Here is a 144,179-nt window from a genome sequence, read left to right on the forward strand (position 1 = left end):
AATATAGCCCACATTTGTTGTTCTCTCAGACTTCTTCTTGAGACCTTCCAAGAAGGCTTTGATTCTATCTTGAAGCAGACCCAGTGTATATTTCTGTGAGATTTCTGCACTTATGACAATGGTTTTGTCATGAGATCCTAAACCTTCCCCATTCTACCTTGCAAGAATATCAAGACCTGAGCAGGTTTACGAACACATCCTTGAGCTGTGACTGGCATGTAGTTTCCCGCTCTGCCTTCAGTCTAATGGCTGGGATTAGTGGTTCAAGGATGGGACTGATGCTGAGTTACACCATTTGTTCAGTGTCACAGACATGGGGGTTTCCACGGAGTATATTGAGGGATCATTGGAAGAGGTGGAGTTTATATTTCAGTTGTTAATGGTGCTTCTCTACTAAGCCAATGTGGTACTCACAAAGGTCTTCTGAGACAAAAGTTGCTGAAATTATATCATCACCTTCAGAAAACTGTTTAAAGTGCTTCTTTAATATTACTGCAGTGTGCGATTACTGTTGTGTTCTTGCTAAGAGTGTGCTTGAGAAGTATTTTAATTTACAAAACGTATGTTTGTAGATTTAAATTCGAGGGCAGATTCTGCACACACACACACACACACACACACACACACACACACACACACACACACATTGCAAAAGTCCACAAATGTACATTAGAATGAAGCCCTAGGCTTACAGCACATTAAAGCACCCAAGATCACAGCAAACAAAGGGAGGCATTACACAGTATCCCGCAGGATCAGATGCAAAGTGGCTGCAAGCTAGGAGGAGGCTGGTGGCCCAGAGTGCCTTCTGGGGAAGTCCTCACATCTCTCTTGGAGCCTGAGCCTCCTAGTTTTCTCTCCTAATCTTTATCATTCTATTAAGCCACAAATCAGCTCTGTTTTTCCGTCTTTTCTAGATCACACCCAGGGGATCTTATCTATTTCCTAAAACCCTTGTTTTTCTATGCTCTGAGCCACCAATTATAAAATAAATTGCACATCTTTCTTAATGTTTTGAATAGCATGTTTTCCTTAACACCATTATTCTATTTCATGTTTAATGGGATGGCTTTTTTTGGGTTTTAAAATTATTAAAAATGAAAATTACTCTTAGAACAAAAGAAGTCAGCATAACATTGAAATTGTAAACATGGAAAGCTTGAATTGAGAGCTCCTAATGAATGCTTTTGAGTCTTTGTTAATTATCTTTTGATTTGTGCAGATAGAATTCTGCAGTGGGCAGAACAATGTCTGCTTTCTCTGAAGTCCTGCCATCTCTTGGTAAAGTCATACCAGAATTTATTGTAACAGCAATTTAAAAACAAATATGACAAGAAAAGCTTTCTATTGTTGAAATGGAAAATGGACACATTCTTGGCAAATTATGTAAAAAATTTTAAAAGCACAGGCTTTGTGATAAAGCTTTAAACATACTTTTAGTGCTAATAAGGAAACATGGTTACTTTTTTTTAGATTTGCTGTGGCTGAGATGAGTCTGACCTCAGCATTCTTAGGCTGGTGGTGGTACACTGTGTGATATTGAAAGGTGAGTCTGTTTCCCTACCCTTTCCTGTGGAGAGGACCAATGCCCGGCACCCCCTCTCCCCCCATCCCACTTTGCCAGGCTAAACCTCTGCCACCCCTCCAACCTCACCCGTTATGTGTGGTGATACCCACTGAATGGCTTGGTCCTCCCTGAGTCCTGGAAATGTCCATAACGACAGGATGCAAAGACTTTTTCCTTCCTCATGAGAATGGTGTCTTCCAAACCCTCTCATTTCCCACTGGCATGCCTCTTAGCAAACTTCCAGCCACTACATCTAGTCCCTGACCTGAACAGGCCATAAATTTATTCACTTTTGTATTTGAATTTGGCCTTAACATCCCTCAGATAATCAATCTAAGGGGCTGCCTAATGGCACCCTAGATCCTAATATTATCTAGGACCTTTGCAAATACTTGAAGTGATCGGGAAATGGAAATAGATGCCCCATTTCTTCTTTCTCTGCTCCAAGCCCTGCTTATTTTTGTCTGGTCTCCCCTCCCCTCTCCCACTATGTAAGTGTCCTGTTCGTTAAATTATGGGTGATGGATCTGTAAGTTTATTGGAAAGTGGGCAGGATGGGGGAGAAAGCAAAGGAGTAGGCCAGCTACAGAGTGCACACATCCTGTATATGTTCTTCATTGGTTGGTGAAGGTCTCGGCCCCTCCTGCGGGCTCAAATATTTCTTGTCTCTAAGCCTTCTTTGTTCTCAGATTACTAGACTCAGTTTTATAGGGATTTGGGTGTCTGAATATGTCTTTTAGGTATGTTTGTTGTTTTATCTCTTATGGTGTTTTTGCTTCAAGTAAAGGCTGGCTCTGAGTTGGGTTATGGCTTCCACTCCTCTAAATCCCAAGTATGCTTACTGAAAGCTTTCCTCCAAAATCTTTGTCCCATATCAGGAGAGCCACCTGATTATGTGACGGAGAAAAGAGAACAAAATACAATAAAGAGACAGACTGTTCCCAATAGGTACTATTGCTACTCATCTTGTGCTTTTTCCATTTTGGCTTAACTCTCTAAAGCTTTTGCTAGCTAAGGTGTAAATCTTACCTCAAGACTTGTAAGTATACTGGATATGATTTACAAACCTGTAAACTCTGTAACAAAAGGGTTAACTTAAAACTCGTGACACCAAGGTCGATAGTTAAAAATCTATATATAGGTAATCTTAAAAGATACACATGGCTTGCTGCCATCTTAGCTGCTGTTACCCCATCACAATGGAGGCAGCCTTGTGGCTGACAGCTGTCTTTGCTAGAGTTGGAAAAGATGGATTTTACCATGTGACTTCACTTCTGTCTTGATTAAAAGTGACCACATAACATAAGCCAATGAAGGAAAAACTTCTTCTAACTAGGAAGCCCAAACCACTTTTCCTTCTCATTCCTCTATTGTCAAAGTAAGGGGACATCCTTACTAGCTTCCCCAAACCCCACCACTTAGCTGCACTTTTAGGGTATTCTCCTTACCCACTCTTTCCTAGTGGTACCAACAAGTCTTGTCCCTTTGCTGGGAAGGAACCTTCTAACTAAAGCAGGAACCTCTGTTTCTTTTGCTACCCCTGATCTCCTTTACCCCAGCCTCAGCAGCTATCCTTCTCCTTCTCTTCTTAACCACACAATCTGACACACCTTTTCATTTATTGGCTTCCCAAGTGTATCCTCTAGTAAGGGACACCCAAAACCCCTCTATAGTCAAACATCATTCTCCCCTCATACAATTCCAAGCTCCTTTCTCTCCCATTCAGGGAAAAAGTCAAGACGTAACCCACCCACCTGATTCTAGTTCTTTAGAACGTTTTGTCTGTTTCTGTGTGTATACGGGTTTATGTTTTCTGGTGAATTCATAAGTTTTGTTGTAACCATGGGAGCCAAGATAGAAATTGGTCAGGCTCAGATCAATGAGTGAGCTTTCTTAGTTGTTGTTTTTGTTTTGCTTTTTAGTGTGTGTGTGTAGGCCACACGATGAGATCCTAAGTATCTCCTTGGAGACAGTGTCTCTCATTGGCCTGGAGCTCACTAATTCAGCTAGGCTGGCTAGCCAGAGAGCCCCAGAAATCTACCTGTCTATACCCCCCATGTATTTGAAACATGTTGATTACACCCAGCTTTTTTCATGGGTACTTAGGATTTGAACTCAGGTACTTGTGCTCGTAAGACCAGTTCTTTACCAACTGAGCCATCTCTCCAAGGCCAAGTGTGTGACCTTTCTGTGTTTACTGGTTTTGTTTTTTGCCTTCTCTGCTGCTGTTTGCCACAAGCCACCACTGCTAATGTTGCATGCTAAGGCTGCTTTTGATGGACAGAGGTCAGAAATTATCTTTGGCTTTCTGGTCACTAGAGTCAGTTTACAAAAGATAGGATTTAAAACAATGCTTGTTTCATAAGATATTAAAGCTTCACCTCCGTGCATTCATCTATAAGAATGTACCTCTGGCCATAGCCTACCTTCTTATACATGAATCAAAGAAGTGAACCTTCATGTCACCTGATACTGGCTTCTCTCCTCACTACCTGTCCTACCTTCTAACATACAAGGCCCTCCAAACATTACTCCCTTTCCAAGTTCCCTGTCTTCAGGTAGCACTGGTAGAGGATGCTATACTTACTTTACAGCCATTCCCAAGTCTCAACATTTCAAACTGACTCAAGTTGCTGATTTGGTGTCTAAACTTGCTCTCTCCTCCTCTATTTCTTTCTATGTACACTTGTCCAGCATAGCTCTTAAATATATAAGTTTATCGTCCAAGAGACTTCTATCTCTAACCAACAGCCCATCCTAATAATGTCAGAAAATTCCCCTATATTAGGATGTCAAAGGCCAATTCAGTTCCTTATAACTTCCTTATCCATCTCTCTTTCACCAAGCTTACCCCATGTCTGTTTTCTCTATGGCTAAAAGAAATATTACTGTAAACATGGCCAGAAGCTTAAAGAGGTTATCCATATTGGTTCTACAAATACCATGAAAGAAATCTGAGCTATCCTAATTGCATATCAGTTACTAAATAACAGTTTGCCTGGCCACTTTGGAGAATGATGGTTAAGTGTCCCTCACAGCTCAACCTCAGACCACCATTTACATTCTTATCCACTGGACTACTAAACTCTCACTTCTCTCATTTACTGCTCTGAGACAAATACCACTATCATCCCTTATCTTGACCATACCTCTCTTTCTTCAGCATCACAGACTGTTTTAACTACTCAGGGACAAACTTTATTAGCACACTGGGTCGTCAGATTATAATACTTTTAATACTTTGACTCTGAGCAATGCCACTCAGCCCTTATATCTGAATATTTGCAACACCTTGATCCTCTGTGGCATTCAGGTTTACTGCTGCCTACCCATTGGTAGTCTGGAACTTGTGCTCTGATGTTCCTTTTTCCAAAATTAACAGTGGTACCTGGTACCCTTGCCTATTCCCATCATGGAGTTTATAACAACGTGCCATGACAAAGGAACTGCTCAGATCCTACCCTTATGTGTTGCCCTGGGTATAACTGCTGGTATCACCAATGGAGCAATGAGACTGACTGCTTCCCTACGTGTTTACCATCCATTATCATCTAAGTTCATCTGGAATTTCCAATGGGCAGCTCATACAATACTTCCTCTCTAGAGTCAAATAGACTCCCTGGCCACCACAGTCCTATAGAATCAGCAAAGGTTACATTTACTAACAGCAGAGAATGGTAGTCTTTGTCTCTTACTCCGGGAGGAATGTTGATTCTATGTCAACCAGTGAGGAACAGTAAAAGACAAGATCCAACAACTTCAGACAGATGTCCAGAAACATAACAAACAACTTGATGCCTCTGGCCAGTGGCTCACTGAAAGTCTAATACGGAACTGGATTGTACCCTTCTTCATCCCCCTACTCCTCCTTTCCTTAATCCTATGAGTTGCACGCTGCCTCATAAACTTCTGCTCCAGATTTCGTGAACAACAGATTTAAAAGACGGCTAACCAAGCTTAATTAGTTGTTATTATAGGATTATCAGCCCCTAGCTAGAAGACCAGAGCCCTGGAACTTTCAATAATACCTTGAGAATGGAAGACAAATTTGCTCCTGTGACATTGATACTCTTATTCAGCAGAACTTTGTTTAATGATAAATATCACCTTATTTCTGGACCTCTGATTGTTTATGAATAATAAACATGAAAGGAGTGAAATATAAGTCCCTTGAGTCAGGTGACTGGTCAGGCCTCTGCCAGGTTCTACCCACAGAACACTCCAGCTGCCCTAACAGCTGGACCCAGACCCTGCTCTACAGAGTAAAAAGTCCAAGCTTTGAACTTGAAGACTCACCAATGCTCATTTTGAAAATCTTCACCCTGAAAAGCTCTATCCCCGAGAAGCACTATATAATCCCCGTCTTCTGTTCAGTTCTCTGTTTCTTCTTGCTTGAGTGGAGGCAGCCATTTTTCTGACTTTTTCCCTCCAAATAAATCTCTTGTGTGAGGTTTGTTGTATGGTGTGACTTTGTGATATTTCTTGGCTCTCAACTGCAAGGATACTTTTCCATCTGAGTAAATAATACTTACAAGCAGACATGGGAGTTTGAATGGGGTAATGGTCACAGCTGAACAGGAACTGAGTAAGAGAAGGTGCTTGATAAATATCATGATACTACATCTTCCAAGCAAAAATGAAATTTCAATAATGACATGAATGTTATTATTTCCATTTCACAGAAGAAGGGAATTGGTTATAGAAAAATAAAGAGTAGCTAACAAAGCGAGGATGTCAATCTAGTTTGTGTAATTACAAAGCTAATTCTTTTTTAATTTAATAAACTTTATTATAAAAATGTGCAAATAAAACACACCAGCTGCACAGGCCAGGGAGAGAGGTAAGCTAACTGAAGTTCTTCACTGCTCTGTCCTTCAAACACTATCCTTCAGTCTCACCACTAGCTTTGTAACAAAACAGCTGCTGCAACCCCTACCCCACATCTCCAGTGGATGCCACATCCCTTTTCCCTGATAACCCTAAGACTCCTCTTGCCAGGGAACCAGGCAGGCTGACTACACATCTTTACCTCTTCCTCTGATCCTCCAGATCCAGTCTCTCCCATCTCATCTTCAGGTCAGACACAGAACACTTACACTGATCGCCCTTTCCTCTGTGACTCAATCTCCAATGGATCACAAAGAACTTCTCTTTCCAACCTTCCTTCCCCTAATTCATCGCATTATCCCAGCCTCTAACACCAGCAGGCATTCACAGAGAAAACACTAACTAGCTCAGAAAGCCATGAAAAAAGTCTACAGAAAAGTTCCTACCAGACGTCACAAAGCCATTTCACTCTACTAAAATGCAGAAGAGAAACAGAAACCATGGAACAAAATACTCACCCAAAAAATACAAAACCGGATATCATTACCTAGATTTATATTATCCAAATCCCAGATGCCTAGACACCAAGTGAAACACAATGAACAACAAGGACCATTGTCTCCACTAGAGCCCAGAAACCCTATCACAGCAGGTCAAAAATATGACAACATAGCTAAAGCCAAAGAAAAGTCCCTAAAATATTCTGCATGAAAACGATAGAGATCCTAAAAGAGGATTGAATAAATCCCTTAAAGAAACTCAGAAAAACACAAACAGTGGGAGAAAAAGTAATAAACCCCCTAAGGAAATCAAGAAAAAACACACACATACAACACACACACACACACACACACACACACACACACACACACACACAAGTACAGGGAAATAAATAAAACTTTTCAAGATCTGAAATGAAAAAATACTCAAAAAAGAAAACCCAAATACGACAGATTGTCAGCTAGAAATGAACCTCCTAGTGAAAAAGAGGGGAACCCTGTGCTGGGAGTCCCCATAAACATGTACTGTAATTCTTTGTATACAGAAAAAATTACTGTAAAGTAAAGTTTAACTTTACTCTTAAAAAAAAAGAAAACCCAAATAGAGAGAAATCTAGAAATTTAAAAAAAAAATAGAAATTCAAACAGAAACTACAGAGACAAGCCTCACCAACAGAACATAAGAGGAAGGTGAGAGAACTCCAGACATTGAAATATGATAGAACAAATAAGTACATAGGTCAACAAAAATGTTAAATCTAAAAATCTCCTGGCATAAAACATTCAGGAAATCCAGGACACTGTGAGACAACCAAATCTAAGAATAATAGTGATTCAGAGGAAGAAGCAGAAATCCAGGTCAAAGGCAGAGAAAATATTTTCCAAATCATAGAGGAAAGTTTTCTAACCCAAATAAGGAGATGCCTATAAAGGCACAAGAAGCTTATAGAACACCAAGTTGATTAACCAAACAAGAAGTTACTCTTGATACATAAAAACCAAACACTAAACATGCAGAAAAAAAGAAAAATGTTAAAATCTACAAGTGAAAAAGACCAAGTAACATATGAATTATAGAATTATTAGAATTATATTTGACTTTTTTATGAAGACTCTAAAAAATCTAGAAGGACTTGGTCAGATATGCTATAGATTAGGAGGTCACAAATGCTGGCCCAAACTACAATAGCCAGCAAAACTTTTACTTCTTGTAGGTAGATATTAAGATGTCCCACAAGAAAGCCAAATTTAAGCCACATGTATCTGTAAATTCAGACCTACAGACGCTGATAGAAGGAAAATTCCAACTGAAGGTGGATAACTATATCCATGAAACCACAGGGAATAAATTATTTCAGACCTGCAAAATCAAAAGAAGGGAAGTGCACACACCACCACCATCCCCACCACTACTAACAATAAAATAGTAGGGATTAACAATTATTGGTTATTGATATCACTCAAATCAATGGTCTCAATTCTCCAGTAAAAAGACATAGACTAACAAAGTGGATGTGAAAACAAGATATGCTCTTCTGCTTCATTCAAGAAACACACCTCAGCAACAAGGATAAACATTACCTCAAGGTAAAATATTGAAAAAATACTCCAAGTAAATGGACCTAGGAAGTAAGCTGGTGTAAGTGTTTTAATATATGGTAAAAATGGACAAAACCCCAAAACTAATCAGAAGGTATAGGATGATATTTCAATTCTTAACATCTATGCTGCCAAAACCTGGGTGCCCAAGTTTGTAAAAGAAACACTGCTTTTTAAAAAAATTTTATTTTGTTAATTTATTCATATTACATCTCAATGGCTATTCCTTACCTTGTATCCTCCTATTCCTCCCTCCCTCCCATTTCCCCCCTACTCCCTTCCCCTATGACTGTGACTGAGGGGGACTTCCTCCCCCTATATATGCTCATAGGGTATCAAGTCTCTTCTTGGTAGCCTGAGAGATCTCATACTAGCAGCTTAACAGCATACCTGAAAACTCTAGAACAAAAAGAAAAAAAAAATCACACTGAAAAGGAGTAGATGGCAAATGATAATCAAACTCAGGGCCAATATCAATAAAATAGAAGCAAAGGGAACATTACAAAGAACCAATGAGACAGAGTGGGCTTTAAAAAATCAATAATATTCAAATTACCTAAAAGGCAGAGAAGGAATATCAAAATTAATAAAATCATAAATGAAAAAAAAGACATAACGGATACTTAAGAAATCCAAAGAACAGTAAGAACATACTTTAAAAATCTATAGTCTACCAAATTGGAAAGTCTAAAAGGAACAGATAATTTTGGTACCACTTACCCAAATTAAGTCAAGACCAGATAAGTAAGTTAAACAGACTTATAAACCCTAGAAAAATAGAAGCCGTCATTAAGTCTTCCAACCAAGAAAAGCACATGGCCCCATGAATTCAATGCAGAATTATACCATATTTTCAAAGACAAATTAACACCAATACTCTACAAATTATTCCACAAAACAAAACAGAGGGAACTCTGACCAATTCATTTTAGATGACAGTAGTTACCCTGATATGCAAACCACATAGCCAACACCAACTTAAATGAAGATAAATTCAAAGCAATTCCACTAAAATCAGGAATAAGACAGAATTGACTAGTCTCCCCATACCTATTCAACATAGTACTAAAAGTCTTAGCAGGAGCAATAAGACATAAAGAAGAGCAAAGGGGAACAATTTGGAAAAGAAGAAGTGAGAGCATCTTTATTTGAAGATGGTAGATATTATACATAAATGACCCTAAAAATTCCATCACAGAACTTGTGCAGCTGATAAATACTTTCAGTAAAATACTTGTATACAAAATCATTACCTCAAAGTCAGTAGCCCTCAAATATACAAAGGACTGAGAAAGAAATAAAAACAACACATCATTTCACAATAGCATTAAGAATGTAAAATATCTTGGGATAATTCTAATCAAGTATGTAAAAGACTTGTCTGATAAAATCTACAAGTCTTTGAAGAAAGAAATTGAATAATATATTAGAAGATGAAAAAAATTTCCCATGCTCACGGATCAGTAGGATTAATGTAGTAAAAATAGCCATCCTCCTAAGAGCATTCTACAAGTTCAATAAAATCCCCATCAAAATTCCAACATAATTTCTTATAAACTTTTAAAGAAAAATTCTCAATATAGAAAAAACAAACAAACAAACAAACAGGCAACTAAACCAATCCTAAACAATAAAAGAACTGCTGGGCACATCACTATTCTCTATTTCAAGTTTTACTACAAAGACACAGTAACAAAACCAATATTGTATTGGCAAAAAGCCGACATTCTGATACATAGAATTGAATTAAAGAGCCAGACATAAATCCATACACCTATGGCACCTGATTTTTTATAAAGAGGGCAGACAGACCCAATGGGGGGGTGGCGTGGGGAAGCATCTTCAGCGAATGGAACTACTCAAATGGGATGGCTGCATGTGGAAGAACACAAATAGTTCTGTACTAGTTATCCTGCATAAAATTCAACACCAATAAGTCAAAGATACACTGAACCAGGCACACTGAACCTGATAGGACTCATTGGCACTGGGGAAAACTTTCTGAACAGAACACTGTTAGTGCAGGCTCTAGGATCAACAATTACTAAATTATACCTCATGATATGGAGAAGCTTCTGCATGGAAAAGGACACTGTCATCTGGACAAATCAGCAACCTAGGGAATGGGAAAGGACTTTTTTAAAACCAAGTATATATCCACTATAGGGCTAATATCCAATATATATCCAACTAATTTTTTTGAAAACAACTAATTTTTAAAATGCTGTACATATCTAAAGAAAGAATTTTCAGAACAGGAAATGCAAATGCCTGAGAAACATTTAAAGAACTGTTCAACATCCTCAGCCACCAGAAAAGTACAAATCAAAACTACCTTGAGATTTTATCCTACATGTATCAGAATGGTTAAGCTCAATAAAACAAGTGATAGCTCATGTTGACAAGGATGTGGAGTAAGAGGAACAACCATATATTTCTGATGGAAATGAAAATATCTACAATCACCATGGAAACCAGTGAGGCAGCTCCTCAGGAAGGTGAGAGGTACACTTTAAGATCCAGCTATACCTCTTAGGCATATACCCAAAGGACATTTCATCCTTTCATCAAGACACTTGTGCAACCATGTTCACTGCTGCTCTATTTCTAATGGCCTAACATAAAAAAATAATCTAGATGGCCCTCAACAAAAGAATGGTTAAAGAAAATGTGGTAGATTTACACAATGAAATATTTCTTAGCCATTAAAAAAATGGATCACAGAGGTTAAGTATAGAAAAAAGGATGAGTGACTACAGATCATATTTGTCAGGAAAGGAAAATAGAATAGATAGTTATGGATGTATTGTGGTAGGGGGATGAAAGGAGTGAATCAAACTGGAAGAGAAATGGAAGAGTGGGGCAAGGGATCGAATGAGGGGAGAGACAGCTAAATTAAGGTCTATTTGAGGGTTAGCATAGAACATAATATAGTAGAAGCTTCCAAAAATATATACATCTAATTGCAGGTACAAAATAATGGGGGATGCATAGCCTCAACTAATCAGCCTTGTCACCACATGAATCTTCCAGTTCTGTGATAGATTACATCTAATTGAGGTATTAACCAAAGTCATCCCATGGAAATTCCCAAAAGGGTCAAGTTATTTTTAAGACTATAGGTTGCGCTCCACAAACTGACAGCAAGAGTCCACCACTGAAAACAAAACCCGCACAACTCACTGAATATGGAGAAGTAGAGCTGATGTCTATAGAGAAGGTTTTCTCCTATGTTCTAGTGTCTTTGGAATAGTAATGTACTCTACATGCTATCAAGAGAGTAATGAAAACACCAACCCAGTCACAAAACATTTGATTTAAAATGATATGCTACCTGCAAGGTATGCTAGTGCAATGGTGGCACAACACTCATGAGTAACCAACTAATATTTGATTTGTCTTAAGGTCCACTTCACGAGAGGGAACCTATAACCAATACTGCTTGTGAAACCAAGAACCTGAGCTAAGTAGCCCTCTGTCTTAAGGTAAAACCAAATGCACTATTCTAAAAAAAAAAAAAAAAAAAAAAAAAAAAAAAAAAAAAAAAGCAATAAAGTGCCTCTTAATGACACTCTGACACAGATCAGTGTCTTGCTCAGCAGTCATCAAAGGAGCTTCCTCCTGCAGCAGATAGGAACAAATAGAAACACACAACCAGTCATTATGTATATAATAAGATACTTGGAACACTCAGCACTAAATAAGATATCTGCATCAAATTTCTCCCATAAAGACTCAGGGAATCCTGTGGAAGAGGAGGAGGAGGAAAGAGTGTATGAACCAGAAGAGATGAAGAACTCCACAAAACAAGTAACTCTAAATCAACATGATAAAAGATCACGTGAACCCACAAAGGCTGAGGCAGCGTGCACAGGGCATCCACAGTCTGCAGCATGCACTCTTTTTTTACATTATAGCTTCCTGTTTAATGGTTTTTTTTTTTTTTTTTTTTTTTTTTTTTTGGTTACTGAGTGTGAGAATAATTGGGTCTCTGTTTTCTGTGTCTTCTCTTGGGGCCTTTTCCTTCTGTTTGTCTTGACCATCTCTGATGTGTTAGGTGTTTTTTTTTTTTTTTTGTTTTTTTTTTTTTTTTTTTTTTTACCTTATTATATTTTGTCTTGTTTGTTTTTTAATTAGAGATAGAAAGGACAGGGGACATGAAGTGGCCACCTCAGAGCTAGGCAAGATTTCCAAAGTGGAGGGAAGAGGACACCAACCTACCCACAACACCTTCCACTCCGATTTTACTCTATCTACAAGAAATGCAGAGATAAAGGTGGAACAGAGACCGAGGGAATGGTCAGCCAAATACTGCCCCAACCTGAGATCCACTCCATAAGAAAGGGCCCATAAAAAAGGGCCAACCCCTGACACTAGTAATGATACTCTGCTATGCTTGCAGACAGCAGCCTAGCATAACTGTTCTCAGAATGGCCCCACCTAGCATCAGATATCACAACCAGACATTAGGCAGAACTCAAGAAGTCTTGTGTAAGAGTGGGAGAAGAATAGAAGGACCCAGAGCAGACAAGAACTCTGCAAGAAGACCAACAGCGTCAACTAACCTAGGCCCATGGGAGACATACAAAGCAGGCATGGACTGAGCCTAGGCCCTGGACACAGATGTAACAGATGAGCAGCTTTGTCTTCATTTGGGTCCCCTAGCAAGTAGAGCTGTCTTTGACAAGGATTCAGTTGCCTGCTTTTAGATCATTTGCCCCTAGCCGGGCTGCTTTGTCTGGCTTCAGTGAGACAGAATACGCTTACTTCTGATGCAACTATATGAGCTGGAGTGGGTTGGTAAAGTGGGGGGGGGCTCCCCTTTTCTGAGGAGAAGGGGATGAGGGAAAAGGAGAAGAGGGCAGGAGGGTGGGACCACGAGGGGAGGAGAGAGGGGGCGTAAAGTGAATAAAAACACTTTTTTAAATTTAAATTTTATTTTTAAACTTTTACATATATATTTATATTATTAAACATATATAATACACTACATACAGTAAGAAGGACCACAAAAATTATATAAATGTTACATTCATAGTATTTTGCCTATTTGTATTTGGCAACCTTGGAGAAAATATCTTTCCTATCTTTGTGTACCTACAATTCTGAATGTAAACCAATATCTATTATATCTCATCTCTATCAAAACATCTATCTAGACCTAGAAACATCTGAACTCCTAAACAACTAAGCTTAATTGTAAAATGAAACAATCTGGTTTTCAACCCCATCAGAGACTTGAGAAGGAATAAAATTATCTCAATAAACAGGAAGTGCAAGTTGGCAGCTTCCAAAATGAGAAAATGACAGAGACAGTTCACTGCGTAGACAGTCACCCAAAACTCTCTGTAACGCTGGAGCATCATCTTCAGTCTTCTGGACCATTATATCTGGCAGACATATTTGGGAAGTAGGAACTATTGAGGAATTGCTTACCCTGTCTTGTCAGAGTTTGGACATTGACTCTGCTTGTGTTCAAGGGTTTCCACTTTTAGGCAGAATTCTGTGTGTAGCAGAAACAGGGCATTTTGCCCAGTGGCTTGTTTGCCACATTTGAAGCCATCTCCATAAGGAGGTTCTCTGAGGAAGGCTGAGTGTTGCCAGGAGTTAATTGGTCTTATTCTTAAAAGATCCTTAAAATCATAAAAACCATCTCTAAATGCCATATTCTGTAGGTCTCTGAAGTTTTTGAAGACCTTATGTATTTTACCTTGTCTATCTATAGAATCCTATCTATCTGTTAAACCTAGCTGTATATTCTTGTGATGAAAATAGACTAGTAATTGACATGGCCATGAGTTAATCAACTAACAATTAACATGTGTTAATTACTTAATTATCCTAAACAGCTTGTGAAAGCACCTTTAAAGTATTGGAAGTAAACTTTGTATTATAATTGAGTTGTCTGGGTACACTACTTCCTATTAGAGTAGCAACATATTTAATGTGTGTGAAGAATAATCTTGAATTCAACTTCTATACCAATGTATCAAAATTGAACTTATTTTGCATCAATATTTAAAATTCCATACCAATGAATTAAAAAAAAAACCCCTCATTTCATATTCTCCTTCTTTCTTTTGACCCTATCTCCATACCTAAGAAAGAAAGATAAGGGAAAAGAGAGAAATTCCTGAGTCCAACCTTCTTTTCTCACTAAATAAGCTCAATAATAGTTTATAGCCAACTCCCAATGAAAATAAACATCCACATCCCAAGAAAAGAACCAAAACCCTACCCAACCCCCCTTAAGGGAAATGGGATGCTGTTTTCTTTTTAAGGCATCTTTCAGCTGATTTGGGATGAGAGAGAGAGAGAGAGAGAGAGAGAGAGAGAGAGAGAGAGAGAGAGAGAGAGAGAGAGAGAAGATTTATCTGGATAGAAGGGGAGGTGTGGAGGAACTAGGAGGAATAGAGGGAGGGGAAACTATAATCAGTAACCACAAACATGATATATTATATGAGAAAAAAAAATCTATTTTCAACAAAAATGATAGTAAGATTAAGGAGTTTGCTATGATATTGTGTCTTCTAGCAACTTAGAGATCCATAAAATCTCACCAACATAACTTCCAACAAGGATGACACCATAGATATGCCAAAGTGGGAGGGGAAAAATCCCACAAGGCCTCACTCATACACAAAGAACTACAGGCAGGTAAGGAATGCTGAGAGAGCAAGAAATTGTCTTCTCCAGAGAAGAGCACAGCAATTAGTTATCCAACACCAAAAAGTCAGCCCTGGAAACATACATATAGGTAACATTATTCAGACTGAGAAGCAAGTACTAGGAATATACATATATATATATATATATATATATATATATATATATATATATATATATATATTCATATATATATATAATAACAATTAGTGAAAAAGAGGGCCATTAATTTGGAAGCCAAAAAAAGAGGGTTATTGGGTTTGTTTGGGAGAAATGGAGTGGATAAATGTTATAATTTTATTATAACCTCAAAAATATAAACAATAAAAATTTAAAAAAAGAAGGAAAGTATTGGCATTTTAGTCACTTGGTCTTCAGTCTTGCTAGAGAGTTTATCTACTCCATTGTCACCACTGCTGATGTCTTCACTGACATCAGAATCAGCTCTCAGGCTTCCCATGTGGATTGAAGACCATCACCTCTCCTGGAGTCATCCAGGCCTTTGGTACCCTACTGGTAGTGCTGACTCACCAGCCTGTGGGATGCATAGCCTTTCTACTCTGAGATGGCCACTGTAACTCATCTTTAACAGTGGTGAAAAACAATCTAATACATGTCTTTTAAATACATATTCATCCTATTGGTTTTATCTCTCTAGTAAACCCTGACTAATACAGTGGTTTGAGATAAAAATTACTTGATTTATATATTATCATGATCATTTAGAAAGCAGAACGCAACATAACAGTAAAACCACAGAAGTGTTTAGTAGTTCAGGAAGAAGGGAAATTGGGTTTAGATTGACCTGCACTGGAAATGTTAAATGTGGGGACTCATGGCATCCTTGTTTTGGGGGATTGGGAGTGGCCTAGATGTTACTAGGAAGTTGAGAAGGAAGGCTGGGGTTTACTACACTTAGGAGCTTAGATCTGTTTTAGGTTGGTTGGGCTTAACATGTTTGTTAATTGTCTTTGTCAATCACTGATGGTGACACCCAGCCTCACCTCAGTGCTGGAGGCAAGTGCTGGGTAGTGACTGCCTGAAGAGGATACTCAACGCCTTGGCTTCCCTAGCTAACACAGTGGATGTTTAAAAACTATAACTTGGTCATGGAAAATGACCAAAGGAATGACAAAATGGCAGAATAATTCGAGGCCGGGAATCAGGTAAGTGAGGCTCAGGAACCAGGAGCAATTGCATATGAACTTGCATACTCCTCTCAGAGCTGGGAAAGTTGGCAAGGAACAGAGGCAGCTGGAAGGACAAGGTCTGGAGGTGCTTAAGCAGGAGGATGAAGCACCTTTTGGTGCAACCTCTAGCTGTATTTATTACTGGATGTAATTAAATTTTAAGAAAGGGTCTAATTATGCAGATCTGGCTGATCTGGAACTTGCTGTAATAGCAGAGGTTGACTTAGAACTTGTGGCAACCCTGCTGTCTCTGCCTTCCAAGTGCTGGAATTACAGGCCTGGGCCACATGTTTGGCAAACACTTCTAAATTTATTTTGGGCTGGGGATATAGCTCATTGATAACCCTCTCGCCTAGCACACACATGGTCCTGGGTTTGATCAACCCATACCTCTCCAGACACAAACACATGCCCAAACTATTTTAATTTTCACGCTGCCCAATTTAAAAGACTGATTCAAAATAGAGTGGGGAAAAAACTTTAAAATTTAAAAGGAAAGAAATATGTAAAATCTATTGACATACATAATATTTAAAAAACTTTTTAGTTTTATTTTATTTTGTTTGCGTGAGTATTTTGCCTGAAGACATGTATGTTTACCATGTGCATGTCTGGGGCCTACAGAGGTTAGAAGAGGGAGTCAGATGCCATGGAACTGGAGTTAGGACAACTGTGAGCCACCATGTGGGTGCTGAGGATTGACACTGGGACCTCTACAAGAGGAGCCAGTGCTCTTAATTACCAAGCCATCTCTCCGGAGTCCCAGAATACTAAAGAGAGAGAAAAAAAGATTCTACTTAAGTAAAGATAGTAACAGAGGTCTTTACCTCTGTTAAATTGATATGTTTTCCATCCTTACACTGGCAAGCTAGCATCGTCAACACCAAAAGTTTTTTTTTTTAAATCTAAAAATTAGCAGCTTGATAACATAAGGGAATGGAACTTAAAAAAAAAAAATGATACAGAGTAGACTAAAGCCATCACAGCCACCGCCAGGAAAACAGAATGTCCCTGTTATTAGATTGATGCTAATCATTATCCAGGCACCAAATGGCAGCTTGGAGAGTTACTGAGGGAAGACTTGCAGATTAGTTCTCCCATTTGAGCCACGCTGGGACAAAGCAATGCATGGAATTAAATTAAAACACTGTAAAGTAACTTGCTTTGTCTGCTACAAAGTTTATTCAGCACTGTTTTCAGTTCTTAGAGCTGAAAGGGAGGTGGGATGGCACCTACACAGGCTAGGGGCCCTGGGTACACAGGATTCTGGTCCAGCCAGGACCCTGCTCCTGATGTCCCCCACAATAAGCTAGAAGAGGTCATTGAGGCTGAGCCAGAGCAAGGTCAGAGAAAATTTCCTGAGATCTCCCATAACATGGGGTGCAGAAGAGCCACTCAGACTTACCTGCAGATTCAAGAGATGCTAAGGGTACAGAGCATCAGCAACTGGGTGCTTCTTGTTCACTCATCCCGGCCACTAGTGCTCTGCACTGCCAAGGTGGCCAGACCAGGTAGGCTCTGGGGCATGGGAATACAACAGCCAGAAGCGGACATGCAGCCTTTCTCCTAAGAAAGGAAGATAGTGTAACAAGAGATACTCCAGTATGGGCTCCTTAATCGTTAACTGAGTGCAGTGTAGCCGGAACAGGACCCATCTCAACCAATATTCATATCGATTAAAATCGATATCAGGGGCTTTCCACCAACCTCCCCAAATCAAGTGGTTTGGTTAGCCATTTGAAGTTGGGGAAGATAAAGGATACTGGTTACTTAACTCACCATAGTCTCTCAGTTTTGAATATTTCATATGACCCAAAACCTTTCAAGGAATTACTGAAGCTAAAGTCAGTAACCAGACAAGTCATTTGTTTGATTGGTGTTTTAGTAGCTGCTCTATTGAAGAGACACCAGGACCAAAGCAACTCTTATAAAACCGTGCATTTAATTGGAGTCTTGCTTACAGTATCAGAGGATTTATCCATTGTCATCATTATGAGGAGCATGGAGGCATGTGGGTAGGAACAGTAACTGAGAGCTACATCCTGATCCATAGCCAAAGAGCAAGTGGGAGGAGGGAGGGAGAGAGAGGGAGGGAGGGGGAGAGAGAGAGGGAAGGACAAAAGGAGAGAGAGAATGAGAAAGAGAGAGAGGGAAGGAAGGAGAGAGGGAAGGAGGGCGAGAGAGAGCTAGGGAGGGGGAGAGAGAGAGGGAAGGACAAAAGGAGAGAGAGAAAGAGAGAGAGGGAAGGAGGGAGAGAGGGAAGGAGGGCGAGAGAGAGCTAGGGAGGGGGAGAGAGAGAGAGGAAGGACAAAAGGAGGAGAGATGAGAATGAGAAAGAGAGAGAGGGAAGGAAGGAGAGAGGGAAGGAGGGAGAGAGAGAGCTAGGGAGGGGGAGAGGAAAGGAGGGAGAGAGAGGGAGGGGGAGAGATAGAGGGAGAGAGCAAAAGAGGGACAGAGAGAGAGGGAGAGAAGGGAAAGAGAGAGGGAGGGAGGGAAGGAGGGAGAGAGAGAGGGAGGGGAGAGAGAGAGAGGGAAGGAGGGAGAGAGGGAGGGAGGGGGAGAGATAGAGGGAGAGAACAAAAGAGGGACAGAGAGAAAGGGAGGGAGAGAGATAGGGAGAGAGGGAGGGAGGGAGAGAGAGAGAGAGAGAGAGAGAGGAGAGGAGAGGGAGAGAGAGAGAGAGAGAGAGAGAGAGAGAGAGAGAGAGAGAGAGAGAGAGAGAGAATGGAAAAGAATATGCTTGGGCTTGATATAGGTTTTTGAAATCTCAAAGTCTATTCACAGTGACACACTTCCTCCAACAAGGCCACATTAACTCTAAAATGGCCACGCCTCCAAATCTTTTCCAATAGTTTCACTCCCTGGTGACTAGGCATTTAAACATAGGAGTGTATGGTGCCCATTCTTATTCAAATTACCACACTTGGTTAAAAAGAGAAGACAGAAAAGTGCAATTTACATTAACTAGATTTTGATTATCCATGCTTCTGTTATCTTGCTTCCTTTCCAAAGAGTTTATAAACTATTCCAATATTTGTCCTAGTATTCTTTTTGAATAGAATAGATATATTAAAAATATGGTTATATTATATGTAGAATCAACATAAAAGATGAAAACCTCCATCTTGTGGATGATGATATATCTCAATGGAGGTAGCTTGCTTGGCAAGCACAAGCCCTCTGCACTGGATTTCTAGCATTGCAGGAAAAATAATTTCAAAACACATAATAAACTTATGATAGTAAGATTAAAAAATTCACAAAACTCCATTTGCCGCTGCCTTCCAAGTCCTGGGATTCAAGGTGTGCACCACCATGGCAGCAAAAAAGAAAAATTAAAATATTTAAACTGTAATTTCACTGACTAGACATAGTCACTAGCAATATGTGCTATAATTTCACTTGATTTTATAGCCTATACTTTTCTTGCATATGTAAAGCTATATTATGCTGTATAATATCATACCATATTTTGGTGATTATACTTTATTTCATTGTATTATTGTGTTATGAATGCATAAACTATCCATAAAGACATTTCCATATTTTTCCATAAACAATACTGCAGTGAACAATTAAGTACACATCTTTATTAGGTTTTATTTTTAGAAATAAAGTAGGTGGGTCAAGGTTGTAACATTTTTGAATTTTTTTTATTTGTATCACTAAATACTTCTTAAATGTAGCAACTTACACTTCTGAGAACAATACAAATCTTATTTTTTAAAATCTTTGACAATATTAACTTTTCTTTTTCCCTTGCTTTTACTAATTTTTGGATTAAAGACAATACAGTTTTAATTTTTAAAAGGTAACTTTTAAAAGTTAGAATTCAGATCCACTAACATTTTAAAGTACAATTTATTCATTTATAATTTTTTGATGATCTCAATTTCTTTTTCTGTTTTTATTTAAGTAATTTATTTAGATTACTTCTCAATAGTTATCCCTTCACTTGTATCTTCCCATTTCCCCCTCCCCTAGGCCTGTGATAGAAGGGGACCTCCTCCCTGACCATATGATCACAGCCTATCAGGTCTCCTCCTGGTAGCCTGCTTACTGTTCCTCTGAGTGCCACCAGTTCCTCCCCACCAAGGGGAAGTGGTCAAATAGGGGGCGCCAGTGTTCATGTCAGAGTCAGTCTCCACTCTCCACACAACTGTGGAGAATGAGCTGTCCATGGACTAGATATGAATAGGGTTTCTGCTCAAACTACTGTGTCATTTATAAATTTTTAATCAGATGAACAGAAAATAGAAAGTGCAACGTTCATACTGAGCAAGCTTGGATTAATGACTAAATAGAAAGAAATTCTGTTTCTTTCCTCATTCCCAGCTTCCTCCCTCCTCCCCAGCTTCCTCCCTCTTCCCTCCTCTCCAGCTTTCTCCCTATTCCCCAGTTTCCTCCCTCCTCTGCCCATCTCTCTCTTAATTTTTTCTTTTTCCCTCTTTTCCTTTCTCCTTCTTTGAGATGGGCTGTCACTTGATCCTACTGTCTCAGTTTCCCAAGTGATGGAACTTCAGGTTTTTTTTTTTGTTTTTGTTTTTGTATTTTTAATTTCCCTTCAATATGAAGTGAGAAATACTAAGGACTAATCTCATCAAGGATGAGTGAAGATAAGGGACATTCAGGCATGGTCATCTGACACTGGGCCTGGTAAGATAGACTGCCAAGGGCAGATGACATGTCAATTCTGGCATGGTCAGGAGGCCTGGAAAAGGGTCAGATGAAACTGCACAGATAAACTAACACCAGGACAGAATCTCAATGGGAAGTTATCTTAGATGAAGGTGAAAAGAGGAATGGAAAATGGAGTCTGTACTTTTAGCCCATTCATTGCCCGTGCCACCAACTTCCCGTCTGCTTCGTAGGATTAAACGCTGAACTTCATGAAGGATCACTTGACCATTTGCTACAATTTACTTGTTAGCTATTGTTTAAGCATCTTTACAGTCCTGTTGGGACAGGTCTATATGAAATGTGTATAAAATGAGCATGGCTGTGACTGTCTTTGGGGAGCACAGGTAGGAGGAGAGACTGGGAAAGGAGAGAGTTGCTGCCTCTTCTGGCACAGTGAGGAGCAAGTGTCCTCTTGGGGAGCTCAATGCTCTCTTGCCCCTTTTAGTAGCTGGCAGTGGAGAGAGCATACAGAGACAGGAAATTTAGCCTTGGAGACAGAATAGTGGCTTACACCAGTGTAAAGCCAATTCTTTCAGGAAGGGATCACCACTTCCCTCTGGGGAGACCTCTTACTGCCAATCCAAGTGACAAAGCAACATTAATACAATATTGATTAGAAAAAAAAAAAACAGAACTGCGAACAAGAAACACAAAAGCCCTGGTGAAGAATAAAAATACTCTCTTCTGTTCTAGGGTCCCCTTCATCATGTCTGTCCACCAAAAGCAGGAGGCTGCCATGTGCATTGCCAGGTAGGCACCTGTAATAGGCATTATTGTTTCCATTCTTGTGGGAATGACCCCCACAGCTACCAATCATCCTGCCAGAGAACTGATTGGGATCTGGTAAAACCGTCCTTGAAACATTCACCATGCACATTGTAATGGCTCAAGGTTTCAGTTCTTGGCATCTTTTTAGATCAAAGGAGGGACTAAGCTGTTGAACACTCTTCAAAAGCAGCAAGCCTAACTGTACAGGGACTCATCCTTATCCCCAGTAGAGGTAAGATGGGAATTACCCCCCCCCCCCCTCCATCAAATAGTCATGCATTAAGTATTCCTATCTGCCCTTTGGCATGAGCTCATGACTGGTTTGGACATTGTGAGAACTCTCTAGCAGATGAATAAGCCACTACAGCAGAATGCAGAAAGGAAGGTATGTCTATCTGAATGTGCAGTAGGTGCCCTCTTCCCCCAGCAGAAGATGAGTGAGTAACAGGAAATCATGGATGGCTTTGACCTTTTGTCACTGAAAGTCTATCTACTTGTTTGTTTTCAAAGAATCAAAAGTTAGCTTACCTGAGAATTGATATGTCATTTATTTTTTTTTACAAATACCAAAGACCCATGCCTAACCACAAAAATACTCAATGGTAGTCAAATTCAAATATTGATATTTTTCTTCCCATGAAGAATGTCATAGAACTTAGTTGCTTACTCATGATATAAAAAAATAATTTTCATACCATTCATCAAAAGTTGGAAGGGCTTACTTATAAGAAATTTTAATATATAATATAATATTTTCCCATAGTGAATTTGATATTTTAATATAACCTGCTATTCCAGAATGACTTCCCAAGGGCATCTTAGAAAAGTGGCTGAACAGTCTAGAATGAAGACAGTGATTTGATCTGTTCATTCATAAGCAAGCTTTCATGTGGCCAAGTCCTGAATAAAATCTATATTACTGTGGACTTATTAGATAACTCATGTAATAATTAGATTACATGAGTCATTTCATAGCTTATGAGTTCTAGAATAATTTGCTTAATGGGCATAGAATTTCTCTTGCTTTCCACTATGTTATTTAAACATCTTTCTTCACTTTGATTTGCTCAGACTTCTCTGTCATAAACTGTAGCTTAGCCAGATATGTTCTGTTAAGAACATTAGCTTCTATCATAGGCTGTCATGGAAAAGGAGCTTTCTAGGGAAGCATTCAGGGAGCAGTAGCATGGCTATAAGATGACTTCAGGGGCCAATATGATTTTATTAGAGGGATTTTAATAATATCTCCTTAGAGAAGAAAATACCCAAGAGACCATAAAATCTGAAGTCTGATTTTGTGTTTGTAGAAAATTGACCCAGAAACAATAGCTTAATCAAAATCAGTTGTAGGCCAGATAATAATACATCTTAATAAGCTCAATCAATGGTCTCCATCTATCCATCAATCCATCCATCCATCCATCCTCTATCTCTCTGCCAATCTCTCTCTTTCCCTCCCTCTTGCCCTCTTTCAGTTTAGAGTAGTTTTCTGAACTATTTTGACCTTTGGAAGTATTAGCATATGGAAGGAAGAACCACATAATTTTAGTCAAACTATGTAACTCTGAACTTTGAAATAAACATAGAATTTAAAATAATGTAAACCTAGTTTACTAGAGAATTTGATTTAATTGTTCTGAATTTACTTAAATTATTTACCATTTTAACACATGTCATAATTCACTTACTACTTATTACTATCATTTTCTTGCACTTACCTTATTTCTAAAGAGATGAAATTAATGTGGTTAAACTATCTAATGAACTTCTTGTGGGGAGCCTGTACTGGCAGGAAGACTCATAAAAATCTGTGTATTTCAATAAACTGGTCATACAATAACAAACCTCGACTGGTGCACAATGCTTCTTGTGACCTAAGACAATTTGCTTAGTATATTTTTACTTTAGAAGTTGTTATTTCTCAGCTCAACTTCCTAATGATATAATAGTAATAATAATAAAATATTAACAGCCGTGTTCCAATGTATGATTTTAATTAGATAATCCATTAATTTAGTAATAACACAGTCTGTGTTTCTTCTAAAGTTCTGACTCAAAGCCAAGACATTGACAAAGGTGAAAAGAGACTGATGGAGGAGGCCATGTGGCTGGCAGGGTTCAGATTGCTGATAATGCAGAACATCTGTTTCCACGTGTACAGAGGCAGGAGGGATGAGAGTTTTGATTAATTCAGGACACAGAACATGTCATCACTCCACAATTCCCGTATGCATTATTACAATCAGTCTGACAAAAGCCCATGAGACAAGAGCCACTATTTGCCCAGACATGTGCTCAGTGAAAGTGTTGACACCTGCCTTGTGAGGTCAGTGCTATCTGGTCCTATTTTAAGAACACTACCAACCTTGTGAATGTCTGGGGCGCCTGGCTGCCTCACACCAAGCCACTTTCCAAGTTCATTCTTTGATATCTTTCTATGACCTCATCTCTTGGTACCTGCTTCTCTTTTCATTTGAAAACCCAACCCCCAGTCCTTTAGACCCAACATTCAATCGTCTTTATGTGCAGTGAGTCTTGCTAAGTGCGTTGTTTTGGCTCACAGGATTCCTGTTGTTCCGTAGGACCCTCATGAGCAAGTTAGCTCTGTGAAGCCCTTCAGGTCAAGGTATGAATTTCACTCAGCAAGGACTCAAGGCTTATCGAGTCAGCCAGTAGTGATTGCTTTGATAGGATTCTTTGTGATGATGTGAGAAAATGCCAGCTCAAATGACCTCATGTAGAATCAATTCTTGAGGAATAAGGTTATGAAGCCCAATGACCTAGATATGTACTCTTGCCTCTGTTTACCACTGAACTGAGCATCTTCACAGTCTGTGGCAGGTGTAACATGTGAAGCTCTAGGTGTGGGCGAGACCTTATGAATGTCCCTGATTGACTGACTATATAGTGGCTGGGCAGGTAATCAACTGTTGTGCAGCTTAGTCTTGAAGGCTAGAAGATGCAGGATAAATTACAGAGCTGAGACTCAGGAGAGATCAAAATTGGCTGATGTGATAAGCTCAAACTTGTAGGCTGACTTTTGGGAGCTGTGTTAACACATGGAAACCAAATGTAAAGAATCAGGGCACCAGAAGCATGAGGAAGATCATACAGCCAGCTCTGTAATGGAAGTCCACAGCTAGAAGGGAGGAGAAAGAGAGCATGAGGGTCTCACTGGCCTCTGACTTCCCAGGAAGGATGAGGAAATGACCATAGCTAGTACTCTGCAGAAGCATCCCTTCTGCTAAAGGAGTGGCAAAGGATGAAATGGACCATCTTCATCTTCTAGATAACATTGTCCTGAGGATGATGGTGATATCGAAGAAAGCAGAGCAATAGGAGGAGCCTGGCTCATAAATTAACTCATTAGTCAGGGAGTCAATGGCTAAACTTATCTCTCATTGAGACACCTACTCTATGCAATGACACGTCTTCTTGCTTATTCTAGTTGTAGCCATATATGTTAGGTGCAGCCCAGTGTAACATAACTGAAAATAAAATTGTACTCAAGTTTTACTAAATAAGTAGCAATCCCTTAACTATAAAAGTAAAAAAAATGGGGTGGTGTGAGAAATAAAGAACAGAAAATGACACTGGAAGAAGGAGAACAGAGTTTGAAGACTTGTAAGGGCCCTTGAGGGGAATGTCCCTAGGAGCAGTCACTCAATAGAATAAACTCAGACCACATGATGGGAATTTGAAAACTGAGCACTAGACTAAAGTTACGGGAGATGACACTTCACCAAAGACTCTACAATATAGTTACTGAGTTCCTAGTGACGTCTGGTCATTTTAAAGAATGGTTTTACAGTACTAGGGATGTAGCTCTATTGTAAAATGCTCACCTGGACTGTGGGAAGTCCTGGATTTTAATATCAGTACTCAAAGCCCAAACCAATCCTGTTTATATATGGCATCCCTCAGTAATTTTCCTCATTAAACACTTATTTACTGTAAAGAGTTGCATACTTTAACACAAAAGAAAGGTGGCCTTATCAGCATATTTGTTTTGACTTGCATTTAGATTTATTTAGGTATAATTCCATACCATCATATTAAATACAGTTTTATGATTTAATAAGTTAATCATTTTGCTTCTTTGACTTTTAAATACACATAATAAATTTTAATCCTTTCACCCCTGTCACCAGCTCTCACCCTTCCTCCCAACAAGTGTCCTTTCTATTTTCATGTCTTTTGGACGTGGCCCACTGAGGGGTTGTCTGCATCAGTGTGGCATAACTTGCCAGTGTGATGAAGGCCTAAAGCAGCCCTGATCTGGGTATAGGCATGAGGACTTAGAGGGCAGTTAGGCATCATGTTCATCCAGCAAAAGAACAGTGGTTTACTCGTGGGGTGTGTGACTGCCCCTGCCAGAGCCTCTTGGCTAGGTTTACAGTGCCAGGCAAGAGTTCCCTCTGCAGAGCAGGCCTCAAGTCCCGTCAGACACGAGGTGCTGTGCTCCTTATTCTGTTTTTTGCTCATTTACTTCCAACTTCTGCCATCAGTTTTATCAGCTTATATAATGAGAGAATGATTTTTTTCCCTCTTCTATCTATCAGGCTTCAGGAAAAAAACGAATCTGTAAAGTTATATAATGTCCAAATATCCTGGTTTGCATCCTGGGGCGGTAATAAGCCACTAACTAAAATCAGCTTGGGGGAGGGATGGACACAATTTCTCACCTGAGGGCGGGCCTCTCTTCCCAGGAAAGTGGAGTCTGTGTCAACTAGACAACTAAGCAACCACCCAAAGGGCAGACTCAGCGTTTCTGACATAATTGCTACTATGAATGTTGCCACTTGGAGTTTGCTGGGGGATTTTTTTTGGGGGGAGGGGTTGATTTTTAGTTCTGTTTACCAGACAATGATCTCTGCTGATTGTAGGGATTCCGCTGCTAGAGCGTTGCTACTGGTGGTGGCAAGTTCAAAGGCCACTGCTGCTGTCACCACTGCCCAGACCAGGGCCACCGTGGCCATCACCACCTCCGCCGAGGCTGCTAAAGGTCACACACTCACACCCACACCCATACACACACACTCCTCTCTCTCTCTCTCTCTCTCTCTCTCTCTCTCTCACACACACACACACACACACACACACACACACACACACACACACACACACACCCCACTCATTTAAGAATTTCTCTGTGCCTAACACAGCCACTCCCCACCGCCAATCCTATGACAAAATACCTTCTCCCGGCTTCGGGGAGCCCACTTCCTCCTGCCCTCAGTCATTTGGCCCAGAGTGCTTAAGACTATCATCATTCCTAAGAGCTATGCAACCCACAAGCAGCAGGCCACTAAAATTTAAAGTGGCTAGCTTGAGGCCAGTTGGCCAGTCCTCTTTCCACTCTGGGGCTGTGAAGGCGGCTCAGTGGGAGCTGTCCATGGTGACTATGCCGCCTCAGCTGACTCTTTACTGTTGCCTCCATGGGAGCTGCCTATGGTGACTATTCCTGCTTTAGCTGACTGCTTAATGAAAACCAGACACCTTTCCTGCCTCAGAAACCCTGCTGCCACCACCACTGGAACTGTACAGGATAACAACCTTTCCTGCTTCAGCCTACTGCCTTCACAATGGACTCTCTGACACATTGTAAACTATAGCAGCCTAGCTACCCCCCCGACCCCCACCAGACCTCTGTAACTGCCATCTCCAGCCCCTCAGTAGGACTCATCCCAGATTGTGCTAATTTAGGATAAGAAAGCCTGACAAAACCTCACCAATCCCTGAGTGTCCCTGAGCTCAGGCTTGAAATCCCACCAATCCACACTCTGGAAATCCCTGCCCCAGAAAGCTCTTTCCCCTAAGAAACCCTATATAAAGTCTATGTCTGCCCAGTTCTCTGCTGTCTCCTCCCACGAACAGAGGCAGCCACTCCTGGATTCTACCCTCCTCCCCTGGGTTCATCCCTTTAATAAATCTCTTTTAAGAGGTTTACTGCCTACTGTGACTTTTTCATTGGAAAAAGGAGGAGTTGGAGGAGAAGGAGAGGGAGAAGGAGGAGGAGGGGAGGAAGAGGAGAACTGGGAGGAGGGAGGATCAGGTTCCAAGGTTTCTCAGTTCCTCTGGGCCTAGGGGCAACTCTTTCCTGGGAGCTGCATTGTCTCTGTTGAGGAGGCCTCTCTCCTGGGCTCCCAAGCCTCAGGATACTCTTGGGACACTGGTCCACCTCAGGCCTGGGATACCTTCCGAGCTCTCAGAGTTGTGGAACCCTTCCACCTGAGTACTAGAATGCAGGCCACACAGTGCACACAATGCCTGCAAATAGCAACAACACTGATGTCTACTTATCCTCATACAATAGACCCTGTGCTTTTCCCCCAGATGGTCCACAGACACTACAAGTTCCATCCAAAATTAGAATAATGCTCATAGTGAATAAACTCCCCTTGGACATCTTGACTGTCCTCAGTGTGACAGTCTGGTGACCATTCTAAGAATCCTTTTCACATTCTATCTTAAGACGACACCCAGCTGATATGTATCCTGCGTATTAGCTTTTTTCTCTTCACACTTTCATTATGTGTTAGTTTTGTCTTCACCCACTGCTACTGTAGCAATTTAAAGGCACATCTTTAGCTATTACCTGACACATAAAACAGAAAACATCCCAACAACATGTACCATTTACAAGGGTTCTATATTTCTTCTTTTAAAAATATTTTTGCTTCTTCATTTGTGTGTGTGTGTATGTGTGTGTGCCATGTGTATGCTATGTGTGTGCCATGTGTGTTCAAGTACCCTCAAAGGTCAGAAGAGTGCATTGGAATCTCAGTACCATGAACCTGGAGTGATGGACAATTGTGACCTGCTGGTCCTCTGGAACACCAGCAAGTGTTCTTAATCACTAAGTCATTTCTTTAGTTCCCTCCCTTCTTTTTTGATCCTGAGAAGTAATAACTAACAAAATGCTAGATAATTTTTAAACCCCTTTATAACAAAGTAAATAAAAATAAATGACACATGACTTAACTTTAAATATATTTGGTAAAAACAATACTTAATCATTAAGGTCAAGTACATCTACTGTACTCAGTAGAGCTAAGCAATGCAAAAAGTCAATCTTTCACAATACAACTAGGATCACTAACTTGAGAAAAGAAATGTCAGTCAAGTTACTGAATTTTAAGCATTCATAACAATGGCTGGATTTTATGACATCTAAAATGGTAATTTTTAAAAAGTGTGTGTGTGTGTGTGTGTGTGTGTGTGTGTGTGTGTGTATGTGTACATTCATGCAGATGCTTGTGAAGGCTGAAGAGGGTGTCAGATAGTCAGGAGCTAGAATTGCAGGCTGTTGTGAGATATCCAATGTGGGTTCTGGCAATCAAGCTTAGGTCTTCTGAAAGTACAGTAATAACTCTTGGCTACTGAGCCACTGCTCAAGCCCCATAGAATAATTTTGTCTCTTGAAATCATCCTAAGTTATTTTGTTTCCACGATACAGATTACTGGTCATTATCCCCATTGAGGTCTCTAAAACAGCAAGTTCTTCCATATTCCCTACACTGCTGCACTTGAGGCAGGGTAAAGACACAGGCATACTGTGCTACAGGACATGAAGTCTGTCTTCTCAACCGTAATATGACCTACAAAATGGTTAATGCAATATGCTACTTCCAAAAATTGTGTCCTGAAAGGAAAGATGATGCCACTCAGGCAAATCTTCTGGCATGCCTTTTGTACAATTTGCCCCAGGCATGCTCAGTAAAACAGTAAGTACAAACTAAATATATGACATGTCTAATATGATAATTTTTCACATTCAGGTAATTTATGAGCCCAACACCTCCACCAAGAGAACAAAGTCAATTCAGTGCATTCTGAATTTCCTTGTGTTTCTTGTTGTTGCTCTTTTCTTGTCCCCTAATCTCAGGCAACCTTTCATATTTGCCTGAGCCTCTTGCTTCTGGGAGAAATTCCCTACAAATCTTTTTGCTCTGTAATATCTCCCATGACAAAATGAGTTACCTCTCAAGTGAAAGAAGACCCACCATGTCTCTCTCCCTTCTCCTCCACCTCCCACCTCCCAGGAGGCTGAGGATAAGTGCTCACCTCGCTAGCCTAGCCTATTGCTTTTCTGTGAGTGCTTGTGAGCATTCTCCTATTGCAACAGCCTGAATCAAACTATCTTTTTGCTGCCTTCTGCATTTTGGATTGACAACATGGTCCCGAGACTTCACCTATATCCCTGTGTATTCCACACAAGTAATGATACCTTCAAAGAGACCTGAGGGTGCCTTTCCACCTCTGTGGGCTCGCTCCAGTGCCAGCACCTTAGATTTCACACCTCAGTTATGCTCTCTGTAAATGAACTGATGGTTTCTAGAAATTGCATATCTGTTGAAAGGCAACAGAGAATCAAGTCTGTTAGTCCTTTCTGAATGTCTACACTGGACTAAAATCAATTATAGCTCCTCATCTCTGGGAAGAGAAGGGCTTGCTGATGTGGGCCAGTGGGTTTGTGATCCTGTGTTTATGTCTGACCCACAATGGATATTTTTGCTTGTGTTTACTGTTATACATCCTGCTTTTTAGAATATTTTTTCATACAAATTGCTGAAAGTACATTTGTAAACAGGGGCCCCAGCCTATTTTATGATTGCATTGTATTTCTCTGTACAGTTTTAAATAATTATTTTAACAACACTGCAGCATTAGGCTATTTCTAGTCTTTATACTATTATAAATAATAGAGAGTGATTTTGTATGTGGGCCATTTTCTTCTTTTTTAAATTTTAGGTTAGCAGACAGTGCTATTTTCATGCATATATGTCATTATACCTTATTCTAATTTGTTCCTCTTCTTCTCTGTCCTCCTCCCACCACTGGAATGGTGGCCTGCATTTCTCCAGGTAGTGCTGCTTTCTTGTAATTTGTGTTCTGTTATTCCATTTCCCACCTCAGTTAAGATCTTACCCTACCCTCACAATCCCCCCTTCTAGCTTTTTTTTTTTTTACTTAAGAAACACACATATAAAAGTTGCACACACATACAAGTGAAATTTTATATTTAGTTTCGTGTATGATAGAAAATGTGGTCCTTGCCTTTCACCCAACACAATGAATTCCAATGCCATGCATTTTCTGCAAATGTCAGGATTTCGCTTTTCTATGGTTGTATAAAATTCTGTGTATATATGCATCACAAGTTATTTATTATTTATTGTTTGTCTCTTTACTCAATTATCCTTATTATTATTTTTTATCTAAAGTGGTTCTCTTTCTTGTAAACAGTCCAGCTGTAAATGTGGACATACAGAGATTCGTGGTGTGCTGACTTACAGTTGTTCAGGCACACCCACAAGGGGTATTGGACAACATGGTAAATCTACTTTCATTTTTTTGAGGCTTACACACTGACTTCCATAGTGAATGCACTATGAGGCCCCTCTTTCCACTCTTCTTTTTCAGAATTTGCTGTCACTTGTTTTCCTGATGACTGTCATTCTGAGTTCAGTGAAATATAAACTCAAAGTAGTTCACTTCTATTTCTCTGATGACAAAGAATGTTGAACACTCTTTAAAAGTATTTATTGATCATTTGTATTTCTTCTATAGAAGACTATTAAATTTGTGGACATATTTGTTGATTGGATGATTAATTTTTAGCTTTAATTTCAGTTATTTGTATGCCCTGGATTTGGATGCCTTGTCAGGTGTGTAGTTCGCAGAACTGTATTCATCCTTTAGGGTCTTTGTTCACTCTGCTGATTGCTCCCTTAGTTGTGAAGTATATTAATCAGCATTTTCTATAAGAACAGAACTGGGTCTACATCAGGTCCGCTGTATATATATTATAGGTAATAGCTTATTATTTTATAGGATTCTTGACTGTGAGAACAAGTGGGCCTCTGTCTATTTTCCCTACTCTTGGGCCTCTTTTCCTTTTGCTGGGTTGCAGTATTCAACTTTGATGTAATAGGTTTTGCTTCACCTATTTTATTTCGTTGTGTTCAGTTGTTACCTCCTAGAAGCCTGTTTTTCTCTAATGAGAAAAACAAAGGAAGTGGATGTGAAGGGAAATCTGAAGTGTGGGGAAGAACTGGGAAGAGCAGAAGGAAACTATACTATGATCAGGGTATATCATATGAGAAAAAAATCTATTTTCAATTTAAAAAATCAAAATTGTTTTTCGTACAATACATTCCAATCACGGATTTCCCTTCATTCATTGCCTCTCAGATGTTTCCCATCTCCCTACCCATCCAACTCAAGCCACCACCCCTTCCAGAACACAAACAGGCAAGTAAAATGGACCAGAATAAAACAAAACAAATGCACAGAAAAAAAAAAAAAAAAAAAAAAAAAAAAAAAAAAAAAAAAAACCCCAGGAAACACACACACACACACACACACACACACACACACACACACACACACACACACACACCCCATAAAAACACAAAATTAGGAACTATAATATATGAGCAAAATACCATAAAGTAATTAAAAAAAAAAAAAACAAGACAAAGCACTATGAGAAAAAAAATCTCCAAAAATACTATTGAGTTCATTCTGTGTATGCTATCTGAGCTGGAAATAGGACTTGCCCTTAAGTGTGGTTTATATACCCAGTGAGACTCCATTGGAGAAAACTTATATTTCCACTGCAAGCAATTGACACTTGGAGAGAATTTCCAGGTTTGGAGTGGGAGCTTCTGTCCCCTTCTCCTCTCAGCTCTGCAACTCATCTGGCCTGAACCTGTGCAGGCCATGTGCATGTGGCCATAGTCTGTGAGAGTCTATGTGGGCCTAAGTCCTGTTGTGTCTGGAAGAAGCTGTTCCATGGTGTCTTCTCTTCCCACTGCCTCTAGTTCCTTCTTATAGACACTTTTGTGGACTATGATATCCCCCATGGGCTCCTATGCTCGAGCATTTGGACCCTAGAGGTGGGGTCTAGTGGAAGAAGTGGATCCCTGGGGGTGATTCTTAAAATAATCTGGTCCTACTTCAAGCCTGATCTCTGTTTCTTGGTTGGACACAGGTAGCAAGCTGCCATACACTCCTGCCATCAAGGAACAGAGTGCATCCCCTGCCGTGATGAATATTGCCTTCCAAAGATGCAAACCAAAATAACCCTTCGCTCTCTTGTTCCTGTCAGGCACTTTGGTCATGGTGATGAGGAAGCAGGTGAATTCAGTCTGTCCTGAATCAGTGGCTCACAGGAGAATCGCTGGATCTCACAGTTCTACTTGGGTATTTGAAAAACTTTCATACTACTTCAAAAACACGGCTTCACTAATGTATATCCTCACCTACTACTCACGGAAGCTCCTCTTCCTCCTCCATAATATCCATCTTGTCTCCGTGATAATGGCCAGTCTAACAGGTGGGAGGTCATTGCTCACTGTGATTTTAATCTGCGATATCTCTGGTACACACGTGGCTCTTTGTATCTCGGGAAAGGATGTTTAATCAATGGCTCTGTGATGTATGTGCACGCACATCCCGAAGAGAAAAAACATCCTCAGCTATTTAAAAACAAGGAAATCTTGAAATTTGCAGGCAAATGGATAGAACTAGAAATGATCATCCTAAGTGAGATAATCCGGACCCAAAAAGAAATGCATGGTGTATACTCACTTACAAGTGGATATTAGCCCAACATAGATGTCCTCTGAGAGAGACTCCACCCAGTGAGGATGGGGACAGTTAATGAGACTCAAAGCTGGGCACTGAGCAGAGTGCTGAGAGTTGTAGGGTGACCTTGCTAGGCTACAGAGGAAAGAGGTCACATGTAGTACAGAGGACAGTGGATAAGCTGAAGTCAGAGGTAAGGGGAGGAGTGCTCCCCTTTTTAAGGACTAGGGGAGGGAAAGAAAGGGAATGAGGGAGGGGATGGGATCAGGCGGTGATAAGGGAGGGGGCGGGATCAGGAGGTGATTAGGGAAGGGGCTGCAATCAAGATGTAAAGAATTCAAGCTACAGAACGAGCAGGTAACTTATATTGCTAATCTCACTACATGGGAATAGCTCTGAGACTGGCTGAGATACAAATGTCTATGCATAGACAAGGCTCATGTTGGTCACAGACTCTCTATGACTGATCATTAGCGTCCATTCTTAGTATGACAGGAAGGAAGATTTGCAGATGTCTTACTTCTGCTCATACAATGAGCAGAGAATCAGCCTTAATTGCTCTGTGCATCCTGCACGCCTCATACAATTATAGTGTTAGAACTGTACAATGCTTGTGAGACATTATGTTTTCAGAACAAAAGAACTGGACACTGATGCTGGATCAGACCTGACAGGATTCATTCCTGCCAGCACGCTGCACACTGACATCTTGCATCTTCCAGGTTTTAGCCCCAGGTGCTTCAGTTGCTGTCACCCATCAGAACTGGACAGCTTCCAGGAAAGCATTGTAGAAGCATCTAATCCCAATTGGTCCAACATTTCAGACTGTCCCACATAGGACTCCTATTAAGCATGGGATTTCTCAACATTTAGAAACTGCACCACAAATGCTATGCCTTGCTTACTTAACCATTTCCCCCAATTTTGACTGGGAGAAACTTCAAAGGTATTATTTGCCCTAAATCAACCTGAAGAAACTTTAAGAGAACAACGTCCCAGTTCCTCTAAGGGGAGGTTGGGTAGGTTTCTGTTTGCTCTCTTGGGCTACAGACACTTATTTTCTTCAGGAGGTAATTATAAGTTATTATTGGTCTTAGACAGAGAGAAAACTAGGTTGGACTCAGGAATGCCTCTCTTTTTCTTTATCTCTCTTTCATAGGTAAGGACATAGGAGCTGAAAAGAAAGAAAGGGGGATATAGAAATACTGAGGGTGGGTAGAACAAAATGTAGGTTATTGAATCTACTCCTCAACTCAAGGCCTTAATTGTTACTCACAAATAAAGTTATTTTTAATTCATTGGTATAGGATTTTGTATATTTGATGCAAGTCATGGTCATGTCAAAAATTAGTCTAATCTTAACACAAGAATACATATCCTAGATCTAACAGGTAGATATGACTCTATAGCTATATAAGGTAAAATAGTTAAATGAGGTCTTCAAAAGCCTCAGAGACCTACAGAATATGGCATTTAAAGATGTTTTTATTATTCTAAAGATTCTTTGACAACAAGACAGTTAACTCCTGGAAACACCCAGCCTACCTCAAAGAAGATGATCAACATCAAAGAAGCTCCTTATGGAGATGGCTTCAAATATGGCAAACCAGCCACTGGGCAAAATGTCCTCATTTCTGCAATAGACAGAATTCTGCCTAAAAATGGACAAGCTTAGATACAGGCAGAATCAAGAGCTGGACTCTGCCAAGACAGGGTTACAAGTCCTCAAAAGTTCCTGTTTTGCAAATAAGCCTGTCAGAGATATTGGCCTAGAATGCTGAAGATGATGCTCCAACATTATAGAGAATGTTGGGTGACTGTCTCAGTCTTTTTTTTTTTTTTTTCATTTTGGAAGCTGCTAACTTGCACTTCCAGTTCACTCAGGTGTTTAAGTTTTGTCCCTTCTCAAGTCTCTGATGGGGTTGAAGACCATAAAGTTTAGCCTTATAATTAAGTTTAGTTGGTTAGGGGTTAGGATATTTTAAAATCAAGATAGATGTTTTAAGTTAATAGAGATGAGATATGTTAGATATTGATTTCATTCAGAAATTTAGACCCGACAAGATAGGAAAGATATTTACTTCAAGTTTGACAAATTCGAATAGCCAAATCATGTGGTTCTTCCTGCCATGTGTAATAATATAAATGTATATGTTAGAATAAATAAATTAATTAATGAATAAATAAAAATGAAGAAAAAATGAAACATATATAGAAAACTAACTTGTAACACACCATAATAATGTAGCTGCAGTTCATTCAGCGATTATTAAAGGGTGATTTTTGCCTGTCTCAGCTCCCATGTTGCAGCTACAAATCTTGGTACATCAGTGACTTTACGTGGAGATGGAGTCTTTAGAAAGGTAAATTGAGGTGTAGGTGGGTCATATTTTCAAGGACCTGTCTTACTAAGAAGAGATTAGGACAGACTGAAAGACACATACACACACACACACACATACACACACTCGCATACGGAGAAGACACCATCAATTCCTGCAGAGAATGCATAAGAAACCTAACCTGCAGCTGATTGGCAGTGAAGAAATGAAACTTTAGCCCAGTCTGTGGCAATTAGTCTGAATATCCTGAGGCACAGAGTGGGTTAAACAGTCAGCATATGAAAGGGAGCATCCCAGATAGGGCTCTGCTTCCAGTGCCACCCCACCAGCACAGGCTTTATCCTGAAACAAGAAGACTGCACCCACCAGGCTTCCTGAATGGTAGAGATGAATTTGCTCAAGCTCTAGCCCTGGAAAGCACCCTGCAGGGGACTTAACACATTGGAAGAGTTGCACGTGGGTTGGCCATATCTACTCTATTGGGTGGTACATGCTGCAGGTGATGGAATGCCCTGCCTCTGTCTGGTTTCTTCTGATTTCTCTAACCTAATAAAGGCCAACTTTATGGTGAGAGGCTTTCAGAAAATGCTTAAAGCAAATGATTCATGGACACTATTAAGGCAGTGCTTGTAGGTCCACTAAACATAAAAATAGATATTAACTTAATATAAGTCAATCAGGGCTCTGACAAACTAGTTCAGAGAACAAACAAGACTAATTGTCAGGTAGGATATTATGTAGCTTGACTTAAAACATGCACACACACACACACACACACACACACACACACACACACACACACAAAAGCAAAAAAGCCAAAGAACTATCAGATCAAAGGAGACAAAAATTAAAATGACTTGTGGAAGTTGTCAAAGCCAGGCCACCATTGCAGCTTATGATATACATGTAGAAACAAGGTTCCTCACACCGTGTGTTCTGAGTAAGTCAGGTGGACGAATCATATAGAAATGGTCTCAAAATTATGAAAGGATGTTCAGAAAAATGATACCCACTAAGATAGGAAATGACTCCTGAAATGGAGTGCACCAGGGGAATGTGCATAATTCAGTCAGAGGATAAGGCTGAAAAAGCCCCTGCAAAGTTGATTTACTCACTGTTCAGTGCCAGGTCCAAATGGAACTGCAGTGGAGAAATTAGCATTCGATTATTGCATAGCAGTTTTGAAAACCTGAGCCTTGGCCAATTTGTTTTCCTGAATCTATGTAATATTAGATAATGTGGCTGAGACTATAATACATTTCAGTGTCTGACTGATCCTTTAGCTAAAGAATCAAAACCGTGTTTATATAGTTGCATGTGCTCTCTATCTCCAAGACACCAGATAGAGGTGTTTATATTTTTGTTTAGTATGAATCATACTTTGACATAAGTTGTGTGTGGAAAATCCCTGTGGTCTGTAGGCTTTTGTGGGTGGACTTTAGAAAGCAGCAATCCTATCATCTCTGGCTGCCTGTAAGTGCCTGGCCTCTCCCGCAGTGCCCACGAGGGAAGGCTTAAGCCATCATGGAAGGAGAGTTTCAGCTTGTGCTTGCCATAGTCCGCCCTCTGGTGCTCCTTGCATCGCCTGGCATCTTAGATGTGTCCTCCAGACACAGACCACGAGTCCACTGAAGCTCATATGAGGAAAGAGTGACAGGAGGGGAGGAGGCCAAGCGAGGATGTAAGTTAGGAGGTAAGCTCAGGAGTGGGTCCTAGAGAAGAGTGGGAGCAAGGCCCACAGAGGAGCCCTGAGGACCCTGTAGGTAAGGAATGAGGAAGACCATCTGCCATAGTCAAGGGTGGCCTGAAGAGGGGACACAAACACCTCACACTGCTCCCCTGGAAGATACAATAGCAACCTAGGCAACAGGTGGGGTGCAACTGTGGGCCCCTACAACAAGAGGGGAACATGATCCCATTTCTTTTTTCTTTCTATCTTTTGTTTCACCATTAGTTAAGTTTTCATCTTCCTGAAAAGTCAGCCGTTTCTCTTTATCTGAAGTTAGCTTCTTTCATGCATCATACCACAGGGAAAGGGGAGCCTTAGGGACCCCAGCTGTAACCCGAGCCAAGCCTCATTGGCTCCATGCCTGCACACAAAACCCCAGAGACTCCAGTGGCTATGTACCTCTGTAAAGGGTCCTATTGAAGCTGGTTTTGTATTGTGAACAGTGGCTAAGTACCTCTGTAAAGGGTCCTATTGAAGCTGGTTTTGTATTGTGAACAGAAGTAGAGACCCAATCCCAAAGCCAGAAGGTACATACATATCTTCGGACCAATGAAAGAGAGTCATCAAGCAGAATACTTAAAGCCAAATAAAAGGCCATACTCCCTAGAATCACAGTCTTCCTCACTTTGGGAGCCTCAACCTGTGAGCCACACTTGCTAGCAAACTTCCATCTGCTTGTCCTGAACTTGTCCTATCATTGGTTTCTTTAGCACATAAGCAAAAGAATCATCCTGCTAACTGTATCAGTAAGGCTGAAAACTCCCCAGAGATGGACTCACAGAATCCTTAAAGTATCTTAAAGCCCCAGGTCCTAGGACCCCTTCCCCAGCTCCAATATTGGAGCTGTATACACCAGGGTCACTGTTTGATGATAACGTCCTTAGAAGGGGAAGTTGAGGCTAGCTGGGTGGGCTGTATTTAATAGGGCTCTTTCCTCTTATGAGCTATAAGAAGAATTAAGGCTGCTGACACTGGCAGAGTGGGATCCCATAGGCATGCTACAGGATCCAGCACTGAGCAGGCAAAGGCTGGAGTCACGGGATTTTGACATGCCTGCTGTTGAGGCAGTCATAACAAAGCTTTGGAGGTATTGAGGATTTTATACCATGGAAGTGCCTGCAGACTCAGGACTCCGGAAGAGAGGAGAGAAAGGAAAGCAGGCTTTCTTCCTCATTCTAAGGAAGGGGTAGAAACTAGAGAGTCCCAGGTCCAGGTCTTTTTTCAATTAATCAATTAATTAATTACTTATGTCTATTACATATACAATGTTCTGCCTGCACACCAGACAAGGGCAGCAGATCTCATTATAGATTGTTAGTGAGCAACCATGTGATTGCTGGGAATTGAACTCAGGACCTCTGGAAAAGCAGACAGTGCTCTTAATCACTGAGCCATCTCTCCAGCCCCCATACTTTTTGTTTGTTTGTTTGTTTTTTCGAGATAGGGTGTCTCTGTGTAGCCTTGACTGCCCTGGATTCGATTTGTAGACCAGGTTGGTCTTGAACTCACAGAGATCCACCTGCCTCTGCCTCCCAAGTGCTGGGATTAAAGGTGTGCGCCACCACGCCCGGCCAGATCTTTCCTAACTGGTGGAGTTCTGTAGGCTATGAGAGAAGGCTTTGTTGGTATATACTGAGTCATGTGCCACCTATGGCCTGCAGACAGACATCATTGCAGTTTATCTAGAGAGCTGGGTGTCTACTCTGCCCAACCCTCTGAGGACATGGCTGTGAGCTTCCTTTCTCATCCATGTTGCTGATTTTCTTCTCCTTTAAAAAAATATTTGTTATGTTTGTGCATTTGTGAGCCTGTGGGAGTATGCACACATCACATGCAGACAAGAGGCCATGAAGGCTAGAGGAGAGTGTGGGGCCCTCTGGAACTGGAGTTACAGGCAGTTGTGAGCTGCCTTCTGGGTGCTAGGAAGCAAGCCTGAATCCTCCGCAAGAGCAGCAGGTGCTTTTAAATGCTGGCCGTCTGTTGCTGGAGCCATATATTGCTGGTTTTCTTACCCATTGTGTTGACGTTCCTCTTAAAATCTTGAACTGAATTTATCTACTAGTTTATAGTGTCTTTTGGGTCAAGAAAACATCTGAAGTTTTGTAGGGACAAAATTAATGCTGTATCCTATATGTAATTTATATTCTACAATTAATGATGCTCTGTATTGTCCTCTAGGTGCCCTTCTCCCTGCGTTCTGGGAATGGCACCTGCCAGCACTCTCCAGAAACTGCCCTGGAACAATTAGATATGGTTAACGCCCAGTGATCCTCTGAGATAAAACAACTTCCCTGGAGATTCAGTCTCCTGGACCCAACCTGCCTGAAGATCTACATTCTTGAGACACACAACCTTCCCTGGAGATTCGGCCTCCACCCAACCTGCCTGAAGGACTACGTTCCTGAGACTTATGATTCCTGCTTATGGTTTTGTCCTTGCTTCCCTTTGACCCCTCACCCCTAATTACAGTTTTTCCTTATAAACCCATTATCATTGACACTCCAGTATCATTCTCCTATCCTGCTGCGTCAGTAAGGATGGTGATCCAAAGCTCTGAGCCTGTAATACCCTGTGTACGTTGCATCGGTATTGAGTCCTGGTGGTCTTTTTTTGGGGTCTCATGACCTGGGTAATCTTGGCATAACAGTTTAATCTGCCATTTTACTTATTCCAGTGACTTTGAGTTTAGTAGTTTAATACCAACTGAGCATCGGTCACTCTGCTGGGATGTAGTAGAAAAAAAAAAAAAAGAAAAAAAGACTGCTTTTGCAGAAAGGAAAAGGATCCTTCTAGCTCTCCCCATTTTTATTTGAGTACTGTGAAGTACAGGCTAGCCCAAAACTCACGATCCTCTTTCCTATGTCTCTGGAGGACTGCTTGGAATACAGTTGTGAACCACTACCACACTTGGTTTGTTTGTTTTTCCCATTTTCAGTAGGTTTTCTAAGTTTCAAATACAGTTTTTCATGTAGCTACATCTAAAAACAATTCTAAGTGTTATACAGTGATCATTTAAGTCAGAATTTGTCTATCAAAATGGATAATTTTAAGAAAAGGGGGAAAGAAAGGTAGAAGAGGGAAGGAAGGAGAGAGAGAGAGAGAGAGAGAGAGAGAGAGAGAGAGAGAGAGAGAGAGAGAGAGAGAGAAAGGAAGGAAGGAAGGGAGAGAGCGGGGAGCAGAGGGAGAGAGAGAGAAAACTAGGAAATAAATGACACTCAGGCCACGTGTTCACTGCATTTGTGGATGTCTCAATGTGATTACTGCTTTGTGCTTTGTTTTTGTCTCTGAAAAGAAATAATTATCAGTGCTCTCAATATTTTCTGCCTTGAAATCCCCCCAAAGCATATGTTTTCCAATCTGTGACAAGTTGACAAGTGTAAAACGCAAGATATTTTCTTTCCCTTCTTCCTTCCTCCTTTCCTTTCTTTTTCTTTCATTTGTGGTTTATGATGTATGATATTAAATCACATACACAAATATCTATCTAGATCTAGATACAGATACAGATATAGATAACACTGTATTACGGTCACAGTGGTGAAAAGTAAATGACCTAAAGGACAGCCTGGGCTCAGCTCAGGCAGAATGTTGACTAAACAGAAAAACTGTTATCTGGTAAACAGAAACTTAAACTCAGCATTCCTTAGAAATCTTGTCACCAGCCAAGGACAATGCATGCAGGAAACCTAGACCAATATGGCCAATGGATAGCTCATTCTCCACAGGTGTAGGGCAAGCAGGAACTGCCTCTGACATGAACTCTGGTGCCCCCTCCCCTTTTGATCACTTCCCCTTGGTGTGGAGGTCCTGCAGGCACACAGAGGAAGGGGGAGTAAGTAAGCTATTGGGATGAGACCTGATAGGTTGTGGTCATATGGTAGAGGAGGAGGGTCCCCCTGTCAGAGGCCTAGGGGAGGGGAATAGGGCAGAGGAAGGGAGGGAATGTGGAAATGGGAAGATACGAGTGAGGAGATAGCATTCCAGATATAATATAAATAAATTATAATACTTTTTTTAAAAAAGGAAAGAATGAAACCCTGTGAAGCTGGTTCCTGCCTGTCAGGAAAGCTTACTCACCTGCAATAGTCAGCCACCTCTAGCAAAAGGCATCTAGTTCCTGCTTAACTCAAACAACCTACAACGCCCCCCCCCCCCCCCCCCCGTTCAAAGTCCCCATGCTATCCAGCTATCCAGAGGCTGCTATAGCCTGCACTCCATCTCCTGCTGCTCTAACTCCCAGGGTGTTCTGGCTTCTGCATCCCTCCTCTTGTCCCCATAAACCTCCTAAGGTAAGGCTCTTCATGCTGCCTGTTGCCACCCCCTCCCCAGCAGTCTGAATCCCCAAATAAACTCTCTATTCACGGAGTGGTCTAGTCAGTAGTTATACCCTGCAGATAAAATCATTTCTGGCAGGAGCCTAACAAGATCCTGTTGGTCAAAGTGAGGATGGTCAGAAGTGTATACTAGGCTTCTTTATTTGTGGAAGTGCAGCCAGCGTCTATGGTAAAAAAAAAACCACTCGTTTTAGTAGGTTTTCTTAAAATACCCAGAATCGCTTGGTTAGCTTTTCAAGCAAAGGAGGCCAAATCTGGAATGTACTTTTGCTCAGTTCTATAGTCTTGGGCAAGCTACTAACTTCCCTGAAAAGCAGCCGTCTCATCATTTTCATTGGATATGGTGAGATGGCCCCATAAGCTTGAGGATTCTCTGAGTGTACAAAGCATCACCGACTGTGAGTGACAGTGTGGACAGTTCAATCTGCTTATTGTACGTCACCTGCTGGATAGCTAAAGGAAACAGAAGACACTACTTGCAGACCACAATGAAGTGGGTGTAATGTGTGCAAAGACACAGAGAAAACATTAGTAGTGGAATCCTTATGTGCTAGAATAAGTTAATTTTTAAATCCACCCATCCCTTTCTTTTCATACAGAACTTAGGATCCACTAGAGGCATGAGAGAGTTCTACTGACCTCATTTTTTTTTTTTTTTAAATGGAATGGTGATGGACAGGAAATGACTACAAAAAAAAGTCCTTATTGTTTTCACATCCTATTACACCTGAATCCATTACCATCTGCTTGTTAAGCCTCCTCAGAGAAGGTTCTGGGGATGGAAGGTGAAGCTTCCTGAATGCGGAAGGTAGCAACTCTGCTGTTGAACCACACCCTGCTTTGGAATTCAGCCTTTCTTTGTCCAGCAAAGGCTGCTCCTGGGAACTTAATCCACAAGTCCTGGAACTTTGCACAGTGCATCCTCACTCCATTGCCCTGGGTTTTTTTTTTTTTTTTTTTCCCTCCAGTCATCTGGCTTCTTCTTGCACTTGCCTTACTGCTGGTGGACGTCTTCCCTCCACAACCTGTACGTGTAGATCGACTGCCTGCCAGTCTTTTACCAAACTGTCTCAATAAGTTTGGAACTCACACTTTTCCAGGAACTCGAAGTTGGCTAGCAAACTCTCATATCGTTTCCAGAGGAGCTTGTACGTAGACATGTCATAATATATATCATTTGTCACCCTGTTCCCATGAAATTTAAGACCCCAGGAAGCAGACTGTCCTGAGGATGATCTGATCAGAAATCTATGATGTGAAAGGAAGGGTCTTGCTTGTCATTCCTTCCAAAGTTCCAGGAGATTTTTACAACAAATTGGTATCATGAACTGCAAATACTACTTTCTGATAGAAAGGTGGGGTATAAAATGTTCTCAGTAAAGGGGAAACTACAATTTGGCTGAGCAGCTCTGTGTCACTTTCTGGAACACATCACATGAGCATCTCATGAGCATCACATGAGCATCACATGAGCATCTCATGCAGGCTTAGTGACTTAGTATGTGGTGCTCTGTGGAAGCCAGCCCAAATAAAGGCCCGCTGCTTCTGGGACACAGCATTCCCTTCAGTTAATTGGATTTCGTTGTGTAAATTTTACATTACCTGTAAGGGACAACCAGATCTAAGAGATGTGTAAGTCTGGCCAGAAACTTGAAAATAGAGGATACTGGTGACTTAGATAAGAATACAAAAGCATAATAGGTAGTCTAGAATTATCTGCATTTTTTCACCTGGCATAAATAAAAACAATAGTGATGACCCCCAGCATTTGGTATCAGGAAAGGATTCCTCAAATGCTGCTCATTAGACTCAGATGACATCCTTCTAGTTCTAGCAAAGGCAAAGGCACACCCCATTTCGGAGATATATGTTACACCAAAGTGCTGACCAATCATCAAGTGGCCAAAACCCTCTCAATTTGTGGGTAAAAATGTTAAGCTAGAACTGCTCAGTGTTGGAGGCTTTCTACAACATCAGGAACTGTGGGACGTAGGGATGGTGACATCTGCCCTATAAAGTAGCTCAATAAATATCACACCAAAATTCATTATCAATTTTTATTTCCTACCATACACCAAATGTACAGCACTGAACACAATTTTGTTGCATTGATGTAAGAAATATTAATTGTTTGGAGAATCAGTATACAAACAAACTACTTCAAATAAAAATGCATACATCATTGCCTTTTTTTTGTTTACAAAAGACCCAATTTACAGTATCAATCATTAACACCATTGAAAACAATTCAGTGCATGTTACAAAACACAAGTGCCAAGGAGGCAAATAAATACAGACACACGTCATAAAACTATGTGAACACAAATAAATTAACTGAAGCCAGGTAAATTATAGTAATAAATACATAGGGTTGTAAGAGATCTCTTTAAATAAAATATATAACAAACTTGTTAAAATATTTAGCAAAGTAAACTTCTGTCTTTGTAACAAGGGAGCCTGTTTGTGTGCTTCTTTGAAGGACTGTGTAGCAAAATGTTCAAAGACTTTAACAGGAAACTCTGTGTCCCGTTGATAGTAGACACCACTTGAAGTAGCTGCTTTTTTTTTTTTTTTTAATAAATTGAGCTTTAAATAAACACCTTTCCTACCTAAGAACAGACATCTCATTTTCACTAAGCTAAGAGTCAAGAGTTCAAATGAACCCCAAGCCAAGGATAAGCGCCACTTGATGCATAACAATAACCACAGTTCCATGAGCGTGGGGGTGACGGTACCACTCTTCATGTATCTGAGCGGTTAACAGTAGTAACAGTGAATTCAAGCCTGTGAATGCCACCACACTAAATCTAAATATCTATGGGGCTAATCAAAAAATAAACACTTTTATTATAGCACAGAAAATTAAGCCCACACTGAAGTTCATGTGTACTTTTACATAGAGGCACATCTGCACATGAAATGTGTGTGCACACCAAAAAGGCAGTTTAGCTGGTTGTCTATACCTTTTCCTTAAAAAAAATAAATATAAAAAAACCTTTGAAACAATGTTTAACTACTTTACAATCCCTGAAATAGACATTGCCTTTACTACAGCAACTACTAAACTCTGATCCAGTTGAGATTGTAGGTTCAATTTCATGTGTGGATGAGTGCCTGTGAATGCATATACGTGTGGACCCTGTGTGTGTGTGTTTGTGTGTGTATGTGTGTAAGCATGTGTGTAGCTTACTTTGCATCACTTGTAGTTCAAGAGTTTTATCAAATTGAAAGTTGTCTTATTCCTTAAGGAAGCACAGACCAATGTTGCCATATTCAAGCTAACCACTAATATTGGAATAACATTTTTCATGTCTTAGTATGTTTTCCATTCTTTTCCAGTTAACCCAGTAAGATAAATGCTATTTCAGGGGATATGGTATCTACAAAATTTCCTTTTGTATGTGTCTGTATCGGCTAAGTACAAATCTACACCAATATTGTCACTTGTATATTGTACTAACATGTAGCAGGAAAAGTCTGGCTGGTCACATCAAAGCTTATTTCTCTTCTTGGGAAAGGGTTATCAACTAGCCAATGTGACTTGAAAAACAAAAATACAAATCTGATTCACTTAAAATTCACTTAAAATGATATAAACGATTCAAATAAATAATTCATATTAATCAAATCCGTGCAGCCACATGGAATACTATGCTGACTATTTTATTTAATTATTGCTATTAAGTTCTTAGTGTGCTGTCTGCTAGCACCCAATGCTTTTGTGAGTGCAGATTTCCCACTAGTGGGCGCCATTTATCTTCATATTCCTTTGTAGCTCGCCTTACAAAAAACCATTTATAAATACAAAACCAGTAAAGGGGGAAAAAGAAGTGCACAGTAGAACCCAAACTTGGCCATAGTGTAGTCCTGACACTGGGATTTCCTTCACACATTTTTTGTTTGTTTTTTGTTTATTCTCATTTAAACCCAGAAAGATATGTGATTTGAGAACAGCGTTTCTATCTAAACCCTATTAGAAGATAAATTAATAAACACACCTGTAAAAATATGGTAGACTTCAAAATGCAGTTAAAAGATAAAAAAATCTCTGATTAGTAATAAAGAAAATATAAAATGTCACATTTATTGTACATATACTTTACAAAATAAAGAGTGCAATGAAGAAATAAAAGAAAAAGATATGAAAATAAATGAGATCTAATAATTGACTGCATTGTTTTTAATCCAAAGAGTTTATCACAGTTTTTCTTTCCTTTTTCTTGTCATCTGGGGAAAAATTAGTGCAATGTTGCAATTATAAACACAGGGGACAGCCTCCAGGCTGCAGGGGCATCAGGCCCCTGAGGATCTGTGGAAGTTCACTGGTGTAGTGACCTTTGTTTCCTGCATACTGGTGTCCTACACGTGGATGCCTTTCACCGCCTGCTTGATGCTTTCCAGAAGAGCTTTGCATTCTGGGGAATAGTCCCGTTCCAGATTGCTGTACATGTCTGTGAGAGTATTTACATATGCTTCAAAATTCTGCTCATTGATAGGTCCCTGATGGAGACAAAGCACATGGAAACCAATGGCAGAGGTCCAGCTGCCCCAGGGAAGATCAGGAGACAGTGAAGAATGTTGCCAACTTATGTAAGTAGGAAGAGAAGGGTTTATGTAACTTTTTCAGTTTGGAATATGACATACAAATGTGAGTGTGTCTAGAGTTTATCTGTTTACTCTTAATTCATGGCATTAATGAAACTTGATTGAATAGTATTGGGAATCAATCTGAAGCCATATAATGAATGCATTTGGCTGCTGAGCTAGAGGTCTCCAAACTACGAGCTTGTATTGGGAAGAGTCTGGGCCTGATTTGCACTTGCTCAGTACAAAACAGCTGCCTGTGGAAGGTATGCACAGCGGATGAAGATCTGCTATGCCAAGTGTTTCGTTAACAGTCTTAGGTTGGAACAGCATGGATTTTAGATTTAAGCCAGTTGCTCACTAACAGTTGTGATAGAGATTTTTCTACTACCACAACTCTGATAATTTTTCCCTCTCTGTTTCTTTAGGGAAAATATCAGTGTTGTTCACCTTTACCCTTGGTGGGCATTTTCGCATCTTCTTTGTACAATATAATGGTTTAATTTCTTTATTTGTTTGCTTTGTTTTCTGAGACAGGGTATCACTTTATAATAATGGCTGGCCTCAAACTCTCCATGTAGATGGGTCTGGCCTTGAATCCAGATATACCTGCCTCTGCCTCCCAAATGCTAAGAGTAAAGGAGGGTTTAACAGTACTGGGACAGACGCACAGACACACACAGACAGGCAGACACACACATACACATACTTAATGTATATGGATGTTTTGCATGTATGTCTATGTCTGTGAAGCCCTGAGCTGCCATGTAGCTGTTGAGAATTGAACCTGGGTCCTCTGGAAGAACAAGCAGGACCCTTAACGGGTGAACTTTCTCTCCAGCCTGCCCCATAATATGTTTTAAAATGAGAACATTCTAGCTGTGTATAAACTGCATGTGTAGAAGGCAAGAAATGCATGACAAAAGGAAATCCTCCCCAGCCATGTATAGTGCCTCCATGTTCCCATGTCTTTGAAAACATATTCTAAATGTCTTATTTATTTCACAAAGTGATTGGAAGAAAGGACTTAAAAATGAGTAAGTAGCCTAGGTAGACAGAAAATGACTATCATTGCTACTGTTTACAAGGTAAACTATATAGATCTGCAGATGGTTTGGTGTCCTCAGCAGAGTTCAGATCTTGAAAACATACACTACTTTTGATTGTTCCCTTTTAGTTTCTACTTTCTCTCTCTCTCTCTCTCTCTCTCTCTCTCTCTCTCTCTCTCTGTGTGTGTGTGTGTGTGTGTGTGTGTGTGTGTGTGTGTGTGTGTTTCTTAAAGACTCATGAACAAAGACTCTGGTGGCAGGGTAGATAAAGGCCATTTCAGGAATCTCATTGTCTTATGCTCTCCTGGCTCATGCCAACTTTGAGTCTTGACCCAATGATAGAGGTGGAGCTAGGACATTCTCTGCTACAGCTAGTTGGGAAATCTTAAGTGCTACAGTACCTCAGATGGTCCTTGAATGGTAACTAGGTACAAATTATAGTGTGGTCAATCATTTCTGTGGTATAGACAAAGAAGAAAATACTAAGTAACATACATTTGATGGAGGAGCTAGAAAAACGTTAAAATGGAAGGTGCTAATACCCAATAATCTGCTTGACACTAGCCAAAGTTAGATTATTGGTTTTTTGTTTGTTTGTTTTTTGTTTTTTGGTCAAGAAACACTTAGGATTGAGTGAGATAAAGAAATTATGTTAGCAAGTTAAGATAAATTGAGAAATTTAGTGTTTGGGGCAAAATTCGATTTCATTACACTGTTGCTTTACGGCCTCTTGTATGTTAACTGGCAGTTCTGGTATAAGGATACAGGCTCTGAGGAAATCAACAGCATCAGCAACATAGCCCTCAACAGTGTGTCGCCATCTCCAAAGGCTGATTTAGATTTATGAATTGTGAATTCTAAATGATTGTATGCTTAGGTTTTAGAAATCAGGATGCCTCAGTCACACCCATGCTCTCTATGTTCCATGAAAGAAGTTGGATATTACAAGGAGTTTATTGGGAATGGAACTGTTCATTTTACAGTTCATGAGTTAGGTGGATGATGCTGAGGGCTGTCTAGAATCTTCTGTTTGGAAACATATTTTTAGTGAGTGAGCTCTGGCCTCCAGCTTTCATATAACTTCCTAAAACAGGTTCAAGCAACCCTACATCTTTGAAGAATCCTGGCCTTTGGGAAAGTCATTGGCCTTCAATTATCTGGATATGTGTGTCTACCATGTTCTCAGATAGGGCAATCATTGAGCATGAGAATGCATCATGGGTAGGTACTGTTGACAGTTCAGCCACAGGGCAATGAAACAAAGACACCGAGGTGGATGATGGGACTGCAGAGCCTTGCTCTTGATCTTACCATCTGTGGAAGCTGGATGTCAGCAAGGCTGGAGATGAGAGCCTGACTAAGCCCTGCCAGCTCCTTCAGCAGACTCTCATTGCTCTGTTCTATAAGCTTGTTCTCCTCCTCTATGGTCTTCAAGTTGCTCTCCATAGACGTTATCTAGAACACAGGTAATGATATGAGAAGCAGAGCTTGAGCCCTGTGCAAGGTCCCTGGAGGAAACCTGTGGCTGGATACAAGAGCCAAAGGTATTTCCATCCCAAACTGCAGCCCGGCCCCACTGCTCTAAGTATCGGTTCATACCTTCAGATCTGTACTTTCAAGACAGACTTTTCCATGAACTGCAGATCTAGCCTCTCTACATGGCTAGATGGTGGCTATCATCTTAAATTCTATATGCCCTAAGTCAATCTGCTATTTTCTCTAATCTTGCTCCAGCTATAGGCCTGTTCTTTGCAGAGAATTACAACTTGAATGCTGCCGTGATTTAGGGTTCTTTCTTTTAAGCTTACTGAGAATTTCTTTTTAAAACACACAGGAGGAGGCCACTGTCCACCTGCATTGGGGCCACCTGAACTCAGCCATTGGTGTGGTGGTATCACTTCTCACACGTGTCAGCTTTGCTCTGAATAGTCTCTTCTTGGTCCTCTTCAATACACTACCAAATTTAGTCTCTTCAAGGTCAAGTTAAAATGTACATCAAAGATGAGTGAGTTACTCTTAAACCTCAAGCCCTTCAGAGGCTCCTCATTCAATCAAAGGAAAGGCCATGGGCATCAACATCAACTAGGTTGTACTATGTAAAGAGCCCAGTGCCATCTCTGGTACCCTTCTGAAACTTGCTCAACCCAGATATCTTACCTCTGAACATATCCCTCTATTGCTTAAATCTCTAGAACTCTCACAATTAGGGATTTGGCCCTAGTCTGTCTCAAAGAGTCTTCCCCTTCAAAGTTGGCTAACTTTCATGTCTCAAATCATTGCTGACATATTTCCTTTTTCTTGGGGCTCGGCCATCCTGTTTAATATCAAATCCCTCCTCCTTCTGGCAGTGGATTTTACACACACACACACACACACACACACACACACACACACACACACACACACTTCACTATCTGTCTTCCACACTGAGAGCAAGCTCAATGAAGAAGAGTCTGTGTTTCTTGCTAATGGTTTCATGAGGAGCCTCCTGCTTTCCAACTGAAAGCATGAAGCTCTTCCTGTGGACTTCTGTAGTGTTCACAAGATGGGATTTAAAAAAGCTATATTAGAGGAATTAGACCGTTTAGGTGAGGATGCTGAGAGAGCAGTGGGATGAAGCTGATGAAGCTGGGATGAAGGAGGAGGGGCTGTGGTAGGAGCAGCAGAAAGGACTGTTCACCTTCTGCTTGGTCTCCTTTGTTTCTCTACTTCTAACTTGCTGCAATGAGATTTTTTTGCTTTATGAGACCCCAAAGATTGAACCCAAAGTCTTTCACAGACGTTATCTAGATAACCAGAGCTTCTGCATCCTGAAAAACAGAATTTGTGTTCACAACTTAAAAAATCCTGAGCTGAAGTTTTAGTGCCCAGTGGTCTGGATTTAGACATCCTTTCAAGTTTTTCTATAAAGTATTTGTACAAGAAAATCTGCTTTTAGCATGGGCAGCAATCAATGTTCTAAAAGAATTACATTTAAAGAGTTTGATATTTGCATTTTTTAATACAACTAAGGACTCAACGTTTGTGACACAGTTCTCTACAAAGTACCACACGCACTACTGGTGTCTGCATGATCATCTTCTTTATTTTCTCATGAAGTGGGGCTTCTATGCCAGCTAAAGGTGGGAGTAACTCTTTCCCCCTGTGCTGGTCAGGAGCTACAGACACGAGCCACTCATTCAGGATGAACAGCTAAGAGCTGACAGAGAGACACGTTTCTCTAGGACATCATCATAGCTTCCGATGCAAGATTCAGGAAGCTGGAAGTTTTGTACCCACTAGAGGTAATAATTATTTTAGAAATAACTAGTTAGTTCTTTTTAACCTGGGTCTGAAGTTTCATCATATCTGCTTCGATTTTAAGGTTGGATTCATTCAGTTCCTTTATTTCTTCATCCAAATGCCGAATTTCTTCATCACCGTCAATACCTGTGAAGAGTTTCCAGTTCACAGTTAACAGACAGCAAGGCCAGCAACAGGTTATTTTATGTTTATATATGAGACTTTAGCTTAGTGTTTTTACCCAAACTATATTAGGATTCTGGGGGGAAATGGAACAGTTTTGCAATTTAATGCTTTTTAATGCTTTCAGGAGGCTCCACCAGACCCAGTGAGCCTTCATTTACAGCCCCAACAGATGTGTCCCGCTGTAATCCTTACATATATGAAATTGCTGTGCTCCTGAAATTAAAGTAACGTGGCAAAAATTAAATGAACTAACAGTGTTCAAGTCTGCACAATCTCTTATACCACTGCAACAAGAATAGTGAAGTCACAAGGGGTGCCCAGCAATTAAATATTTGCTTAGTTGAGATGACTCTTAGGAGCCATGCCTAGAGGCAGAGCTGGGGCTAATGGCAGATGTTGTGGAGACCAGGAACACAGAGTAGTTTCTCTGTGTGGACTTGGCAAGGCAGCATAGGTAGTTTAGAAGAACACTGGCTGTTGTTCTTGCATTTAGTCACTTATGGATCTTCAGGCTTCAATTTCTGTAAACATATACATAGTTTCTATGTGTGAGGATGAATGCAATAAAATGGAGATTGCAGAACAGTGTCCAGTGAACAGGTGTTAGTTGTCACTGCCGTTTTGTAGAGTGAGTGCAACCTGCTGCACATTAGAGTAATTTCGTTTTTTAAAAAATTTTTATTATTAATTTATTCTTGTTACATCTCAATGGTTATCCCATCCCTTGTGTCCTCCCATTCTTCCCTCCTTCCCCTTTTTTCCCTTATTCCCCTCCCCTATGACTGTTCCTGAGGGGGATTACCTCCTCCTGGATATGCTCATAGGGTATCAAGTCTCTTCTCGGTAACCTGCTATCCTTCCTCTGAGTGCCACCAGGTCTCCCTCTCCAGGGGACATGGTCAAATGTGAGGCACCAGAGTACGTGAGAAAGTCATACCCCACTCTCCACTCAACTGTGGAGACTGTTCTGACCATTGGCTAGATCTGGGTAGGGGTTTAAAGTTTACCACCTGTATTGTCCTTGGCTGGTGCCTTAGTTTGAGCGGGACCCCTGGGCCCAAATCTCCCTATCATAATGTTCTACTTGTAGGTTTCTAGGACCCTCTGGATCCTTCTACTTTGCCATTCTCCCATGCTTCTCTCATCTAGAGTCCCAATAGGATGTCCTCCCCTCTGTCCCAGTTTCCTGGTAAGTGAAGGCTTTGGTGGGACATGCCCCTTGGGCTAGTATGCAGATATAAGTGAGTATATACCATTTAAGTCTTTCTGCTTCTGGTTTAACTCACTCATTATGATAATTTCTAGCTCAATCCATTTATCCACAAATTTCGGGAATTCCTTGTTCATAAGAGCATATTTAATTACGATTTTACCAGGACTAAGTTACTGTAGTTTTCTGAGTGAATGGAAAATAGTCCACAATCTGTTGTTATAGCTCAGCCATGTCCCCTAAAAGCTCATGTGATCAAAACATAACTCCAAGTGTCATATTTAGTGGCTGGAAGTAGGATGCTTAAAGGAGTGACTGAGATTAGTTGGAGTCATGAGTCATCCTTGTGATGGCACTAGTAACTCTTCATGTAGAGAGACTGGAACTAGCACATCTGTTCCACATGATATCCTCCACTACGTAGTCATGCAGAAGGCGACCCTAACTAGATGCCCCACAGATGCTGCCACATGTTCTTGGTCTTTCCATCCTCCACAACCATGAATGTAATAGACTTCTACTCTTTTAGGCTAAAAATACTGAGAATTCTGTATAACAACTGAATATTCTATAAGACATCTATTGGAGATGAATGCTCATTCAATTCTTTGTTACCCAACAGTTTCATTTCCAAGTGCATATCCAAAACACACAATAGCATATACAGGATTCACTCACAAAATGTACACAGACAGACTTCACATAAGCTCAGTGTTGAAACAAGACAGATGCTTTCCCACCCATTCCAATCATGATGTGGATAGCTCTTCTAAAAAAGATTTATTTTCAAGTGTGTATGTGTGTATGTGTCTGTGTGTGTGTGTGTGTGTGTGTGTGTGTGTGTGTACATGCATGCACACATGTACTTGCAGGTACATGTGGGATTCAAAAGAGGATACTGGATCTCCCCTGGAGCTGGAGTTATAGGTGGTTGTGAAATACTTAATGAGGTCCTGGGAACTGAAGTCAGATCCTATTCATGACCAATAAGCATTCTAAACCACTGGCCAATATGTACAGACTTTGAATATTTGTAATAATCTAATATGATGAAAAAACACTGTAAGAACTGAAATTTTACAGTTTTTTTTATTTGAGCAAGTGAAAAGTCCCCTTGTTACATCTCTCTGACATACTGTTTTTCCTTTATGTCTTTCTCCACTCTCATTTCATGTGTTTTTTTAAAAAAAATAACTGGTGCGATAGATAAAAAGTGTGCAGAATTTTGAAGTATTTTATACAAATAGAGTGTTGTAAGGACCATCACTGGAGAATATTCTCAGGCTGACTTCAAAACTAAGAAGGCAGGCAATGGAGACATGAGCAATTGCCATGAGTGAGAAGAGCATCCCAGGGGTGGGAGAACAGAAGGCACATGGATGCAGGTAGGAGAGAAGTGGTGATTCCTAGCACTGTAAGAAGGTGAACTAGGGGAGTGGGTCATGGGGACCTCATGGGACTAGAAGTAGGATCCAGGGAAGGATTCTTAAGGTAAAAAATTACTATGTTCCCCTCCACCCTTTCTGTCTTCTCCATCAGCTTTCTATCCTTCTATCCTTCCCTCCCTCCCTCCCTCCTTACATCTTTCCCTTCCTCCCTCTCTTTCTTCTCATGGTGCTGGAAATCAAATGATGCAGGGATCTGCACACACAAAGTAAGTGATACACTGCTGAGCTGCATCTACTATGATGGAACTTAAAAATATATCTGGATTTTTGTGGAGAAAGAACAGATAGTGAGACAGAACAGAAGCTAGAAGATAGTTGAGTGGTCATTCCTGGAGTCCTGGTTATGACTTAGCCCCCAACCCATGGCCATGGAAGAATAAATAAGGGAAAGATATGGTCTTAAAACACAACATGCAGGCAGAAATTTCTAGATTTGTGGTAGATTAGAATAAGAGATGCGAGAAGGAAGGAATTATGGAGAGTATTTACTGTAATAAGTAGTATAGTTATAATGGGCAGTCTTCACAGTGGGAAGGAATAGGGGTTAGAAGTTTGCAGTAGGATGATTAAATGTTTGATTTTGGTTATGTTATCGGATGCTTTTGAGAAGTCTCTTTAAGTGAGTGTTTGGTAATGGGATTCAGCTATGATAATGTTTCCCTGACACTCACTGCTTACAAAGATGGCTACTATAGTTTAGATATTGAATGATGTCCAAAGGCCCATGAGTTAGGGCATAGTCTCTAGGGTGGCACTCTGGGGAGCTTGTGTGGTTGTTAAGAGGCTAGGCATTATAGCAGGGGTTACAAAACACTGACTTCTTTTCTGGCTTCAGGGTCACAAGTTGAGTGGTTTTTCTCTGGCATATTTTGTTGCCTTAATGCAAGCCCACATCAGTAGCCATAGCTGGGATCTCTAAAGTTGTGAGCCTACATAAGTATCAATTCTTTTAACCTCATAATTTCAGTCAATTTAAAATCACATTGGAAAGAAGACTAGCAGGAAGACAGCTACTTACTTAAGAGTATGAGATCTGGAAGACATCCAATAACAACTGGTTCCTCAAGCTCATTGGGAAGGATGGTCATGGGAACAGAACTTTAAAAAGGTTATCAGGGTAAGAGTCATGGCTCAGCAGGTAAAAGTGCTTGTTGTACAAGCCAGACAACCTAAGTTTGACTCCTAGACTCTACATAAAATAAGACACCACAGCACCCAGTAGTGATTCCTATGGCAACACAAGAAGCCGAGGCAACTAGCCTGGAGTATGCAGTAGAGAGGATTAACAATAGAGAAAGAACTGATTCACAAAATTCTACAAAAGTCTGAAGGAGAGTACAGAGCGATATACTAAGGGTTTCAAAGGAGGAATGTTGTAATTATGTTGTAATCTCAAAAATGTTTGACAGGTATATGTGCACATGTATATGTACACATGATAAACAAATAAATCAGCTGTTACTACAGGACCTGCTATGCATCTGGCTCTCTGTAATTCTCATCCAATTAATAAATGAGGGGGCTAATACATTTTCAATTGTGAGGTCTGGGAGATATTTTAGCAATGGCGTTGAATTCAGTCAGTATCTTTGTACTTTTTTCAGTTAGAACATTATTTATCTACTTCCACAGAGACATTAAACTCCACAGACAGCCAAAAGCACCTTATTTCTCATTCAATGGATGTCATTCCCACAGAGTGGAGCTGAGAAGAGAACTCAAATGTTGAATTTCCCTTTGAACTACCAAGCAGTAATTCATGTAGATCATGAGCCAATCACTATCTCATTCTATACAAGGGAAGTTGAGGTACTAAAGTTCTGAACCAGGATTCAAACATGAGTTCTTAGACTTCAGGAGATCTTCCCAGAGCATTACTCAAGGCCTCTATTTTATGTGATGTCACTTACTCATGCTCAACTTGAGACTGAATATGAATGGAAATTTCCAGAAATAGCTCCTAAGTTTTTAAAAACTTGGATTTATAGTAGGTTGTTTTAATTGTGATATTTTATTACTATTTGTTGCTAATCTCTTACTGTGCCTAATTTATAAATTAAAATGTAGCACAGGTGTGTACATGTAGGGCTGACACGATCTGTGGTTCAGAATCCACTGTTTTCTTGAACGTTGGATGGGGCATTGTAATGTCACCTCTACTCACAGATGTCTAATGTGTTTTGGAAGCATAACAAGATACATATCATTAGTGCTCCTTTAAGTTCATGTTGGTAGAATGCTAGGCTAGCTAGGTATTGCTATACGTCAAGGAAAGCATATGAATATCCTATTATATGTTCACTCCATGAGTTTTGTGTTCTTATATATGGTGTGAGCTAAGGTGATGTACAGACAAACACACATTAGTGAGTCCTAACTTCATGGAAAGTGTATTGATGAACAGGCACTGGAGGAGTGAGGTAATTCAAAGACACATCCAGAGTCCTAGACAAAGCTCAGCTGCTTTGCCTCTGAGTGTAGGAAGCTGGTCTGTCTCTAACATCTAGAGGCTAAACCTCTGGGTGCTGACTTTCTGAAGGTCTGAGCAGTGGGCAGCCAAGGAGTGAGAGAAGCACCTAAAGGTTGCTGGAGATAAGCCAGATGAAGGTCTCTCTGAGAAGGAAGTGATAGGCAGCTTGATAGAGCTCTTCTCTCTGTGATACCACACATATACTTAGAAGCCCATATTCACATTAAATAAGCAAAAAGACTTTCAGAAAAGAAATGTGAAAACCATTAAAAGCTCCTAGCTTGAGCACAATGTTAGAGTGCACACTCAATGTATAAAAGGCCTGGGGTTCCATCCCTTGCACCAAAGATGAAAAGAAAATAGTTCTGGCTCAGCTCTAATCATGTACCAACACACAGAACTGGTTTGCTACTGTGTGTCTAATGTTTTAGGAAGATCTTTGATGGAAAAGAAGATGGCCTGAGAGAACCTGAAACAAAGCTGAATGTAACTTAGACAAAGACCCAAGGACCAAAGTAACAATGGGAGCTTCCAAGGAACTCAGAATTAATATATCTTAATGCTGAGAATGGAGTGATGCTAAGGACTAGGTAGAGAAACATATATATCTATGTATCTATATAGATATAGAGATAGAGACAGATACTAGAGCACTCACAGTCACCATATGCATGCACACATGTGTGCACATAAACCCACAGACATGCCCATGCACACACGTATACATGCATGTAGACATGCCCCTTGGAGAAAAACTGTCCTAAAAACACTGAAGGACACAATTATCGTGTCTCTCAACTTATCTGTGTGCTATTTCATAACTTTTCTTGAAGGAAAGCCTTATTCAATAGTAGAGGAGACATGGAGAAACTGTTTCTGAGATAAGTTCCAGTTTTAGCTTAGACCTGAGAAAACCCTTTTGTTCTTACACACTGAAAGTATGCTTTGATACAGTGCATATGTTCATTTTCCGAGGTCAGTGGCATCTACTGCTTAGACCCTGGTTGAGATGGTGACTTACCTCCAGTTGCTTTGAGCTTGATGGTCATTAGTTCCTCAGAGACCTTGACCTTTTTGATAGCTTGTGCATTGAGAGGGCATCCGGATAAACTGTGAGAAGAGGATTTTTACTGATGTGTGAAACGCATGTCATTTCTCATAAAACCAAATTGTTTCTTGCTACATGTTATTGATATTTTTGCCTGCTCATTAATTATATCACAATCCATAGTCTCTTTGTAGAAAGAAACATAATATATAATGGTCTAAAAGTGATGCAAAGTGTTTTGCATCTTTCTCTTAAATCAAAATACAGGTTGTCACTGCTGACACAACCACAGTCTCATTCACTCGGCAGAGCACTGGTCTTGCACACTCATGAGTGTGCATTCGGTGGTACAGACTTTGTTTTCTGTAGATACAAAACTTCTCACAAAGGTCATGAACAAGGACTGTTGTCATCCAGCCCACGTTCATGAAAAACAAGGCAGAGTTGAATTCTTCCTGTTTTCATACAAAGTACACTCTGATCTTTACAGATTGACTCCGTGGTAAACAATGGTCAACTACAAGTCCCCTCTCACTACAAAACATTCAGTCTACTTATGGAAAGTCTCTAATTTTTTTCCTTCAGCCACTAAAACATTATGTTTCATTTAAAATTTTCTACCCTGCAATGGGAATAAAAGCAGCTGCTGCAGGTGCAGCCAGGGCAAGGAGATCTATTATCTGTGCTGGTGCTTATGACCCCGTCCATTGAGTCATTGCTCTCTTCAGCAGGCTTCCTTCCTTGAATGTCACTTGCTTTATTTAAATAGCATCAGTGTGATAATAACAACACTGAACAAAACCTGGTTTGCCTTGTTTATTAGCAGAGAACTTTCCTGTTCTAAGCTGTCATTAATTCTTTCATGGTTTTGTTCTATCTTTGTAGAAACCATCTTTAGATTAAAATAAAAATGAGAGTAATTAACCATCTAAAATCTTCCCCCATAGAAATGTGGTTTCAATTCATCTATAAAACAATCATTTCAACCTGAAGTTCAAGATGCCATGATGCCACGTGGAAGAAACATTTTCTGGAGTAAAGTCCTTAAGAAACATAAACTATTGCATCCTTTAAGAATAATGAAACTATTCTACATTAAGAGTCTATAAAATACAGAGACCAATATAAAACTTTAATGATAATAGATAACAGGTAACGTTATAAAAATGGTTATCTGGTTTGGTCATCTTCGATAAGTGATAAATTATTTACGACAAAGAAGAAACTGAGAGGCATGACTTGAGCTCAAAACCACTTTGGAGCCTCTTTCGGACAATCATGGTCTACAATAAGATTCATGGTGACTCTTTCTCTGTAGAATATACATGACTTTGTCTTCTTTCATTGTCACATGCTGTGTCCTTAGAAAATGGTTGTGCAGGGCATGCATACTTAACTGCTAAAGTGGAACGCTAAAGGGCTCTTTTTTTTTTTTTAACATAATGGACAGTATCATTTCATTTAAATCTTCACATCTTCTTCCTCACAACATCTACTTTGCAATTTACAGTAACTTCTTGAAGCATTAGCCATCATTACACAGCTTAGGACCAGTGTGTGGTGTCATGAAAATGAGGCTTTAGAAAGTGGAGGTGGGTAGGTGGATCCTTGGAGCTTACCAGCCCTTTAGCCTAGACTACTTGTTGAAGTTTCAGGTCAGTGAGAGATCCTTTCTAAGACAACAGATGAACAGCCAGCCCCTGAAGAAAGACCCCTAAGATTGTCCTCTGGCCTGTACATGTGTGTGCATGTGTGTGTAGATGACAGGTCAACCTCAATCTCAGCAGTCTTTTCCCAGGCCTCCACGGACATGCACAAGCATGCATGTGTCATCGTACCCAAAGCTCCCATGAGAGAAGTCTTTTATGGATCTGAAGGTGAAGCTTGGAAGGCCTGGGAACAGGCCTGTGGGGTGTAGGCTCCATAGTAGAAAAACAAAACAAAAGCAACCTAAAATTCAAGTTTGATATGATTTAATAAAATCAGCAATTCAGTTAAAGCATATCAAAGCAGAGGTGAGCTATGTCTTCATTTCTTCTCATTATAGATTAGATATATTCAGGGTAGTGTGGCCACAGATTCATTTTCATTCTTAAAACAAAATGGCATGTGACTCAACTTAGGCACATTTGATTTGTGACTGCTGTTCCTAGATAGGAAATAACAAACCAGACATATCAAAATAAGGTTTGCCATGGTGGACATGAACTTGTATTTAAAGCCATCCAAAGCACACAATTTGGAAAACGTTTTCTCTATAAGCAGGTTTCACTGATAATTTCAAAACAAGCAATCTCTGGAAAGATAATTTTCTCATATCAAAGTTAAGGTTTTCCTCTGATCTGCACACAGAAAATTCAAATACCTCCATAAGCAAGTTTTACTGGCACCTTGAAAGCGATCACTTCCTGTAGGGATAATTTTCTGCTATCATTGATTTGTACCTTTAAAACTGGAAAAGTGTCAAAATGTCCCAACTTTGCTTAGTTTGTATATTGAGTATAAAATAATCACTTTCCTAAAACTGCACTAGAAGAGGATCGGGAATTTTCTAGCTTTTTTCCTTTAGGAAGAATGTGAGGCAAATAGCTGGACTAAGATTATCCTTGTGCAACTGAGGGTCCCGATGAGAGTTAGGGGCTCAGTGAGGATGATGTGACATCATTGCAAAGCTCCAGGTCCATGTGCCCCACCAGCCCCCACACAAATAGCTTTCCTTCAGGCTGCAGTGGGTGAATAATATCATCCCAGGAGCAAAGCAATGCTACCCCAGCCTGAAATTGGGTGGATGCAAGAGAGGTAGGGATGGCAGAAACACATAAGTGAAAGTTTACAACTGTGTGACATAGTGGAGTGGATAACAGTACTTGGAACTGGAATGACACATTAAAAAACTGAGCCACTTTAAAACAGCAACATATGTAATATTTTAGAATGCACGAAGCAAATGGAGTTTCTAGAGCACTTGAAATCTGTACAGTGAAATTTCAGAAACAGAAAATGCAGTTTTGATTTTTCAGGCTAATTCAATATCTACTTTGCAAGATTTGGTGTTATGATGCTAACATGTAGGGAGTTTTGACCTTTCCCCAAGTAACTCACACCATAACCAATCACAAGAGCAACAGAAAGGCAGAAAAAAGCATTACCTTCTGTGGGTGACGAAAACATTATTAACATGACCTAGTCCATTGCATCCTGGCAACGGACAGTGGGGAAGTTCTTGCTTGTTCAGTTTCCAGGAGAGAGGGGCCCCATTGAGTGGATTCTCCTTCTGTCTCTTGGCAGCCAGAGGACAACCAGAAGCTGTGCGGTGCGATGTGTATTTACCTGATATGTGACCTTGGCCGTCACACCCTATTACAGGACATCTAAAGAAACACAGTGGAGCCATTATCAGGGAGTCACAGCTCTTATTATACACAAGGAACCAACAGCTGAGAGTTTCAAAGGATGTAACCAAGTGCTGACCAATTTTATGTCAACTTGACAAAGGCTAGAGTCATTAGAGAGTAGGGAACCTCACCTGAGAAAATGTCTCCATAACATCAGGCTGCAGGCAAGCCCATAAAGCATTTTCTTACTTAGTGATTGATGTGGTAGGGCCCAGCCCATTGTAGGTAGGTGGGTTCTATAAAAACCCATAGAGAGCAAGCTAGCAAACAGCATCCCTCCATGGCCTCTATATCAACTCCTGCCTGCAAGTTCCTGTTCTGTTTGAGTTCCTCTCCTGACTTTTAATGATGGAATATGATCTGAAATTGTAATCCAAATAAACTCTTTCCTCAACTTGCTTTTGGTCTTGGTGTTTCTCTGTGGTGACAAAAATGCTAATGCACACTCAAACAACAAAACTGCATTGTGCTAACAATAACAGCTGGCAGGGTCTAAGATGACAAGTTTTCATGTTCACTGCAAACTTTTTAGGTTGAAAATACTATCCCATTTTTCAGGCAGGGAAAAGAGGTTTGTATAAGAGCTTAGCTGATTGGCCACCCAGTCATCAAGAAATGGAGCCAAGTTCATACCCATTCTTTTTCATTTCATTTTCTTAAAATTGAAAATGGATTTTAAACATAATGTGTTTTGATTGATTATCATTTCTCCTACCCAACCCCAGCTTCTCCTAGGTCTTCCTCACTACCTCACCCACACAAATCCACACCACTTCTTTCTCTTTCTTATTAAGATACAAACAGGCATGAGAAAGTAATAATAAAATAGAAATAGATAAAACTATAAATGAATCAGAATTGGGAAAAAACCCAAACAAACAAATGAGCCAAAAAGAAGTTCAAGAAATACATACATACATACATACATACATACATACATATATATATATATATATATATATATATATATATATATATATATATAGACACAGAGAGAAATACCATAAAAATATAAATTCCACAATGTTGCTTTCCTTTAAAACAGATGGGCAAATGATTTCATTTCTACATTGTCAAAGAAGTGTAGACATGCAGTGATGAATGAGAAAATATTCTTGAACTTCTGAATAACATGACTCTTTATCCAGAAATCCTGACTCTTAATGATTTCTCTCCTCCAGCACTCAGTGGATATGCAGTGGCATCCCAAGGCTCCAACCAGTTAGAAAACAAGATACAGCCACTCCAGTTCTTTATCAGTGACACTTACTTAAGCTCAGAGTCTTCTTTTTCTTCCTTGGTTGGGGTGATTTTGATGCCACCTTTCCTTGCGCGAGGGCAACCAGACAAGCTAAAATGAGTAACCAAGAACAGTACAAGACACTGTGATTATGTGACTGTGGCTGGGTATTGTTGTCAACTCACTTGTTCCCATTCGAGAAATGGGGTTGGTCTTACCTTCTGTGGGAAGCATAGTTTCCTGTCACGTGCCCAGAACCATCACAGCCTGGGGTTGGACACCTAGAAAACACAGGAATACAGTGGGCTGCCCGGTGAGGGAAGAGATGACATCATGACACAGATAAGTTAAGGCGAGTGAGCTAGACTTTCTTGGTTTGAGCAACTGGCTTTCAGTTATGAACCCATGTGACAAACAAAAACTTAACATATAAAACTGCTGTATAATGTTTTGGTTGGCAATATATTGTTATTTCTTATACACTCATTTTTGAGACAAGGCATCGCTATGCAGCCCTCGCTAGTCTGGAACTGTATGTAGATCAAGCTAGCCTTGTACTCACAAACATTTGCCTGCCTCTGCTTCCTGAGTTCTGGGATTAAAGGCATGTGCTACCACGACAGACATTTTCTTAAATTTTATCACAATGAACACTCACAGGATGCTTTCATATCACAGAATGCCATTCTTGAACCACAAAGTTGGGAGTAATATATTTTTTCAAATAAAATAATTAGCAAACATCTAGTTAATAAGAGAAAAAAGCATTGAGACTTTTATCAATTAAATATAGAATCATATTCTATGTTGTTAGACATGCTTGCTTCTTAACCTTTTCTATTAATCTTAAAATCATTTTTAATTATGTATTCATATGTTTCTTTGTTTGAGTTTGTGCAAGTGAGTTCAGAGACGCTGCAGAAGCCAGAGAAGGGTGTTGGAACTGGAGTTTCATGTGGTTATGAGCTGCCTGCCATGAGTCTTAGGAACTGCAAGAGCAGTATGAACTCTTAATTGTTAAGCCATCTCTCCAGCCCTTTATTAACATTTTCTTTTAGTGAAATAGTGCTTTAGTAGTGTATATATTTTCTTATGATATATGACATATATGTATATATCATGTTATATGTTTATATTATGTTAAATAGTATCTTTTTTGGAGGGGGAGCTTTTCCTTGAGTATATAAACAAAAAATTAGTGAAATAAAATTTTTATTGTATGGATAAAACAGACAAGTTACTTATTTTGTGGCTGCACAAAACATTTAATCACTGACATTGCAAGAGGCCTTCTCAATCTGCATGAATCCAGCATCTTTATGACTTTTTTTGTAACATAAAACTTAGAGAAAGCATGTGAAGTGATAGCTATAACTGAGATGTGGCAATGGAGCAGTTTAAGATTAAGGATGATATGATGTTGCATCTTAAATTTCAGTTCATTAATTACTAACCGCCAAAGCCTTATATATCAATCTACAAAAATAGTGACCAATATTCAAGACTGTACTTTGACACAATATATTGTACTTTAATGTTTTAAAAATGAGAAAAATTTTTTTGCATATTTCCAAATTCTCACTGTTTCTGGTATAAAAACTTCAGACTTTTATTTTGCTCATTATGAAGACTATAATATATATTACGTGAAGTTATTGACTATTTAATACAAATATATTTATATAAAATATCAAATGACAGAAAAACAAATAACTAAATGTTAATATATATGTAACCCAGAGTCCTCGTAAACAAAGTAGAAATAAGCCAGAATGATGCATAGCAAAAGTGAAAGGCAGTTGGGAGATTTTAAATTCTCATGATTTCTTAAAATTGATGGAGAATGCTTTGCTAATCCTTCACTAGTCTGGTTTAGTAAACAAATTCTGAAAGTAAGAGCCAAAGGATGTGTTTTTATGCCATTTGTTACAAATAAGTATAAAACATTGAGGCCCATCTTTGCCTCCTCCAGCCTCCAGCATGTCAGTCTACGCAAAGTGTAGGGGTCTGCTTCAGCCCTTCCTACGCTTTGACAAGCGTCTTCTTGCTATTAGTCAGTGAGGTATAAATTTATTTTCTCTTGGTAAGGCAATAAGATCACTGAACAAGGAGGGCTCTGCCAGGGTGAAGGAGAGCACAGAGGTCATGCTTCCCGGCACTTACTTTAGCTCTTGCGAGTTGGCAGCCATGAGGGACTTAAGAGTCTTGTCTGCCAGAGGACATCCGGAGACACTAGAGGGAAGAGGAAGAAAGAGGTACAGCACCGACGCAGACAAACCTGACATAGTGTGTCCCGAGGTTGTGATATACGTTAAGTTATGGGTGACTGGGGATTGGAAAGATTTAACTGGGACCAACCCTGTTTTTACTATTAATGACCATGGCCTCAAGGGAATTCCAGTGACTTGTTGTACACTAGATTTGCTATTTATCAAATGAAGAGCTTTAATATAATGAGAACTCAAGTGATCGGCAATGACCAACAGTCCATTCTCACTGCAGTACGAATCACAGTGGTTCCAGGCCTGGGGAAAGGAAATGCTATCAGCAGGAAAACAACAGAGAAAGCCTCTCACTGTCCAGCCTCACCAACACCTTTATTTATTTGTTCAGGACCAGAGATGCCACTTCCACTAGTGAGAGGCCACTGTGCTTTCTTTGTTTAATGCTGGGTGAGACAAGAGCCTCATGTGAGCCCTGAGTTGCTCTGTAACCAGGACCAGAACACTCTTTTGAACAAGATTCTACATGCAGTATCTTAAATCTCTGAAAAATAAAATAACCTCCACACCCAACTAATCCATTCATTACTTCCTAACTTAGACAGCTGGTTGCTAGACTAGCTGAGATGCAACAGATCAAGACGGTGAAAATCTGAACATATCCAAGGGCACTTGGTACCTGCGGTGAGATGCATAGTTGCCTGTGACATGGCCGCTTCCATCACATCCTGGTGTTGGGCAGCTGTGTCAGCAAAAAACACATCGTGAGTGTCAAGTGCATTTCCCAGCCTGTTGTTCTTCCAGACAGATTACAAAGTCCTTTCTCCCTTCAAGACTATACTGTGTAGGACGTGCAGAAGCTAGAGCAATAAGCACTTAGAGGTGAAAAAGAATCTACAGGGACAAAAAGAATAAGCACAGGATGTCCAGCAACTTCCTTAGTTTTTTCTTTTTTCAAAAGAGGTTTTGTCCAAATCTCCAATTCAAATAGTGTAGGAAGTGATGATAACATAATGTCCTGAGTTTTGTGTGTCAACAATCAACACTGTTCTGTTCTCTGAAAAGATAAGTTTATGTTTTTCAACATAGAAAAATAAGGACAGAAGTTATGGTACCAGTTACATAATAGATTATAGAAAGGAATTTTTGTAGGTATTTAAGAGCAAGACTACCTAGTAATTCCAACATTTTTAAAACTACAGAGAAGAAAGCATTTGACTGAAGTGTAATTGATATTTTACTGTTTATAGTAATTGAAAGTTATTGATGATAGAGAAATAGGCAGGAGATTTAGCTACTAAAACTCTTGAGCAGTTTCACTCAAAGCTGTAAGCTAGGCCAAAGACAAATGCCAGATCATCTGCCAAAGGTGGCCCACTGCATCCGTGACTCTTTACACTTTTGAGAAGCTTCTGTTTCAGTTAGAATTTTTCTTAGGTGTATTTTAAAATATCATGGGAAGTTTGCTATCGTTAAGAAGTACCTTTCCAATTAGAGCTAATGCTTGGTTTTGCAAACACTTAGGGTCTTGGATACTCCTGATAGCATACATTTGTAGTGCACAGATGGACCCCAGCCGGAAGTGCTATCTGTGGTCCTGTTAAGGATCTGAGGGAAAATCCCCCTCAGGAACAGTCATAGGGGAGGGGAATAATGGGAAAATGGGGGGGGGGGGAGGAATGGGAGGATACAAGGGATGGGATAAACATTGAGATGTAACAAGAATAAATTAATAAAAAAAAAAAAAAAAAAAAAAGGATCTGAGGGAAATGCAGCTGTGTTATTCTGGCATTTGGGTTTTCCTGGCTATCCTGGAGCAGAATCCTCTCTGTCCATGTAGGTTACATTCGGAATGCGGCTTTTTGAAGAAATGTTTGTGATTAACATGATGATAGTACCCTCCTCTAAGTAGTTTACAATTGTTTAAGGTAAAGAAACTATGAACATGAAGGATCTCAAGGGGATGTTTGCTTCTTAGGGACTGATCTAAATTGGGGTCACTTAATCCTTCTCTATCCCTGTTTCTGGATGGGACATCAGAAAGTATAGACAATAAAATATATGTTAATAAAATTAAAATAAAAATGATGGTGATTATATTCAGGCTGAGTTATCTTTCTGGTAAATATTTACCCATTAAGTACAGAAAAAAATCTCTGAACATTGTGTGACTGGAGAGTAAAGGGCTTTCAAGTGGTTGGGAATTCTTGTGCCCAAATAGAATTCCAATAGCATTATGTTGATTTTATTTTTCCTCTATTTTTGACTATGTTCCTTAAGAGGCAAAAGAGGCAAAGAAGTTATACTGATTTTAAACCAATTACCTGTAAATTACTGATAGAATATAGTGTAAACATAAGTTTGATTAGATGAAAATTAAAGCTTTGTGGTATGAAAGATGAAAAGAATAAAGAATTAGTGACAATTTTACTCCTGATAGGAGGACAATATTCTTAGTTGAGTTCTTAATAGGCTTCAGATGTCAGATGCTCATTCAAATCTATAGTGAAAATATTATGTAACATTACATAATATCAGTTGGGCAATATATTCTTGGGGGATGAGCAGATAAAAATAGTCATCATGGCATGGTTTTCTCTCAAAACCAAAAACTGAAATATGATGAAGACAGGACAGAAATCAGCACACTATCACAGAAGCAGATAAACCAGAGACTGCCACACAAATGTTGAGTGTGGTACTTGGGAGGTCTCTTAATTCCCAAGCACAGTTCAAGATCTTGGGAGCCATCTTTTGTATATTGACCTTTATCCTCAGTTGTGGTATCCATTACAAAATAATACCACTTCATTTGTTCTGGCCCAGCATAGTCAATCATCATTCACACAACATTTAATTTGTAATAACTTTTGGCAATTCCTAAAATCCAACCTTCAAATGGTAGAATTTTGCCATTTTGGGAAGAATTGAAAAAAGTAACATGAAAAGTAAGTTTTAAAAAGCCCACAAAGAAGCTCTAATAGCAGATCCAAGTGGGAATGTGCTTGGCTCCCATTATTGGCCTCCTGGAAAGAAAACGTTCTGAGAAATTTGATTTCTGATGTGTCTGGTACCCTTCACCATGTTGTGTAGACCACCGAGACCCAGGTGAAGCCTCAACTCAGCAGCTCACTGCTCATGTTTGCCTATGGAATCTGTAAATAATGCCAGTGTCTAAGCATCCTTAAAAGCTACTTGCATGTCAAACTGGTCCTCTACTCAGAATTATCTACTGATGTATCTTTTATACAAGGCCCATACTTACTACTGCCCACTATCCTACTACTGCACTCTATCCTAGGTTATTGTGCTTGTAGCTTGCGTATCTAACAAGTACACTATATATTATGAACTAATGATGTAGGTAGGCACAGAACAAAATCAGGAAAGAAGAGTGTTTATGCCTCCTGGGACCCATTCTCAGGGAGTGACAGGCAATAGAGAGCAGAGAGGAAGCAACTGTACACACTTGTAAGTTGGTGATACTGGTACACACTGGTGAAGAAAGGATCCTGAAAGCAAGGTAGGAGTGTCTGACCTAGGGGTGAGGAACTGCAGTGGGTGGACAACCTCTATGGAAAATAACTGTGGAGGGAAGGGCTAAGACACAAAAGGGTATCCTTCTTTTACAGGCCATGGGGAGAGGTAAGAGCAGTGGCAAGGCCCTGAGACAGGTGTGCCCCTGATGCACATGGGAAAAAAGAGACCAAGTAGCCTCATGGGTAGGGTCTGGGAAGAGAGAATGCTCTGCCACTCTGAGCTGGTGGATCTGTCACAGAAGTTAAAGCCAGGGTGGCAGCTCCCATCCATGTCGGAAGAGGATAACAGAAGTCTCAGACCTTGGCTGCAGGGACGGTGCCGAGTCTATGAAGCAATCCCTGTGTGGAAAGGGAAGTCCTCAGGTGAGGGGGTCCCAGGAGCCAAGTGTGACTGGTGGGTGATGGCCCATGGAGAAGGATATGGTCATAGTACCTGCTGTCTGTCAGGACTCACCTCCAGAGTGGAGGTTGTAGAGAGCTTTTAAAGGCCAGTGGAAGTGTAAGAATTGAAAAGATTCAGGAGGAAAATGGAGTGCTGCACTACCAACAACCTCCCTCGGGAGCTTAGCTCTAAAAGAAGAGGCTACAAGAGAGTCTACTTTGAAGCGGTTCCATGGTTTTTGTATTTATGTTGTTTTGTTTTTAACAGAATGAATGTATTTATGTAGAAGATTACAGAAGGGAAGATGTGATGCCCAAGTAGAAAGGTTACTTTTCTCCAGAAACTCTAACTGGAAGTTCATATATTTGTGCATCATTTTACATTTTCCTGATGGGAAATTATTTCCACAATGGCATTCACTTCCTCACTCTCTCTCACTCACTCTCTCACTCACTCACTCACTCACTCACTCACTCACTCACTCACTCTCTCACTCACTCACTCACTCACTCACTAGCATTGCTAAGTAGTAATTCTTGCCTCCAAGTTGGTATGTATTCTATTTTGTTTTTATTGACACAAGTAAGTGCGATATTTATGGGGCTGCTATGATGCACATTTGAAATGTCTCCCAAAGGCCATGTCATTTGTTGAAGGACATGTAACCAGACTGTGTTAATATTAAGAGGAGGTAAACCTCAAGGAGTGTGGCGTAGTGAGAGGTCACTGTAGGTATGCCCCAAAGAGTGTACTGGGATCCCTCTTGTTCCCAGACACAATGAGGCAAGCATGTCCTCCATCATATGCTTCTGTCGTGAAGTTCTCCTACAACACAGTCCTAGGGCAACAGAACAAAGTGGCCATGGATTGAAACCTCCAAATCAACGAGCCATAATAAACCTTTTTTCCCTTATAAATTGATGATCTCTGATACTTTGAAGCAATGACAAAAGCTGCACAACACAAGGGTACAATGTGATGGTTTGATTCACGTTTATTTATTTTTTATCATTAGTTGAATGATGGTAACTGTTCATTAACTTCTTCTGAGTCAAAAATCCCAAAGAGGAATGGAAACCATTCTTTCCCAAGTCATACTTTTTAGAGTGTTATAATGTTAGCTGACTTCCTGAAGTCAGGATTACGTATCATGGATTAATATATCATTAGCTGAGAATCAATGAGTATGCCTCCGTATGTTGTTTTTAAACAACAGACGTCCCCACCTCTCTTGTATGCACACATTTGGAAGCTCCCTTGTGCAGTGCGGAAGGCTAGGTATATGCTAACTAGTTGAGTTGTCCTAAAGTAGTTGTTATAAATTTTACTATATAAACCAGGACACTGTTACTCACAATTGTAAATTTATGTCTCCTAATCACAGAATCTTTTAGGGCAGATGCTGAGCACTACTTACGTAATCAGTTCTTTCTTGAGATCTCTTGTATGGAGCTTGGGCTTTGGGCTTGGAATAGAAGCCTCTCCGGCAAACTTTTTTTCCTCTAAATTTTCTAGGGAGTTCACAGGGTCTTTCTGGAAAACAAACAACAGCAAAAAAAAAAAAAAAAAAAAAAAAGAAAAAAAAAAAAAAAGAAAAAAAAGAAAAAAAAAGTGAGTGGTGAGTAGGGGAGAAAGAGGGAGAAAAATTACAGGTATCAGGTTTGTGTTTGGCTTGAAGACTTGGCTAGAGTACTACAAGTGATTTATATGAAGAATAACAAGATAATGAACGAAAGCACATGCCCTGATTGTTACAGACCACCTTTATCCAAAGAGTGAAGGATTATAACTAAGAAGGAACATCTTTTAAAATTTCACATCTTTGTGAATACAAACTATATAGTTGTTAGTATACTGTATAAGTATGTTTCAAGTTTTCTATTAAATAAACATATCCTAATGAATCCAGAAATCATTTTTCCATGTCAAGCTGTCACAGCAGCAGTAAAAAAAAAAAAGGGACATTGTACTATAGTAAGGGCACCGGTAGAACTACCTCACTGAGATGTGATTTTACACCTAATTAACAGACTCCAGTGTGTTCCAAGAGCATCCTTCATATTCTCTGTGCTAAGTATTCTGTGTTGTTTTACCGATTAAAAAATAGCAGATACCAACATGCCCTAGAAGGGAAATGCACACCTGTGCAAGCTGCAGAAAATGGCTGTTCCAATCCCAACCTCCCCTGCTCACCCCGAGTAATCTGCAGCAAGGTAAGCTAGTGAAACTATGAAGCTTGCTTTTAATGTTTTAGACGCACCAAGATTGTAAATATGCTTTCTTCAAGGTTGCCAACTACAAATAGGCAAAACTCTATGGATATAACATTTATCTAATTCCTGATTGTTTTGTGGTTCTTCTTGCTGTATATAGTTTAGTGTGTGTGTGTATGTATGTGTGTGTGTGTATGTGTGTGTGTGTGTGTGTGTGTGTGTGTGTACTCATATAAATGCATATGTAGGGGGGATCCAAGATGGCAGTGAGGCTCAAGTGAACAATTCAGGGAACTGACAAATTTATGAGCCAGGAACACAGGGGTCCCCACACCATGACAGCGGGAGTGCTCCACGGTTCCGAGGGACCAGGGTGCGGAGGACCTGTGTGCCCCTGCACACGGGAGGAGCGTGGATTTTCTCGGATCGGAGCAGCAGCGGCAGAAGCAGCAGCAGCGGCACCAGCAACACCAGGGTCAGCAGCAGTGGTGGCTGAGGTTTGCAGCTCAGAGCCTTCCGGTGGAGGCGATTGGTGTGGTGTCCGATGGGAGTTGCTGTGGGAGAGGGGACTCTGGGCAGGATTTGGGTCGCGTGGTGCCTTGGGACCCAGACTGGACTCGGCGGACAGTTCGGCCCCAGAGTCCCAGGTTCAGGCGCAGCTCAGCAAGCAATTCTACCCGAGGCACTAACTCATCAAAGCAACAGCTCCCCTGCTGTGGCACAGGCTGGGCAGAGCACTCAGTTCCACCCTAGGCACCACCTCAGCACAGCGGCAGCTCCCCTGTGGTGATGCAGTCTGGGCAAAGCGCTTGGTTCCACCAGCGGCGCGGGCTCAGTGCAGCCTCAGTTCTCCTGCTGTGTCACAGGCTGGGTGGAGCGCTCATTTCCACCACCCGCGCTGGCTCAGCACAGCCGCAGTTCTCCTGCTGTGACACAGGCTGGGCAGAGCGCTCAGCTCCACCGGAGGCCCTAGATCGGCACAGCCGCAGTTCTCTTGCTGTGACACAGGCTGGGTGGAGCGCTCAGTTTCACTGGCTCTAAGACTCTGGTTAGACACAGTGTAGAGTTTGAATCCAGAATTCCTGGCTGAGCTTGGCGGACAGTTCGGGTCCTGAGTCAATAACTGACCACAGCACGCATTTTGGGACAAAAGCCCCTAGCTGAGCTTGGTGCGCAATCCCAGCCCAAAAATTCTGGCTGGACCCTGTGTGCATTTGGGGCCCAGAATCCCTAGCTGAGCTCGGCAGACAGTTCAGGCCCTGAGAGTCTAGCTGAGTTCGGCCCGTGGTTCGGGCCCAGTGTTCCTGGCTGGAGTTGGCAGGGAACACAGAAGGCTGTGGATATCTTGGCCTGACCCAACGCTCATTCAGAGACCCAGAACGATTGTAGAACCCACAGCACAGAGGAGCTGAGGATCACTGGCTGTGAGAGTCCAAAACAACAGGGCTAACCTCCTAACATCCACACCAGAGATGCAATAGAGCTTCCATCCTAGGGAAATCGTGAGAAAACAAGTGAATCTATCATCAGACTCCCTCCATCCAACTCTGGAAGCTACCCAACAAAAACAAAGACGGCAAGATGTCTAAAGGACAGCGAAAAAGCATACGCAAAAAACAACATGGCATCTCCAGTTTCCAGCTATCCCAAAGAAAACAACCCAGAGAACTCAAATACAAAGCAAATACAAGAAAATGACCTCAAATCCTTAGTAATGAGGATGGTAATGGAGGAAACAAATAAAATTCATAATCAAATGCAGGAAGACACAGACAAACAGGTGAGATACATAAAAGAAACACATAGAGTGGAACTGGAAAAATTGCAGGAAAATGCAAACAACCAGATGAAAGAAATAAATGAAACGGTTCAAGCTTTGAAGACCTATAAAGAAGCAAAGGAAAAAACTCAGGAATATACAAACAATCAGATGAAAGAAATCAAAAAATCAGTTCAAGATCTGAAAATGAAAATGGATTCAATGATAAACACAGAGACAGAAGAAAAACGAGAACGTGAGACCTCAGAGAAGAAGGTGAGCAACACAGAGGTAAGCTTTTCTAACAGAATCCAAGAGATGGAAGAACGAATTTCAGGTCTAGAAGATACAATCACAGATCTTGAAGCAACTATTAAAGAAAATGCCAAATCTGGAAAACTCCTGACACAAAACATCCAAGAGATTAAGGACACCATGAAAAGAAGAAATCTGAGGATAATAGGCATTGAAGAAAGAGAAGATATCAGACTCCAAGGCCCAGAAACTATTCTCAACAAAATCATAGAAGAAAATTTCCCCAATCTAAAGAAAGAGATGCCTATAAACATACAAGAGGCCTACAGAACACCAATTAGAATTGATCAGAAAAGAAAAACTGCCCGTCACATAATAATCAAAACACAAAACATGCAGAACAAAGAAAAAATATTAAAAGCTACAAGGGAAAAGTGCCAAATAACATTTAATGGCAAACCTATCAGAATTACATCCGACTTCTCAGCAGAGACCATATACGCCAGAAGGGCCTGGACAGAGATCCTGCAAACCCTATGAGACCACAGATGCCAGGCCAGACTACTTTACCCAGCAAAACTAGCAATAACCATTGATGGAGAAAACAAAATAATCCATGACAAAAACAAATTCAAACAGTACCTATCCACAAATCCAGCTTTACAGAAGGTACTAGAAGAAAAACTCCACCCCAAAGGGGCAAGCTACAACCAAACTACTAAGGAAATAGATAACTATACCATGGCAAAAACACAACTACACAAACGCTCGACTGGAAACAACATCAAAATTAAGACTCTTAACAGCCACTGGTCATTAATATCTCTCAACATCAACGGTCTCAATTCTTCAATAAAAAGACACAGACTAACTGAATGGGTGCATAAACAAGATCCAACATTCTTCTGCATCCAAGAAACACATCTCACCCATAATGAAAGGCATTACCTCAGGGTAAAAGGTTGGGAAAAAATATTCCAAGCAAATGGTCACAAGAAGCAAGCAGGCATAGCCATTTTAGTATTGAACAAAATAGACTTACAACCAAAATTAATCAAAAGGGATGCGGAAGGACACTTCATACTCATCAAAGGTAAAGTCAACCAAGATGACATCACAATTCTGAACATCTATGCTCCCAATACAAGGGCACCCACATTAGTAAAAGATCTCCTAAAAAAGCTTAAACCACACATCGATCCCCACACAATAATAGTGGGAGACTTCAACACCCCACTCTCACTGAAGGATAAGTCATTGAAACAGAAACTAAGCTGAGAAATAACATCATTAACCAATGCCATGGGTCAAATGGATCTAACAGATATCTATAGAACTTTTCACCCAAACAAGAAAGAATATACCTTCTTCTCTGCACCCCATGGAACCTTCTCCAAAATTGATCACATCGTAGGTCACAAAGCAAGCCTCAATAGATACAGGAGGATTGAAATAATACCTTGTATCCTATCAGATCACCATGCTCTTAGGCTGCAATTCAACAACAACAGAAATAACAAAAAACCCTACACGTACGTGGAAACTAAACAACACTCTGCTAAATGACACCTGGGTCAGGGAAGAAATAAAGAAAGAAATCAAGGAGTTTCTGAAATTCAATGAAAATGAAGGAACAATGTACCCAAATTAGTGGGATACATTGAAAGCAGTGCTAAGAGGAAAATTCATAGCACTAAGTGCCTTTAAAACGAAATTGGAAACATCGCAAATAAGCATCTTAACGACAGAACTGGAAGCCCTAGAAAAAAAAGAAGCAGAAACACCCAAGAGGAGTATATGTCTGGAAATAATCAAACTCAGGCCTGAAATTAACAAACTAGAAACTAAGAAAACAGTCCAAAGAATCAACAAAACCAAGAGCTGGTTCTTTGAGAAAATAAACAAGATAGACAGACCGTTAGCCAAACTAACTAAAAGGCAGAGAGACAGTATTGAAATCAACAAAATCAGAAATGAAGAGGGAGATATAACAACAGACACTGAAGAAATTCAAAGAATCATAAGATCCTACTTTGAAGGCATCTATGCCACAAAATTTGAAAATCTAAGGGAAATGGATGATTTTCTTGATCAATTTCACTTGCCAAAGTTGAGTAAAGAACAGCTAAACAAGCTAAATAGTCCCATTTCCCCTACAGAAATAGAAGCAATCATTGATAGTCTCCCAACCAAAAAAAGCCCAGGGCCAGATGGTTTCAGTGCAGAATTCTACCAGACCTTCGAGGGCGAGCTAATACCGATACTATTCAAGCTACTCCAAAAGATAGAAATGCATGGAAAATTACCAAATTCATTCTATGAGGTCATAGTCTCATTGATACTTAAACCTCACAAAGACTCAACAAAGAAAGAGAATTTCAGACCAATTCCTCTTATGAACATCGATGCAAAAATACTAAATAAAATACTTGCAAAACAAATACAAGAACACATCAAAGATATCATTCATCATGACCAAGTAGGCTTCTTTCCAGGTGTGCAGGGATGGTTTAATATACAGAAATCCATCAATGTAATCTACCATATAAACAAACTGAAAATAAAAAACCACATGACCACCCCTTTAGATGCAGAGAAAGCATTTGATAAATTCCAACACCCATTCATGTTTAAAGTTTTAGAGAGATCGGGGATACAAGGCACTTTCCTCAACATAATAAAGGCTATATACAGCAAGCCAATAGCCAAAATCAAAGTAAATGGTGAGATACTCAAGGAAATTCCTCTAAAATCGGGAACAAGGCAAGGCTGCCCACTCTCTCCATATCTCTTCAATATAGTACTCAAAGTTCTAGCCAGAGCAATAAGACAACAAAAGGAGATCAAGGGTATCCAAATGGGAAAGGAGGAAGTCAAATTATCCCTATTTGCAGATGATATGAGAGTGTACATAAGTGACCCTGAAAATTCCCCCAGAGACCTTCTACAGCTGATAAACACCTTCAGCAAATTAGCTGGATACACAATTAACTCAAAAAAGTCTATAGCCTTCCTATACATAAATGACAAGCTTGCAGAGGAAGAAATTAGGAAAACCACACCCTTCACATTAGCCACAAGCAATATAAAATATTTAGGAGTTACTCTAACTAAGCAAGTGAAGGACTTGTTTGAAAAAAATTTCAAAACTCTGAAGAAAGAGATTGAAGATGACCTGAGAAGATGGAATCATCTTCCTTGCTCATGGATCGGGAGAATTAACATAGTAAAAATGGCCATCCTACCAAAAGCAATCTACAGATTCAATGCAATCCCTATCAAAATACGTACACAATTTTTTAAAGACATTGAAAGGTCAATTCTCAACTTCATATGGAAAAACAAAAAACCCAGAATAGCCGAAACAATTTTGTACAATAAAAGGTGCTCCGGAGGAATCTCCATACCTGATCTCAAACTGTACTATAAAGCAATAGTAATTAAAACAGCATGGTACTGGCATAGCAACAGGCTGGTTGATCAGTGGAATAGAATCAAAGACCCAGATATGAATCCACACACATATGGTCACTTGATTTTTGACAAAGAAGCCAAATCCATTCAATGGAAAAAGGATAGCATCTTCAACAAATGGTGCTGGTCTAACTGGATGTCTATGTGTAAAAAAATGCAACTGGACCCATATTGGTCACCTTGCACAAAACTCAAATCCAAGTTGATTAAAGACCTCAACATAAAACCAGAGACACTAATCAGTTAGAAGAAAAAGTGGGGAAGAGCCTGGAACATATTGGCACAGGAGACAACTTCCTGAACAGCCCAGGCCTTAATGTCAACCATTAATAAATGGGACCTCATGAGGCTGAGAAGCTTCTGTAAGGCAGGAGACACTGTCAGTAGAACAAAGTGACAGCCTACAGACTGGGAAAAGATCTTCACCAACCCTACATCTGACAAAGGTCTAATATCCAAAATATATAAAGAACTCAAGAAATTAAACACCACAAAACCAAATAACCCAAGTGAGAAATGGGGCTTGGAACTAAACAGAGAATTGTCAACAGAGGACTATCAAATGTCTGAGAAACACTTAAAGAAATGCTCAACCATCTTAGTCATCAGGGAAATGCAAATCAAAACAACTCTGAGATTCCATCTTACACCCATCAGAATGGCTAAGATCAAAAATTCAAGTGACACCACATGCTGGTGAGGATGTGGGGAGAGAGGAACACTCCTTCATTGCTGGTGGGAATGCAAACTAGTACAGCCATTTTGGAAATCTATCTGGTGCTATCTTCCAAAAATGGGAATAAGGCTTCCTCAAGACCCAGCTATCCCACTCCTTGGAATATACCCAGAAGATGCTCCAGCACACAACAAGAATATTTGCTCAACCATGTTCATAGCAGCCTTATTTATAATAGCCAGAACATGGAAACAGCCTAAGTGTCCCTCAGTAGAAGAATGGATAAAGAAACTTTGGTACATATACACTATGGAATACTACTCAGCTATTAAAAACAAGGAATTCCCGAAATTTGTGGATAAATGGATTGAGCTAGAAATGATCATAATAAGTGAGTTATCCCAGAAGCAGAAAGAATCAAATGGTATATACTCACTTATATCTGCATACTAGCCCAAGGGGCATGTCCCACGAAAGCCTTCACTTACCAGGAAACTGGGACAGAGGGGAGGACATCCTATTGGGACTCTAAATGTGAGAAGCATGGGAGAGTAGCAAAGTAGAAGGATCCAGAGAGTCCTAGAAACCTACAAGTATAACATTATGATAGGCAGATTTGGGTCCAGTGGTCCCGCTCAAACTAAGGCACCAGCCAAGGACAATACAGGCGGTAAACTTTAAACCCCTACCCAGATCTAGCCAATAGGCACAACATTCTCCACAGTTGAGTGGAGAGTGGGGTATGACTTTCTCACGTACTATGGTGCCTCACATTTGACCATGTCCCCTAGAGGGCGAGACCTGGTGGCACTCAGAGGAAGGACAGCAGGTTACCAAGAAGAGACTTGATACCCTATGAGCATATACAAGGGGAGGTAATCCCCCTTAGGAACAGTCATAGGGGAGGGGAATAATGGGAAAATGGGAGGGAGAGAAGAATGGAAGGATACAAGGGATGGGATAACCATTGAGATGTAACAAGAATAAATTAATTTTAAAAAAAGGACAAAAAATGTATATGTAAAAAATAATTAATTTAAAATGGGCAAAAATATTACAAAAATGCTGAAGCAAAAGGATTTGTGGCTGTGGAGCCTCACACCTCCCTATGCCACTTCTCACTTTAATATGGATTTGGCTTAGGAGCCATTTCATTTTAGGTTAGAAATGTCTTTGCTTTTTAAAAATCAATGCAAATTCAACACTGCCTCAGTATAGAAGAGCTTGTTTTCCTTCTTAGATCCATATTTTTTACAAAGCAACATGAAGGAAAAGGAAAACAATCACTCTCTTTTCTTTTTTTAAATGCTAGAGTTGAGAACAAAGTCTTTCCCTGAAGGCATGTCCATTTAGAGCATGAGAGAGTTAAATCTGTGTATTATGGAATGTGGGATTATGGAGGGCTTTAAAGGAAATTATCAATATTAAAGTTCAAACTATTATATGGCAAAAATGCATATAAAAGATGCTGATTAGATACGTAATTTGGTAACGTGTCGTAAAGAGTTTTTATAAGATGGTTTCATTGGTGAAGACCTTTTAAATATTTTGTAACATTAAAAACCATAGGCTCTCGTGCTTTCAATTGTTTGTAATTAGTTTTATTTTCTGCTTTGGCTTTGGCTTTGCCTTCCACTCTGCAAAGTTGCATAGAAAATATATACATGTGAGCATAGCTTAAAGAATTCTCAGAATTAGTTCTGTTACAGAAACATATAATACTGGATAAAATTTCAAGTAGCAGCCAGTGTAGAATTCAACAATATTTTTTGAAACTATTATAAAACACTTTGAAAGCATAGTTTTGAAAATAGTAATTTTATTCTGTGCAAGATGTGCAAGAAAGGCATGTATGTGTGTATTTAGGGAGTGCACGTGTGCAACCAGATTCTTCAACATACAGATGGAAGGTTATATTGATTTCAGTAAGGACCAGAACATAATGGTAACATGAATAACAGATAATAGCATCTGGCACTTTAAAAATTTTAAGCCCTGAAATCTTTGGAGAACTGACAGTTGAACGAAGCTGACAGCCCTAGTTATTTCTCAGTACTTTCCTTTTGAGATATTTTGAATTTTTTCCAGATTCAGGGTATTTTTTTTTAGAGGGCATCTGGACAGGCTATTTCGCTGAGAGAGATAGACAATATTTTCTGAAAATTACCACAAAAATTAAGCAACTGTTGTGCATATGAACTAGATAACAATGAATTAGAAGTAATCACTCAGTTTCTGGTGATGTGAGTGCTATGAGATAGGGGCAAATGGGAAGAGATAGTGTCAGGTCTTCAGACATTCATGAAAAACTGCTGAGGTGTATGTAGCGTCCCTACGCAAGCACACCAAAGAGAACCTGTTCCTTAGTCATGTCCTGGCGGTTTGCTAGGGCATCAGACTTTGGTCATCATCCTTGCAGCTCCTGAGGCAATGACAGCTTCCCACACCTTACCAAAATTATCTCCTCTTCCCTTTCCATTTCCTTTCCCCCACATCTTCTTTTACCCTTGGGAACCTTTCTTAATATCCCCTAAAAAATCTGTTGTGATGTTCTTTTTCCTTCCTTACTTCCTCCTCCTCCTCACCCCCTCCTCCTCCTCCTCCTCCTCCTCCTCCTCCTCTTCTTCTTCTTCTTCTTCTTCTTCTTCTTCTTCTTCTTCTTCTTCTTCTTCTTCTTCTTCTCCTTCTTCTTCTTCTCCTTCTTCATATATTTGCCTACTTTGCCTTTTGTCTTTGGTAATTCCAAGCTAATCACTTAATTTCTGTGATTCAAGGACCAACAACTATCCCTTCCTCTGTATCAATTCTTTTCTCTGGAAATGTTAGTAAACTTGTTCCACAGAGCTGTTGGGATAATATGAGATGGTATAGAAGGAGTCCTTGTTTTGTTGTTTTTTCTTACTGTGCATGATGTTCCTTTGATGTCTTCTAAACAAGGGTTCTGAATACAAATGACTAAATCCAAGTTATCTATCAAGCCTCATACTTGTTATCTTCAAGTGTGAAAACCACTCTCTGTTCATAGACCACCTCGGTACAGAAGAGGGAACAAAGAAGAAAGGTAAGAAACTGTACCAAGGACTCTCAATGATTGAAGGTCACTTTTGTGTGAGACTCTACTAACTATGAACAGCTATGAAAGAAGCACTTAGCTCACTCAGGAAAGCACTGGGAGTCTACAAACATGTAGTGGACTCTGTCAGTGGCACTGAATTGTGACATAGCTTCTAAATTTCGTATCAGAATACTCAGGTTGAAAACTGGAGGGTAAGACTGTCCTGTCAGATCAAAAATAAGCCATTCTGAAAGCTCAATTAAAGGACCGCTTCTTCTCCCTCCTGCCCCGTGTGTGTGTGTGTGTGTGTGTGTGTGTGTGTGTGTGTGTGTGTGTGTGTGTGTGTACGTGTGTGTGTACACATGTGCACAAAGAAATGAAACACTGTAACAAATATATGTTGAAGAAGGGAAAAACCCAGAACATTTGGATTCATACAACTACCAGAATGAATCCAAATGTTTCATTTTTAAATTTTGTATAAAAAACGTAAAGTAGAAATAGAATGTTGTTAGGAGACTCATTTTCTAACAACTGGGCTCTAAGATGCTAAGAAGGAAATGGGAGAAGTGGTAGTGTCTTTTTATACCCTATCTGAGAAGACAACCAACTCGAGGGCTCATTTGCTGCACTACTACTCAGGATCACATCCTCCTGGCTGACCCTGGGCAGCAAGATGGTAGGCAAGATTCTGGTACATAAACTGACCAGGGTTCAGTCAATCCGGACATGATGTTTATCTGTCAGAACATCTTTCATATAAGAATGATATGCAGTTATAGCTACTCTGCAAAGCACTATTTCCCTTAAAATAGAATGACTTCTATTTAGCCCATGTCCGCTCCCAGCACCCTGCCTGCTGCTACCTCAGCTCTACCAGTAAGGTGGGAGTAGGCTGTAACTTTGGTTCTTCTGTGTCCTCAGGATGGCAGTGGGAGAAGTTTGTAGTCACTACTGCAGACCAATATACTTCCTGTGACACTAAAAGCATTTGGGGGTGTGAAGCATATCAGATTATTTTGAGTTAGGGATATTGAACTGGTGAAGTCTTTGTAAAGATCTGAAAACCTCCAGCCAGTAGGGTACAGTGGTGTGAGTCTAATGGAATCGAATGCTGCTGCTGCTGCATGAGTCCACTCACTCCCCAGGTGGTGGTGCAGACTGGCAGGGATGGTGTGGACACAGGAGTCCTTGGCCAGGCTTTCTTCCAGATGGATGTCTCGGACCAGCACAGTGGGTCCCCGCTTGTGTTGCTCTTGCTTGTTTATTAAGAGAGGGTCTCACTCTGTAGACTAAGATGGCCTGGAACCCCTCGTCTTCCTGCCTTCGCTTCTTGAGTACTAGAGTTACAGAATTACAGGTATGTGGCCCATGCCTGGCTCTTTACCACAGCATTTAATGCATTTAATGTGAAGCCTTTGCTACACTATGAACAGGCCTGAGGTGAGGCCTTTTCCCCAAATATGTCTCCTGGACCTTAGTGCTTACCCTTGGAAGGGCTAGAGGAAACGTGTTAGAAGAAAGGAAAAAGCAACAGAGAACCTGCAAACCTATGGTCACTAACGTAGATGTTGATTCACACTCTAGAGATAGTAATAAAAAGTCAAGTCCTCCCGCTGCCCCCACTCTCTGCCCAACAAGTCTCTGAAACTCAAATAGCTGAATGAGATCATAAGTATTTCTGCAGCAAATAGTTATCTCAGCCCTTTAAACACACCACCTGGAAAAACATCAACAACATTTCTAATTAGTATCCCAATGCGATCTCCTATATTCATCACCAGGGTTCCCTTTGTAATTATGTAGGACCTAAGCATCTGCTCAGGCCAAGTCAATGGCGCACTCTACAGAAATGAGGAGGGCTGGATACTTCCTACCCTTGCACAACCCAGGCCCCTTTCAAAATAAGCAGGTAGACATTCATGTCTCGTGGACTTTGGGACTGCTTCCATCCAGATGACCAGTATACCTGACCTTTCAGTTACTCACATAACTCTCCATGGACATGCCCACACAGGGCCTCCAAGAAACCAAAGGCATGGTGTCAACACGATTTCAAGATCCTTATTGTCCCTGACTGGCTTTCACCCTGGAACTCTGGCTCAAACTGTGTTAATGAGTTGGCCTTCTACTGTTGACCATTGCATTGCCCTGCACAGGCCGTACATCTGCCACCACTGTGTGGATGGCATGCACTACAATATGTTAATCTAGGCAGATGATCTGAAAGGTTGAGTTCATTCATCAATTTCTTCTGAAATTTAAAAGCATTACTTTATCATGATCTAAAACAAGGCATAAGGGCTGAGGAGATGGCTCTTGCTGTTCTTCCAGAGGACCCAGGTTCAGTTTGCAGCACTCATATGGTGGCTCACAATTGTCTATCTGTTCCATGGGATCTGACCCCTACTTCCAATGTTCATAGGCTCAGGCATGCATGTGGCACACATGAATAAATGCAGGCAATTCATTCATACACATAAAAACAAAATGGAAAATCTAAAACAAGGCATGACACTTTTTGTGGAGACTGGAACATGAAAGAAAATTCAGGGGAGAAATCTAGTTGACAGACACATTGATACAATACCTCTTTTTCCTCCTCTGTCTTCCCATGGGTTTTGCTATAGTTGATGGGCACATTCCAGCCTTCTTGGTCACAGAGAGCCTGATAGAAGGCAGCATTGACCAGAAGGCTGCTTGCTTTGAATGGGGAAGAAGATGGGGTTGTAACTGTTGTGTGAGAGGAAGCTGGGGGTATAGACTTGTCCAGGATTCGATTTTTTTTCATGCTTAAGTCCAATGTGCCATTTTCATCCACTTCTATCTCAGCTCCCTGATAGAGAACAGAAACAGAAACAGAAAACATCTCAGCAGTTTGCAGTTAGAGCCTTGCCATGTGGGGCTTTTAAGGGATAATTTAAAATGTAAGCTTTTATGGAAGTATGTCTGCTTTTAAATCCAGCTTTCTGATTTGCATTGGGTAACATTCAATTCTTAGCTAGACTTTAAAGAACAGTCCCATTAGTGTGCTTCATACTTCTGGGTTTAAACAAAGTAAGCTTAATATAAATAAGATGCATTGGCTAAAACAGTTTTACGTACTTGCACATTGTTAAAGTTATCTTCAAAAATCTTTTCTACCCAATAGGAAGATCATTACAAACTAATCATTTCCAACATCAATATTTGTATTTAGCAAAAGTGATGCATAACTTCCCAACACCCTGAATCACAATATAAATCTAGCATTATTAATATGCATATGTGAGCAGCTAATGAGAATTTTCTGGACTATTGTAGGAGTAAGAACGCAACATGCACCCTAGACCATCTGAAGTGGAGATGCTTTATTAAACTGTGGTGGGTGGGAAGGGAGAAGTGCTCTGTGCAAACCGACTTCACCCTGGGGACTTGGGTTTCAGTTCTATAAAGAGGATTTGGAATGAAGGTGTTTGGTTTTTACTGCTTCATGTGAGACTTAATAGTGATGAGGCTCTCCAAGCCCACCCACTTTGGGATGCCTTTGGCCAAGCTATTCATTGTTTCTAAGGAGTAGCCTCTCACCACATTTGGGGGTAGACACCATGGAATACTGTGGCCTGGTTTTTCTTCAAGATTTGCATTGTAGGTGGCTTTTGTCAACATTACCAGAAGAGCTCCCCAAAGATGAAAAAACATGCCTGTTAACTTTGCAAATGGACCAAATAACCTTGCTGTTATTTCTACATCATACACCAATTTATAGCTAACTTCTTGACAAGATTTTGACTTTACCATTTTAGTTGACAAAAGAGAAGTCTTTTTGATTATGCTATCAAGATCTTTAAATTCCACAGTCACCAAACACTACCCAGGGTGTTTTATACTGCCCTTCTCGTGCCCCTCTTCTAAGGTCACCATGATACCTTGGCTACTCAGGCGGGGACTGCTGCTTGTGCTGGATTGAAAAATAAAAATCCCTCTTCTTTTTGTTTGTTTTACCTGCAAAGTTCCCATCTAGTCTTTCAGCCCATCAGCATTTACGGGAGGTAAATACACTTCTAACATGGCAGACTAAGATGCTTTGGCTGTATCTTTCTGTCCTTTTTAGCAAATAGTTTAATCTCCTGTGATAGTTTTAAGCCCTGAATTTGACATTACAGCTTATCCGGGATAATAACATAGTAACCACAGCATCTTATGCCATCTGTATAATATCAAATACATTTTTATACCAGCATTAATAAACCTCGGTTACCAAAAACTCAAGATATTAACCATTTCAGTGCCACCAGACCAATTTTTCTATGAGCTCACAATACATTCTGCCAGTTGGGCATCAAAGCAATTTTTTTGTTTTGTAGCTGATGTGTAACTATAGCAATGAAACAGAGCAATAGTAATCAAGTTTAATGGCCAACGTAAAGTAAAATGCTAAATATTGTAGTTGCTGACATTTTTCATAAAAAATTAAAAAAAACTTGGGTTAAGGCTGCACAACCAACATTCACATAAAATTCCAGACCTCTGTGACAGATGGCTTAGGAAAAAGAAGCCATGTGACTGGGCTGCAGAGTTTTATAGTGCAAAACCCATAAATAGTGCAGATTCAAGCTCTGAAAAATACCAACTATTCCAAGAATAAAGTCTCTCATATACATATATATGTGTATTTTAGTTTTGATAGAAATATTCCAAATACTATTTAAAATTTAGAGAATCTAGGAGCAATTATAATTATTTGTCTTGCATAATTGGGGTTGATTAGAAAAATCTGACTCCTAATGTTTGAAAGAGGTATCCCAGCCGGGCACTTGACTTGGGGAAAGGCGATGCTGTGTGCTGGGGACAGGAGTACAGATGGGTTTTAAGTAACTGTGCAGATGCATCCAACAATGACACTGTAGCAGAAAAGGCCTTTTTACCCACGATGGGGTTCACACATTAACAGCATGTGTTGTATTCAGAGTACTACCACAAGGCATTGTTTTTTCTGTTTTGATCTCCAAATGTCAGCACAGAAATTTGGGTGGTAGGAGAGGCTTGTGGAGAGGCAGGGCCAGAGGTGCAGCTGAGGTGGTAGTTCTCTCTCACTCCTTCTAACACTTAGATTTCTGAAGTGCTTTTTGGGATCCTTATTTTAAGTATTTATACTTTCGGCTTCTTGTGACTGGCTGTGTACCTTTTAGCTTAGGAGGAACAACACAAGGCATCTATTGATGCTGCCTTTGAGCTACTGATCTTACTACTATGGGCCTCTTCATTGTATTACTGAGGGCACGTACAATAAGACCACAATTCTACAGTGCAGAGAAGAGAGAAACTAAAAAACAGATTGTTCTGGCTTTCAAGGCCATTCTTTATGGATAATGACTTGTAATGAAAGGTAACAAGTTTGTTATCAATGATGGGCAAGCTGAAAGTTTACAGACCTAGTGACTGTACTCTTCATCTCTCCTAGAAGATAAATAGTGACCTAGGTGTCCAATAGTGGGGACAGGATTAATGTAACCATGGCACTTCTGATAACTGGGATACTCTCTGGTCAGTGAGACAATCAACAGTTATAAAGTGCTGAACACAGAAGCCATGCACACTCAATTCCTACTCAGCAGTGACAAAGTCCTACTCCATCAGGGTGACAAAAATGTGGAACCTGTTTACAACTCAGAATTACTCAGTTCAGAGAAGTGACTAACCCAAGGTGTGAAATTCAAATTTAGGAATACCTTCCCAATTTCTAAGCCTTGTTCAAGCAAAAACAGGCACTCTGAACTTGAAATCATAGTCTATCAAGTTCCTGGTGTTTTGACAGTGTGTGAGCCACGAAGCAGTTTAGAAAAGAACTAAGGACTGTGTGAATTCAAATTCCACTTTCTTTTTCTGCAACTATAGCTGTGCCACTCAGAGAAAATTATTCAACATTTCTGCACCATTTCTTCTTCCACTGCAAAATGGGAAATTACTATCCGTGGCAGATTCTTTAGGAGGATTTAAAGAGATCCACATGGTCAGAGAGTACATGAACAGTACCTAGGACACAGTAGGTATTCTATAAATCACAGCTCCCAAGGAGACATAGCCCTAGGCTACTCTTCAAAGGGCTAAAGAATCAATCTTCTATATATTGACTTACTTTGAGACAGGATTTTGCTCCATTTTCCAGGACGGCTTCAAGCTCATGGCACTCTGTCTCAGTCTCTCTGGTGCTGAGGTTACAGGCTGAACCACCACGCCCAGCTAGGAGCCAGTTAGTACACATCTAATTGCAGTACAGGTATGTAGCCAGTTCCTCACGGTCCCTACCTTGAGAGCCCCATCACTGGTCCCTCACAGTGTATGGTACAATGTGTTCAGATGTTAAAACCTGCTTTGGGCTCTAACTACCCAGAGTCCATTGGGGCATTCCTGTGAGCAAGCAGAACTAATGGCATGTTGTTTCTAGGCCTTGTTCAAGCAAAAACAGACTTTGAACTTTAAACACTTCAAGTAAGTGTCAATTTTTGTTTTACTTTAAGGCACATTGTGCATATGTCATTTTGTCTAAACAGGTGGGGAAAATACCAAAACAAATAACAGAATGCTTGGCAGGCAGTAGTGATGAGGATAAAGATAGACTTGAAGCATGTTCCACCTCTACGGATTAGAATGGGAGGAGGGAAAGTGGGCTGCATCTGCCACAGGCTGGCACAGCTCTCGCGGGGCACTGACAGAAAGAGCCCGGCATTCCCAAGATACTCACTCTTTGTCAACCTACACTCATGGCTCTATCTCTACCTGGAGTCACAGTGGGTGTGCAAAAGGACCTTAAGAGGCGTGATGCTGCCACTATATGCGTTGCAAAATTCACATTTATGTCAAATTAAAATGGAGGTTCTGTCTCTTAGAACCAACAAAAGTACGGAAATCAAAGGCAAGCTAGTATTTCAGATAAAATTACCTTTTAGTCTTTATGATGTTCATTAAGAACTATACATAAAATTATTCTTTCCTTTCTTAATTCCTTAAACTGCATATAAGAGATCTGGTGGTACAAGCACATTGTTCAGAGACAAGATGGTATTTTAACAAAAATAGTTCTTTCTAAAATCCAAAATGTAGTGGACTGTGATTTGAAAAGTGACAAGTCATGCTAGACACAGCTTGCTGTTCTCTGCACAGAAATGTACCTTTGTTTGTAGAGAACACTGGTGACCCTTATGAAAGGGTTTTTGGATTTCCAAAGGGGTGGAGACCCACAGATTGAGAAGCATTGGTCTATCCAGGGTGCTTAGACCGCACTTGACAAGATGGCTCATATACCGACACAACTATGGAGTAAGAAAACCTGCTTTGCTGCATTTGCTTCCAAATATGATACTTAGGAGATCTCATGAGCATAAACTTTCAGAAATAAAGATATAACAACCTGTGATAAAGGGAAAAACTCAAATCTGTGGGAGGAAGAATTCTGCTGACATGACATTGAAAGATGGCATCCAATCCCATGTTTACTGGCAACAACAAAGCCCTCACATCCAGCATGATTTTCTTAGTTCCATGTCTGAAGGGTTAATTAACTTGGCATTTTTTCCCTAAAAGAGTTGTTTTGGTAAATTAGTGAGACTCAGTTCTCTTTTGAGAACACAAACTCTGATGAAGACAGAGTTCTGCCTATTGGAACAGGTGCGTGGCAATGTGCACAGCCAGCTATGCAGGTCAGCAGTGCTGGTCAGTGAGGCTGGGGGAGCCATAGTTGTCCCATGTTAGCAACTACTGTGTGGGGGTACTTGCCATAGAAAAATGTTTTCTAAGACCTCTGGCTCAACTGGCTCCCTGTAGACGCTCATCTGAGCCCTCTCTCTCTCCCTGTCCTTATCGTGGAGTTAGTGTTGAGCGGAAGGAGCTGTGTTAAAAGGAACATTATCTTGCGAATGCCAGGTCTGCTGCAGCGCCTCACTGACAGCAGAAGTGGACAAACAGACATTAGAAAGGGACTCTTTGTTTTTTTTAAGTGTAGAGATTGAGCAGATTTTTTTTTCTGATCAGAACTGTGTTTTTTAAGAGAACAGACTGACAAGAAAACACCACTCAACTGTTAGTCATCTCTGTGATACCTGCTTGACCTCAGCAATTTAGTGGAACCTGGAGGATCTTAGGGTGAAAGGAGCCGTCTGGGGAGCAGGAGAACACGCACATGGGCACTGTCATGCTGCTTCAACCTGAATACCCATGGTGGCAGACCCCATTTTCTACAAGACAGCAATTTAGTCAAGTGGAAAATGCTAGAAAGAAAGACATTGGAGTATTCCTAGAACCACCAGGTACTTCTATAACATTTTAAAAAGGAAAAACAAAATAGATCTGAAAATATCAATTTAAAAATAAAGTTGTGTTTCAAAATCCCAGAAATTCTTTTCCTGTTTCAGTTATTTGTGACTGGCATTATATACTCATACAGTTTGGTGTTTTCTTCTCCGTATTTTCACAGATATTTTTTCTTTGTTTAAGAACCTCATTTGTTTAAAGATTGTTTTTGAGTGGATTTTGGCAACCACCTCTTCCTGGGGTTTACTTGGCTCGGCTTTTTCCAGAAGCTAATTCTGATTCTTCTGTCAAATGCTTGGTGGCACTGTGTTACCTGCTCTCCTGAAGGCAAGCAGCTGACCACACAAGCATGGGGCTGCCCTTAAAGGGGCATTGCACAGGTTTCAGGGTCTGAGATTGACTCGAGAAATCTTCCATTTTAAGCAGGGGTGTCTGGACACTCTATATCGGCAGGTTTCTAGACTTGTCATCTCGGTAGGTTTTAAATTCTTTAAGTGAGCCTTCTGTGTAAATAGGAGCTGCTGGCTCCCAGTGTGAGAAACACTGAGCCTCTGTGGCCCACTGGGCTTCAAGTACGATATGCTCTTGTCATGAACAAGACACACAGAGACTTTATGTGCATTCATTAAGTTGTCGTGAGTATGAATATGTATTTGTCACAGTTGGAAAGGAGAGGCTATGGGAAACATGATTAATCTCACGGGAAACATTGTGTTCACAAAGGTCCCACAATTTGATTGAGGAGTGAATACTTAAGTCCTTGAGGCTCCTCACTCACTGTGTCTGTAGTTGCTGTGGATCTTTTGAGAACACTACAACCTAGAAGTCTTCATGCTAGGAGGTGCTGCCATGTGAGGCACAGTTTCGCGGTCAGTTTCAAAAATGTTCCACCAGCCACTGTTTCTAAGTAGCTCTGATCTGCAGACAGTGAACCGCTTCCACAGTACAGATGCATTTTTAACAGTAACTCTCTTTCCTGATGAAACTCACCTCAATCACTGCCACCAAGATAAGCACATTTCTTTCCCGAACCCACTGAGAGTTCAGTCCCTACCTCGGAAGGGAGCAGGGGAAGTGAGTGAATGTGGCGAGGCACATGAAAGGCACTCGATTCTCAGGGCTCCCTCGCTGGCCTGTCTTCCAGGCTCTTGGCCTGGCTTACCTTGGCATGCAGGCTGTGTGGTTTGTTGGAGAGGATGTCGGTGGCTTCCCTGCAGCGGGTGGAAAGGTTCAGGATAGCAGCAGCTGCTGCTATGTGGGTGTCTTCACTGCACTGACCATGGCCGTAAGAGCTGGCACGGACTGTGCTCTGTGTGTGGGCGCCAGCACTAGGCAGCTCATTAGGAAATTTCACTGGATTTGAAAAATGCTTTGCTGTTGAAGAGAGATTTGATTAGCAATTGCATGTACATGGTGGCTTCAGTCATCAAAGAGTTTTTTTTTTAAAGACAGAACTTCTTTCATTAAAATACTCAAAGAATAAATTAAAACAGAACCATTATCTCTTAGTATATTCAGACAGGTTTTAGCAAGGTTCACAAAGCCGAGGATGTCAACCTTGAAAGATGCCCATTTTCTTAATAGTTCTTTTATTTTCACTACAGGTGACAGAAAGTCCCAATATATGGGAGGTGCATTGGCAACACATGTGTAAAAATGGAGATTAAAAACCAAACCAAAACAAAAGATGAGCAAAGCCCATCACACACTGCAAACAGCTCAGGATGGGTATATGAGCAAGCTGAACATGCTGAAGACCATGACTCATGGGTGGGGCCAGGCACCTTTCAGGGGCTGCTCACATTGCTCAAACACACGTTGCACTGTTATTACTCAGAATGCACGGTCAGTCTGCACTCAATTGGGACAGAGTCCTCAGCGATTGATCAGAGGAAACAGAAGGCCTGGTCTCAACATGAAGAGAAGGGCCATTCAGTTACCAAGGCTGACTTCTTATGTTTTGTTGTGGGCATCATGGCTTTGCTGGGGAACACAATTATGTGAGTTTCTCTTCGCTGTGGGCTGTTTATGAGCGTCACTCAAGGTTATGGGAGAAAAACACAGATGTTTACAAAAAGTAAAGATACAGAAGCACTTAGCTATTAGTTTTGCAGTAAATGTTGGTTGTTTTAAAGATTTGTTTATGTTTTTATAAAAGAGATTATTGAGTCTTATTCCTGTAACTACATGAAAATGAAAATGTTATTAACTCTAATATGGTTTTGACAATCAATAACCAAACAATTAAATTCTACAGTGCATTCTTAATCCACCTTCATGCAAGTTAAGTATATATACACATATATACATTGTACATATATCATAAAAATATTTACATGAACTGAACTGCTAGCTAAAATATTATGTATGTACATAATTTTTCTGAGTCAAACAAGTTGTCAATGGTTACTCAGGTTTGCTGGGACCTCTTCTGAACAAGAGTAGACCGAATTCTTTTTAATATACTCATCAATGATGAACAAATTCTTTTCAAGTTTGCTGACCTCTTTAGGGTGGGGGATACAGGGTGAAACCCCAGACTTTGCATATGTAACATATGTAAGCAATTGCTCTGTCTATGAGCTCCATCCCTGTCTCATTGCCAGGTTTTAGGTGGCCTTCTAGGTTCCTGCAAGTCTGGGTCAACATGACACAATGAACAAACAAAAAAGATGCTCACTCCATTCAGGTGTAATGTCTGAGTGATCCATAAAATTTTAAGGCTGTAAGAAATGTATGGCCCACATAGGACTCCAGGTGGGCACTTGCTTCTTATTGAAGGTCCATTATCCATCATTTTCTGCATTTGTTTTGAACTCCTACTTTTCATCTCCCCATTAGCATACTTAAGAGAAATGTGTAAGAAAGACCATCAAGTCTTAAACATTGCACAGCCATTCAGTTCATTCAGTCTTCTCTATGGATTAATGAGAATTCTATTTAACCTATTTTAAAGGTTTCTATATTAATTAAAATTTCAATTTATTAGCAAACATTTTGACAGTTATATTTTGATCCTAGCAAATTCCAGATTCCTGAATTGAGTGTCTTAAAAATTTCAGTTTTCTCTACCTTCAGTCTGGTGGCTTTTGTTGATTTCAGTAATATTTTAAATTGACATATTTCATCTTATTAGATTGCCACAACCACAACATGAATTAAAATAATATAACAGCTGTCAAAGCTTTCAATCTATTAATCACAATTCTAATTATTTCTTTAGCACTCTTATATTTAGATTCAATAATGACACTATCTGTGAAATGACTAATAACTTATAATATTTCTTTGATAAAAAAGACTAGTAAAACAGTTAACTTACTTATTTTACTATTCTTTCCTATCAGCTCTAAGGAGCACACGATGAATTTGAGGAAATAGCCCCCTACTATACAAGATGCATTTTGGTGTAATGGGTGTTAGGATTTGAATTTGAAGCTTACATTCAGGAAATGGTGGTGATTTTTGTCCTTGCCCTGTTTGGAGGAGAGGACGTTTACCAAATACTTGTGCATCAAAACTGGCATAATCAAATGGTACTTTCCCACACTTCTCTTGTTTTGATGCAGTAGCTCTTGGAGAAGTGATGGCTTGTGAGCGGAAGTTGAATTCAATTTGCTTCACCAAATTCGTCCTGGTAAGAATAAACAAGTAGTTTTTAAAAAATAGAAAGAAACTGATGGTCACGATTCAGTTCACAGAGACACTACCCAGCATTTAGAGAAGATGTGCCTACAGGAGAGCAGAGGCTCTGGGAGGCAGTGAGATGGGGATGCTTTCGGCTGGGTCTGGCTATGCTCCTGCTTCATGTTCTGTGTTCAAATTTGCCACCAGTAGAAGAGGGACATTCAGTCCTTATGCACTGACAATGTATTGACATTGTGTATTAAATTGTCATTATTTCAAGATGTATCTAAATTACAATATTATTATATTCATGACAAGTTTAATATAATTATTGCATTCCAAATGTGAATGAGAGAGTCCTATAGGTTTTTTTTTTTGGTGTGTGTGTGTGTGTGTGTGTGTGTGTGTGTGTGTGTGTGAAATAAACAGGAACATGGGAGCTATGGAACCAGTTCTGGCCAAAGAAAGTAGAATTTTATTTAGCTGTGGTCTATGTGTCCAAAATCAGAAACACACCATTCAGGATGTTTAGAATAAAAAATATTTTTCTTTTTCTTTTACAACAAATAACAATTTTTAAAATGTTGATGATATATTGTGGACTGGGTAAAACATCTCAAATGGCACATTAAAAATATACAAGGGATTTGGTTTCTTGATGAACACCAAGTATCTCCTTTGTTCTTTCAGCTTTTCCTTCGAGGCCATCTCTGTTCCTTTATGACTCTACTGTACTACAGCTACAATACCAGGCTGGGATTCAGGCAGGTAACTTATATCTTCTTCCGCATCATCCCCTCCAGTCTCGCTAGACTTACTCTCATTCCTGATGCAGCTAGCAGCCAATCCAAACAGCCCCCCTCCATCCTGTAGAGACTACACCTCTCGGTATGGACCCCGAGTCCTTCCAGTTCTTCTCTAAAATCACTCGCAGACTTTCCTTCTAAATCAGCTCCATTCCTCTGTGACTCCTGCCACTCACAGAAGAACTCTACCAGGGATTCTAGAGGCACTGCACTTGGCTTGAACATGGAATATGCAACAGAAACCAAATAATGTAACACACACTCCAAAAAAGATGAGATCAGATATCTACACTAACATATCTAAACAGTCATAATTTCAGATGCTTAGATCCAAGTACACAACACAAACATGACAACCAAGACAATATGCCTCTTCCAGAAGCCAACAACCATATTGTAATAGGTTCACCAAAAAGCAATTTAGGTAAAGAATAAGACAAGAGCTTCAAAATAGCAATTATAAATACATTTAAGGACCTTAAAGAGTATATGAATAAATTTCATAATGAAGACTATAAGAAACAGTGACAAACAGTTTAATGAGGTAGTGAAAATATTTTAAGACATGAAAATGAAATTTAACAAAGAAACATAATTACTAAAGAAAACTTAACTAAAATAATAGTGCAAATGGAACACATAGACAATCAAAAACAAACAAACAAACAAACAAAAACACCACCCTCAGAATAATACCTCATAGATTTAAAACATTGAAAAGTGAATCAATATCAGAGCTCAAAGACAAGGTAGAAAAAGTGTGTGTCACATTTAAAAACATTCCATGTTAAAACAAACAAACAGCCATAAGCATCCAGAAAATCTTGGAAACCATGGAAAGATCAAACCTATGAAAAATGGGTGTAGAGGAAAGATAAAAAACCCAAGTCAATGACACAGAAAATAGGTTTTTGTTTTTGTTTTGTTTTTTTTTTTGTTTTTTTTTTTAGCAAAATCATTCAAGAAAATATCCCTAATCTAAAGAAAGTTGCCTGTAAAGAAGCATATAAAACATAAAAGAGATAGAATCAGAAAAACAAACTTCCTACAACACATAATAATCAAAATACTAAATGTACAGAATGATTAAAGGATATTACAAGCTACAAGGAAAAAAGACTAAGTAATGTATAAAAGCAGACCTATCAGAATATCATCTGACTTCTCAGTGGAAACTGCAAGCTAGAATGGCCTGGACAAGCTCTGTGAGATCACATATTACAGGCTGGACTACTATACCCAGAAAAACTAACAATCACAATAAATTGGGTGTGTGTGTGTCATGATTAAAACCAACTTTAAGCAAATTATGTCTACCAATCCAGCTGTACAGAAACACTGAAGGAAAACTTCAGTCTGAAGATAAAAGTTCCTTACACACAAGAGGGCACAAGAACTAAATAAAGCAAGAACAGTTAATTCAAAGAGGATAAAAAAATCCACACAACAAAATAATGGTAGCTAATAAACAGTGATCATTAATAACTCTCAGTATTGATGGTGTCTATTCTTCAATAAAAAGACACAGACTAATAGGTTGGATTAGAAAATAAGATTCATCTTCTGTATCCAAGAAACATATCTTATCTTCAAGGATAGACATAACATTAAGCTATTTCAAGGCAATCAAATCAAGAGGCATGCAAGTGGAGCCATTTTAACATCTGACAAAACAGATTAAAAAGCAAAACCAATCAATCAATCAGTAGATATGGGAAAAGATACTAAATACTTATCAAAGGGAAAACTAACCAGGAACATACTGCAATTGTAGACATTTATGCATCAAACACAAAGACACCCAAGATCATAAAAGAAACACACCCACTATCACACACTGACTCTCACACAGTGATAGTGGGTGACTTCAATGCCTTAGTATCACCAATAGGCAGAACATGAAGACTAAAGCTAAGTGAGGAAATCTTTTAACTAATAAATATCATAAATCAAATGGACCTAACAGATATCTAGAGACCATTTCACTCAAACACCAAAGAACACAGATTCTCCTCAGGATCTCATTGAACTTTTTCCAAAAATGACTACATATGAGAACACAAAGCAAATCTCAGAAGATATAAAAAAATTGAAACATCACCCTGTATCTGACTACCATGGATTAATGCTGGATATTTACAACAGAAATAGTGGAACGTATACAATGTCATTGAAACTAAATAACAAACTATCGAGTGAAAACTGGGTCTATAAAAAAATCTATAACAAAATTAAAACCTTTTATAACTGAATGAAAATAACAGCCAACCCAAACATATGGGGCATGGTGAAGGTAGTTCTAAGATGCAAATTCATAACACTGTTTACATAAAAAATGGAGTGGTTTCATATTACTAAGTGACACGATTGAGAGCTCTGAAAAAAAAAAAAAAAAAAAAAAACAGAGAAGAAAGAATACCCAAAGGGGGTAGATGGGAAGAAGTAATCAAACTGAAATCAATAAAATAGAAGCAACAATAACAACACATCAATAGAAAGAATCAATAAAACCAAGAGTTGATTTAAGAAAAATCAGTAAGCAAATAAGCTAAAAGACACAAAGAGAGATTTAAAAACCCAATAGAATTGGAGATGAAAAGGGAAACATTACAATAGACACTGAAGACATTCAGAGAATCATACAGATATATTTTATTTTATTTTATTTTTATTTTTTATTTTTTGATTTTTTTAAATTTTATTTTATTTTTAAGCATCATTTTTTTTTTTTTTTGCATGTGGAATTGAGGTTTTCAGTACAGACATTGTGAGACGCACAGAGAATCTGAGTAATCAGCAGTACAGATATATTTTAAAAAGTTGTATTTCACCAAGCAGGAAAACTAAAAGAAATAAATTTCTTGATATATATGACCTACCAAAGTCAAGATAAAATAAACAATTTAAACACACCCATCACTCCTAGTGAAATAAAATCAGTAATTAAAAATCTGCCCCTTCCCACATTTCCCAATTCTCTAAAAAGTGCAGGGCCAGATACATACACCACAGAATTGTTCTAGACTGTCACAGAAAAACTAATGTCAATAATCCTCAAGTTACTCTGTAAAATAAAAACTGATGGTATATTTCCCAATTCTTTTTACAAATCAACATTAGCACATTTACCATACTAAAACCACACAAAGGCCCAGTAAAAAGAAAATTACAAACCAATATCCATTATGAATCTGAATGCAAAAACTCTCAATAAAATACTTGGAAATAGTTGAGTGGCGAGTGGGATATGCCTTTCTCATGTACTCTGGTGCCTCACATTTGACCATGTCCCCTGGAGGGGGAGACCTGGTGGCACTCAGAGGAAGGACAGAAGGTTGCCAAGAAGAGACTTGATACCCTATGAGCATATACAGGGGGAGGTAATCCCCCTCAGGAACAGTCATAGGGGAGGGGAATAAGGGGAAAATGGGGGCTGGGGGGAGGGAAGAATGGGAGGATACAAGAGATGGGAAAAACATTGAGATGTAAGAAGAATAAATTAATAATAATTAAAAAAAAAGAATACCAAAAGATTATCCACCACGATCAAGTTGACTTCATCCCCAAATTGTAGGGATAGTGCCATGTAAGTAAACTGATCAACAGAATCCAACACATACACAGACTGGGAGGGAAAAAAATGAACATCTCATTAGATGCAGAAAGGTATTTGAAAAAAATCTAACACACTTTCATAATAAAAGTCCCAGAGAGACTAAGGGTACCAGGATCACACCTTATCACAATAAAGATAATTTGCAGCAAGCCCACAGCCAGCATCAACTTAAATGGAGAGAAATCCAAAGCATCTCAACTAAAATCAGGAACAAGACAAGTATGTCTACTCTCTATATACCTACCTATTCAAAAACATTTCTTGAAGTCTTAGCTAGAACAATCAGACAACTCCAGGAGATCAAGGGGATACAGAAAGGAAAGGAAGAAATCAAAGTATCTTTATTTTCGGACTGTATAATTTTATGCATAAATGATCCTTAAAACTCCACCAGGAATTTTTTTTTTACAGATGATAAACACTAGCAAGGTACAAAATTAACTCACAAAAATGAGTAGCCTTTTGCACAAACAACAAATAGATTGAGAAGGACATCAGGGAAACAACACCTTTCACAATAGCTTCAAATAGTATCTTGGGATTTTTTTTTCACTTACAAATGAAAGTCTTGTATGATAAAAACTTTATGACATTGAAGAAGAAAACTGAAGACGACATCAGAAGATGCAAAATTATCCCATGCTCATGGATCAGTAGGATTAATATAGAGAAACTATGTTATTCTATGAACTATTCTATGAAAAGTAATTTACAGATTCAATGCAATCCCCATCAAAAATTCAACATGCTTCTTTACAGAAATTGAAAAAAAACTTCAACATTATATAGAAACAAAAAGAACACCGGAGAGCTAAAACAATCTTGAATTATAAAATTACTGGAGGCATCACTCATATTTCAAGTTGTAGTACAGAGCTGTAGTAATAAAAACACATGGTATTGGTATAATAACAGACACATTAAATAACCAAATAGAATTGAAGACCCAGACATAAGTCTACACACATACACACCTGATTTTTGACAAAGAAGCTGAAAATACAGACTGGACAAAAGATAGCATCTTCAACAAATTGTACTGATCAATCCAGATGGCTCTATGTAGAAGAATGAAACTAGAGCCATATTTAGCACCCCTTAGAACACTTAAGTCAAGTTGGACCAAGGACCTCAATGTAAGACCAGATACCTTGAATCTGATAAAGAGAAATTGTGGAGTAGGCTTGATCTCATTGGCTGAGAAAAGACTTTCTGAACAGGATACTAATAGCACGGGCACTAAGACCAACAACTAATAAATAGAATCTCATGAAGCTAAAGAGCTTTTGTACAGCAAATGACATGACAATTCAAATGAAGTGTCAGCACTTAGAATATGAAAAAAACTTCAGTAATTATACAACTGAAAAAGGGTTAATATCTAAAATATATGAAGGACTAAAACAAAACTAACATCAAGGAATCAAATAACCCAATTAAAAACGGTACAAATCTAGGAGGAAAATTCTCAAATGAGGAAACTTAAACTGAGAAACAGAATTTAAAACATCCTAGTTCATTAGGGAAGTGCGAATCAAAACTTTTGAGGTTTCATCCTATTCCATTGAGAATGTCCAAGATCAATAACACCAATAACATCACATTCTGAGGGAGATACAGGGAAAGGAGGACACTTATTCATTACTGGTGCAAGTGTGAACTGATACAACACTGTGGAAATCAGTACAGAGGTTCATTAAAACGCTCAAATCGTTGTTCCTCAAGTTCCTGCTCTATCATTTTGGGGAGGAGATCGTTCAAGGAAGGGGAAACAGAATATATTAGTATAAAGAGATAAATAATAAACTATAATAGAGGCTTAAGTTGAGAGAGGATGGGAGACCAGGGTAAAGGAGGGACTCTGGGCAGGGACAACTAACACTGAAAGTCATTTGAAAAGCCACATGGACACCTACTCCTATAGGAGCTTCCTAAAATATATATGACGCTATGAAAGAAATTTAAATGAAGTCACCATATGGTGCAGGAGACAATGCCCCAGTTAGACATCTCATACCGCAAAGTAAAATCTTCAGTGCCAGAAATGGGTCATATTTTGCTGAGTCATTAGCCAAAGGGTGCCTATAGACCACCCTCAGCACATACCACCCTGCACACCATCACTGCTTATTTCTAACTTTATAGTTACTCTCTACAACTTGTTTGTAAAACCTCTTGTCAATACAACACTTCTGTCTTTCAAAAATTGAGCTGGTGTCTAACTGTAAGTTTCTCTCCTGCATTCATTGTGCCAGGTACTCTGGACACTACCAGAGGACAAAAGTAATAGTATTCCCCAGCTATAAACCCTGCAACTGACATCAGTGACCTGCATGAAAGATACTGGTGAATAGTGGCACAAATGTTATGGGAATAACCAACTACATTTTGGTTTTAAGGCCCCCTCCATGAGATGGAACCCATTTCTGATTCTGCTAAAGAAGTCCATGTCAAATAATAGATTGGTCATATACCTAGGGGGAACATCTAATAATACTCTTATGTTAAAGGAACATAGCAATAAAGTGACCCATAATGATATACTGCTATATGATCTAAGGGTACATAGATCAGAGTATTGTTCAACACTCATCAGATTAATTTCTTTTTGCAGTAAATTGGAATTAACACAGAGACCCACACCTGGACAATGTGAAGAGAGTGAGAGACTATTGAGCGTTCAGTTCTAAAAAGAATGTTTTCATCAAACCTCAAGACTCAGGGATCCTACACTGAAGGGGAGGTGGAAAGATTGTAAGAGCCAGAGGTGGTGGATGACTCCATGGAAACTGTGTCTACCAGACACAACAGGACTGATGGCACATACGAATTCACTGAGAGTATAATAGCATGCACAAGACCTGCACAATTTCAAACTAGATAAAATCCCAGCACAGAGAAAGGGAAGTAGACAAAAGTCCCACATCCAATATAGGAACTATTTATAATTGATTCTTGCCGGGAAAGGGAAAATCAATTCTCTCCACTGGAGTGTCACTTGGTTTATAAACCACAGTCCATGACAGGCCTGATGCCTAGGAACAGTTAGTCAACAAAAAACAGACTCCATGGTATGTTGACTGTGTCCACAGCACACACATGTAATTCTTGTTTCATTTTGGTATTTTTTGTCTTTGTTTTGATTTTCATTTTTTGTTTTTTAGAGTGAGGTATTGGCATAAAATTATTGTGTAATTCAAATGCTGATTTCTGTACCTCCCATATCTGTTTCCAATCCTTGTTCTGAGACTCTCTTGTCTCAATGTTGTATAAACTCTGCTCCCCAGTTGTCCAAATATGCCAATCAAGCAGCTTATGGTGAGTCATTGAGCAGGAGAGAAAATAAGGCTGGACTTCCTGCCAGCCAGGGGAGGAGGAGTTAGAAGAGGAAGTAAGAGATTCAGAAAGGGTTTTGGCCACAGGCAGAGGTGCAGGAGAGATGAAGAAGATTCAGCCAGAACAAAGATGTAAGTAATTTGAGGATTTTGACAAAGATGGCATCAGGATAACAGGGTGGGTTAAGAACAGACTTAAACTGCTCAAGATTGTAAAGCCTTATAAACAAATATAAAAGAGTCTCAATTACTTGTGTGATAACTGGGTTAAGAAACAAACACAGTTATATAAAATTAATCAACAGTGGGGAGAGTGGGTAAGCACACACATTAGATTGGATGGGTAAGGAGGTTGGGAAAACCTGGGAGAAGTTGGGGGAGGGGGAATAATCTGACCAAAATACATTGTATGAAAAAGTGCTTTTGAAAAAAGAAATAAAGGGATGAGTGGATCTTGTTGTAAATTTGCTTATCACACTAAAGTTGCAGAAATACTCTAATCTAAAATGACATTAGTTTTTAAAGCTATGAGTAAACTAAAAAAAACAAAAACGAAAACAAAACCCTCAACTTTAGTTCTCTATAAGCATACTTAGGGAGAATCAAGAGAACATTCCAACAGTAATAAAAGACCTCATGTTAAGATTTCTTATTGCTACATATTTAGTAATTTGTGATTTTTAACTTGATGTGACTCGAATGCCAGTTATGATTCTTTTCATTGGCTCTGTAAAAGAAAAATATCAAAGGAAACCATATCCTGTGTGCTTTTTTAAATCGTCAACTTGACACAACCTGGAATTCACTTGAGAACAGGAACCTCAGCTGAGGGACTGCTCAGATCAGGCTGGGCCGTGGCCGCTGTCTTGATTTACGGCTGGTGTGAGGGCCCTGCTCTCTGAGGCCAGCACCCATTCCTGCACAGGCTGGCCTGGGATGTGTAGCAAATAGGCCTTGGTAGACAGAGAGTGAGCCAGTAGGCAGTTCTGGTCCTTGGTTTCTTCTTTGGTTCCTGCTTGAATTCATTATCTTTGTTTTGTGTACATAAATGTTTTCCTGCATGAAGAATGTGCTGGATCTCTGGGAACTGAAGCTTTGTGTGGGGTTGTATACTTCCACATGGGTGCTGGGAACGGAACCTCAGTCTTCTGCAAGAATAGCCAGTGCTCTTAACCACTATGACACACTAGCCCACACTCACAGCTTTTATTCTTGCTCTGACTTCCCTCAGTGTTGGATTGTGCCCTGGAAGTATAAACCAAATAAATCCATTCCCCCATACTTTGCTTTTAGTCAGACCATTTGTTTACAAGAACAAAAAGCAAACTAAGACACTCTGGAAATACTTCAGTGCTTACTAGTTGTTTTGCATTTTAGTGGCTCACTAACAACAGTTATTTGATAATCTTTCTTTACCCTCAAAAACTCTTAACTATGTGTATGACTGTTACAAAATACACTAATCATTGCCTTAAGTATCAACATTCATTTTATGTCAAATATCTTCCAAACTACTAGATGTTCTGTGCAATCTAGGCACTCGGGGATATAGGAGACTTTGTTACAAGCTACCTATTACAGAAGTCCTGTGCATCTGTGGACCTACAGGGAACACATAACATCACATACTTTGAAATGTTCCTGATTTTCCTCTAGGTACAAAAGATAGCAGTCACAAATGGGAGGCTGCCTGGTATTATATTAGTGACTGAGAAATCCTATTAAAGTATGTGATTGTATATTTCATTCCTTTAGGTTCACCCATGCTATGCTAGTCTTGTAAAGATATAGACGTTAGGGCAAACTTATGAAGTGTTTGAAGTTATGAACTTAGATCCTTTGAATGATGCTATTATCCCCTAGTCTTGCAAACTGCCTGCCCACATCAATCTACTGGTGACTGAACATGACATGGAGACCACAGCGAAATGACACACAAGGAACAGAGGCTCGTCTGGGTGAATTCCAACATGGACAGAAGGTATAAGCCACATCCTGAGGGTCCTTACCTGTGAGCCTGCTCGGGACACTGCCCAGTGTTAGAAGAATCAAGTTGACTTTTGTCCTGGGTCATTGCCAACTTTTCAGCTGCAGCAATTGGACAACCAGAAAGACTGTTTCAAAAGAGAAGAGTTGGAGGCTGTGAGTGAGCGTGACAATGTGGTCTGCCTTGGCACAGGCATACAACACCCTTGGCACACAGCAAATGTTAAGTCATATTAATAGTTCACTTAGCACCGTTGTCATACAAAAGATCCCAAAGGGTTTGCAAACTGCAGTGTCTACATTTCTTCCCTAGCTCCATCTGATAGGCGACAAGTAATGAATACAATTAAAGAAAAATCAAAATATTATGTAATGCAGAGTACCAAAAGGCTTCTGAAACTCAGTATTTTAAGTACAATGTGCTCATTCTGAGTTACACTTGTCTGACTACAGAAGTTAGCATAATTCCACGATTTAGCTTAGGAACTTTAGCAAAACTTTAGAGACTAAATTTTATAAGTTAGTTTAAATTAAAAACACAAATATGAAATCTTTTGGTAATATTCTTGTAAGCCAAATCATAGCTCATATCCACACATTCCACATGTAATATAAAATGTGTGCATAAAAATTAAAAACTCCATAGCTGAAGAGATGACTCTGTGGTTAAGAACACTGGCTGTTCTTCTAGAGGACCTGGGATTGTATAACTCCAGTTGTAGGAGATACCACACCCTCTTCTAGCCTCTGTTGGCACTGAATACATGTGGTGCAGAGACATGCATGCAGACAGAATACCTAGACATATTAAAAAATACAAATAAATAATAAAAATTACTTAAAATATTTATAATACATATACCATATATGCCATATATGTATGTAAATATCAACAAACGTGCTTATTTTAGTTTCAATATTAATAAAAATAGCATCTACCCTTTGCAGGATTTACAGTCAAAACCCCTGAACTGTCCAGTGAAGCCCTTCTGTAGGTCTACTGAGTGGGACTCATGATGCCCCATAAGGAACACTAATGCCCTCCTCCAATACCCACAAATGCTGGTGTGATCTGGGGCAGAAAAGAATGTGTCCTGTGTGTGTGTCTCTGCGGACATGGAGCACAAGCATCTTCAAATACAATTGCTTCATTATTTTACCTGATCACCACTATAAATTTTCCTGAGATTGAGACTACTTGTTAGCTATTTCAAGACCATAACATTCAATAGTGACCTAACAATCCTCTGAACATGTGGCCCATTATTTCATTTGTGGAAACTGATTGGCAAGTTATCATAATTACCTTCTGTGAGTGTTGCGGTTGCTGTTCACATGCCCCCTTCCTGTGCATCCTGGGGTGGGGCACTTGAGCACATTCTCATGCATGGCAAGAACTAAGCACAGAATAGCATGTTAAAGGGAAGAAAATGTACCATACATACATAACGCACTATCAAGTTTACTTCTCCATGTTACATTCAAATGTTGTCAGGTAAGCATTTCTCCCATGCCTCTTCCTGATATATATATATATATATATATATATATATATATATATATATATATATATATATATATTTATTATGTGTGTGTGTGTGTGTGTGTATTTGTGTTCAATGTGAACAAAAGCCCCTGATAACTTCAGAAATGAAACCCAGAAAGTAAATTCATGTCCAATTTGCTCTGACTTCCCAATGGTAAAAAACCTAGATCTCTTCACATTCGATTGAGGAGCAGTTCTGTGTAGCTCTGAGACCATGCACATTTCAGGACAGTCCCTGCTGCCTCTCTACTCTGAACTGAGAAGCTCTGTGCTCTCACCTGTCCTTCTAAGCACATTTCTCCACAGCAGCAGAGAACTTGTTTTTCCACACAGCTCTTTCAATCTTTTGCTTGTAACTTGGATTTTTGTGCATGCATGTAGTCTTTTTTGTTTCTGAGGCGGTGTCTTTTTGCATCTGCCCATCCATGCTTCCCCTGCCCGATGACTAGGGGTAAGAGTAAAGCTGAATGAAGCCTCAAAGGGTTGCACGGAGGAGCTCATAATGCTGAGCTGGCTTGGGTGGGGAAAAGCTAGTGACTTGCCAAATACTTACACTCAACTGGCCCAAGAACTGTCCCAAGAAATAGATAAGAAATTGTGTAACATACCAGTGTTTTCAGCTAGTCCTTCCCTTCAACTCTATGGCCCAGAACATTGATGAAACATGATGGGAGGGGTGAGGGAAGAAAAGTTGTTGTTGCTCTGAGGGGGGCTCAGATGTAACAGGGCATCTTGAGAGAATTCCAAGAAGCATGTGCTCTCATGGTGAGGGCAGGGTAGGAGGCCAGGGTACCCTCCTTCCTCTGCATGGAGACTAGATGTTCACTTCAGGCTGGGAAGGAACATACTATCACACTAAGCAATAATGCTGACTTTTTTTTCTATAGCCATGTTTGACCTCTTGGGTCTTACTGATTCTGTGTATGTAGCTGCCTTTTTCAGGGCTAGCCAGGTCATAGACAGTGTGCAAACTGTCCACAAGGTGCCTTCTTGGGATGCCAGTCAACAACTTTGCAGCTCACACCTCAGCTGCTTCACACTATGGGCCACTCTCCTTTTGTAAAATCATCTCAGAGTTGGGAACCAGAGGACTAGGGACATTCTTAAGCCACATATAGACCCCGCCTTGCAGAATCTCCCACAGAAAGGCACTAGTGCTCTTATACACTGTCTTCCTGACTATCTCCTACGTACCCTGTGTTGTGATAAGATCCCCACTTCCTTGACACTATGGTTAATGAGCTACCTTTTCAATAACAATAGTAGAGAAAGAGATAGGTGATCTCCATAAGTCTGATGCTAGACACCAGACCTTGTCTCAAAAAAACAAAAACAAACAAAATAATAAACTAACCAACCAAAAAACCCCAAGACCCAAAACCCCTCACAGAGTTAGACAGAAACCACTTGACAAGTGGAGATGCAACAGAAAGCCACGCTGTGAGGCTGTACTGTGTGCATGACAAAATAGGGGTGTCCCCAGGAAAAGGGGTACTCACTCTCCAGAGGAACTCGCACTTTGTGGGGGCACCCAGAAAGGCTGCGGTGGTGGGGATAGAGCCCCGTTACATGCCCCGTGCCGTCACAGCCAGGAATGGGGCACTTGGCCTCCCTCCTTTCAGGCCTTGGCGAATCTATAGAGAAATTGAATTGAGACACTCACATGGCACCGCTTCCCCATCATTCAATAGAGTGGCCTTGCGGGTGTCACTCACACTCTATTCAGTTCTGCCACCATAAACATTCTTCTTAAGTTGCCTTGAATAAAACCCTCAACTAAGACCCGTGGAAGCAAAACACATTTTCAATTTTCTTGGATTCCTAAGCAAAGGCTGACACAGGGCAAGGGACTATTAAAATACAGAGATGGTTTTAAGTTGTCATGTCACATATTGTAGTTAAGTCCTTATTATGAAAAGTCACTTTGTGCCAGAAGGTGAACATGCTCCTGAAAAGGAAAAAGGAAAAAAGAAAAGCAAGAAGGGAGAATTTATTTAACCTCAAACCATCCTCTATTGAAAGAATTTAGGAAATGGCAGGTATAAAATTACAAGACAAAGAGCCCACCATATTGGCAGAAGGCCTCTCTGGCTTTTGTCCTTGTGGGTCCCTGGCAGCAGGTGAACTTGGGAGTGGACCAGCTACTCACATAAAAGTTGAGCTTGCTTTGTGCAGAGCAGCTGATGGTGGCCAGGGTCAAGAGACTGTGTCCTACACAACCAAGTGCTATAAAAATGCCCCAAATTCTGAATTCCTTAGGGTCTGTCTCTTAGGAGTAGAGTAGATGCAGTGACCATGGAGGGAAGCTATGGTCACTGCTGCAGAAACTCAGAGCTGAGGTGATGAAAGACTCTTTTAGAGGGAAATGTTCTAGTGGGGGCATCTGAGGAGAAGGAATTACAGAGAATGGGGCTTTCTAGACACTGAGGACTTAGCATCTGTGAGGCTGGGGCTCCCAGGGAGTGCCAACTACCACACGATAGGAGCACATGATGGAAAGGCTGAAGATAATACCAGGAGTTTGATTTCCTGGTACTTATGGTTGAGAATGAGAGAGGCTTATAAATGCATGACATGAATGAGTACAGAATAAGAATATGGATGAGGTTGGCAAAAACATACACACAGACACATGCACACACTTGTGTAGGCACATACATGCACACATGTATACACATGAACCTGTGCAAACACACATATGTGCATGTATGCTCCTAGACACTTGCACAGGTGTACATACTTGCACACACACGTACACATGTTCTTCATATAACACATACACACATATACACACATACATACACTTATGGCCAAAATGGTAACTGAACTTGACATAAAAATACAACCTTATGCTCCAAACCGCTCCAACTTGTATTCATGATGGCACTCATCAGGAGAAAATGTGTTTTTGTGGTGGTGAGCAAACCAGAAGGAGTATGCAAATCCCCAGAGAAAGAGGGGATGTGGGTGCTCAAGGAGGACGATCAAGAATGCTGAGCAGGCTTGACGGCCATGGTGACAATAAGTAATCTACATGATCCTGCTCACAAAGCTGCTGGCCTGTAGCAGGGGAAAGGCCCTGTCATGCGGGGATGGGAAGTCCACACCCTCAGGCTCGAAAGGAACCACTCAGAGCAGGTCACTGACATGGGATGTGTCAGACATCTCCAGGCCACTACCTTGCACAAACAGACATGCCTCTGTGATACCAAGGCACTCCAGTTGTTGGATTACAAGCAGTCCTGGGCAGATGGGGCACAGCAGGCTGTGTGTAATCCAATTACATGGGGGCATGGTTTCAGTACAAAAAGGAGGGGCTGAGGATCCTCCAAGTTGTAGCCAGCAGTGACAGGTCAGGACCAGTCAGGAGGCTGAATGCAGAATGTTGCAAGTACACAAAGAACAACCAAGGACAGGGATGCACAGGAAACAGCACTGTTAACTAAAGACAGGATTTAGCTGAAACAATTGGTGTTGGGGGCATTCCTTTCTGTATTCTGTAAGAGAAAAAGAGTATATTAAGACTGTGATGTTCTATGACTTTGTGCACACAAGTTTTACCTATAATGTAAAACCTGTAGGCCACTGGTCAAAACCTTTGGAGGTTTTGATGGAAGTGAACTGGGGGGTTTGACACCATTGCAAAGTGCCACTCACAGAGAAGAGACAACTACAGTGTCTATTTTGATGCGTTTCCTCTCTTGGATTGCGTCCACGTGACACCACATTTCTAAGCACTGACAGGGTTGGCGCTAATCACTTCCCCTCCTCAGCACACTGTGTCTGAGGGAAGCCAGAAAGGGTGTTGGAGATAACAGGGCTGGCACCTGCCCAGGTGGGGCCCACTGACAGTCCACCATGCACCTTTGTCTGCCGCTCTCTCCTGGGCCTCCCCAAACAAAGCTGCAGATGAAATGCTCTGGAGGGCAGAACCTGTCTGCATGATAAGAAACCAGAGCACAGGCACAGGGCAGCTTCACAGCCTGCCTCTTTCATTTTCTTTGTATAGCACTGCACAATGAGGAGACTTCATACTCTGGTGCTACTGTGTCGCGGTTTGCCTGGGACCATCCTCCCTCACACCAGACAGACTTGTGCCATTGTTCCTGTTGCTCCTCTTGACAAGCGGCTTGCAATGGGCAGCCCAGTGCCTACACTGCGGCCTCCTCTCCAAATGCCCAGAGTTTAACAAACTTACTGCTGGCTCCTCTGTAGACACAGGTAGAACAGCATGCTAAAATCCTAATATTCTCTCCTTAACAGAGGGGTCCATGACCAAAGTGTCCCCCAAATCAGAACAGTATTTTAAGGAAGATGGCAAAATGATGGCCTGATTGATGACCTATAAACATAGAATAGAGGTCAAGGAACAATGCCCTCAAATTCCTGGTTCTAGGAGCATGGAAGAATGGGTGTGTGAATGCAGAGTGAGAGTTCTGCAGGGTCAGCATCTACACAGGCATAGCCACATGGATCCCTCCTTCCACACTTGCCTCATCTGGACCTGTTTATCTTCCAGAAGCATTGAACCCTAAAGCAATGCCAGGCCTGTGCCATAGACATCTTGTTAGTTCTTCCAGTCTCCCCAATAGTGTTCGAAGCCACTAAACTACCAAGGGTTGCTATACACAGCCTATTGTGTTATTAATTTTGAAAATGTATGGTGATTTTTAAATCTTATAAGATAACCAAAAGATCATCAAGTATTTTAAGTTAAAGTTAAAAATAAAGTTCTTACAAACACGGGGTTACACTGCTTGTAAAACATCATCAGCTGTAAGCTGAAAAATCTTATGTTGTATGTTATTTAAATAGAACAAAAATTATTGAAGGTTAATCTATTGCATGCCCTTCTGATTTAAGGGATGTTAAGTAGGGGAATATAGACCTTAAAACCAACAAAATATGACTTAGATTGAACTTCATATTTTTTCAGGTTTTGTAGTTTATCTTGTAAAAATGGTAAGGAGAAATTAACACATTATATACTGATAGTGCACAGAGCTATCAACTATATGCCGTCTCAAGCCACACATTTGGTATTAACGTTCTGTTTCCATTCAGATCCTTGCAGGGTGTTTGTGAATCAGCAGCATCCTTGCTGTACTTAGTCTTTCTATTTTCTCAGAGTTGCATGGTATTATTTGATAAATAGCAGCTAAGTATCAATATGGACTAAAATTACCAACAATTCACTTTTCACTTTCCCTGATCAGAACTTCTAACAAAAACAGAAGTCGTTCCTCTCAACCTTCAAGACCTATGACCATGGTATTTCCTAATTTCTTTCCCAGATTCTGTGGTTATCAGATTTCGGGGGGGGGGGTGGCGATCTAACGGTCTCTAGAAAACTTTGCTGAAACAAAACTTAATCTTTGGAGGTGTGAGTCTGACTGGACCCTAAAAATACCCATGTGAAATGGGATCTCTGGGCACCTGTGGGCTATGGGAATAGTCACTCACCAACAGTACAGGCTTCTGGTGTGAGAACAGGCATAGTCCTCCCTCAGGGAAGATGGACCATTCCGCTCATGTTGGAAGAACAATCTAAGGTCTTCTCCAAGCACATTCCCTAATTCAGCTTAAGTCTAATCTTGGTCTCTGTGGGCTCCCACAGGTGAGCTAGGAAGAGCACCATCTTACAAGACTACTAACCTCCAGTTTTATCCTAAGAAGGCTCGCCACATCCCACCTAGCTTACAAGTGACTTAATGTCTGTTATTTTGAAGGTTTAAAGCAGCCCCATAATGCCAACACAAGGAGTAGAATGATTTGTCTAAGGACCGTTAAAATGTCTGAGGTAATTCTGAAGAGCCAATTCAATGAGAAAATAAGGTAAAGTAATGTTTTTCAGGTATTAAGACACTATAGCATCCACAGACCTTGAGTTAACAGCAACCGAAAGAGTATTTACAAAGTAAGAAATGGCAAGTTCACAATTATGAACGGATTTTTAAATTACAATTAATTGTCAAAGGGCTAATCTAGAAACAAGTGCATTTAACATTTTCCCCCTCTAAATAAATTTCCTTCCTGGAATGAACATAAAAATGTGCTTACGTTTATTGTTAAAGATCTGTCGTCCATTAGTGTCAGTGACTTTGGTTTGCCTGCGTTCCCTTGCTAGGTGGTCCAGGAGAAAGTGGTCCAGCTCCTTGTAGGTATGATGGAAGACAGAACCTCGCTCAGCCTGTAGAGCAATAGCCTGCTCCAGCAAACTCAGGTTCCCCTTTGCTTTCTCCATTTCTCCAGGCTCTTCTGTAACTCTGGCCAGGCTCTCTCCATCTTCAACATCTGGGAAAGAAGGCGGGGCATGCATCGCCAAGGGCTCCGGGTGAGAGTTCTGTGGGTCTCTGCCATTTGTGCTAGAGTCACACCTGTCCTCACAGGTGATAAATTTGTTACCTTCAGCTTTTATCTCTGGAACTTCCAACAGGTCCTTTTTGTTGTATGTCAGCTTGTGTTTGGGGCCTCTGTGAGGGTCAGTGTCCTCTGATGAGTTAGAACCACTGGCCCACCCATTCTCTGCACTGTCAGAGTCACTTTCGCTGTCACCAGAAGAGCAGAAAGGTGGCTGGGACCCGTGGACTTTGTCTCTCCCATCATCTGAATGAATCACAAAGCATTCATCTGCCTCCTCACTCTCTGCTTTTAAAGACTGGATGCCACTGTCATTTAACTTCTCACTTATGGTCTGCACAGATGCACTTTCTTCAAATTTGCCTAAGTGCATCAGAGATTTGACCATGAGCTCTGGATAAGATGTGTATCGGTCTTCCTTCTGAAGGGAGTTTTCTTGTGCAGGTAAATGAAGGGTCTCATCCATGGACTTTATCATGATTCCCTCTATGAAAAAAAGAAAACAGATATTGAAAAAGAACAGAACAAAAAAATATTTAACACCCTGGGCATAGTGGCAGGGTCCCGTAATCCCAATACTTAGAAAACATCAGCAGGAGGCTAGCAAGTGCAGGCCTAGTCTGGCTGTCAAGTGAGATACTATCTCTACAAAGTAGCCAATCACCAAACAAGAAGCCAAAAGCCAAAAATATTTTAATAAGCTTGCATAACTATTCATATACATGTATATGCACATATCTATGGATGAATCTACATGTATAAGTACATGGATACTGGTACGCTTACAAAATATGCATAATGTGTAGTGTCTATTAATTTTACAAATGTTTGATAAGAAAATATAAATGTTGTAGAATAAAGTAAGTTTAGTCCTTCTGTAATCTTCTGCATATGAAATGCAAAGTCCTCTTAGGGTACTGTCGTTAACAGAAATTGGTACTTTGAACACAGCATCACACATGTTACACCCTCTTACATTTCTATATCTTAGCGACCAGGAGCAAACTGAGTACACATGCTACACACTGCAGAGGAATGTTCCACAAATTTCCCTGGATCATGGCAATGTACCTTTGGAAATTATTTCAATTATATTCTCTATGGTTTCTTAAGAAATATTCTTAGCTTTTATGCAATGTTAACTAAGATACAAACACCTTTATATAGAGATCGTAACTGAGGGACACTGAGAATCTGAGGTCTTCCTGGCTACTTTTCAGTGTCACATTGCAATTCTATATTCAAAAAACCATAAATGGGAAATCATAAGGCTTAGATATTTTAAATAGTTATACATTTTCTTGTCTGATAGGTCCATGCATTTGTGTTATAAAGCACAGGAAATGAAAGGTTTGAGGATGTCAAATTTGAACAACTTGTGGTCTATGACCAAGAGCAGGCCTCCAAGTGCCCAGGCCAGTCTAAAGTAGATGTCAGTACTGTGCCTTTACTTTTCATGTGTGTGTGTGTGTGTGTGTGTATGTATGTATGGTCAGTTCACCAAAGCTGCCCCAGTGAAAACTAGCCATGAGCATGTGGATTCTCAGTGAACACCAGGCTGTGAAATGTATCAAGTGGCCCACCAAGAGTCCTGTGATGCCCACCGGCACAAAAAAAATCAAACAAAAAGCCAACCATTTCAAAGGCGTGTGGGGGATGGAAAGCATAAGATGATAAGTGTCCTTACAGACTGTTAAAGACACCAAGTGAAGTGCATTCTGTGTTAATAAACGTCTTTGGAGGGAAAGAAAGTACAGCCATAAGCGTGAAGCTGTGGCAGAGGGTGTCTGCCTGGGAGACAATGAGCATTTTTTTTGTCTCATTCAGTTTTTTTTTTTAATAAACATTGTCTCTGACAAGGACACTCAAAAATACATCTCCATCATCTTCCTTTCTGGTAATTATCTCCCCAAATCAACACTGGACTGCCAGGATCAAGTAAATATTGCCATAGTAACTAAAAGCATTTTTGGATGCAGAGAAGAATTCAGTCACAACACTAGTCCCTGTAAATAATGCTGATTATAGGGTGCAGTCTTTTGTTGGGCTCTATTCAACACAAACTGAAAAATTTAACATTTCAGTTCCTAGAAAAGAGGCTGGATAAACAAGCACATAACGTTGATAGGATGGGCCTATCCTTGCCTGAATCCGTATCAGAGCAGCTCCAGCTTTAAATAATATATTAAACATAGTCTAAAATGCAAATGAAGTTTCTCTCAATATCACAGTTGGCTATTAAGAGAAAGTGTAAAGGGTTATGATAATTTTAAAGTATTATGAACTACAGAAAACAAATAAAAAGCATTTTCAGTGAATATGCTCAATTCATTGAACTATTCTCTCACTCCACTTAACTACCCACATGTGTACAATAATGATTTATAGACATTATACCTAATTATGCATATTTGGGCTGTGTTAGAGTGCTAACAAAAGCTCTAGAAAGCAACAATTACCTCTGTTGCTTAGCTACATAGTTTAAAATATTCCTATTAAGTGCAGATCACCAGAGAGGCGGAGAGACAAACTCGCACATGTGCACGACAATGCACTTCACTGAGTGACTGCCAACTGCTTGCATTTTGGGTCATTTCCAGTTTACATCATTGTTTGGTTCAACTGTTTGTTATATGCTAAAAGAAAATATTTATTAATTATTCTTCAGAAAGAGAGAAGTCCCACAGCCAGGGGCTTTCACATGTGTCACACACATTGGGTTCTAGGGCTAGGGACAAGCCACCAACCAACTTTCCTTGTTCTGTGAGCATGAGAAAAAAACCCCTAAGTTAGCTTTTAAACATGACAGATCTGTGACAAGGTGCTGGTTTCTCCCAGCTCTGCCATGTCCCCCCCCAACCTGTTTTCTCTACTCTGCAGTATTATTTTCCTGGGGAGTGGTAGGGTCTGTTGTTGCAGAGGGGTGGAACTTGAGCTCTGTTAGTGTCTGCACTTGCTGGACAGGCTATTTAGCCTGCCTGAGCCTGGGGTTTCCATTTGTACTGTGGAGACAGCAGCACAGCCTTCGGAGCCACTGCAGAGATCACAGGAACATACAATGGGCACTCAGTACGTGACTGCTTTTCTCTCCTTCCTCAGATGCTATCTTTAAAACTGTAACATCAGGGGACTAATGGACTCCTCAACATGAATAAGATTGGCCTATCTATATTCATCAGTAGAAGTCACTCCTAAGAAACTTCAGAGGGCATAGAGAGGAAGGCTCTGCAGTGTGACCATACATGCTTTGAGGACTGCAGCACAGACTCACATCCACCCCTCAGAGCTAGAAGCTAGGGGACAACAGACAAATATGTGAAGTTTAGAGACTGCATCTGCTGCTGGCTAGGCAGCGTCCACTTGCATAACCCTAGTCAGCTGTTGGTCTCTGGCAACCAGACGTTCTTCTTCAGAATGAGGATGGGCCAGTGACTAGATGATCCACTGACCTTTCCTGGGACAACGGACTGATGCACCTCGCAGACTGCTCCATTATCTATTTCACAATACTACAACATGCTTTCTAGTCCACCTCACAGAGAAACTGCAGTTCCAAGTCTCTCGTGACTTGCTCAAGACCACACAACTATTCAGTGGAGGGCTGAGTCCAGACCAAAGGCCACATGGCTTCAAGTTTGTATCTTTGTTTGTTACAAACTACAAGTATCCTGCAGTGTAGAAATGCCTTGCAAGATGGCTCGTGTAATATAGCCATTCTTTGGAGAAAATACCAAGAATATTAATAGCCAAATACTTTTTTTTTTAAAGATTTATTTATTTATTTATTTATTTATTTATTATGTATACACTATTCTGCTTGTATGTACACCTGCAGGCCAGGAGAGGGCACCAGATCTCATTATAGATGGTTGTGAGCCACCATGTGGTTGCTGCGAATTGAACTTAGGACCTTTGGAAGAGCAGACAGTGCTCTTAACCTCTGAGCCATCCCTCCAGCCCCGCCAAATACTTTTCTAAACTGAGATATTTTCCATAATAAATTTATAGGAAGACCCTTGAATCTACTCCCAGTTAACTTGGGCTAGAAGGAACAATGATCCTTAAAGTTATGGGTCAAAATATGCAAATACAAACAACACAAAACTCTCATAAAACTCATATGTTAACTTTGCTAATACACAAAGATGGCAGATTGGGAACCCCTGTGTCAACTCACAGCAAGGCACAGGTTGGCAGTTTCAGAAATGGCCTGAGCTTTTGTTCATCCTTTGTGAACTTCCAAGCATTTGTGGTGGGCAGGGACTTGGATTGGGAAACTTTGTTTGCAGATCAAAAATAGGTTTTTGTCTGGTATATAAAAGCTCACATTTATTTCCTGACTATAAACCAAGTTTTCCATGATGAGTGGTTGGTAGTTAAGGACATCACATCCGTCAGTCAGTCTGTCTGTCTGTCTGTCTGTCTGTCTATCTATCTATCTATCTATCTATCTATCTATCTATCTATATGTCTTTACTCTGAAATAGAACTTTAGAAGTCCTGAGAAGCCTTCACTAATTTTAGAATAAACTCCTTAGTGTAACTGCTTTTTTCCTTTTTATGACTGACTACTGGCTTTGGTTCTATTTCTATAACCAGGGAGGACAACAGGCATATTCTTTCATTAGGCCTTTTGAATACCAAATTTTGGCAGGAATAAAAGCCATAGAAAAATGAATTTATCTTCTAAAGTTCTGAGACTGGAGTATTTTGTTCTTTATTTGATTTTTCTTGAGGGTGACATCGGAAGTATGCTTTCAGCTCTAGAAACTTCTGTGTCTTGGCAGGCATTTTCAGGTCCCAGGCATGTGGCCATGCTGCTGGGAACTCGACAATGGGTATATTTTGAATCCATGATGACTCTCATTTTCTGTCTTTTCCAGGAGTCTGAGCTTGTCGTGTTTCCTAATGTTTACCTTCCCCAAGGAGTAAGGGATGTCTAACCACCCACCCTAGTGCTGACATGTAATTTTTTGAGTCAGGTTAGTGTGTAGGATACAGTTTGGGCTATAAAGAGGGATAAAAAACTTACATGATTCAAGAGCCTGACCTTAGCATTCACAAGTACTTTATTCTCTAATTATCTGAGCTGTACAGCAGGAGATACAACCAGATACAATCCTGTTAAGGCAGAGACTCTGAGTGCCTGGAATCAAGGAGCACTGAAATTAGGTGCGCTTCTATTGGACTGAGCACTATCCTTGGCTACCTTTCCTTCTGTGGCTGAAGGCAACTTAAAATCGTTTCTCTGGTGCCCTAGGATAAGAACATTTATGACCTGTCATTTTTAGACATTGTGGAAACTCTGCCCACTATTCATTCTGAGGGGAGTATGGGCAAGGGGGACTGAGCCTAGAGAGAAAGAGTTATTTTGCTTGTTCTTAGATGGTCTGTTAAGTACTTTCCCCTAGTCTGCAAACTGCGCCACCTTGAGAATTGACTCTCTTTAATGATTTCATCTGTAATACCAAGTCCAGGTTTCTATATAGTATGTGACATTGTAAAATTGACTAAATGGTATCATTTATGTTGTCTGAAGTATATACAAAGCTGAAAATCAATAGGCACTATGGTAATTTCAGCATCACTATCAGTAGTAGTTCTAATATTAAATATAATCATTAGCCTCTGTAAGCCTGCAAATAAATGTCTGTAAGTGCTTATGACTGAATATTTTACTGAATACATTTAACCAATATATTCACTTCCCAGATTCTAAGTATTTATGAAGATGAAATATATACAGCAGAAGGTAGGAGGTCTGCAAACCTGATAAAGTCTTTGGCCTTATGGACTAGCTACATGAACAGACCTTAACTCTCCACAGTGATCTAAGCACTTCTTCTCACATCAGATTCCACCTGCTGTGTCCATGAATCAATACATAAAAGTGGCCAGATCGAGAAAATTTAAAAAGTTAAAGATAATTATAATTTAAATATGGGCCCTGAGGGTTAAAATAATATACTAAATGAAATAAGCTTTAAAACGTCATTAGCCATATACAAATCAGAAGACAACATTGTTTCAACCATGGAATATTCAATATTTAGCCAAGATACTGAAGATTCTGTGACCTGAAATTTGTCCTCAGGCCATATGTTTTTGTATCTTTAAAATAATATCCAAGCGTATCTCTAGAATTATATTTATAAAAATATGATGTATAAATATTATTATATTTTATTTAATTTTTGAATAAATCATTTAGTATTGTTATATGTTGATTATTTAAAAAGTCACATTTGGTAGAAGTATATGAGTAATAGGACATGTGAACATCTAATTCCAGTTCCTGTTAGTCAAGCCTTATATCTTAAATTTTTCAGAGGTTTTGTTTTGAGACTTTTGCATGTCTGACACCTTAGTCTCTTGGACAAATCAATCAATGACACTTTAAACTCCTGTATGCAAGTGAATGTCAGCGACTAAGAACTGGAAGAAACAAATTCTAAGCCCTTAAAGTAGTAGCTGCATTTCACCAATCCTAAAAAGGACACCTGAGGGGTATGCAAAGGATTGAATCAATGTATCATTTAATGTGTTAATGTATTTCTTATTATTTACTAATGTATTATTTTATAAACTTAAATTACTTATTTTAGAAATATAGGCAGAGAGGTTTCTTTCTTTATATTGCTCTCCCATTGAAGAAGCCTCAAGAATAACAACTTTAGATCACTTCTACAAGCGATTAAGTATTATTCAAAATACATAAAAATATTATGTTTATAGAACACCTACCTCTAATCATGTTATTACTATTATATTTTGGGGCTAAATAATATTAAACATATTGATAAAAATTATGTATTACTGTTTTAGCTGTATACATAGGTAATAAATGTATGTATCCATACTATTTAGTGAATATTACATTAACCTTTACCATTGAAAAGTTATCTTAAAGTTTAAGTATATCCTGTAATTTGAAGGATTCTTTTTGGAATTAAGCATTAACTCAGGCAGATTCTTCAGCTTTAAGGCTTAGTATCTTCTACTTTCTACATAAAGGCAAAACTAATCATGACTTGAAGTGAGTCTTGGGCACAGTCAAGCTCAAATGACAGCTCCTAAATAGACTCTGATGAAAATAAGTGGGCCTTTAAAGTTTACCACCTGTATTGTCCTTGGCTGGTGCCTTAGTTTGAGCGGGACCCCTGGGCCCAAATCTGCCTATCATAATGTTCTACTTGTAGGTTTCTAGGACCCTCTGGATCCTTCTACTTTGCTATTCTCCCATGCTTCTCTCATCTAGAGTCCCAGTAGGATGTCCTCCCCTCTGTACCAGTTTCCTGGTAAGTGAAGGCTTTGGTGGGACATGCCCCTTGGGCTAGTATGCAGATATAAGTGAGTATATACCATTTAAGTCTTTCTGTTTCTGGATTAACTCACTCATTATGATCATTTCTAGCTCAATCCATTTATCCACAAATTTCACAGGTGGTAAACTTTAAACCCCTACCCAGATCTAGCCAATGGTCAGAACAGTCTCTACACTTGAGTGGAGAGTGGGATATGACTTTCTCAAGTACTCTGGTGCCTCACATTTGACCATGTCCCCTGGAGGGGGAGACCTGGTGGCACTCAGAGGAAGGACAGCAGGTTACGGAGAAGAGACTTGATACCCTATGAGAATATACAGGGGGAGGTAATCCCCCTCAGGAACAGTCATAGGGGAGGGGAATAAGGGGAAAAGGGGAGGGAAGAATGGGAGGACAGAAGGGATGGGATAACCATTGAGATGTAACAAGAATAAATTAATAATAAAAAATTTTTAAAAAAGAAAATAAATGGGCCTTAATAAGTGACCATTGAGTGAAACAACTGTTTGGTTTTTGTTTCCAAATCCCAAATATAGTTTAACAACCACAGTAACTATATCTTCTCCATTGACCAACACTGACTTTTGGTGACAGGAATATATAAAGTATGGGCCATGCCTTTTTGCTACCTGCAGTGGAGTGATCATTCGTTTCTAAGAGGCTGTCATCCTCATTCTTGTTGTCTGGGTTTTCCTTGCAGTCCATGTCTGGGCTGTAGTGCCGAGGCTTCATTAACAAAGACTTCCTCTTGTTAACTGGCACTCCCAGTGTCTGCTCTTCAGCTCTCCTCTTCTTCGCCATAGAGCAATCATACGCAGCCCTGGAGTGAGCAGAGCAGGGCAGATTAAGAACACAGGAAGAAGGCATTTGCTGCAGCTTGACATTTGACTTTTACCAAACCACTTGGAAATTTGAGGCCTGTAGTTTAGAGTTTATCATTATTGCTAACAGTGCCTCCAAAAAGTCTACGTTACAGTCCATCAGAAGGGTTTAAAAACTTACCATTACTCCTGAGTTAGCATATGCCAAACTGCTTCACTTCATTAAATACTCAGGAGGTGAAAGAAGACTTGAGTCAGTTTTCAAGCCCCAAGAAAAAGCTAATGTGAAAAATAAACCAAAGAATGTACCGGTATGGCAAAAATCGTAGGTCTCCAGTAGTGCTATGACACTAATATCACATATCTTCGCCATGCCCATACCTCAAATTTGAAATACCACAGGTCTTTGACACTGAATTGACTGAAAGAGCCATGAAACAAGAAAACAAGCTACGGACAAGGAATGAACCCGTCTCCAGTGACAAAGAGAAAGGAAGAGTTGTTAACCGGCAATGTTCCTTTAAAATTTTCATCCATTTGGCACACATAACAAATAAAAGGCAGATAAATAAGATTGGATTTCCCCAAAATGGCCAACAGTTTATCCTTATTCCTGCTATCACATGGTTTTGTTTGGAAGTGCTCCCAATGGAAGCCCTTTAAACACAGCTTTCCTACATGCATCTCACTCAGAATTAATGTAGATTACTATATGAAGTTAAGAGAAACACTCTCCTGGCAAGATCTGTGAAGATCATAGGATTTCAACAATAGTGAGTCCATGGCAGATATTTGTTAAATATTCTTTGAAGATGAGTGAGTAAGCTTCACATAGAAAAAAACGCAAGAGAAAAAAAAATCCTGGAAGCAAAGAAACAATTTATTAACTCCATCTTTAAAAAATATCTTAGTAGTAACAGTAGCTGGTCAGAAGCACTTGTCCTGCTCTCACATGAACAGCAGGCAAAGATGGTGACATGTTCAGGAAATCAAGTCTGTAAAGTCAGATACACATTCTTAAATACTCAAAGAGTAGATGCAAAAACTTCCAAGGGAAGAAATGGGGGCGGGGGGGGGGGGAAGAACCTGGAAGGAGAAATAGGTAAAAGTTACAAAAAAGAAAAAAGAAAAAAATCTCATAAAAGGTGGAAAATAGAGAAGTAGAAATTAGTGAGATAGGAAGAAATGGGAAAATTTCCTAATTAAACTAATAGGTTTTCACAGATTTGTGCCTAGGTTGAACGTGAAGAAGTACAAAAGATGCAGGACAAAGAAACATGGCAATAAGAGGCCCAGGCGCCTTGGTACGAGGACCTACAGAAGGGGGAGAGCTATGTAGATTGAAGCTGCTGTTCTGAGATGAAGGCAAAAGCCTGCACACCATGCTGATGGAAAGGGAATGAGCACAGGCACACAGAACTGCCCTGTACTCACTATCCTAATAAGGAGCTCAGTTTTGAAGGACAGGCCAAAGAAATGAAGAGTCCCATAGACCAGCTTTGGGAAGGGAGAAGAGAAAGTCTTGTTGGTTCCATGGTAGGGAGAATTGAGCTGGCAGGGAGCAGTTAGTTAAAGGAACCAACTACTGATGAACAATTAGTTAAAGAAACTATTTGTTGAGAGACTGAGGAATGGAGCAGAAAATAAATACTGAGGCCAAGGTATGAATTGTACAAAACTGAAAGGTCTTCTTGCCAAGAACTTTATTTTTCTTCCATTCCTCTCGGTCCAACCCCAGTACTTTAATTAAAGTGAAGTTCAATTATTTCATTACAGATTATATCATGATTTTTTCAACTTTTACAATCAATAGAGCATTTAAAATCAACAGATAGTGATTTTCTTTTTTCAGATATTGATTTTCATTCAGAATTTTAGACTCACCAAGATAGGAAAGATGTTTTCTTTATGGTTGCCAAATACAAATAGCCAAAACACTATTCCTGATTGTTTTGTGGTTCTTCTTACTGTATGTAGTTTATTTTATTTATGTGTAATAATATAAATGTATATGTAAAAATATAATAACAACTTAAAAAATTTTAAAAAATCAGCAGAGCAAGAAGACAATGTAACAGAGAAATACAAATGGTTGTGTATCACTTATAATAAAACTTATAGCGAAAATCAATCAATATCCAAGCAATAGTCAGCATGACCTGAGTATTTTTTCTTAAGTAACACTTGGGAAAACTTAATCATAAAGTTTAATCATTGTGTTTACATGATTGTCATAGCAACATAATATAAAACTAAATATCCTTAACACAGATTAAAAACTTGACTTACTTAGAATTTAAAACCAACAGGTATGCTATCCATCTTTATCCAAACCTAGGCTAATTGCTAAATATCTAATTGCCAAATTATCCAAATCTACGCTATTGTAAAATATCTGTATAGCATGACCTTCGAAGCCCACCTTCTACTGCTCTTAAAGATTTTAAAGAAACTTCTGATTTACTATAAGAACATGTTTTACTTTTCTTCAGCTAACAATACCTAACCAGGTACTGATATGTCAAAATCCTAACTTTATTTTCAAGTAGTTTCTGCCTGTATCCTCACAATAGTCAGATCCCAAACTCTCATTGTCTCAAGCCTTCTTTCAAGACTTCCACAGATGCCATCGGTGAGAAAGCTTTCCAGTGTATATTTCATTAGGGTTGAACTCATAGTCAAAGTGAGAATTAGAGAAAAAGGCAGTTTTAGGAGAAAAGGAGATTTCAAAGTAGTTTTTAAACAAAATTATTCCATATATAGACATGGACCATAGATAATATTTAAGGACAGTACTGATCAGCCAGAGATCTTTAGAACTTTATCAAGCAAAGCCTCTATGACTTGTCCTCATGTCTCTGACAGAAGAGGAGGGAAGAGATAATAGATACGTTAAGGGAATTCAAGAATGCCTCAAATTTTCAAAAATCAAATGAAATTCCACACTCTTCTCCCTAAAAAAATCTCAGAAAATATTCACATCAAGTTGCTTCTGAAGAACCAGGACAATTTTTAGAAAGTAGGAGAGACTTATTTGCCATTCATGTATTAAAAGTAGAGATAGAACATGGATTTTAAGAATTGGAGTGACTTAAGTTGGTTGGAAAAGATGCTGACAAAAAATATTCAAATGAAGATTTAATGAACTCCTGATTTAATTCTTTTGTAGAAATATCCAGAAGTCAGATTGGGGAGGAAATGGTAGGTCTATTTTTGAGGAATTGTGATATGGATTTGAATGTTGTGTGTAGCACTACTTATAGTGACCAATATGTGGAACACCTCAACATCCATGGACAGATGAATGGACAAAAAATTGTGTGTATATAGTATATACAATTAAATTTTAAACAAGAAAGAAAAATTGCCATATTTATCCAATGGATAAATCTTGAAGATATTATACTATGTAAATTAACCATAAATACACAGAGAAAAACATGTATGGTTTCCTTTACAAATGAGAAACACGAGAATGTTAAGGCCATTGAATCAAAGAAATGGTGATTATCTTGACTGACCAGGGAGTTATTTCCTGATCCGCTGGCTTTTATAATGCCACAGTGTTCTATACTGGCTACTGGGGGAGAAAAGGCATGAATGGTCTGCCCTAGTCCCTGCCTGGCAAGACATGCTCAGTGTTGCAATAGTGACGTGAATGTTATAGGAAGAACTAACCACTTTCTGATTTGATATGGGGTCTGCTCCACAGGAGAGAGTTCACACATGGTACTATAAATCTGGTCAAAATCTTATAGCTGGGACAATCAGAGGCCCTAGTGGGGGAATTACTGTTTTTGTCGTATTGTGTAATTATGCTGTCAAACTGCCTTTTGATTATTTGTTTATATTGATGGATTTGTGCTGTACTCAGCGTTGGTCAGGAAAACTTCTCTTGTTCCTCCAGTAGGTAAGAGTTAATGATAAGACTTGAAATTTATCACGAAATCAAGGATAAGTATGGTTCAGCTCTGGCTGAATCATCTATATTAACCTCCCCTATTCAAGGTCCAGGAATTATCACTAAAGAATGAATGAAAAAAATGTAAGAGCTAATGTGAAGTACTGATTTCTAGACAGGACATGGCTACTGTACACATCAACTCATACTAACTGGTTACTTGCAGAAGACCTGTACAACATGAAGCCAAAAAACAAAATTCCAATTTGAATGTGGGAGTTGCCACAGAGGCCTCACCCTGTAGGAACAGCCATTAGAAAAATGGTTGATGAAGGAGGGTTACTCTCCTGTGGGGACATGAATGCTAGTAGGGAGTCCATGCCACAGTGAATGGCCCCACTCATACACACTTGTGAACCACTAGCTGGATTTGGAGTCATTAATAGCAACAAAAAAGTGAGGACCTCAAGTTGGGAGCACTGGGAGGAGTTTGAGAGAGACAGTGGTAGATGTGTAGAATCAAAATACATTATATAAAATGTATGAAAAATTTAAAGAACAAATAAAAAATGTTATAGAAAGAAACAGTGGTTGCTATATGCTGAAGGTTGAAAATGGCGAATTACTAGAAACATACAAAATTTTAATTGAACAAAATGAAGAAATCCTAGAGATCTGTTACACAAATCTCTTGGGTCAACAATATGCATTACACATTTAAAAATGTGTTTAAAGAGGTGAGTTCAGAACATTCTCCACAGTTGAGTGGAGAGTGGGATATGTCTTTCTCACGTACTCTGGTGCCTCACATTCGACCATGTCCCCTGGAGGGGGAGACCTGGTGGCATTCAGAGGAAGGACAGCAGGTTACCAAGAAGAGACTTGATACCCTATGAGCATATACAGGGGGAGGTAATCCCCCTCAGGAACAGTCGTAGGGGAGGGGAATAAGGGGAAAATGGGAGGGAGGGAAGAATGGGAGGATACAAGGGATGGGATAACCATTGAGATGTAACAAGAATAAATTAATAATAAAAAAAAGAGGTGAGTTCCACATGAAACAGCATTACCATCCTAACATTTAAGATGCAGATGGTAGAGGAAAGAGATTTGTTGGCACCAGGAGCCATTCATCATGGGGTAGTTAGCAAGGGCTCATCAGCCTGGAAATATAATTTCTTTCCTTAATGAAAGGGGCTTCACAAACCCTGGCTAGTCCTTCAGACTTTGTTTTTTTAATACTGCCATATAAAAATTACTCATTTACAAAGCAAGTAGCATTCCACAAACAAACCAGCAAAACTACTAACTGGTGGGATTGACACTTGAACCCAGTGTGCAGGGCCTCAAGGCTTGTTTCATCCTCCATTTTGGCAGACCAGAACAATAGATTTGGACCAGTTCGGTATGCGTTTAACAATATATAGAAACAGAACTCTGTAGCTAAAGGGAAGGTGCCTGATATAGAGTTTTGGCCAGTGACTTTCAGGTGGATTTACATGACAACTGCTTCATCTAGAGATGACATTGAGTTGTTGCAGTTTAAAAACTAACAAGGTGGTAAAGGCTAGGAGGTAGCACCTTAGTTATGAGCAGGTGCTTCAGAGGACCCAAATTCAGACCCTAGCACCCACATCAGAAAGCTTACAGCTGCATGCAGCTCCAGCTTCAAGGTGTGTCTGCCTTCCACCAGGACCTGATTTCACACATGCACACTCAAACACAGACATACACATAATTAAGTTAAAATAAGTATTTAAACAGGTAAAATCTTATTGTGACCTAAAGTGGAGAAGTAGCTTGAGATATATGTGTCAATGGTGATAAAAATCAAGCTTAATATTTGAATAAAATAATAATTTTGTGAGTATAGGATGAATAGCTATGTACATATTTTTAAAATCAAAAGTACAAATTCCTGCTTTCTAAATAATGTTCATGCCTATAGATAAGTGCTATTGTTAGTTTTTACCAGAACAGCTTCTCTTTGAACAGTGGCAAATATAGTATTCAAAGTGATAAAAATAATTGAGTGTTCAGTTTTAAAGAGGACATTTATTTATCTCACCCAACCCCACCCCAACCCACACACCAGACTCAAGGAACACTAACCAGATGTGGGTAGAAGGAATGCAAGAGCTGGGTCAAAGGAGAAGAGCTGTGGAATACTACCATCTGGACATGACGGCCATTGGAACATGTTCTCACAAAAGCGGAGTTGGCTTGCACTGGGCCTATACAAGACCGCCTGCCCATAGTCGGTCAACTGGCATAGGGGGCCATATCCCTCACTGAGGAATTACTGGATATTTATAGATATTAAAGGAGGGGAGATCATTGTCTTCTACTGTGTTCCCACAGAAGAGACTATCAGGCTTGAGTGGATAGCTCCACACCCACAATGGACAACCCTGATCAAACTAAGTAGGTCACAAAACACGAGGATGTGGATGTGGAATAGAAACTTGGGAGGAGAGTGAAATGATGGGGTGGGAGGGAGAGAGAGGAGGGTAGGGTAACAATGGTCAGAATACATGTATGAAACTACTGAAGAACAAATTTAATTATCAAAAAGCACAGGTTTAGACGTGTCTTCTATTAAGGGTACTGAAACAGATCTAGCAATCCTGGCTGTGTAATCTGCCATGAACTGTTGGATCTTTTGAAACACTAAATTTCCCACCTAGCAAATGGTGAGGATAATTTCTATATTATACATGTTAAGCACTAAAGAGAGAGTATCTCTGCTGACAAACCAGGCCAAGACAGAGTAGGGTGGTTCTCAATTCAGTGCTCCTTGGGCTCCCCCAGTTCCAGCTGATGCTGCCACTTGCCAGCACTCTGCATACTATGAATGCACACATGTCCATGAGAGCATTCTATTTTCATTTTTTGTTTACATTTACATAAATTAGGTTTACACATAACATTTGCCTTAAATCTCACATTCTGTGCATTTCTCTACTGCAAAGTGCTCACAGCCCAGACAGCATTTGGAGCTAAAATGAAAGGCTTTATAATAAATATTACCCTTTGTGTGTGCATGGAAAATGGTTCCTTTCTAGTTTTCCCTGAGGGCACACTATTTTGGCTTTATTGTGACACTTCACTGTGACACTGCAATGAGCGAGAGCCATGCTTTACATGTCACGGAGAGAAATGCCACAAAATGCTAACATATCTTCTCAAGGTTGCCAGAAATCATTTCCACTGGGCTGTGTTTTCCCATCTGCAGAGCTCTGAAATGTAAAGGAAATAAATGAGCCCTATTATCTATATTTTTCTAGCAGATGAGAAAGAAAGAGAAAAAATACAGTCAGCGCTGCATTTATTGTTCTATTCAATCAAACTGTTGCTTTAAACACCCAGAGGCCTCCCCAGGGGACTTAATCACTGCACCAAACACTTTAAACATCACATTTTGGGTTTTGATTTTATTAAACTAGCTTCATACAGTCTGTATTTACCCATGAGAACTTTTTGGGTTACATTCCTGAGAAAAGACTCCATTTAGAAATTGGAATTCCAGTTGGAAATGCTATTACTATTGTGTGACATATACCTGAGTTTTGAATCCACTCACGCAAAGCACACAGGCAGCGCAACTACGACACAGTCCCCACAGGATGATTTCTATGAGGTAAATCTGTGAAAACTTCAGGCTTCAGAAAAATACAACATATTGGAAACCTGAATTCACAAAATCTGCCACTGTATGCTTTCTAGTCCATTTTCAATAATAATCTATTCTTAATGCTAGTGAGAAGATATTGAGCCAATTAAAACTATAGAGCCAGAAATGCACTTGCTTTTGAGTCCTGACAAATGAATGATATAAGAAAACGGGAGGAGATATTTAAAATTTGGATCAATGCTCTAATATTTTCATGGAAAATTGAGGCAAGAATTCCTATGGGTTTCTTATAACTGGTCTTAATCCCACAGATCCATTGACAAGGGCCAAGAGATACAAATCTGTATTAAGACAAAGAAGATGGATATAAAAACAAAGGCATGATGACTGATAAAGAACATGTTTTTTACAGAAATAGGGTTGTAATTCTAAAACATTTGTGTGCGCGTGATTTGTATGTGTATGCATACTTATATTCTTGTGCATGTGCGGGTAGATATTCACCACAGCAATCAGAAGTATCAGTTCTTGTTTTCCAACTTGTTTGAGAGGCAGGGTCTCTTGCTTGATAGTGTGTAAGCCAAACTAGCTGACCCATGAGTACTGTCCCAGGGTTTTTCTGTCTCTCATTTCAACGTAAGCGCGCTGAGGTGAAAGATGCTGTTGTGCCTGTTTTTACATGGATGGCTTCTGGGAACTAACATGTCTTCACACTTGAAAGAAAGCACTTCACACATGGAACCATCTCCCCAGCCTAAAAAATACCCAAAAGACTCTACAAATAAAATTTGGTGACCAAGAAGTAAATATAGTGAGACTGCTATTCAAAGGCTGGTGACATAAACCAATAATAAGCAAAGCCACTTAGGGTAGTATCACAATGTGAAAAATACCTAACGGCAGCTCTAACAGACAATGTGCAAAACCTTTATAAAACCAACATCCTTCTGAGACTACACAAGACCTAAGCAAAGGAAAGACTATGTGTTCATGAGTAAACACTCAGCATGAACAGATGCCATGTCAAGCCGGGCACGGTGGCACACGCCTGCAATCCCAGCACTCAGGGAGGCAAAGGCAAGTGGATGGCTGTGAGTTCGAGGCCAGCGTGGTCTACAAAATGAGTCCAAGACAGTCAACACTACACAGAGAAACCCTGTCTCCAACCCGCCACTCCAAATTCCCATCTCACTCCAAAGTTACATTTTAGACCAATGTGATCCCTGTCAAAGCACCCAGATAGTTTTCAAAAGAAATGGAAATATTAATCTACAGTTTCTAAGAAAAACAAACAAGCAAACAAATAAAAAATAAGACCAGAAAAGACCTTTGCAAAAGATCAAAAAGGGATTGGAGGGCCCGTGGCCTTAGCTGCAAAATCTTGTCATACAACTTAGTACTTGAGCTGCAGTCTCATTGTAAACACAAATGAAGACTGAGGGAACCCTATAGGTGCGTTCCACACTGAGGGGTCAGAAACAGACCCATTCCCATGGCTACCTTATCGTGATGGTGTGTGTTGCTGGAGAAACAGTTGTTTCTTCACTAAAATGGGTGTCTATTTGAAACAAGCAAACAAACAGAACTCCAAAGACCTGTCCCTCACAGTGTGTACTTGCTTTTCATTACTCCAGGATTTATTTTTCCGTTTCTTCCCTACCACTAACCACTACACAATAATATTAAACAAAAATTTTGGGAATAAACAATTCATGAGTTTTGAACTGTGTGCCATTCTTTGTAGCAGGATAGAATCCTGCTCTGTTATTGGCTCAGAGTACCCATGTACTCTAAGCCGCCCACCCAGTAGACATTTATCCACCATCCTGAAGTGGTGAGGAACTAAGGAAACTGCTAGAAGCTGCAGTGCTGGTGCTGCAGTGGCCCCTGCTCTACCTCATGGTGACAGTGATCTGCAGTGCAGGTATGGCAAACACAGGCACATCTCTAAGGGAAAAATGGTGGCACACAGCTTTAATCTCAGCACTCAGGAGGCAGAGCCAGGTGGATCTCTGTGAGTTTGAGGTCAGCCTGGTCTACATAGTGAATGTAGGACCATCAGGGATGTTAGACAGAGAAACCTTGTCTCAAAAAACAAAAAACGCTAGATGTTTACATGACCTTAGCAAAAGCAAAGGTTTGCCAAGCAGTTAAAAAATGTGAATTTAAAGGACAAAACTAGTAAGCCACAGTACATTTAAGTGTAAACCTTCTGGTTTCAGCAGGTACCGGTTAGGATGTAGATCATCCCTGGATCTTAATCACTTCCCATGGCATGTTTGGATGGGAAAGGTGAACTGAGCTCTGCTCTCTGGATCTGCCCATCCTACACATTACACTCTTCAAAAGACTTTTCAAAAGATAAGAATTAAGAAGAAAATCACAGAGCAGGAGAAAGATTTGAAACATATATCTTGTAAAACATGATGTAGACGATATAAAGAATTCTTGCCGGGCATGGTGGCACATACCTTTAAACCCAGCACTCAGGAAGTTAGAGGCAGGTGGATTGCTCTGAGTTTGAGGCCAGTCTGGTCCACAAAGTGAGTCCAGAACAGCCAAGACTGCACAGAGGAACTCTGTCTTGAAAACAACAACAACAACAACAACAACAACAACAATAACAACAACAACAACAACAAGAATTCTTCCCAATAAGAAAAGGCTAGCAATTTAAAAAAAACAGGCAATTTCTGGCTACATGGCTTGGGGACTGCCAAATGCTCAGTGGTTAGAGTTAGTTCAGTGGCTTGAGTTTGGTTCCTCAAGTTTTAGTTACAAGAAACTGTGATCTGTCCAGCATTGGTGCTGTGATTTAATAAACAGACCGGACTTAATCCAGGGAACAGAGAGAGTCAATCTTGGAAGAAGACCCCAGGAAACTCTCCAAATGTCCCTCTTCCTTTGTAGGTCAGAAATAAAGCCAACTGATGAAACATCTGGCCTACAATTATAACCCTCAAGTTTCCCTTAAAGTGATTTTGGGCTACTGGTGGATAAGATTTTCTTTGATCTAAGAAAAGAAAGTCATTTTTCATGGGCTAAGAACAGAGCTCAGCATGATTACAGGGAGGTTTGTTTTGTAAATACTTCCACGCGCTATCAGTGTGTACATTAGTCTGATTATCCAGTGCAAATTATCCAAAGTGAGAAACTATGTTTGAGTCTATTTGCATTCCTTACCACAATTATAAAACAAATTCAGTCTATTTTTAGAACAATAACCAGTAATTAGTACAACTGATTTCTGGGGCTTTTGTATACTTCTTGCAAAAACAAAACTCAACAATTTTCAACAATAGTAATGCATATGGGAAGTACTATAGCTGAGTTGATAGTCATAAGAGGCTATTCAATAAGTATATATAAATATATCAATAAAGATATACCACTGAATAAAGTTGTAAAACATGTTTCCTAGAATTTTTATTAAAGAGAAAAGAGGCATAAAATTATAATTTTCCTGTGAAATTTTCTACACCAAACACAAGTATGTATGAAGATAAATACTTTGGAAAATTATGACTAAAAGAAGAATCAGGAACTTAAGGGTCAGAGGTTTTGATAGCATGTCATCTTTGTGTTCTTGCAACAAAATATCTGGTATAATCAGCTTAGAAGAGAAAATTTCATTGTGACTCTCCGTATTGGAGGTTTCACCATGAGCGGCTGGCCTTGTTGCCCACACTGTCACAGCAAAACATGTCAAAATTGTTTACTCTATAGCTGGGTGCAAGAGGAGGACAGGGGCAGTGACACACAACCCCTTCAAGGTACAGCCTATGTACTCTCTGCCTTCTAAGTGAGTCAGGCTGAGCATCAAGCCTTTAACATTTAAGGCTTTGGAAGACATTCCAGATCAAATCACTACTATACTGAGAAACCAGAAGTTCTCCACTAAGAAAGTTCAATTTTCCCACTCAGCAAGAAGGAAATTGTGCTTGGTGTTGGAAACCTAGCCAAACCACCCAGCACTGGTAAAGTCATGGAGAGTAGAAGAGGACTCAGAGCCACCACTTCACTAAAATGGCATAACCCTTAGCTACATTCAAAATATTTGCTTTAATACCCACAGATAAGACACCTTACCTCTCATCAAGGACACATGCAACCGACAGAGACCACTACAGAAGAACACAAGCAGAATATGGCCCCAACAGTTGGAACTCAGCATAACTCAGGCACCTCAGCATGTAAGGCTTGGGATCACTTCCAGAGAGTGGGTGGAAAGGTTATAAGAGCTAGAGGATCAGGAAGTTTGTTGTGAGACCTTGTCCTAGAAATGTCCGAAGCTACATCCATAAAGTCTCACCCACACAACTGCACAAATGTGAGAAGACCGAGGAGGGCACCATAGATGCGTCAGTATTGATGAGTGCTTCTGTAGGAAGTTTAAGAGGCCTCAGGCCTACACAAAGAACTACAGGCAACTAAGAAATACTGCAAGTGGGAGAAATTATCTTCTTCAGAGAAAAGCACATCAGTTAACTATTCAGTACTAAATGGTCAGCCCTGAAACATACATACAAGTACCATTATACAGAGTAGATTTGGGAACATACTCATGCCTCCCTACATAAGTATACAACAAGTAATGAAAAAGGAGGCCATGAATTTGAAAGAGAGTAAAGAGAGGTGTATGGGAGGGTTTGTGTTTGGAGGAAGGAAAGATAACCGGTAAATTATATCACTATATTATAATCACAAGAAATTACAAAAAAACCCCACCTCATGGTGTGTGTGTGTGTGTGTGTGTGTGTGTGTGTGTGTGTGTGTATGGTGATGGTGGTGGTGGTGGTGATGGGGAGGTCATGAGCTTCCACTTCAAGTTAAGGGAGCTATTGATAGTTGGTGATTTCTAGAGGAGAGAAAGTCATTTTTCTTTAAGTGTATGGCCCCTGGTAAGTCATCCTGGTGGATGGAACCAGACCCATGAGTAGATGAGCCTCACAAAATGGACTTAGGCTATTTATTTATTAATTTATCTATCTATCTATCTATCTATTTATTTATTTTTACTTTTTTTTTTTTTTTTGGTTTTTCAAGACAGGGTTTCTCTGTGTAGCCTTGGTTGTCCTGGACTCACTTTGTAGACCAGGCTGGCCTAAAACTCACAGCGATCCACCTGCCTCTGCCTCCCAAGTGCTGGGATTAAAGGCATGCGCCACCACACCCGACAAGGTTATTTTTTTTTAAAGTAAAAAAGGACATGAAGTTTGGAGATTGGTGATCGGGAGGTAACATGTAGATCTGGGAGGACTAACAGGGAAGACTGGAGTCAGAAATATGACCATAATATACTGTATGCATGTATGACATTTCAAATATTTAATCAAAATATATTTACAAAACAATTAAATTTAAGTAAAAAATTGAAGTGTATAAGGGTAAAATACAGAAATTCAGAATTTTAGACAGAGCAATAGCAAGTGCAAACCTGAAGGTCCAGAGGCAGTATTACGGGGGCAATGTCCCAGGGCAGCACAGAGGCCATGTGCAAGGACTGGAGGGGGAGTAATAGGAAACCAGATCAGAAATACAAAGGGTCTGGATCACGCTGAGAATTATTTGCAATGTTAGAACTTCTGACTCTATTGAGAGACGAAGATTCTGTAGTGTTTTGAGAGATGGTTTTCCTGTTAGTAATATGACCTGGTCTGTTCAAAAGAGGCTGGAGATCATGAGTTTAGAAGTACATAGATTAATGAAAATTTTACTAATCATGCCAATAATAACTTGTGTGTGACTTGGACTCTGGAGGTACCCACAGAGCTGGTAGAGGGTTCTGAGCATATTTGGAAGAGGAAGCTAACTCGCACTACTGTGAGAGTAGATGTGAGATACAGAAAGGAGTGAAGACTGCTTTAATACTTGTAACTGTGTTGTTACTGTGACTGAGAAGCAAGATTTGACGGCTGCACAATCTGGAGCATGTTAAACCGACATGCTTACTGACTGTGGAAATAGGATACACTCAGAAATATATCCAAAGAGTACCTGGCTCTCTGATCTCATGAAGTCCCCTCATCCTTGTACCATACTGAAGATAATATAAATATTTTTATTTTGTAAGAGAACGCATGCTTCTCTCTTCCCTCTTTGCATCCTGGACAAAAACCAAGGTCAATACACAACATCATCTGGCCTGCTAAGGGCAGAAAGGGCCCTCATGCCAAGGGAGCTGCAGGATCTAGCTCCTCCTCATGGCAGGAGCCGGAGGAGTACATATGGGCTGGATCCCAGGGGTGCTGGATCAAAGGTATGGAACATCAACTTGGATAAAGGAAAGTTGCTGTCGAAGCCATCTCTCATGTTACAGGATTTAACACCCTGTCAAGAAGCCTGGGGGATGGTACTGGCATGCTGATAAATTGGATCTTGGAAGACTAGAGAAGCAACATCTCACTCTAATTTAGAAATTCTAGAACTGCCACCACAAACAACAGAAGAAAGAGGAGAGAGACATGACCATTCCTGAGATAGATACATCGGCCAGAAAACCCACGCTATAAAAATCCATTAACCCTTGCCAAGTCTGTAGGCCCAAGGCACTTCTCAGAATTCACTTCCAGTAATTCCCTGTGAGGGAAGTCCTTATCACCGTGATGTCTTTTTGGCTACTGTTTCTTTCACCTATTCCCATGAGGATCTATGACAATGTACTTGAAGAGCAATTGCCCTGATGAGGAAAGACTGCACAACCATTTCAAGAATTGTTGCACAGTGTTGAAGCTGCTACCCAGGAGAATGAAACTACATCAAGAGCATGGTTAGCAGATAAAATCCCAGCACTGAGAATGGAAAGTGGACATAGTCCCACCTTTACTACAAAGCTCCTGGCAATTGATGGCTGCAGGGGAAAGAAAACATGAGTTTTCTCAAACGGGATGCCACTGGGTGTATCAAGCATACTTCAGTGCAGGCCCTGTGCTCAAGAGCAGTTGGCCAACAGAACAAAACAGATTGTCCATTAGAACAAAGCAGATTCTGTGCTTCCATGTGGGTGGGTGGGGGATAATTCTGTTTTTGTTTGTTTTGATTTTCACTTCCTTGAAAGAGAGAGAGAGAGAGAGAGAGAGAGAGAGAGAGAGAGAGAGAGAGAGAGAGAGAGAGAGAGAAGAAAGAGGAGAGAGGAGAGACAGAGATATACAGAGAGAGAGAGAGACAGAGAGAGAGATGGAGAGAGAGACACACACAGACATAGAGAGCATAAACTTTGATAGAAAGTAAGTGAGGAGGGTCTGGGAGGAGGTGAGGGAGGAAATACTTGATCAAAATATATGGTATGAAAAATTGAATAAAAGAGAATAAATAGAAGACCCTGATTAGGATGAAAAAAAATGGAGGTAGGTCATAAGCACAGCCTTAGAAACGTGGCTTCTGCTTCTTGGCCAGATGCCTAGTGTCTATATGGATATTGAAAGGGATACATACTGGTTTCTGCACTAGCAGAGTAAGAGCTGATAAACAGTGAGCAACCAGTGCAATCCTTAAAAAAAAAAAAAAAAAAAAAAGGCAGAGTAGTAGATCCACATGTAACACCAGGAGAACAGGCAATTAGTACCACACTTAGAACTGTGAGGAAGCATGATCGGTGCTTTCTTGGTTTTGTTCTTCGATTATTTGTTTGTGTGTTTTTAAAAATTATTTTTCTTTTTTTAACCTATACATGTATATTATTACATATATGTACAATAAACTATGTACAGCAAGAAGAACCACTTATATAAATGTTACATTCATAGTGTTTTGGCTATTTGTATTTGGCAAACTTGAAGAAAACATCTTCCCTATCTTGGTGACTCTAAAATTCTTAATGTATATCAATATCTATCATATCTCATCTCTATCAACTTAAAACATTTATCTAGACCTAAAAACATCTTGACCTCTAAACAACTAAGCTTAATTGTAAGACTACACTATCTGGTCTTCAAACCCATCAGAGACTTGAGAAGGAATAAAATTAATGACCTGAGTAAACAGGAAGTGCAGTCTAGCAGCTTATAAAATGAAAAAAAAAATGACGGAGACAGTTAGCTGCCTGAACAGTCACCCAAAACTCTCTATAATGTTGGAGCATCAACTTCAGCCTTCTGGTCCAGTATATCTGGCAGGATATACTGTATATACACTATATTTTTGAGGCAGGAACTATTGAGGACTTGCTGACAAGGTCTCATGTAGCTGGTTTCAACTTGCAGAATGATCTTAACCTTCTGATTTTCTTGCCTTCACATCTGAAATGCTAAGATAATAGGTATGAACTACCACACCCAGTTTATTCAGTGCTGGTAATTCCAAATGAGCTACTTCCCCAGCTGATGCTCCCTATCTTTCTAATTAATTCTCCAAAGTGGGCTCTGTACAATAATGGCCCAGAACAAACTCAAACAGGGAGCAATTTGAACTACAGCTTTGAGACCAGTGCAGGATGGTTGCCTTAGCAGATTAACAGCATCGTTTCCTAAATCTGAAAACAGAACCTGAAATGCATCCAAATCAGAGACCTTCACTCTACCTTGTCATTGGAATTCCAACTTTTCCACATCGTCCTTCTCATAGGAAGGAAGAGCTTCAGGAAATACTTAAATCCTGTAGAGTTGAGTATAAAGATATTCAGCATGTTTGGGACTAAATAATGCCTTAATTCTTCCAGTTCTCGTGGATAATGAGCCACTATGGACATGAGATCCAACTCTTGGATGCTGCTGCCTTCTGTGCTAACTTACTGTCCTCTGCTGTGGTGTCAGCTAAAAGGACCTGGATAATCCGGAACCCGAAGTCACTGAGTTAGTAATGTATGCTGATTACAACGTGCTAGTGAAAATAGAAGAACAAGAAATGGCAAGCATTCCAGAAGCCTTTGTAAAAGAAGGCAGACCACTCGGCCACGAGACAAACGGTATATACTCACTTATATCAAAACACTAGTCCAAGGGATACGTACCATGAAAAACTTTACTTACCAAAAAAGTGGATCAGAAGAGAGGACATCCTATTGAGACTCTAGGCGAGAGTAGCATGGAAGAATGGGGAAATAGTAGGAACCACAGGGTCCTGGAAACCTACAGTAAGAACTTTATAACAGGCAGATCTGGGTTCTGGGGTCCTCCTCAAACTAAGGCACCAGCCAAGGAGAATATAGGCAGTAAGCTTCGAACCGCTACCAAGACCTAGCCGACGAACAGGATATTCTCCACCATTGAGTGGAGAGTGAGATCTGACTCTCACACGAACTCTGGTGCCCCTTTTCTGTCCATGTCCCCTGGATGAGGAGGCCTGGCGGCACTCAGAGGAAGGATAGCAAGTTACCAAGAAGAGACTCGATATTCTAAGAGCATATATAGGGGGAGGAGGTCTCCCTCAATCACAGACATAGGGGAGGGGAGAAGGGGGGAAGTGGGAGGGAGGGAAGAATGGGAGGAAACAGGGGAAGGGTTAACAATCGAGATGTAATATGAATAAATTAATAAAATTTAAGAAAAAATTGAAAAAAAAAAAAAAAAAAAAAAAAAAAAAAGAAGGCAGACCATGAATCCAACAAACATCTAGGGTATGAGGTGAAACATTTAGAGGCTCAATGATCTGGAACATTCACACCCATTTCTTTTAAAAAAGCTAAATTATTGCATTTTGCATTACCCACCAGTGACAAGGAAACACAATGCCAGATTGGTCTGTTTAGGTTCTGGGGTAAGACATTACATACTTTGAAATGGTCCTGAGAGACTGGGGAGTCTAGAACCCACCAAGGGGTTAAAGTGTACATAAGTCTTTAACATGATCAGCTCTGTGGTAGAGCTTATTGTTGATTCAGAGATAGCTTTGTTAGGAAGTGATGCTGCTGGGCCTTAAGGCAAAAAAAAAAAAAAAAAAAAAAAAAAAAAAAAAGAATTGCACTAGAAGAAGAATGTATCAGCAGCAGAGAATTAAACACTGCTATTATAAAAGACCTAGAGTGGCACAGCCATATCTAATGGGAACAGTGAAAGTCATAAAGCCAGCACAGCTGTTTGACAAGGCTCCAGCAAAGCTGAGCTGAATGATGCAATCACTGTGGTACGGTCTCCCACCTTTTGGCCTTGATCTCTACATGTTACATGCTTGGTGTTTTTTATTATTTATAAATTTGGGGATATTGGATTGATGAAATTTTTTTATGAATCATCTATGCCCTCTTCCTGGAATATTGCTTCTAAGCTTTCCCAGGAATATCCTGACCATACTTCCACCTCTGCTTTTAGGGAGATATCTTTATCTGGCCCTACTTGAAGGTCTTCCTTATTCCCTGGAGACTGTGACTCAAATAATTATTCCAGAGACCGCCTTATGAGGTTCTGACTCAAAGACACTCTTTGTCACATCCGGCCTTGGATGTTCCTTATTCAGGAACAAGATAATCAAAACAAAATGAACTTATAAAGGTAAACTATATCAATCAGTAGGTCAGAGAAGTTCACAGCAGATCACATTAAAAGCCTCTTCCTTATAATGATGGACAAAGAACGGTCTCGATAAATGATCAAAGAATAAAATATTAAGACCTTTTTTTCTTAGAAAAAGTTAACTCATACATGGCCAGTATATCATAATATGATCAAGGAAAAAAGAATACCAAGATTTTATTTATATATATATATATATATATTCCACAAATATATAAAATAGAAACACTGTATTATGGCAGAAATTGAATAATTAGTGCAGTAACTTTGGCCTGAAGATTTTTTCTTGGGCCCAGTGACAATATGCACTCTATTAGAAGTTGATATTACAATGCCTGGGACATAACAATCTGTCCAGGCTGGCTTGGAGATTTTCTTTCTGTCTCGTGCCCCTGAAATTGCAAGTTACCAGCCTGAGAACAGGCTGTCATGTTTTGACAAAATATGCCCTTGAAGCTTCAATATTGTTAAAAGTTGGGTTATGGGGTTGATGAGGAAAAATTATTGCAAGAGATAATTTTGTTCTGTCATGGTTTATAAATGATGACTAAACTTATGACCAAGTGGAAGTTAAAACACATGTCTGGGGACAAAAATGATACGATCTATGTTTTGGAACAATATGTATCTATCCCTGCCTATTGAGTTATGTATAAATAAAGAAACACTCTGACTGCCAATCAGTCAGGCTGTAAAATCCTCATCCTGGGGCAGGACCTCACCACTAGTAGAGACATTTGTCAAAGCTGACCATGAGCTGAAGGTAGAGCGGGTGGATCAACGCCAATAGTTACTGAGGCAACATGGTGAATGACATGCTCATTTATGTGACAACACAGTAGGTTTCTTTGATATAGGTTGGTCATATTGCTCCATCAGGATAGCCACTCATAGTGAGTCTTGAATAGTTTATATTCAGTTGAAAATTTATGACTTTTAGATTACAGTAACTTTCTTAGATCACTGTCATAACAGTCAAGTATGAGGCATTTATTTATCAAAAACTTTTACTAGAGGCTACAGACGCTCATTGGTAAAGAGCACTGGTTGCTGTTGAAGTCCTAACTTCAATTTTTAGCACATAGATGGCAGCTCACAACAATCTGTAAATTCCAGGCCCATGACGTCTTCTGGCCTTTGGGAAGACCAGGGAGATATATATTATACAGACATAGATGCAGTCAAAATATAATACATATAAAATAAAAATGATAGTAATAAAATCTAAATAAAGAACATCAACTCTAAGAAGATAGAAAGTATGAACAGGATGGGAAATACGCAATTAAGCTTGAGGTGATGTAGGCAATAAGTGACAGAGGAAGTAGTAACGAGGCACACAGGATGGACACATTTCTTCCTGTCCTGTTAGACATGCATGCTTATTTATAATGATCTAAGGTACTATGGGCAAAAGTGTTGAACAAGATACAGTTTTAATATTGTACATTATGTATGAGGAGCAGATGCCTAAATAATTTCTGCTGAAAATTTATTAGATTATCATGGACTTACTTTTTTCCAAACATGAAGGCACATGTATGAAATACTATGTTCTCTCTCTACTGATTTTTAAAAAAATAACCAGTCATTTCCTGATGCCCTCCCTATAGGCACACTGCTATATAATATTGAACCATGTCTATTTGTACTATATGTGTGGGAAATCAGGAAATAGGGCACTGGAGAAAGTCCCATGCATGCAATTGAAACTGGCCTTATGCTTCCTAAAAGTATGAATGGGTCACTTAGAATGACAAATCCACTCTTCTGCCTTGATGTTTGCAGAGCTGTCGTTCACTGTGCCTGGACAATCCCTACAATTTTTTCTGATTTGCTGGGATTTCTTTTATGAAGTTTGTGACCATGCTCACATTCACAGAGTGCTGTTGGCCTAACATATACCCAGCAATAAACCTGTAATTTCATCTTCTTTAATTGTGTTATAAATTGTGCATATAATAAGTTGTGGCTCTATATCAGTGGCTAGTTTGCTGTCATTAAACACTGAGATTATTGGCAAGTTCTTTGATGACTTCAGTTTCTTTTTATTTCCATAAGGACAGAGCTAAAAGATAACTTTTCTCGCCTTTAATTGGGATTAAGTTTTAGAGACACTAAATTATTTGTGTAATACAATAGATACTTTTCTTAAAACACTCAAACCATAAACCCCAAATCTTTGTTCATGTTTACATACACTCCAGAACTTGACAGTTGTTGAAGATATATACTTACGTCCATGAAGTATGGAAAAAATGAGTTAGTATTGACCTGAAAGCTTCACCCATAATTGACTAGCTTTTATGGTGCTGAAAGCTGCTATACACCCTACAAAAGGAAAAAAATTATCATAATATTTTACCTAGCTGGGAACCCTGTGAGTTACAATAATGACTGTCCTGTAAGATACTAGTGCAAAAGTGATACAAATGTTATGGGAGTAACCAACTACATTCTGATTGGATTTAAGACCTGTTCCATATCTCACAGCATTATAGGGTCAAGAGCCAATGACTAGACAGGTGAGAGGCCCTAGGGAAGAACCTACTACTATTATTCTTCTAAATATACATAATGTTAAACCACTCCTGATGACTTCTTGTTATACCCATAGATTAGTGTGTCTCTCAACCCTCATCGGAGAAGCTTCTTCTTGCAGTAGATAGTAAACAACATCTATAGACACAACTAGTCAGCCTGCAGAAAATAAGAGACTATTAGTGTTCAGGCCTAAAAGGGACCTTAATATCAAACCTTTTATCCCAAGGCTCAGGTATTATATTGGAAGAGGGGCTGGAAAGATTATAAGAGCCACATATGGTAAATTACAGCAAAGATACAGTGTTTTAAAGATACAACAGGACAGATGCACATATGAACTCACAACAACTATGAGAGCATTCATAAAACTTGTGCAAACCCAAGCCAGAAAAAAAAATCACAGCATGGAGGTGGAGAGGTAAGAAATTATGTTCCCCTCTTAGTTGTAGAGATATTGGCATCTGATAGTCACTGGAAGAAAGAGAGAGCAGTTTACTTTAAGGGTGTGACCCTTTGTAGGTTGACCCATATTCAAGAGTATTGAGAAGTACCAGTTGAATCTGATGGGTTAAAACAAAACAAGATGAAACATAACAGAGCTAAAAGCTGGATAAATCTGGGAGGAGTTGTGAGGTTAATGAGATCAAACTTAGTGGCTTAAACAACCCATTATCTCTAGAGTGTGCCAAGCTGACAAAATCAGAACCCAGAACAGGCTCTCCTTAGTGATGGGTTAAGTTAGACTGAAAGGCACATGCCTCCAGTAGAGTTTTCTTTGACTTGTATGTTTTGGATGCTTGAAAACTGATCAAAGAGGAAACGAAAGATCAACAAAAACAAAGGTGGTCTCTTTAGTCCCTGTGAAGCACAGTTCTTGCCATAACTTTGGACATACTTCTACTGGCCACTGTTGACATGATAGTTCCAGTGTTTAAGAGCAATGGGAAAATAGTATGTTAGAATAAAGGCTCCATGGGTAAATGTCCATGTAACCAAGCCAGATGACTGGAACTCAATCCCCAGAACCCATAGTGGAAGAACGTAATTAATTGCTCCACATGTAGTTATCATGGCATGTGTGTGTGCATGCATATGCACAAAACAAAACAAAACAAATACATTTTTTAAAGTATACATTCTTTAAGAGTTATATTTGCCTTTCCTATGTTTGTGCTTTTATGACTTAAGACTTGATGTTTGTCTCATTGCCTTGTCTAAAACAGATGTGGTGCAGCTGCTGGGTACCTGAGTTGCAAACATTCTAATCTCATGATTTTATGACACAAGTATTTTTATGAATACTAATTTACAGACTAGCTATCAAAAGTCAATCCAATCAATGTATAAGTCAGAGGGTAAAATGAGAGTCTAGCTCCCCTCTGGCCCACCGTACCACCTGTCTCAGGAGCTGTGGACATGCCTCTGAACAGCCAGTCTCACTGGATCCCGAGCACCATGAGATGGGTGCTGCCACCTATCCTATTTAGGTAAATATGCTTCAGCCCAGAACTGGATGGGGCACTGGCTGCATTATTCCTGGGCCATCTTAGTTCCATGCTTTGCTGCTATAACAAAATACTACAGGTGAGTGAATATATTATTTGGTGCATAAGGAAATTCAATATCTAGGTGTTAAATCAGTGCAGCAATAACACCATACTCCATCATACATGGGCAGAAGGTATCACATGCTAAGGAAGGAAAAAGGACCACAAAATTTCCTTTATAACTATCCCATTCCTGGGATAATGTCATTTTTCTGTCTATGGAGAAAGAGGCCCCAGGTCCCAATTACCCTTAAAGTTCCCACTATTTCATACTTTGCAAGGATAGTCCAGTTTTTATGTGAGTCTCAGAGTTGACTTGAAACCACAGCAGGAAAGAGCAGTTGTATAGTGATCTAAATGAAAGTATGAGCTGAAAAAAAAAGGTGAATGCGGAATATTAAGCAAAAATAGTGCCAAAATGGTTCCTCTTACTACCCCCAATGAATAGAAATAGCAAGGTACACCCTGAGTACTAAAGCCAGGAAAGCAGGTGAAGAATTGACATGACCTATTTTTGGATACTTTATGTCCCTAGTAAAAGGAGTTATCCAAGGACAAACTTCTCCAATAGCTTATATATAGGATATGAAAGCAAGTCACGACACCCAAATGGGCTCTAGTAGCAACAAACAACATGTATACACATTGCATGCAGGCATCGTTTTTATTGAAGTCCTTCTAAACAAGAAATAGTCGTTATTATTTTTAAAATCATTTGTTATTTACTTATTTATTTTTTCTTTTAGTCAGTCTTAGTTTGTAGCCTAGGATGGCCTGGAATTCCCTAAATAGTCCAGACTAGTCTCAAAAGTACTAGAATTGTAAGAACAAGTTATACAATTGGGTTTAGAGACAGCCTCTAGAAACAAGCTGTTACTGGTTCATTACGATACTTGGCTGCTAAAGTGTTTCATAGTTCAGCATGTGTACATACATGTGCACATACCCACAATTCTATCTGCATAGTTATAGCAGTTTATCAGAGGAGGCGATCCCTACTGACTGTGTACTCATTCCTCCTTTGAAATTCCACTCAGTTGTGATTGAGAGTCTTGTCAAATGATTAAAGATGTGCCTTGGTGAAGACTGAGGATAAATGGGGACATTACAAATGGGAAACTTCCCTTTAAAACACCTTGTGTATGTATCTGGGTTCCTAATTTTTATGTAATGAATAATGGGGGAGAAAATAAAACAGATTTGTTATTCAAATCTCTACATTCAAATAAATGTCAGGGGATAAACTGCTACTTTTGTTGCAGGTATAAAGTGGCCACACAATCTTGAAAAAGCACTTTTGTCTTAGTTTCTAAGTTATATATATATTTGTGGAAGAAGTTCTGGTTTTAGGGGTACAATTTGTTCTGCTTTGCTTTCTCTCCATGGGTTGCTGTGACTTTGTTTCTTGTAGTAAGTTTTGGTTTCTTTGAAAACCACAGAAATATTTAAGTGCATGTTTTCATTTTAATCTCAGTCATGGGGCTATGGGGCTGTTTCACAGCAGGTGACTGTGATTTACCTCGTGCTCTAGCAGAGGAGTGATTTTTCCAGTTGCAGATAATTTCTGTGACTGTGTGACATTTTGAATTCTGGGGGCCGGGGGAGCTTTTGAGACGGTATATAAATGCTAAGGCCCCAAGAGGTAGGTGGATTGTTGGTGGGTTGCTGGTTGGTTGCAGTTTGTTAACTTGTCATGTGCAAAGAAGCAATGAGAAGAAGAAATTATATATCCTGATGGTGAAGATCATATGAGAGTTTGTTTTTAAACTAGGACATGTTTTACTCTTACTTATTAATTTGCTGATGAAGTTTAAGTTAATGTAGATGAGACACCAAGGACTGTTGACATGGTGGACAGTATAGAGTGGCTCCAAAAAGTGAAAGTCAGACAGAACCTAAGCTCTGCCTTGGAGTCTCCTACTCAATCAGTGTGCACTATAAGCATTTCCTGGCCATGGACTCAGCTCCAGAGCTAAAAGGCAGCTAATATCATTTGTCCTGACTGCTTTACTGGCTTATTGTGTGGATACAATTAGCTATTCTGGATATTGTTTCAAGAACTAATTCAATGGGAACTGATTCCAGGGCCACTACGTAGCAAGTTTGTGTTAAATTCCATCAGATTTTATGCAAATACACAATAAATGATGGTATTATAATAGCCCACTGAGTTTTCTTGTTTAGCAGCAAACTTCACTTTTTTTCATTCCTGTAAAAGTCTTCCCTGATAGAATTTTTTTGTAACCTTGGCTGTCCTGGAGTCCCTTTATAGACCAGGATGGCCTCAAACTCACAGCGATCCACCTGCGTCTGCCTCCCTGAGTGCTGGGATTATAGGCATGCGCTGCCATGCCCAGCTCCCTGATAGATTTTAGGATGCTTTTCTACCAAATAAGTTTCTGTTAATATTTTCTTTAGTTGTTGCCTACTAGTTAGAAACATTTGTGCAGTTTTAATATAATCATGACTACTAATAGAAGCTTTGTTTTATTAAAATTGAATGCATAAGGTATTAAAATGAGGCTATATGTAGGAAATTAAAAATAGAAGAACTGGAGATCATCTGCCTTTTTAAGGTATAAAAGTTTTCATTTATGTTCAAAGCATTAGCTGTTTAACTTATTGATTAGAGTACATAAAAGATTTGGCATTTTTTCTTTTCGAGACTGGTTTCTCTATGTAACCTTGGTTGTGTCCTGGACTCGCTTTGTAAAGCAGGCTGGTTGCAAGCGCACAGATATCTGTCTGCCTCTTCCTCCCCGAGTGCTGTGATTATAGGCGTGAGCTACCACACCCAGCTACAGATTCGGCAATGTAATATTTTAAAAGGCAGGATTTTAACTAAAGTAAAATGTTACAGGAAATAAAGTAGGGAAGAGACGTCAAACTAGACATTTCATTATAACACTTAAGCCAACAAATTGATAAGCAGCAGTAAACCACAGAAGGACAATAATGAACTTGAAAGCCTTGTATTTATTTGTCTCTCTAAGGAGTCACATAAGAAAGTCATTTCAGAGGAAGAATATGTTTTCCTAATTAGAGGAAGGGGGTGGACTGATTGGCAACGCATGAGACAATTACCAAAATTAGTAGATACAGTGGCATGAGGTTCAGATTAAGGAAAATGGTAATAAGAGGAGGCAGAGATGATGCATTGGTTGTGACTGAGGAAGGTGGCAGCACTTTCTCGACACCACCTGTAACCTGAGTGTGTTAGAGGAAAACTGGAAATGCTAATAAGGAAGATGATTAAAGGTGGGCCTGTGGTTATAAATTGCTTTTTTAATGGTGATGATAGTAGCTGGCATACAGAATAATAAGAAGATGAGAATGTCAGTATCAATTTTTATTAGTGCCATGAACAATAGTCAGTATATTGAAATTAGCTTCATTTGTATTAGTGGTTTTTTTGTAAGCAGTCACTCTGAGAGCAGTAACATGGCCAGTTCATGTTAAAGAGAACTACATGAAGTTACTAGCAATCTCTCCAAAACAACCATAATTCCTAGACTGGGAAAAGAATTCCACACTTCTTAGTGACACTTAAAATTCAGACACATGGCTGTGACGCTCAATTACAAAAGCCCTGTAGAGTCAGAAGTGAGTGTAGGGACCACGACACAGAGACTAAAAAGACACCAGCAGTACATGGTATCATATAAATCATTACTTTACTTTTCTCCACCAGGTGTATGTAGAATGATAGGTAGGGTCTATGTCTGGGTCAAGTTATACTGTAATAAACATTTTGGGATTAAGAAAGCCTAAGCATGGTTGTTCTGCTGAGCACAAACTATTACAAATGTTAAGTAAGTACTTTTTAGATCTGGTTCTCATTACAGAGGCCTGAAAACTTGTGAATTTCTCCAGCCATGGTTATCCTCTTTCTGAATTACTCTGTTTACAGATTACATAAAGTGGGATGCTTGATATGAATAGTTTTTATACAATTAGGAGACAAGGGATGCTTTGTCCATAATTAGACTGGTGAAGGTCAGCCCCGGGCTGACTGCAGCCTCTGGATTCCAGCCTCTTGAGGTCTAAGGTGATGGAACAATACATTCTCTGTGATTTACACCTAACATTGCATTAGTTGAGAGTAAGAAAAACAGGCCCGTGAAACAGGAGTTTGGATGATTTGCTCGCTATACACCTGTGGAATATTGGCATTAGCTATTGATTTTCATGTATTTCTCTGAAGATTTCACGCATCATATTTCTTACCTTATAAGGTTACTATAAGGATTAAATGAAGTAATTGGATGGTAAAATTAACAGCACCTGGTACGTAAGAGCTCAACAAATAGTAGTTTTACAGTAGTCATTAATGCTATAGCAGACTGAAAAGGTAATTTTTCCACAGATGTTATATAACACATTTATTTCCCAACATTTTCCTTCTTTACCTCCATCTGCATCTTCATCTGAGGCAGACACTCCATCTAGGTCAGTGCGTGCACATTGATCCTTCAAAGCTCTCTCATTTTAAAGTCATTTCTGTAAACACTCATCATGTAAAAGCTCACGTTCCCTCAGTAGTTAAGAGTACTGTCTGCTCTTCCAGAGTTCCTGAGTTCAACTCCCAGCAACCACATGGTGACTCACCAAAGGTCATTTTCCTTTCTGTGAATGGCCTGGTTCCCTAAAAATATTGTGGTTACTGTCACAGACAAGCCATCCATGTGGTCACGGCAGAGTTCTAGAACCCCAATTCCTGATATGAAAAACATCTTGTGCTCTCTCACCCCTTGATCATTTAAACATCAAATCTCCAAAAATATGAGAATTTTAAATGAGAGTAGGTTTTAAAGACAAAATTATAAATGGATCAAACAATTTAATGATTTTCATGTGATCAGTTCCCTATTTTTAATCTGGCCCAAATATATGTGCATAGCACATTACCTGCTGTTATTGCTCTAGTATAAACTTTAACACTTTTAATGCTGTTATCAGTAACCCAGACAAACCTACGGATTTCCTGCTAGAAAATTTTCATTAAAACGACACCAGAATTCTAAACAAGTGAATGAAGTGATGCTTGGACAAATTCAGTCACATAAAGGAGGAAGTAACTAAGAGCCTATGTTTCAGGACTCATCAAGCA

General features: G+C 39.8%; 1 protein-coding gene across 1 annotated transcript; it reads right to left on the reverse strand.

Moving 5' to 3' along the window:
- Positions 1–45,379: 45,379 nt before the first annotated feature.
- On the reverse strand, positions 45,380–116,991 carry St18 (ST18 C2H2C-type zinc finger transcription factor). The gene is made up of 18 exons (XM_051159526.1): positions 116,804–116,991; positions 108,550–109,335; positions 103,989–104,123; positions 102,250–102,340; positions 100,967–101,071; positions 91,017–91,207; positions 88,736–88,947; positions 81,875–82,120; positions 69,270–69,385; positions 64,611–64,673; positions 63,873–63,941; positions 61,928–61,990; positions 61,740–61,820; positions 60,224–60,445; positions 57,048–57,136; positions 50,756–50,859; positions 48,742–48,885; positions 45,380–46,297 (listed from the first exon to the last, which is right to left on the reverse strand). Exons 1-18 carry the CDS (start codon positions 116,973–116,975, stop codon positions 46,157–46,159), a joined length of 3,030 nt encoding a protein of 1,009 aa, XP_051015483.1. The 5' UTR covers positions 116,976–116,991; the 3' UTR covers positions 45,380–46,156.
- Positions 116,992–144,179: the final 27,188 nt, after the last annotated feature.

This window comes from Acomys russatus, chromosome 2 (genome assembly GCF_903995435.1).
Source record: "Acomys russatus chromosome 2, mAcoRus1.1, whole genome shotgun sequence".
In the NCBI taxonomy this organism is placed as follows: Eukaryota; Metazoa; Chordata; class Mammalia; order Rodentia; family Muridae; genus Acomys; species Acomys russatus.

Bases quoted from the DNA above. Each gene is read 5' to 3' on its own strand.
- St18 (XM_051159526.1), bottom strand. From the start codon at position 116,975: ATGGCGAAGAAGAGGAGAGCTGAAGAGCAGACACTGGGAGTGCCAGTT. The intron at 101,072-102,249 runs GTAATTATGATA...CTTTTGAAACAG, and splicing joins AACCGCAACACTCACAGAAG to TCTTTCTGGTTGTCCAATTG. The intron at 91,208-100,966 runs GTAAGGACCCTC...TATTCTTACCAG, and splicing joins TGTCCCGAGCAGGCTCACAG to GACGAATTTGGTGAAGCAAA.